This window comes from Callospermophilus lateralis, chromosome 16 (genome assembly GCF_048772815.1).
Source record: "Callospermophilus lateralis isolate mCalLat2 chromosome 16, mCalLat2.hap1, whole genome shotgun sequence".
Taxonomy (NCBI): Eukaryota; Metazoa; Chordata; class Mammalia; order Rodentia; family Sciuridae; genus Callospermophilus; species Callospermophilus lateralis.
Window position 1 is genome coordinate 19171623 of NC_135320.1, and position 113436 is coordinate 19285058.

The 113436-nt window shown below is 35.3% G+C and overlaps 2 protein-coding genes across 12 annotated transcripts; one reads left to right on the forward strand and one right to left on the reverse strand.

The window, feature by feature from the left end:
* Positions 1 to 28260: 28260 nt before the first annotated feature.
* Positions 28261 to 59741, reverse strand: Tmem68 (transmembrane protein 68). 8 transcript variants are annotated; one of them, XM_076836048.1, is made up of 9 exons: positions 59613 to 59741; positions 54941 to 54985; positions 54427 to 54543; positions 53938 to 54331; positions 45695 to 45862; positions 43075 to 43268; positions 38212 to 38272; positions 36205 to 36344; positions 28261 to 29406 (listed from the first exon to the last, which is right to left on the reverse strand). In XM_076836048.1, the coding sequence occupies exons 4-9, from the start codon at positions 54260 to 54262 to the stop codon at positions 29302 to 29304; spliced, it is 993 nt and encodes a 330-aa protein (XP_076692163.1). In that variant the 5' UTR covers positions 54263 to 54331; positions 54427 to 54543; positions 54941 to 54985; positions 59613 to 59741; the 3' UTR covers positions 28261 to 29301. The 8 variants fall into 8 exon arrangements, 7 of the variants coding, with proteins under 7 accessions (XP_076692163.1, XP_076692165.1, XP_076692166.1 ...); XM_076836050.1 differs by having other exon boundaries at positions 59649 to 59732; XM_076836051.2 differs by lacking the exon at positions 59613 to 59741 and adding an exon at positions 59234 to 59348.
* Positions 59742 to 59826: 85 nt separating this feature from the next.
* On the forward strand, positions 59827 to 110528 carry Tgs1 (trimethylguanosine synthase 1). 4 transcript variants are annotated; one of them, XR_013088906.1, is made up of 16 exons: positions 59827 to 60074; positions 68412 to 68476; positions 70487 to 70522; positions 70966 to 71138; positions 71804 to 72617; positions 74029 to 74146; positions 75689 to 75775; positions 78444 to 78618; positions 80458 to 80755; positions 82761 to 82919; positions 84983 to 85126; positions 88814 to 89030; positions 89577 to 89655; positions 101697 to 101849; positions 107349 to 107529; positions 110515 to 110528. XR_013088906.1 is itself a non-coding variant. In XM_076835665.1 (15 exons), exons 1-14 carry the CDS (start codon positions 59971 to 59973, stop codon positions 101817 to 101819), a joined length of 2592 nt encoding a protein of 863 aa, XP_076691780.1. In that variant the 5' UTR covers positions 59827 to 59970; the 3' UTR covers positions 101820 to 101849; positions 107349 to 107547. The 4 variants fall into 4 exon arrangements, 3 of the variants coding, with proteins under 3 accessions (XP_076691780.1, XP_076691779.1, XP_076691781.1); XM_076835665.1 differs by lacking the exon at positions 110515 to 110528 and having other exon boundaries at positions 107349 to 107547; XM_076835664.1 differs by lacking the exons at positions 107349 to 107529; positions 110515 to 110528 and having other exon boundaries at positions 101697 to 103559.
* The last annotated feature ends 2908 nt before the right edge of the window (positions 110529 to 113436 follow it).

Genomic DNA, 113436 nt, shown 5'->3' on the forward strand with positions numbered 1-113436 from the left:
CCTGGTGATGGACAGGAGAGAGACTCTGATTTGGAAATGGCATAAGTATGTCCCCCAAAGTTCATATGCTAGAAGCTTGATCACCAATATTGCCATGTGGAGAAGTGGTGGAACCAGTAAGAGGTGAAACCTCATAGGAGGTACTTATATCATGGAGGATACTGTCCTGCCCTTAGAAGAGATTAACATAGCCTCATGGGTTACCACTTAGTTCCCACAAGAATGGACTGTAATAAAAGGAGAAAGCCTACCCCTGAATCTCTCTGGTTTCCAAACTACCTTCCACGTGAACCCTTCCACATGTGTTCAATAGCAATGATGCCATTTGCCATGTGGTGATGTAGACAGAAGCCAAAATTCACTGACAAAGAGAAGGAGATGGCCACCAGGAGCCCTAGAACTCAGGAGCTCCCTGGGAGTCATGTGTGATCTAACGTGGCGCTTCAGCAACGGGAAAACAGAATGGCTGATGCTAATGCACAGACCTCCAGAGTCATGAAGGCAGCTGAAACACAGGATGTGAAAGGACTCAGTCACAAAGACACCTTAGGGGCTGCAGGGTCATGGTGGGAGGTATGCTGGGGAGGGACCTGTAAATCACATCTGGATATCAGCAGGTAGAAGCAGCAAGGACACCAGGGGGATACTAGCAAATGGAGCTAGTTTTTGCTTTTGCTTTTGCTTTTGGTTTGGATGATTATAATGGCTCAAAGTGGCAACAAGCAATGCAATGTAAATTGCATAAAAAATCTCATAAACTTTTTTTTTCACAAAAACTAGCAACATATTTGGGGCTGGGGTTGTGGCTCAATCCTTGAGCGCTTGCCCAGCATGTGTGAGGCACTGGGTTCGATTCTCAGCACCACATAAAAATAAATAAATAAATAAAAATAAAGGTTCATCCACAACTAAAAAATAGACATTAAAAAAACTAACAACATATTTAATGTTAATAGGAAAGGGAAATAGGAAAATAATGTTCAAACAATGTGATCTCATCCCTTGAATAGGAAATATAAATATTTTCTGGGAGAAAATACATAGAATATCCTTTTTAGGTAGTATTATCTATTTTTTTTAACTCCTTCCCTGATTTCACTCCCCCTCTAGCCTGTTATAATGCTTTATCATCTTGAGATTCAAGAAGTTTAATCAATACCATGGTTACCTAAATTTAAGGCCAATTATTATTCTTTAGAATTGAACACACATGAAATACAAATGTTTAGCATCCTGTTCATTCCAGTAGTTATTCCATATAGGTTTCATAAGATCTATTTAATTGTATCCTGAACACTTAACGGATACCACTTTGTTGCATTTCATGATATGTACCAATCAATGAAAATGAACAATTCCTTGATTCAATTTACAGAAAACTCGATACAATACATTTTACAGAAAAGATCTTCATTATGTCTACATCCTAGGCTTACTGTAGTTCTGAATATTGATCTTTAGAGGAATCAAGTTGTTTTGATTTATCAATAGAGAAAAGCATTTTTGAACTGATTCTAATTTCCTAGCCAGTAGGACTTGTTGCCTGAGATTGAATACAGTGGTGCATTTTAATGAATCAATTAAATTGCTTCTTGGTATGGATTCAGTCAAAAGATTTTTATCATGAGAAAATGTTTCAACTTTTTCCTACACTTGAATTTGTTTATTCATTTATTTGATAACTATATTTTGGTAAGTATTCTGGAAGTAACCAAGGACAGAGTAGTCTGTTGGGCAAACCATTACTAATTAATCATGTTAATGTATCATGCATCCAGCACATATGCCAGGCCTTGTGCTGTCATATCATTTTTTATGTGATCACTCTGTCTGTTGGTTAACGTTGTCACCACTTCCAATTTACAGATCAAGAAACTGAAACTGCACACAATAATACAAGTTGCTCCCACGATTAGAGCTAAGAAATAGAAGAGGCAAGAGGCAAAATTCAACCCCAGTTAGGTAGTCTCTAGTGCATCAGCTGCTACCCACAGTGCTGTAGTGTTTCTGGCAGATACTGTGTCTTAAAAAAGCATACATGTGATAAATGAAATAGAAGGAAACCTAAAGCATCCTTTAGGGAAAGAGGATAAAGAAGACCATCGTGGACATGATATTTTAGCTGTTCTGTCCCTCCAGAGTTCCTTCACTAAGTCCAAGGAAACCTGGATCAATTGAGGGGTTTGTGCAGCTAAGTAAAAGAGGAGTACGTGAAAGGTACAGAGAAACTAAAGAAAAAAGTACATGATTTTCTAGTGAAAGAGGCGTGGTAAGACACAGGCTTGCTTGTGAACTGTGTTCGTCACATAGGACTTTATCCCGATGCAGTGTCACACAATCTTCTCGCCTTAAACATGGCTTTCCTGCATTCTTGTATTTTCTTGCATGTTCTTTGTAGCTTTCATTGAATATCTCAATTTTTTTAATTAGAAATTGAATACAAGTGAAATGGTTTTCTTCCACCTCTAACATAAGATGCTCCTCAACCTATGCTGGTGTTATAACCTGATAAACCCAGCGTAGATAAAAAAAAATAAGTAAAAAAAATGCATTCAATACACTGAACCTACCCAACACCACCACTTAGCAACATACTGCAGAACTTCAGGGGTTCACTGTCATGATCACAAGGCTGACCGACAGCTGTGATCAGCAACTGCTATCCTGCATCACAAGAGTGTTAAGAGAGTATGCTTCATAGTGCCAGCTCAGAAAAGATCAAAATTCCAAATCTGAAGTACAGTCTCGACTGAATGAGTATTGCTTTCACACTATCATAAAGTCAAAAATCTTAAGTAGAGCAATCATAAATTAGGGACAATATGTATTAAGTTACATAGAGACCATGACTTCAATTATTGGACTGCTTTTTTTTTTATTAAAATGTCCTTTAAAGACCTACTAATTCCACTTCTCAGTGAAGAAGCTTCATTTAAAATTATGTTTCAACTGACTTTGCAGAAACATTTGAATAGGAAGGGAAGCCATGCGTTTTCCGCTACTTGAAAAGCATAGACCTATAAACCTAAGGGAATTTACTCTGCTTTATAAACCACATTTTGAAGGTAGGGCTAGTTTTTGGGCAATGACACGTGGACCAAGAGTCTGTCTACCTTTGTAGCTCAGTACTTGGGATTCCACATTCATAGTTCCATGAAGACAGTTGTTTCTAATAGAAAACTATTGTATCAAAATTAAAAAGTTAGGGGCTGGGATTGTAGCTTAGTGGTAGAGCACTCACCTAGCACGTGTGAGGCCCTGGGTTCAATTCTCAGCATCACATAAAAATAAATAAATTAAATAAAGGTACTGTGTCCAAGTACAACTAAAAAAAATTAAATATTTTTTAAAAATTTAAAATATTGTACAGATAAAAGATACAGACACTTTTGTATCAATTTAAAAAAAAAAGAAAGAAATTTGCACATGGAGAACATTTGCTGTCTCTTCATTGTAGCTTCCGCAGACAGCTCAGCTTTGCAGAAAGAATTCTGGTTCTCGAATCCACTAAAGCAATTATGGCCAAAGTTGTGACCTTGTACTTTAGTGGTGATTTGTTTTAAATATTTCTCAGGCTTTTGCTTTACTCAAGCCTGCTGGGAGAAAAATTAACATGTATGAACCATGATGTCTTGAACATTGTGCTGATGTCACTCCTCTATTTGCCAATTTCATGTGAGTGAATATACATCACGGAAGCATGGTGTGCAGCTGGCTGTATTGATTAAAAACTTTCACAAGGGGGCTGGAAGTGGAGCTCAGTGGTAGAGCTCTTGCCTAGCAAGTGCAAGGTCCTCAGTTCAACCCCCAGCACTATAAAATAAATCAGCAATCAGTCATTCTACAAAATTTGAAGCCTCAATATATTACTTTAAAGTAGTGGGCCTATTTATGACAGAAAACCCTAATAAGAGTGGCTTCAAAACATTAGGAGTTTATCTTCATTTCACATCCAAGAAGTCTATGTCCTGGACCCTTCAATCATAATGCCTTGCTGCCCATGGCCCCAAGCCAGGCTGAGGCTGCAGATCTAGACCATATTGTAGTCCAGGCTTTGAAAAGAAGGATGGGCAGAAAGCTTAGATGGATGCCATAACTTAGAACATTTTCTGGAATTTTCCACAGAGCACTTTAGTTTCCCCTTCAAGGCCAACACTTACTTGACCACATCTAACTGCAAAGGAGGCTGGTGGCAATGTGTCCTAAAAGTTGAGGTTCCTATTCCTGAGGAAGAAGGAAGAACACTAAAACGAAAAAGTTCCCCTTGCCATAGACAAGTTGATGAAATTATGAGGTAAGAAGTCTTACTAGATGACTGTGGACCCCACAACCTGAGTCTAGTTCTCATGGAAAATGTTAAGACCAATGGAGGAGGAGCCCCAAATTTTGAAACTCTAAGGGAACGGGGTCCCCAGAAATGAGAATTTTTACTTGCTCTGGAAAGATATACTGAAGCACATGATCTGCTGCAACTCTAACCTATGCTAACTCTGACAGAAAGAAGAGGGAAAGTCAAGTCCAGCTCTTAATTCAGGACCCAAGGGTTTGCAAATAGATAAGGCCATTTATCAAGAGGCCATTGACAGATTTGGGGTGAATGAGAGGACTGCTACACATGGAGCCATGAGAAATTCTTTAGAAAGGTAAAGACCAGGTCCTGGAAAGAAGGCATCATCCTAGGAGGTGGGAATCCCTCAGGAGTCCAGACCAACTCTAGACAAAAATCACAATCAAGCAGGGGTGTTGGCACACACCTATAGTCTGAGCTACTCAGGGGGCTAAGGCCAGAGTATTACTTAGGCTCAGGGGTTCAAGGCCAGCATGAAAATTGTAGTTAAACCACTTCTCAAAAAGAAAGAAGACAAAATGTGCATGCACATTGGATGGTTTAGATCTGCCTTGCCAAGAGAGGTTTTTTGATTTTTCAATAGAAGTAGAAGGAAAAATAAATATCCATAGGGCAGGCTTTTTGCTTTGTTTTGTTTTTGTTGTTAGGAACAATTTTTCCTTTAAACATTATTTAATACATTTTTAAAATACAAAAGAAAGGCATGCTCTTTGCATTGAATTAGTCCTAAAATACACAAATACAAACATTGATTATTCCCCTGTATCTCAACTTTCATAAGCCTCTGAGGTATGCAGATCAACATATCAACTCATGCCAAAAACACCTTTACCTCCCTCTCTTCACGTGTGTACAAACATATTCAAATATTCATGCATAAATATAGGACTACTGTTTCCTGGGGCTTTGGGATATGTGGTTCTTTTTTTGCAAAAATAAGATTTTTTATCAATTTTATTTTATGTATGTAATATACATACCAAAAACCCCTCCAAATGATTAGATACAGATCTGACTTATCCTTTCTAACTGATGCATTATATTCCATAAAATGTATACTCTTTAATTTATTAAACAAACTTTTTCCTGGTGGACAACAGAAATTCATTTACTAGTCAACTATGGAAGATTTGAGATGATAGATTAGAGGCAGCCAAAGTCTTGCCCACTTCTCCAGGAGATTGAATCAGAGCAACAGGAAAGCAGCTGCATACCAAGGTGTGACTGTGGGAGAACACTGAAGTTCAATAGTGGGCAGATAGAGAAACTTAGAGAAACACAGAAACCTTGGAGAGTGGAGCAGAGAGTGAAATAGAATGCCCAGTCTGACCACGTAGCAGTGTGGGAAAGAACAGGGGCAATGGTAAAAGAAAGTGAGTTCCATGAGTTGGTTTTATTCCACGGATGCAAGGATGCTTCACCATATGCAAATCAATAAACACAATACAGCACATAAAAGGAATCAGGATAAATATCACATGATCTTCTCAATAGATGGAGAACAAGTCTTTGATAAAATTCAACATCCCTTCATGATAAAAAATCTCTAAATAAGTAGGCATAAAAGGATCATACCTCAACATAATAAACTCTGTGACAAACCCATAGGCAACATTATAGTGAATGGGAGAAAACTAAAAGCATTTCCCCTAAAATCAGAAATAAGACAAGGTTGTCATCTCTCTCCGCACTTAATATAGTACTTGAAATCTTATCAAGAGCCATTAGGCAAGAGAAAAATATAAAAGGGATACAAATAGAAATGATGAAGTCAAATTATTCCTGTTTGAGGAAAATATGATTCTGTACTTAGAAAAGTTCCCAAAGACTTAGAAAACTGATCAAAAGACTCTCAGAACTGATAAACAAATTCAGAAAGGTAGCAGGATACAAAATCAACATACAAAAATCAATGGCTTTTCTCTACACCAACAATTAGCTCACTGGGAAAAAAAATCAAGAAAGCAATCTCATTCAGAATAGCTTACATACATATAGTAAGTAAGTAAGTAAGTTTTGGAATATACCTAACCAAAGAGACAAAAGACTACTATGATGAAAATTGCATAATAGTGAAGAAAGAAATTGAAGGAGATACTGAAGATGGAAAGACATCTTGGGTGCATGGATTAGAATAATTAGTAATGTTAAAATTACTGTACTGCCAAGAGTGATCTACAGATTCGATGCAATCCCCATTAAAATACCAGTGACATTCTTCAAAGAAATAGAAAAAAATCTAAAATAGATACAGATGCACAAAAGACAATGAATAGTCAAAGCAATCCTGACTAGAAAGAACAATGCTGAAGGCATCATAATACCTATCTCAAAACGTATTACAGATCCAAAGTAGCAAAAACAACATGGTATTACCATAAAAATAGGTACATAGACTGATGGAATAGACTAGAGGACTTGGAAATAAACCCACATGTTTACAGCCAAATGACACTTGACAAATTTACCAAAAACACACATTGGAGAAAAGACAGCCTCCTCAACAAATGGTGTTGGAAAAACTGGAAATTCATACTGAAAGTAGATCCTTCTAACCCTGTACAAAAGTCATTGCAGAGTGTATCAGAGACCTAAATGTAGACCCAATACTGTTTAATTACTAGAAGAAAACATAGGAGAAACACTACTGGATATTGGCACAGGCAACAGTTTCCTAAATAGGACTCTAATAGCTCAGCAAACAAAAGCAAGAATTAACAAATCAGATTACATCAAATTAAAAACTTCTGCACAGCAAAGAAATCAATCCATACATCAAAGGGAAAATCTACAGAGTGAGAGAAGATCCTTGACAGCTCTTCATCTTCCAGAAGATTAATATCCACAATATATAAAGAATTCAAGAAAAACAAAAGAACAAGTAATCAAAAAATGGACAAATGTTGTGAACAGACACTTCTCTTAAAAAAGGGAAGTACAAATGGCCAATAACTATATGAAAAATATCCTCAACATTTTTAGCCATTATGGAAATGCAAATCAAAAGTATGTTGAGGGTTTGGGATATAGCTCAGGTGGTAGAGTGCTTGTGTCGAATGCACAAGGCCTTGGGTTCAATCCCCAGCACCACACACACACACACAACACACACACACACACACACACACACTCACACACACATTGAGATTTCGTCTCAACTCAGAATGACCATTATTTAAAAAAAAAGCAAATGATGGCAAGGATGTAGAGGTAAAGGAACTCTTTGTTTACTGTTGGTAAGAATACAAACTAGTATCATCACTATGGACAATAATTTAGAGGTTCCTCAAAAAATAAAAAATAGATCTATCATATGATCCAGCTATCCCACTCCCCAGTATATATGTCTGGGGGAAATGAAGTAGCATACAAAGGAGATATCACATACCCATGTTTATTGTGGCACTATTCACAACCGCCAAGATATGGAAAATGTGGTACATATGCACAATGAGTAATGCTCAGCCATAAATAAGAAGGAAATCATGTTATTTCTAGGAAAACAGATGGAACTAGAGGTCATCATGTTCCGCAAAATAATCCAAACATAGAAAGAAAAGTCTCATGTATTTTCTCTCATATGGGGTAACTAAAATAAAATAAAATGACCTAGAAGTAGAAGAGGGACTATTGAGGAAGAGAAAGGGATCTAGAAGGAGGGGGCTAGAGGGTATGGAAAGAGGATGGAAGTGATCAAAGCACCATTTATGCAGATATAGAAATGTCACAGTAAAACCCATCAATTTTTAATAATTAAACTGTGTTCATGATTAAAATAAAGTTAAAACATGAGCTATGGAACAAAAAGAATAAAAAAATGTAAAAGCAGTCAACTATATTAGGAAATTTCCTTTCTACAAATAAGCTTACAGATAAACTCTAGTACTGTTTACTATGCCCATTCTGAGAAACATCAAAATCTTCCTGTCTCCCTGAATTCATAACAGATTCAGTATTCCACTGATGATCTCCAAAGAGAAGAGTACCATCAAGCCATCAAAGGATGTGCAAGTATTAATTATATGACTGTACAGAACTATTTTTAAATTTTTGAACTCTAAGAATTTCACCAACAATGGCAAAGAGGACAACACACTGCTGAGGTAAACATCAATCTTCCCATTGGAACTAAGCATTAAGTTAATTACAGTGACAATGCTGCGTTTTTAGTCTGCATAGAAGTGCTTGTGTTGTTCGTCAGGAGGAGAAAAATCATCTGAAAACAAGAGCTCCAGGATAGAGATTAAAGGGATACATTTAAAAATTACTAGTCATATCAGCCATAAATAACTAACAAGACAACCTACCACATGGTTCCTCGTCACTGATGTCACGTAGCTGCACTAGAGCTATAAGTTATACAGGTTCTGCTAATGAAACTCATTCATAACTGTCTCCCTTCAGTTCAGTGAGTGCCTTAGTCACCAGCAGCTAGATTATCCCTTGTAGTGCCAGGTCCCTTTCCAAGGCCTGAGGAATCTTCTAGCCTGGTCATACTTGTAAGCCTCAATTGTAAGCACAGCGAGTGATTGAGAATCCCAATGTAATCCCAATGCCTAACAGCTCACACCTGTTAGGCACTCACCATGTCCCAGGTGCTGTTTCAAAGCACTCCACACATTCTCTTTTTGAAAACCCCACAACTGTCTCAGTCTGTTTTCTGATGCTGTACCAGCGTACCAGAGATTGGGTAATTTACAGATAATAGGCTCAAGGTCCTAGAGGCCAGGAGAGCATGGCACCAGCATCTGGAGAGGGTTTTTGTGCTGTGTAATCCCATGGTGGAAGGTGGAATGGCAAGTCAACATGTACTCGAGAGGAGGAACACCAAACCTATCCTTTTATCAGGAGCCCATTCCCACAATAACAGCATTCATCCATTCCCTCAAGACCTAATCACAACTTAGTGGTCCCACCTTTTACTACCACCACCGTGGCAGGTAAGGTTCAGCAAAACATTTTCAGGGACATTCAAATCCTGACAACCACCCTATAAAATGGCCACTAAGCATTCATTGTGTGCCTAAGCACTGCTGCGTGCCTGGAAGTACAGGAAGAAAGTATCGAATCTTAAAGGGGTTACATTCTGCCTCGGAAGCTAAAATCAAAATAAGAAAAAGAGAGCAGAACAATCTGGCACAATTTAATTAAATTATGTGACAATAGCTACAAGTGCAAGAGGGTTTTAGAGACATGAATCTCTGAAAGACTAGAGTTGTCTTCATTTTTTTTAAAATGAAGGTATTTTTCAATTTGAAATGCTTATAAATTCTGTTTTGTGAACAGAGCAAGATGATTTCTCTAAAGATCTATTATTCTTCATTTGATGGCTTTCGTTTTAGACTTTGAAGTACAGCAAAAAAAAAAATTAGATTGATAAAATTATTAAGAGAATGCCTAAACATTGTATAGATGATTCTTGAGATACTCTTGGCAAGCCTGTGTGAATCTGCTAAAGGGTTCACAGTCTATGCTTTAGTTTCCTAATAAGAATAGTTTCTCAATAAAAAGATTAAAAATCACACATATTCTTGGGCTCCCTAGTCCCCCTGGATTATCTATTCAGCTGATTAAACATTATATTATTCTTAATCCGCTTAATAGATCAAAATGCTAACTTTCTACCTGCCTCTGACCTTTGAATCAGAAGGATAGCTTTACAAATCATTGCTCCCCAGATATAGAAATCTATACCATTGGGCTGGGGTTGTGGCTCAGTGGTAGAGTGCCTGCCTCGCACGTGTGAGACCCTTGGTTCGATCCTCAGCACCACATAAAAATAAATAATCAAAATAAAGATATTGTGCCCATGTCTAACTAAAAAAAAATTTAAAAAAAAATCTATACCATCAAAATCATATATCCTGGAAGACTACATTTGCTTGAAATCCCTGATAGGAATGCGAGACAAGTACTCTATCTCTTTCCTGGATTTTCAGAATGGGTTGGATGTGGAATTAAGTGAACCTTCATTCAGTCCACCGAGCCCATTTGGTAGTTGACTACACACCAGCTCATTCAGTAGTTGGGGCCCAGAGTAACTTCACAGGGATTTGTTGGCTTAAAATCCATCTCTTGCTTTGGCTCCTCTATGTATTGAGTTATTTATGGAGACATTTTCTAGCAACGACTATATGAATACATTTTTAGAAAAGTTATTTTGTCTGTAGCTTTAAAATTGGATTGCGATCTCTTTTAACAAGGAAAGACGTCCAAATTTCTAAAATATTGGAAAAGATTCATTTGGAAAGTTGATGAGCATGTGTTGCCCATTCCTCATAAAAATCATTGTAGATAAAGCAGTGTGTCAGAATTTGCCTTCACCCAGATACTGGAAAATGCAAAGCCTGCATGCAATAAGGATTAAGGTGCTAAAACTTTCTTTAGGAAATGCAAACCCAGGGCAGTGAAGTTGATATTAAAAAAGAAAAAGCCAGGTGCAGTGGGGCACACCTATAATCCCAGTGGCTCAGGAGGCTGAGTGAGGAGGATCACAAGTTCAAGGCCAACCTCAACAACTTAGCAAGGTCCTAAGCAACTTACTGTGACCATGTCTCAAAATAAAAGGTCTGGGGATGTGGCTTAGTGGTCAAGCACCCCTAGAGGGAGGGAGGGAGGGAGGGAAGAAAGCAAGGAAGGAAGGAGGGAGGGAGGGAGGAGAGATATGATGGAATGTAATGGGACACATTAGTGGTACCACAGAAGTTGCTGTTGTCATTCAGTGACAAAGAAGAAGAGCAGGTGACTTAGCACCCTATTTATTCACCATATGTGATTTTCCAGGATTGCAAAGAGAAGCCGCATCTCAGAGAGGTCAATGCAGAGAGACAGGAGGGAATGTATGTACCCAGCTTCTACTCAACTCTTATTTCCCCATTGCCAACCTTTAGCTCAAAGGGAAGTAACTCCCTCATGTGTCCATGTGAAATTTTACAAAGTCAAAAGTGGAAGGCAACAGGTGCCCCAAAAGAAGCAAGAAAGACAAAGGCCTAAAGAAATCTCAGGAAGCCTTCCTTGCAGCTAAGGGGTGATCACATGACCTGACATGGCTTAATCTAAAGGTCTCCCACAAGACTCCCCACCTCCCAGAGGTTCCACAGCATCTCCCAATAGCACCACCGTAGGGCCAAGTCTTTAATATGTTAGCTTTACTTCTGTGGTTTTATAGTCTTCCTTCCTTCCTTCCTTCCTTCCTTCCTTCCTTCCTTCCTTCCTTCCTTCCTTCCTTCCTTTTCTTCTTTCTTTCCTTCCTTACTTCATTTTTTCTCTTTCTTTCTTTCAGAAAATAAATTGCACTTCACAATATTTGGGGGCAAAAAAGAGCTTGGGAGTAACAAAACTGAGAATGAAAGAGAGTTGATAAATCAGGAAGATTTTAGAAAGAGAAGAAAAACAGCACCACTTCAAGTGTATAGAAGTTTATGAAATATGAATTCTGCTGAGCAGCTCATTTGAGCAAAAAATGCAGTTTACAAAGTTCTTATGTGTCTTGAAGTCAATTATATCCTTCAGTTCAGTAGAGAACGCAAAGAAAGAATTGTTATTCTAACTCAATTGTGAACAATAAGAACTGGTTGGGAAGGTGAAATGCAATCAGATCTTGAGCAAACAACTAAGCCAGGGGATTCTGAGCAGAGACACGCATGAATCCCATTAAAATAGGCATAATTCTACAGATGGAGGTTCTAAAAAAAAAAATGCCTAAGAGGAATGAGTAACTCTGTAATGCTCTCACAATATTGACATAAAGTATGAAGAAATAGAAGGGCATATGTTGGAATGTATAAAGTTAACACAAGTAATCTCAACTCAAAATTCAACAGGACATTTATGAAAGGTGAAAGACAATGGCAAATGTTGGAGAACAAGTTCCAGAATGGTACACCATGGAGCCCTAGATAACTACTCTAGGCTGCAGCATCAAACAAGATGATGGCCCCAAGGGTAATGTGTTAGTCAGGGTTCTCCAGAGAAACAGAACCAACAGGAAGTAGATGTACATGTAGACGTAGACAGTCTTGTAGATGTAGATATAGATGGAGGCATAGACATATAAGTCTATGGAGATATGAAGAAATTTATAAAAAGGCACTGGCTCACACCCTTATGGAGGCTGAGAAGTCTCATGTTCTAAGTCCCTTAAGTTGGAGGCCCAGGATCACCCATGGTGTGGTTCCACTCCAAGCCTACAAAACTGAGAGCCAGCATTGTAAGGTCTAGTCCACGTGCAGAGAAGAGCTTGAAAGCAGTTGAGCAGTGAACAAATATTCCCACACCCCACATTTTGTTCTTTTCAGACATCCAACAAATTGATGCTCAACCACGCTGGAGAGAGACATCTCTTTTATTCAGTCAATTCATTCAAATGTTATTCTCATCCAGAAACACACTCGCAGACACACTCAGAATCATGTTTAAACAGATATTTGGGTGCCTCGTGGACCAGTCAAGTCAACACATAAAATTAACCATCACAGGGGCTGGGGTTGTGGCTCAGCGGTAGAGTGCTCGCCTGGCGCATGCAAGGTGCTAGGTTCGATCTCGGCACCACATGAAAAAATAAAATAAATAAATTAAATAAAGGTATAAAAAATTAATCATCACAGACAATAAAAGAGCCTTTTAAACAGTAAGAAGAGGACAGGGACAAATCCATGCTCAGCTTGGTGGCACAGTAATGAACAGCATGTGAAAATAAAGAGGGAGGGAGTAAGCAGAGAAAGAGGGGATCAACTGATATTCGACACTAAGCAAGTTCTTTAACCTCTGGAAGCCTAAATGTTCCTTTATAAAAATGTAGCCATTTCATATATTTTCTGATGGAAGTAATAACTTCTACCTCATAGAATTATTAGGATAAAGTCATGTCTATAAAGGACTTAGCATAAGAAGGTACCTATGAAGTAAGTGGGTGCTACACACAGAACATTCAATAACAAAACAAAGATAAACACTGAATAACAGAGCAAAACCACTCATTTTTAGTTTAAATTTTATCTTCGTTAGAAAATATCTTAAAATTTCAAAAATATGAATATACCTTCTTCAAAGGAGTTGATGCTTAAGATGCTTGTCCAAACTTGATGATTTCTAATTAGTTTTTATATTTAGTTTTCTAGTCTTCAGGTTTGACTGAATTAGAATATATAATTAATAATACCAAAGGTTATTAGGACAGCAGCCTAGGAATGAAATTTCCAAGGGGAACTTGGAATAATGTCTTAATTTCCATAAGGGCTAGAAGTGGATCCTGAAACACCAGGCCACTAAAGAAAATGCAATAATTAAATGCTACAAGAATTGCTTCAACACTATGTTGGTCAGCTTTCCATCAGTATAACAAAATACCTGAGATAATTCATTTGTAAAGAGAAAAGGTTATTCTGTCTCACGTCTTGGAGGTTTCATTCAGTTCGTGATCCATTAGCCCCCTTAGTTTTGGGTGTGTACTGAAGAGCACATCATGGCAGAACAACACGAAGGAGCAAAACCACTCCACCCATGGCCAGTGAGCAGAAAAGAAGGAGACAAAGGGGAACCGCAACCCCCTTTATGGGCTGTTGGGTGACATTCAACATCCAAACCAGAGCAAACATAGAAATCCTGCTTAGAATTATTTGATTTCTATTATCAAGCAGATGGTTTGTGATCATTTAGAAAGGAAGAGATGATTTGCTAAAACCAACATCGACTTGCTAAGAACAAGTCTTACCACATCTTGGGGTTTTTGTTTTTGTTCTGTTTTTTGAGAGTATTAAATTAGTGAGTGATCTAAATGAACCATACTTCAAGTCCAGGAGCCTAGGAGCAGGTGATATTCTTGGCCCTAGTAAGCTCTCTCGGCACAATGGACAAACAGGTGCTTCAGATTGAAGATGGTGCATGACAAAGGGACCCAGGGAAGGGGGTCTGATGATCAGACTGGGTCCGATCTAGAAATAATGTGTGTTCCCAGAGCTTGGGCAAGCAGCATGATTGGTTTTGATACGGAGATTGTCATGCAGAGGGTGATAGTCTCTGGATCATGAAGGAGGGGAAGGAAACACACTCTAGGAGGAGACACTGGACTGGGATGCCATTTGCAGAAGGCCTCAGCTAATCCCAAAGGAAGTCTGGAGCACAGTGACCTCAAAGATGTCTTGAAGGGAGGTAAGGTCCAAGCCTCTGTTTCCCTTCCCACCCCAAGGGCAGGTCGCTGGACGTGCATCAAGCCTGGGAAGGCTGGGTCCTGAGGTAATGTTGCAGTCCCTGGGCAGAGGGGAGGGTGGGGGACATGCCCAGCTCTGAGCCTGCAGCAGCTGGGGGGAAAAAGTGCCTCACACTGAAGGATGGATGGACTGCATGCCACAGCAGACACCTGACTCAGCTGGATGCTGGCTCTCTACAGCACCAGGAACACTGCCTCCAACTCTGAGACCACCAGCATGACTCCAATAAACATGGCGCTGGGAGTTCTGGGGAATTCACGGACTTTTGCAGAAAGATCAGCTCTTTGCTAGCAGTAATTTAACATCTTTGAGCTTCAGGTTCCATCTATCTCTATACAACATTTAGGGTCAGAATTAAAAGGCATAAAACATAAAGGTATTGAGCACTGATTCTAATATACAGTAGATGCTTAAGAAATGTTCATTTCTTTTGCCCTTCCCATTTCTTTGTGGACTCTAAGAAGTATTGAATCTGTAGGTAGGAATCGGGTATCTAGGATAACAGGAAGAAATAGGATATGAGGACCTGAAATCAGTCAGAATCAAAACACCAAAGGAAAAACTCTAACGACGGGATTAAGGGGCTGAACCAAGAGGTTTACTAATGACTTGAATTAACCTGGAGAGAAGACTTGCATATTAAATGTGCAGATAAACTAAAACTTTAAAAAAAAAAAACCCATATATCCACAAAGCTATTAAAATAAGTACATACATTAAAAAGTTATATTTAAAAAGAAATATCAGGATGTTGGATGATAAGAATCACATCACTTTACAGCTTAGAATGATGGAATAAAATAAAGAATAAACTTAACTGGGATAAAGTTGAAATATTTAATGTAAGTCCAATGGTTCGGTTGTACCCACATGCATACACACACCAGAAAACTAAATAATAATTGCTGAACTTACTAAGTAAAAATGCAGCTCATGAGCCAGGTTCCACATTTTTGCCTTCTGTATTATGCAAGTAGGAGGTATAAATTCTAAACCCTTTATATGGTTAACTTTCATTAATCCTCTCAACAAGCCTGTAAGACCAAAGCTTTGCTTACCTTTGGTTTTCACAGAGGTAACTGTGGCTTCAAGGGCAAGTAATCCTGTTCAAGATCACACAGTGGCAGAAGGTGGAGTCAGGAAACTGAGAACCCTGAAATGACAAGTGCACACACATGACCACCGTGCATGCTACCTTTCCATGTGAAGGAGGAAGGAAACTAAATGAACAAACTACTGCTATACCATCTGGTTCCCATATCTGCCTCCAGCCAGGGCAGGTGCATGGCAGGAAATTGAAAAAAAAATTACTTAAGTTTTAAAGAGAGAGACATTAATTGACTCATATAACTGAAATTCCAGATGTAGAATAGCATGAAGCATTGAATGAATCTAATGGCCTTATCTCTATTTTTCTGCAAATCTCTCTACTTGACTTCTTCTGATGTAGACTTTCCCCCACCCCAGTCTGTGGCTTTAAACCAGTTCTTGTGAAAAGACCTGTGATTTTTAACTCAACTCCAGACACACTATGAACCAAATGTGCTAGGTAGTTAATACCATCTTGAGTTCATTGACTTCTGGCTCAAGAGAAAGCATAGTACTGCTGTTTTCAACACAGTCAATCAAGACTCTTGTATCAACTCCAGATGTGCATTTTTGGAGGAACACTAGACATAGATCATAGAGGATGTAGGACTAGAGCACAGATTTACTGTGGGGACGTGGCAGATTCCAATTCCGAGTCTTTTGTTGTTTCCAATACCAACATACCACCCATGCTTCTTAATCTAAAAACTAGAAATATTGAAAATACGTATGTTGCAAATACATATGTTGCTGGAGAGGTTAAATAGGACCAAATTCTACAAACGTCCAGGAATGGAACATTCATTTGGTAATCATGGTCTCCAGACTCAAGCTTCTGCTAAATTCAGTTCAAGAATTGCCTAGAAGGACCCCGTACACTGCCTTAACTCTGCTCCAATCCACCTAAACATAAATCCTGGCCCCTTTCCCTGATTTCTACAGAAAAACAAACAAGATCTCCTATCTCCCCAATTCCCACTCTCAAGCCCTTTTGTGTCTAAAATTTGGGAGCAATGACTAGGGTTTACTTCATGGAACCTGAACACTTAAAATTGAATATTGGGAGGGGAATGTAACTCAGTGGTAAAGCACTTGAGCCCTTGTTTAGTATGCGCTAGGTCCTAGGTTCAAACCCTAGTGTTCCAGGTGCATGCACACACGCGCGCGCACACACACACACACACATTTAAGTCAGACATTCTTGCTTTCTTTTATTATAAAATAATAAAATAAAATAAATTTATAGAACACTCCCATTCTCCTAACATTTTAAGGAAAATTTGGGGGGAAAATACATTTTCTCATTAATGAAGAGATAATGGTTGGGAAATGTGAAGACCCTGCTCAGATTCCAAAATTCAGGGTTTTTAATTCTGTAATTTTTCCATTGTATGATGTCCCTCTTTCTCTTGCGATCTACAAGTATAACAAACTACCTTCTTAATGGCAGTCATCTTCTATGTTGGCCTCGCCACAGCTTTATAATAATAAAACCACATTTAAGACACCTGCATCACCAGATGTGGTGGCTCAAACCTGCAATCTCAGCAGGGAGGCTGAGGCAGGAGGATTGCAAGTTTGAAGTCAATCTAGACAATTTTGTAGATCCTATCTCAAAATGAAAAGTAAAAAGGGCTGGAGATATACTTCAGTGATAGAGCCCCTTTGGGTTCAATTCCCAGTACCCCCCCCAAATAATAATAAAATAAAATAAAACACCTGCATCAATTATTTCTCCCATGGTGCCTTTTTCCACGAATGGCAGGCATACAGATACCCATATTCATTCTCTGTCACTCCCACTGTAATTTCTGTCATCTCTTCCTCCTTAGTCTCTCTCACGTGATTCTTGTTTCTGTCCTCACTGCAACTGTTGAAATCCAGGTTCTCAGCATCTCTCACATGGATTGCCAAAAATTCAAATAAATTAAAGAGAAGTTTAAGGTATATTTCTCCCCACCAGACTCAATATCATTATGATTTTAGTTGGGAATCTCCTAATTTAATGTTAGAGAGTACTTTGGGGAATTCTGTGTCCCCTAAAAGCATGGGTTGAAGATATTTTCTGAAAGAATGAGTCTTCAGCCCCCCTCTGCACTTAAATCTATCAGATTCACTCAAAATCCCTTCTGCCTCTTAAACTCCAGGAAAATGACAGTAGCAAAAATGTTTTTAAAAACACAGAAAGGGGGCTGAGAATATAGCTCAGTCGGTAGAGTGCTTGCCTGGCATGCAGAAGGCCCTGGGTTCAATTCCCAGCACCACCAAAAAAAAAAAATACACACACACACACACACACACACACACAGAAAGGAAGGCAAAGAGAATGGGAGATGTCAGCAGAGGTAGGTTTAGTGGAAAGAGTTTAAGAGAGCAGTAAGCGAAGTCCAGTCCCACTACAAAACCCAGAGAGGTCAGACCCAGGGCTCCAAGTCCCTTATGAAGCAGGCTTGAGGAGTTTGGCCAGAAGATTCTTCAGAGTCCTGGAAAGGAAAAATGATTCCTGGGGAAATTGAATCAGGGAGGCTCTCCTCGGGACACTCCATACACTCTCTCTTGTGAGGAGGAGACAGTGGTTCTGAAAATGGGGGTTAATGGCAAATTTATATTCCAAACAGTGAAACGACCCCTTAGCCCCCCATCCTTACTGGGTGAGTTTGGTTGGTTAAGATGCTATGCGCAAGTTTCTTTCCTATGACATTACTGTTTTTCCCTTTATCATGAGTAAGTTTATGGACAGAAACTTACTGCTCTTCATCCAACTCTGCCCACTGGTTTCTTTTTTATTTACTGCACAGGGCACAGCATAAATCTGAGATGTCTCTCACAGGAAAAAAGCCAACAGAGCTTCCTCCTCAAAACTCCAGAGGACAACCACCTCACACATGTGTCATGCAAAAGGGGCACTCGTCTTGTCTTAATTGAGAGGCGGCGAGTTGGGGGGTGGAGTTGAATTCCCTTAGGATATGTATTACAGTTTAGATATAAGGTGTCCCCGAAACGCTCATGGGTGAGATAATGCAAGAAAGTTTAGGGGTGAGATCATTGGAATTGAGACCCTTAACCTAATCAGTGCATTCATCCACTTGAGGATTATAACTGGGTGGTAACTGTAGGCAGTAGGGTGTGGTTGGAGGATGTGCAACACTGGGGGTGTGCTTTGGGGGTATATATATACATATTTTTAAATTATTATTATTATTTAGTTGTAATTGGATACAATACTTTTAGTTTATTTATTTTTATGTGGTGCTGAGGATCAAACCCAGGGCCTTGCACGTGCTAGGCGAGCGCTCTACCACTGAGCCACAATCCCAGACCTGGGGTATATATTTCATCCCTGAGAGATATCAACAAAGTAGAGGAAGGGGATTGAGCAGGAAGGAGGTGGGTAGGATATGGGAAAGTACAGGGGAAAGAAATCTACCAAATTATGCTGTGTCTATGCATGAACACAGTGCAAAGAATTTTGCTTATGTATATAATTATAATGCACTAACTAATGATAATAATACTAATAATAGAAGGGAGATAGTAGAGTAGAGCAAGTGGATCAGGGAGAGGGAAGAAGAAAGGGAAAGGGGAAAGAGGTTGATAAAATTATGTTACATGCATGCATGAATATGACATAATTATACATTATATCATTACAAATAATTATTATAACACACCAATAAAATTTTAATTAAAGATTAAAAAATCTTTAAAATATGATCAAGAAACTAAAGGTTGTAAATTCTGGTCAAACAGAATTTTCTAAAAAAGGACAAAAAAAATGGAACATACCAAAAATAGAAAGCAAGATACAATATTGAAGTTATAAACTCAATGAATATGTTGAACAGCAAAATAAAAATAGATAAATTCAAAAATCAAGGAACTGGATTATATTTCAGAAGAATGGGCTGGGAGTGTAGCTCAGCAGTAGAGCACTTTCTTAGCATGTTTGCTTCGCAGCAAAAAAAAAAAAAAAAAAAAAAGCAAAGAAGAAGAAAAAAGCAGAGAGAAAAGCAGATAAAATATATGAAAGAGAAAATAAGGAGCCTGGAGGGGTAAGTGAAAGTGAGAAGGTCTAACTTATTCTTGAAAAAAGTAAAGGAGAAAAGAGATGAAATAGACAAATAAAAATACTTGGTTAATGAAAAAAAAAAGAGAAGATAAAAAAATAAATAATATAAAATAGGAGGGAAATTTTAAGAAAAAATGTAAGTTCACAGACATAAGCCCAAATATATTAGTAATTATACCAATTTTTTAAATGAAATAATAGACTGGTTGCCAAAATGACAAATTGTCAGGATTAGAAAATAAAACCTAACTATGTTGCTCACAAGAAACATATCATAAATACAAGGAGATGGAATAATTGAATGTTAAGAGAAAAAAAAAGAAGTAAATATTAACCCAAAGAAAGTTAGTGCAGCAAAAAAAAAACAGAAAGAAAGTTAGTGCAGCTATATTAACTGAAAACTCAACTATAAGAGAAGAGCAATGAGTGATATTTAAAAGAATCAATTCATCAGGAAGATAAAACAATATTCAATGTATGTTAAAAACAGAGCTTCCAAATATATAAGGCAAAAATGGACCAAATATGAGAAGTAAACAAATCTATTAATAGTACAATTAACAAAGTTGATCTAAACAACACATATAGAACACTTCATTAAAGACAATAGAGTTAAAATTCTTTTTAAGTACCCAAGGAGCATTTGACAAATATTAGCCATATGCTAGACCACTCTGTCAATTTTAAATGATCAAAATCATCGAACTATGTTCACTGATCATGGTGGAATTAGTTAGGAATTAAATTTTAAAAAGGAGAGAGGAATTTTAGTGCTTGTAAATTAAGCAATACACTTCTAAATTACCTTAGTAGCTAGCAAAGACAATACATTAAAATACAATAAACTAATATCCATTTTAATCAAATGAGTTTAAGTATGACATTGGGACTTGAGGTATGCTCAATAGTAGGGCATATGCTCAGCGTGATCAAGGCCCTGGGTTCAATCTGCAGCATGCTCCCCAAAATAATATATGAGATGCCCTTAACAGTTCATGAAAAAAAATCATGACTTTAAATTACTTTAAATGATTGTATAAGAAAATCTAAAATCTCAACAATCCAGTGTCCAAAACAAGAATTTACAAAACAAATTACTCTGAAAGTTAGAAAAAAATAACCAGAGATGAAAGCAGAAAATATTGAAGAAGAAAATAAGTAAGAAAAAATAACCATCAAGAAAAAAAGTGGAGGACTCTGAAATAAGCAAGGAAACTGAATGTTCTATGCTGGTATTATTGTGGTGTGAACTGAAAAATACAGTCAGTAAGAGTGGGAGTTATAGGGTATAGATCAGTAAAAAATATAGATTATAGATATAAGATTTTGATAAGTGCGCTAAGACAATTATAAAGTAAGAACTGTCATAGGCAAGCCCGAATCTCCATTTTGCTTCCTTCTATTAAAAAAAAAAAGAGAGAGAGAGAAAACTGTTACAAGAGCTGTTTCTAAGAAACAGAAATGAAAGCTGTTTTCTGTTAAATTAAAAAATATATATAGATATATATTGTCTTCTGTACTTTGTACCCCACAAAATGTACTCAAACCAGGATATGGTGGTCTTGGTGACTCAAGACTTTGAAGTAGATTCTCGCCCCCCCCACTAACCACCAGCTCAAACCCAGGATGCAGTTATCTAACACCTGCTTCAACCCGACATGTGGTTGTCTGAGTTGCTCTGCTAACTGCTGTTCCGCTTGCTTGCATGACGCTAAGGAAAGTCCCTGAGCTGTAGCTTTCATCCTTAAATCCCCAAGACTCAGGCCGGGAAATTGCTGTTCTCCCACAGAGCTGCAGTCTCTACAGGTAGGTGACAGTCCCTGGCCAGGTAAATAAAGCTCTCTTTGATTTGAATTCGGACTTAGACTGTTTTCTGAAGCAGCTCCTCATAACAGTATCAACAAACTATAGCTCATATACCAAATTCAGCCCAACATCTGTCTTGAACAGTCATTTTTTTGTATGGTGTATGAGCCAAAAAAGTTTTTTTGCTTTTTTTAAATGTTGGGTGGATGATCAGAAAAAGAAGTATATTTTGTGGCACAAAAAAATTCAAATTTAATTTTTATAGTTTTACTAGAACTTAGACACAATCACTCCTATGTTGTCTATGACTAGTTTCACAATACATTGGCAGAGGTGAGGAGATGCCCACCTTATAGTTTGGATCTGGAATGTCCCCCAAAGGCTTGTGTATTGAAAACTTGGTCCCTAATGCAACAATATTCAGAGGTGGGACTTTGGGGAAGTGATTAGATCATGAGTGAGCTAACTTCATCGATGAATTAATCCAGTGATTAATTCAGAGCTGAACGGACTATTGAAGGTGGTGGACTTGCTTGCATGACTCTAAGGAAAGTCTAAGGAAACTCTAAGGAAACTGTAGGACATGGTAGCTAATAAAGAGAGTAGGTTCTTAGGGACATGCCCTTGAAAGCTGCCTTTTGTCCCTGGCCTGCCTCCTTCTAACCTTTTCTCTCCCTTTTGCTTCCTGGTCACCATGACTTTAAATTTATTTATTTCTTTCTTTTTTTTTGGTGATACTGGGGATTGAACCCAGGGCCTTGTGCATGAGAGGCAAGCATGCTACTAGCTGAGCTATATCCCCAGCCCCCTCGTCACCATGCCTTTGTTCCACAATGCCCTTTCATCAAAATGTACTGCCTCACCACAGGCCCAGAAACAATGGAGCCAGTTGACCATGGATTGAAACCATGAGTGAAATAAATCTACCCTTCTTCAAGTTGATTTTCTCAGGTATTTTGTCACAGCAATGAAATGCTAACATATCCTTGCCCCTTGGTTCTTATTCCCTGAAAAGTCTAAAATATTTTTATCTGATTATTTAAAGAAGTTTTTAAACCCTTGGCGTATAACAATGTTTACACACACAATACATACTTCAAAACAAACAGCTTATTAAAGTATTGAAAGTGAACAAAACAGTGATCAGCTTATAGACTGAACCTTACTGTATGTATTAGTATTAGTTTATAGCTCACAACATGTAAAATATTTACTATTAAGGGCCACCTTTCCTTTTTCTATGGAATCAAGGTAATGAAAGAAAGAAACAGAGACATTAAGAGATGAGAGAATGAGCCCAAATTACTTATTAGCAGGTATGAAAGGTGAAAATATCACTACAAATCCTACAAGACATTATGATCAATTTCATGACAATAAATTTGAAGTTTTAGGGAAATGGACAAATGCCAAGATAAACATCAAAACTTGTCAAGAAGAAATAGAAAATCTTACCAAGAAGAAAAACTGCATCTACTACAGAAAGTAAACTTGTAAGTAAAAACCTTCCACAAAGAAACTCCAAGACCAGATGGCCTCATTGGTGAATTCTTCCATTTGTTTAAGGAAGGAATACCAATAACATAGAAATTCTTCCAAAGTATAGAAAAGCTCATTTTTATGAGTTTTATCAAGTAGAAAAGCCTTGATATTAAAATCTGACAAATACATTATAAGAAAGAAGAATTAAAGCCAGATGTACATATATATTACAGTCACTTTTAGATAAATTATATATTTCACAATTTAAAATCTTAAAGACTAAAAACAAAACAGAAAATTACTTAGAAATGAATATAAGAACTTCCAGGTTAAAAGAATTCATCAAATATCCCCCTCATGTTAGAAAAGAGGAAATGATAGGATAAGCAAATAGCTGCTATAGAGTGGATTAAATGGGATTACTAAGATTAACAAAATGTTTCACACATATTGAATTATAATCTAAAAATAACACCATAAAGTCTCTAAGACTGTCAAAATTATTCCAATACCCAAAGCAAGCCTGATATGTGGAAATCAATTTGTGCAATATGGAAGAGACTTAGATGTTCACATCTGTGCTGTCAATCTAAATAACAATCAGAGGGAGATTCTCCAAAGTATATTTATGTGGGAGTAGAACAGCATTTCAGGAGGGAGGAGGGAAGAGCATGGGAAGAACATGGAATCACAATGGGAATACACATGCCATAGTAAACTATGTGCATATTCAAAGAAGTTGAGGCAAGGGGAAATTTTTAAAGGCAAATATGAGGATAATTGCACAAGGTATTTTGAAAAAATAGACCTTGGCCACAAGGATTAATAACAAGAGTGGTGCGAGTCCCAGAGTTGAATAGACAGTTGCTGGATAGATATCCTCAGAAGTGTGTGTGTGTGTATGTGTGTGTGTATGGTGTGTGTAAGGCTGCAGTAACCCCTGTGCAAGAATGTGGTTCTGAGAGTCTTTGTGAGTTACTATCAGGCAGTCACGCATGAGAACACTTCTTTCATCACCTTTCAGCGTTATGTATTTTTTGGTCAGGGTTGGCAGAAATTACTCCATTTTGATTCTGACAACTTTTGCAATTCTTTTCATTACATCAGCACTGGCAAGCATCTTTTGAAAATTCAAAAATAAAGAGGATTTCAAGAAATGGGAAAACATCTCATGTTCATAGATCAGAAGATTTAATCTTGGTAAGATGACAATACTACTCAAAGCCATCTATAGATTCAATGCCATTTTATCAAAAGCCTCATGACTTTTTTGTTTGTTTTTGCAGACATGGAAAAACCCATCCTAAAACATACAATTGATCAACAAATATATGAAAAAATACTCAACATCTTTAACAATTAGAGAAATGTAAATCAAAACTACTCTAAGAGTTCACCTCACTACAGTTGGAACGACAATTATCAAAAATACAAGTAACAATAAATGTTGGCAAGGATGTGGGGAAAAAAGGCACACTCATACATTGCTGGTGGGACTGAAAACTGGTGCAAGCCCTCTGGAAAGCAGTATGGAGATTCCTTAGAATATTTGGAACGGAACCACCATTCGACCCAGTTATCCCACTCCTTGGTATATAGCCAGAGGACTTAAAAGCAGCATATTACAATGATGCAGAGAGGAATTTGGGGATACAAAGAAAGATATACTGACTATCAAAAGAGAAACACCCACAAATTTTTGGAATGCAAAACAGGCAACTCGTACACAACCCGGCCTTTGCCCTTGGTCTACATCCTTGCCAGCAAAAAGTAATATGATGAGAAGGCAATGAGCAACTGCTAGAAAAACGGGCAAGAAATTAGGTTACTACTCTAACTCCACCTCTAATCCAGCTCCTAGCTACTATCCCTCTATAAATATTAACACTCCAGAAAAGGGGCTGCTGTCTCTCTGGAGATAGCCTACTCTTTTAAATATTTACTTTTTCCTTTATCCCATAAAACATTTCTCTGGAGATACTGCATTCTCCTTTGAATGTCTCTGCTTTCCTTGATTTGTCTTGATTGGCACATGCTGGAATTATTTTTTGTCACATAAGCTAGGGACTCCATTTGTCCAGAATGGAGGTCCCTCTCTCTGGGAAAAAAACACAGTGACATTTCCAGGTGTGATTTCCTGAGCAATAGTAAATGTCCTTTGTATGTTAATGAGATTCATAGTTAAGGCTCCCTAGTTTCAGAATGGGAACAGGTTATTAAAAAAATATATACATGATTAAAGGATTAGAACTGTCCTCCTCACCCTGACCTAAGGTGGAAGAGAGGGTCTAGAGATTTGAATTCAATAACCAGTGGCTATCAATGATTTAATGAGTCATACCTGTATGCTTCCGGAAGCTCTTGGGTTAGTGAGCACATGCGTATGTTAGAGAGAATACAGAAGTTCTGCAGGGTATTCCCATACCTTGTTCTCTTCCATTTTGATTGCTCCAGAGTTGTGTCCTTTATAATAAAATTTGTATAGCCTTTTCTTGAATTCTGTTATTGTAGTGAATTATCAAAACTGAGGGGGGAAATCAGAACCTTTCAAATTGGTGTGAGCCAGGTAGAAGTGGGGTAGGCTGGCATCTGAAATGACAGCGGTCTTGGGAGACTGAGCCTTCACTCTGCGGGGTCTAACACTCAGGAGTTAATGTCAAAATTGAATTAATTTGTAGCCCTCCCCCCCGAGTTGGTGTTAGAGAATTGGTGCTGAAATGATGTAATTGTTTCAGGAAAAAAAAAATCAAACAATAATGCTAAGTAAAATAAGCTAGAACCAAAGAGCAAATAGTGGTTGACTCCACTTACATGAGGTACCCAGAGTAGGTAAATGCATTCAGACAGAAAGCAGAACAGACATTATCAGGGTCTGAGAAGGAATGGAAAATTATTGTTAAATGGGTAGTGTACTGGGGACGATGAAGTTCTGGTGACGGATTCCCAACAGTGTAAATGTGATAAGGAACATAAAGATCATACCTGAGACTGTGTTTTGTCTTGACTTCCTTGTCTTCCCATGAAAGGAATTCAAGCAAGACATGAGAATTAGTAAAAGTATAGCAAAGTTTATTAGAAGAGAAAAAAGATGAGGAAGCACCGTCAAGGGAGAGAGTGGGTTACTCGGAGAAGAGAACAAAGCTCACTTGTGTCCCAGCTTTTTGGGGAGACAGGAAGGAGGTCCCATGCCAGTGTTACTTTTTTGATTCTAGTTTGAGACATTATATGAACTAACCACCTAAGGTCAACTCTTGGTCATCTTGGCCTGGCTGACAGGTTCTAGAATTTATGGTCTTAATAATCCTGCTTTCCCAGGTCCAGGAATCTCTCTCTGTTCTTACTATTTGTTTAGGGACTTTAAGATGTCTTAGCAATTAGGTCCTTTTGATCAAACATATCCTTGCCCTTTGGTTCTTACTCCCTGAATTTATCTATTTTCCTCCTTTTGTAAGAGGAATAGTTTATAGAACTGAGATCAGGCAAGGGTCCTGAAATAGCTATCTTGTCAGACCTTGCAGTGCCACTTAGGCAGGACTATTGATAAACCAATTTGTTCTGTACCAAGTATTATAATCCACTGCTCATATCTAACTGCCACCTAACAAATGTACTTAATGCCAGTGAAGAGTACACTTAAAAGAGGTTAAGATGGTAAATTTAATGTTATGTATATTTTTTTAAAAAATATTTTTGAAAAATAACCATACAAATATAAAAACATATCCCACTTTTAGTGAATTATAAGAAAATGCTATGAACATCACACAAGTGTCTCACATTTAAATCACTTAATACGTATATATACGCTCTGAATACAAGATGAATCCCCGGAGTCCAGTCTGTAATGAGTGTGGAAAGGGTGGGACAGAAATTGGAAAGTTCTTTATAGGCTGCCAACTAATAAATGTAGAATAAGAGTATGAAAATCACACACCTCAACCCCCAGAGTAATAATTTTATTCAGACAAAAATTGATTCAAAGGATGCTAAAAGTAGTGTCAATGTTTGATGAGGAACAGATGTGTATAATCTCAAGGTGTTTGTCCATATACTTACTCATCACAAAGAGAAAAAAACAGCTTCACAAGGAAGAAACTGATACATAATGTCTTAACCAAACATGTTGACACAAACCAACTCATGCCTCCAAATGTGACACCTTGAAGAAAGCCACAGTATCATTTATGCTGTATTTATGGATTAATACATGACTTGAAGCAAAGCAAAACATTCAGGCAAAAACAAATTCAGGACTTGTCTATCAAATAAATGTTCCCACCTTTCTAAAAATCTGTTATCATTAAAGATAAAGCAGGGCTTTTTCTTGAAAAATCACTCCAGACTAGATGACTAAAGAGATAGGAAAATTAAATGCAGTGTGTGATCCTGCTATAAAAATGGGTCAAGAAGAAAAACTGATATTACTGAAAAAACTGGCAAAATTTAAATATGTAAATTTTTAAATATGTAAATTAGACTGTAGTATGATTATAGTGGTATATCAGGGATAAATTTCCTGGTCTTTATAACTATGAATGAACACTGCTTGAACACACTTCAAGCCCAAATAGACCTCCTTTCAATTATTACTAATATTTCTATGTTTAGTCATATTCCTGATTCTTATAAATGGGGTTTAAATTCAAGTAGCACAATAATGATCTTATCAATCTAGACGGGAAGCCTACCTGTAATCTGCTTATCAAAGAATTAAAAATGTTTTCAGTAAAGCAGTAAGATTGAATATTCAATTCTGAAACAAACACTGTTCCCTATAGCAGAGTTAAAAAAAATATTGCAAATTGGCTCTTAATTCAAATTGAATGCATTTACTACATTGGAAAATAGGCTTATTCAATGTAGATAAAAGAAATGATTGTTGATGAGAAATGTATAGAGTAAAACAATAAAATCAGTTTAATATGATAAAAAAGGGCTGGGGTTATGGCTCAGAGGTAGATCGCTCGCCTAGAATGCATGAGGCACTGGGTTTGATCCTCAGCACCACATAAAATATTGTGTCCACCTATAACTAAAAAATAAATATAAAAAAAATAAGAAAATGACACGTATGCAATTCATAAGACAATGAACAACAATTCAGCTTTACTTTTATTTTCATATTGTTTAATAGATATTTTACACATATCATAAATATACACTTGTAATATAAAAATCTATACAAAACCCAAGTACTTTAACATCTACAAAAGGGAGATACTGCATTTGATTTTGGATACTTTTCTGTTTAAATACTATTTAAAATTGACCTTCAAGGAGACAGCAAATCAAAAGCCATTAACTACTTAGAGAGTTTTCTGTTCACATAAATTCATCATTCAAGTAAGTATATTTTATTGAAACAATAAGCCATCTGACTGGTACAAAGTCAAACTGCAAGAACTACAGTGTTGAGCCAAAGCAGAGTTTTATCTCCACTTTCCTCAGCCTAGAATCAGCTTCTAAAACAAAATGCAGAACACAACAATGATTTTCATCCTTGTACTATTTAATGTCATGTTATAGGGCTGACAATGCACCCTATATTGTACATTTACAGGATCTTGTCAAAAATATAATAAATACTAAAGGTAACAAGTAGAAATTATATTTTCCCTAATTTCTTTCTATTCAATTTGAAAAACAGTACGTCTCTTTCGTTGTGCTTGGCAACTGGACATCATACCCGAAGGAAAAATCCAAACATCCCATGGATAAGATATGACATAATTTGGTTATAATTTCAGTTCAATAGTCATCAATCATAAAGAACTTAAAGTAGTGTTCCTTACCATAGCATTTCCATGACTTAAAAAGTAAATTATTGAGGCACAAAAACATTGCATGACTTGCCCAAAGTCATGAAAGAAATGAGGAACAGATTTTAAAACTTTTCCTTTCTAACTTAAGCAATTGTACAAAAACCTATAGCTTATACCCTGTCTTAAAATTATCTCAGTCAGACACATAAAGAAATTAGGTGCATTATTCAGGAATGTTTACTTAACCTAAACTTCTGTAATTAAAAACTTAACTTTCAAGAACCCATACATTTATCATAAATCATTAAGAAGTTACAAATGGAATACAATCATTTTCTGAATTATTAGGCATTTAACAAGTTACTAATTAAATTTGACACAACTGATTGCAAAAAAATTTGACAATTTAAATACACAAGTTCTGAGAAAGATGCTTATCAACATGATTTTTTAAAAATACTAATTACAGGATCTATAAAATTTAGAAGACAGTACCATAGACACAAGCATATTAATATAGATAAATTAAATCAACTTCTAGTTGACCTTTTGTTTTTTATGAAAACGTTCTAACAAAGCACTCATAATGTTTCCTGGAATTCTTTGGTGCTTATCAATCAAAGCTTGAACAGCATTCTTCGTCTATTAAGAAAACAAAAGAAAAGTCATTATTATTTAAGTTCTCTATGTAGTTTATATGGTAAAGATTTTTATGACTACTACTTTCAAGAAGTACTCCTTAATTTGGCCCCCATCTCCTACCATAATGAGTGATTTCCTTCTCAGTACAGAAATATCTTATTTCTTATCTGTATTTATTAAGCCTTGAATTATAGTTGTTGTCTAGTTGGCTATTTTCTGCACTAGACTGTAAGCTCCGTAAGATATATCTTAGTATTTCTCCACAGAAATGCCTTGCACATAGTATGAGCAAATGTATAACAATGAATCCTACCATTATGTAAAATTATAATGCACCAATAAAAATATGGAAAAATGGCTTGCATACAGAAAACACTAAAATGAATTGAAGAAAAAGTTACAAGAAAGAAAGTAATAAGAAATCTTCTAGTAGGCGAATACAAGATTTAATCCTCTCTAGCCACTAATAAACTCTAGTATATTTTTCTTCCATCACCATACATAACCCAAAATATTAAGCAATGAAACAGGAAAACAAAGAATAAGCATGAGCTGATACACTTTAGTTCAATGCCTCAATTTCTAGACAGTTTAACAGGAATTTTAATTAAGTCATTGCAATGGAAAAGCCAATTAGCATATATCAAGAACTTTTCTCAAGCTGTGCTTTAGAAATTACAACAATTTTTATTTTTAAATCAGTTTATGGTTCTTTAAAACCTTTATTTATATATGTTAATAGTGCATGAATACACACACACTTTTTAGTTTTATAATCTAATCTTTAAACCAATAAATCCTAACCTGAAGATGTATTTCTAAAATAGCTCTCCAAACCAGTTTTCGCATCTTTAAAATGAGAACTACTTCATTCAGTTTAACAAGGCTAAATGAACTTATAATGATGTTTTCAGGTACTTGGCAGAATGACTGACAGGCAGATTTTATTTCATGAATCATATTTCTAAAATTTTATCCCTCAGGAAATATTAGATCTTTTAAAGCTATAATGATAGTGAAACAAGTCTCTAATATTAAAAAGAGCTAATAACTGAATAAGAATCAAGTACAAAGTAATTAAAATGTGAGATCATTTGTGATACATATAACCTGAAATGTGAAAAATATTCAGAAGAGCCCACTAGGTGGGTAGCAATCAGGAGACAACACATGAGCAGGAAAGCATGAGGATCAAGACTTAAGAGCTCATTAGGTAGGTAGCAACCAGGAGACAACACACGAGCAGGAAAGCATGAGGATCGAAGACATGGGAAATCACCAGTTTAAGGAATGGCAAGTCAAACTGTTCAAATGGTTGGAGTCTGAGGTGTGTGTTCAGAAGCTAGATATAAGGTTTAAAATTAGGTTCCAATTAAATCATGAAGGGAGTTTAAATTACTATAAATTGAAGTGTCAAAGAAAGATTTGGGGGTAAAGAAATATCAGGGCTATCCATTAAGAAAATACAACTCTTGCAAAGATAACCAGCGATACCTTTCTGATACTACATCAAATGGACATGCTTTTAATCTTCATTTTACTAGCCCTCTAAATTACCACTGTCTTCCCTTTCTTATAATGCTTTTGCTTCTGGAACCTCACACTTTCCTGGTTTTCTGATCTCTCTTGGGCTATTCCCTTTCAATTTCCTTTTACAGATTCATTCTCCCAAAACCAATCACTGATTTATTATTCAAAGACTCAGTAATATGATCCATTTCCATAGTTTCAATTACCATCCACTTGCTGAAGATTCCCAAATTTTCACCTTCAATCCTGTTAGTTTCAGATTGTTATGTTCAACATGACTTCTCTTGGATGTTTTAAATGTACCTCAGACTCAACATGCTTAATTATTTTAAAATATTTTTTTAGTTGTAGACAGACACAATACCTTTATTTACTTTTTTTTATGTGATGCTGAGAATCAAACCCAGTGCCTCACACATGCGAGGCAGGCGCTCTACCATTGAGCTACAGCCCCAGCCCTCAACATGCTTAATTTTAAGACTAACATTTTTTGTCCTTTCTTGAGTTCCTTCCCTCTGTCAGCAAATGATAATACCATGAATCTGCCCACTTACACCAAAACTTAGCAGTCACCCTTAATTCCTGATTCTCATTCACAGCAGCCTATCCACTGACAGCACTTGTTAGTTTTATCCCCTGAATAGTACTCTAATCTATCTACTCCTTTCCATTGTCTTCACCTTAGCAATAATTGTACATGTAAATAAATCTGTACTTACATATGGGTGTACATATAATAATGTAAGGAGAGACAAAGAGAAAGAGACACAGAAACAGAACAACAGATTAAGACTGAGAAAACTTTAAGGAAATATTCAAGTGTCCTCTTTGGCATTATTATAGTATATACTAACTTACATTTAGATGGTGTTTAGAAAATGACTTCTCCACAATCAAATGCCTGAAAAGTCTATCAACCATTTCAAAACTGAGTTCTCATTTCTATAAAACATGGATGCTTCCAGGTGTGGCAGTGCACTTCTATAATCTCACCTACTTAGGAGTCTAGGCAGAAATAAAGCAAGTTTGAAGCCAGCCTGGGCAATTTAGCAAGACTGTCTCAAATAAAATATAAAAAGGACAAATAAAATATAAAAAAGATTACAGAGCATGGTAGTGCATGCCTGTAATCCCAGTGGCTTGGGAGGCTGAGGCAGGAGGATCTCGAGTTCAAAGCCAGCCTCAGCAAAAGCAAGGCGCTAAGCAACTCAGTGAGACCCTCTCTCTAAATAAAATACTAAATAGGGCTGGGGATGTGGCTTAGTGGTCGAGTGCCCCTGAGTTCAATCCCTGGTACCCTCTCTGCCAACAACAACAACAAAAAAAGGACTAAGACAGTAGCTCAGTGGTAGAGCACCCCTGGGTTCAATCAGCACTATCAAAATAAACAAACAAACAAATAAACTTTAATTTCAACGCTAATAATTTCAAATGTGTGGTAATCTGTTCTGCTAGTTTGTGCTTCCATTACTGGTATTAAAAAGACTGGGAAATCATAAAAAGCATTCACAAAAGGAGAATTTCAGTTTTCTTGATTTCAAGCATACTTTAGTTCACTGAAGTTAATTTACACAAAGTGATGCTGTTGCCTAAAGTTTTCAGGACAGGATTTTTTCCCTCTCTCCATTACCTTCTGTTTTGACCATGACAAGTAGTCTGTAAAAAAAAGTATTCCTACGTAGTTCTAACCCCACTTAAATCCAAATGGATAGGCGGGAAGACAATTTAAAAGAACAAGACAGAATTCAATTATGTCCTAAAGAATGCATTTGTTAGGGAGCAGCAAAGATATATATTAACAACAATTTGTAGGGGGTAGAAGTAGAATCAAAGGATTAGGTCTCAGCTCTGGTGTAGCTCTTAGACCATGAAGCTCTTAGAAAAGCATCATTTCAGGATGAGAGAAGAGTCATGCTGTGTGGAGAATATGCCCTGACCTTAAAAGTCAGGATTTTACCTTGAGGTCAACAGAGCTAAACTGAATATATTTAATGAACCATTTTAATTACTTAAAGAACAAGAAGGCATAAAATGTATCACTAATGTTACCTTTGTGAATCTTCCTATCAACCTTTCAGGTGAACAGTCTCATCTAACATAGTATTAATGTTGCTTCAGCTGCATATTCTCTTCTAAGTGACTAACTTGATGAGTCCCAGTAAGGCAGGTGTATTAATTTATTCCTTTTCCTGACCATCTTTGTGGGAGGATTTCAGGTCCTACCTCACAGAAGTCTAGCATCGTGGCTTTGGCAATAAAATACCAGTAGGAATGAATGGGTCACTTCCAAAAAGAATCTTTGAAAACCATCTCATGGTCTCTCCCTGACCTTTTCCCTTTACCACACAAATGGCAACATTCTACATGGGGCTTTTCTTTTAGCCTAATATCAAAACAATGAAGATAGGAACATGGACAAGGCTACAGCTAAAGCCCATCAACATCAACAAGAAGTAAATTTTATCATCATAAGCCTCTAAGATTCTGTTGTTTTTGTTACTGTAGCATGACCTAGCAATGCTGAATGAATATCCAGTTTTTTCATGTATAAAACAGTAATAATTAACCTATAATTTTAACAACTCAGGAGGCTTAGACAAGAAGATATCAAGTTCGAGGCCAGCCTCACCAACTTAATGAGACCCTGACACAACTAAAACAAAAGGGGGATGGGAAGCTGGGGATGTAGCTTCATGGTAAAGCATCCCTGGGTTCAAACCCAGTTCTAAAATAAAATAAAAATACTAATAATTAGGGTTGATATGAGGATTAAATTAGACTGTATATGGATAATAAATAAAATCATCTGTAAATAATATGATCTAATATGTAGAAAACCCTAAAAATCCCACAAAAAGACAGAATAAACAAATTCAACAAAGCTGCAGAATATAGAATCAATACATGAAAATTAGTTGTTTCTCTATACTGACAATGAACAATAAAACAATAGAAACAGAAAATAAAATCCCAATGAACCATAGAAATGAAAAATAATAAAACAGAAGGATCAAAAAATTAAAATATTTAAGAAAAACCTTAACCCAAGAGGAGAAAGATTTGGACACCGAAACTGCAAAACTTGCTAAAAGAAATCCAAGAAAACACAAATAGAAGGACATCCATGTTCATGAACTGAAAAAATTCTTACTGTTAAAATGTCTATACTGCCCAAAGCAATATACAGATTCGAAATCCCAATGACATTTTTTGCAGAAATAGAAGAAAGTCTTAAAATTCACATGAAACTAGAAACGACCTAAATAGCCAAAAACAAAGAAGTAATAGAAAAAAAGAAGAAGCACAAATCTATGACTCACATAAAGGCCAAATGATCTTCAACAAGAGTGACAAGACTACACAGTTGCAAAAGTACAGGCTCTTCAGCAATGGTGCTAGAAAATTCAATATATAAAATGTAGGAAATTCTTAGAAGAAAACATAGAGGAGAACTGACGTTGGGTTTGGTAATAATTTCTTAGATAGCACACTAAAAGCACAGAAAGTAAAAATAGACAAATGGTACTATATCAAACTCACAATTTCTGCACATCACAAAAAATAAACATCAATTGAAAAGTAGCCTACAGAATGGGAGAGAATATTTGCAAAGCACATATCTGATATGAGGTTAATATGCTGAATATATAAAGAAGCTTTACCACTCAACAATTGTCTCAACTAAAAATGGGGTAACTGACTTGAATGAACATTTCTCAAAAAACGTTTACATATAGAGAGCCAACAAGCATATAAAAAGTTGGCTGCTCAATATCACTAATTATTAGAGAAATGTAAATCAAAACCACAATGAGATATCACCTCATACCCATTAGGATGGCCACTGTTAAAAGTAAAAAGAAACTAGAAAATAACAAGTATTGGCAAGGATCTAGAAAAATAAAAACCCTCATGTGCTGTGTGAGAATGTAAAATGGTAACAGTTAATATGAAAAAGAACATGAAGGTTCCTGGAAAGAAAAATTAAAATACAATTACTATATGATCTAGCAATACTACTTCTGGATATACATCCAAAAAAATTCAAAACAGATAAATTTTCACATACATGTTCACTGTAACATTATTCATAGTAGTGAAGACTCGAGTCAAAACAAGCATAAACAATCTAAGTGCCCAACAACAGATAAATGTATAAAGAAAATGGGATAAATATTAGTCAGCCTTAGAGAATGTGAAAATTCAGTCACGTGCTAGAAGACACATAAATCTTGTAAACATTATGCTCAGTGAAAAAAAAGCTAATTCCAAAAAGACAAAAAATATGATTCCCCTCATATGAAGTATCTAAGGTAGTTAAACTCTAAGAAGCAAAAAGTAGAACAATGATTGTCAGGAACTATGGGGAGGGAGAAATGAGAGGTTTGTGTTCAACAGGTGTAGAATTGGTTTTGCAAAGTGAAAAACTTTTGGAAATCTATTGCTCAACATCCATGTACTTAACAGAACTGAACTGTTAAAATGGTTAAATATGTGTGCTTTCTATCACAATTTAAATTTTTAAAAATAAATCAGACTAATATATGTACCAAAGACTGGTATAAAAGTCATAATCAAAACATTCATCCCATTTAAGTGATTAAACAAATGACATTTATTGCTTTTTTGTAGTTATATACCCTCTAAAAGTATAAGTGCAAATGGAATTGTCTTTTTTCATTCTTATTCCCTTGATTTCTTTATAATAAGTATTACTGATCATTCTCACCCTTACTGACTTCCATCACACAAATTTACTTATTGCTCCAGTTCCCTTTCAGTTAGCTTCAGTTGTTCTCCTTCCTTGGCTTCCTCCTTAAATGTTACATTTCTTGCAAGATGTCTTCAGTCCTCTTCTTTCTTTCTTCAACCTGCATTGCCAAGCTTAAGGCTTCCACGACTGCCTCAGAGCAAATGACTTCTAAATCTCCAACACCAATTTTGATTTCCTTACCCTAATTTCAACCTAATATTTCCAAAACCCTAAACATAGATACATATCCATAGATGTCCTGCAGCTGACCATAAATTCTTTCCTTGGCCTCTAGCCATAAATGTCTGTAGCACTACCTCCTCCAACTTCTGCCCACTATGACAATAAAAAAATGTCTTTAGACATTGCCAACCATCCCCTATGGAAAATCATCACTTCTTGAGAACTATTGACAAAGAACATGATTGTAGAATACGTAAGTAAATAAGTTATGAAATTTTAAATAATAATTGAAAAAAATCTGTCCTAAGACTAAGGAAGATGAAATAATTTACCTTTTCAGCTAATTCTTCTGCTGTTATCTTTGGATCATATGGAATGGGATCACCTAAATAAGTCCGTAACTTCACTGGAAAACCGCCATACATTGGAGCAAACGGATAACGGAATTTTTCATAAAGCCATCTAAACAACCCTGTTTAAAGTAAATAAAATCATTTTTACTGATTAAATATTCGAAGCATACAATTGTAAACTTTCAAATTAATTATGCAAGATTCACAGTAAAGTAATAGAAAGTATTACTTCTTAGAATTATAAAATATTTTTTAAAAAGATGAGCTTTTCAATCAATTGTAATAAATGATACCATACTAATGCAATATATTACAAGGGAAAACTGAAGGATGGTGAGGGTATACATTTAAAAAAAAAATCCCTATACTTTCTACTTAATTTTTTTTCAGTAAACCTAAAAATAAAAACATTAAATCTATTAATTTTAAAAAAGAGAGATTTTAAAACTATGGAAATTTGAAAAGACAAACCAAGTACTATTATTGCAAAGCAAAGGGTAAAGACTGCAACCAAAAGACGAAAGTTAAAAAGTGTAAAGACATAAAATAAAGTGATTTACATGAATAAAAAAAAAAAGAAAAAAATGGGAGTATAAATTCATGTAAACATGAGACTATAGTACACTGATAAACTATGCAAAGACTGAAACTCACTATTATAAGTTAGAAAAAAAGCTAATATATCAAAGTAAAGAATTTTTAATGCTATCTGACCAATCTGAAATTTAGCAGAATTAAATAAGGAAGTAATAAAAAGGCAAAAACAAACAGATGGACTAAGTTTAAAAAACAAACAAACAAAGACCAAAAAACAGCATCAAGGGAATCCAAAAAAAGTTAGCCACATGGACTACACAGTTAATAGTTAAGTACTGTATTAAAGTTGAAAATACTGTTTACACCTATAAATATAAAATACACCATCAAACCTAAAGTTATCATTAAAAAAAAAAGCTAGACACTAATTGTTGAGATATTGAGCTTTAAAGTCAAGGAAAATTTTTAAAAGCAGTCAAAAAGGATTTTAAAAACTATTTACAATTAAAGAAACAACCTGTAAAATAATTTCTGGTTTGCCATTTAAATTATGAAGAAATAGGCTGAAAGAACTCCACAACAAATGTCAAGTATCACATCAATCTGCCTTCCCATATTAAATTTGAAAAAAAAAAAGAAAAAAAAATTTTTAAAGAAAAAAAATTTGACTTAAAAAACATGGAATATCAACACAAAATAACATTACATATAAAAGAAACAACAGCAATTTAAAACTCGTCAAAAGAGGACTTTTATGTAGATAGGAATACTTACAATAATAGTGCTAGGGATACAAAATATAGGCAATTGAATACAATATACAAACATAGGGTACAAAACCTTAAGCTACTATAGGGTACAAAATTTCAAAGTAAGAAATAAGACATTGTGAAGAAAAAAACATTTCCAAATGCTGTCATTCCTCTGACTAAAAGCTGCTTTCTATTTCAATAAATTAAAGGTAGATTAAAAAAAATCTCATCAATGTAAATAGAAATGGTTAAAAAAACTAAAAAAAAATGTTAAGTGACAAAAGTAAACCAAAGCAAACGACATCTCTTCAGGTTGTTAATCTTACCTCAACGTGTAGCACCATTCACTGTTAAAGCTTTTAACTTCCTCATGGTATACATATACCATAGTATATAAATTTATATTGTGTCTCATCACCATGGTATAACATAATAAATTAGATAAAATGCTTTCAAGTTTTAAAGAACTCATTACCAATAAACTTCAAGTTATGTATACAACAGTCTCAGCAAAAATATAATACCTAAGAACTGCCGTTACTTAGAATCAGTTATTTAGACTTTATATAGGAAAACACCTAAGCAATCTATCCATTACCTAACATTTAATAATTCAAAAGGATTCCTTACAGTGTTCAAAATTCCAAATATTTTAAATATTACATTATAATTAAAAACCATACGAATCAGAACTTACTTGTTCCTCCAAGTGATCTAAATCCTTCTCGAATATTTTGTGTAAACATAGGAATAATGGGCTAAAGAAAAGAATTTGAATTAAAAAGTAAATAAATAAATCCATTCAATGTGTCCACTGAGTCACTAAGGCTAACTTTTGAGGGCCTGTTTGAAATTATCAGAATAAGATTTTTTAAATAATGGTATACTTGACTAGTGTGATTAATCAAACTAAATTCAACTTGGTCATTTGTAAAAATACAAACTGGAAACACTACCCTCCAGTGGCAACATACAATATTTCATTTATCTATTTTCCTAGTATTCCACATAAATCCTTGAAACTCAAAATAGAAATTACAGTAATCATTTATTTCATTAAATAAAATTTATGTAATAAATTGGTTTTAGGAGGATACTGAATAATACGCTCAATGAAGTTATAAGAAAGATTCTAAGGGAAATTTATATAAATTTAAGAGGTTTTGGCAAGATGCTATCATGGAATTAGTAAAACACCACTTTTTGTAAGCTTATTAAATTTAAAATGTTCGACATCGATGAAAAGTAAGCATATAAGATTTGCTGCAAATACAGGAAATGTATGTTAAAGAATTCTTTATATCATTAATTTTAGAGGATTTATGCTCACAAGTTCATGATTTTTATATTTCTATGAATACCAATAAGTGTGACTTTTTATAATGAAAGAATATTTGCCATAAAATAATAAAATATTGTGAAGTATTCTATGGAAGTTATGCCACTAGGAATACTAACATATTAAAAGCCAAATAAACATTTTAATGTATACACTAATATGCTGAATTAAATGTTTTAGAATGGATAAACTGTATGTGCAGTGGGGGTTCACATTATTTATAGAACTGGATAGTATATACTGATATATATGCTTTAACCTAATACAGATCTACCTGCCTTAATGAGTAGGGCTTGGGTCTGTGGTATTTAAATAAGCTGATAAACTTACTCAGTTTTGAAAATTATGGACTGAAGGAAAAAACCAGATACAGCTATTTGTATTACCTTACATATAACTAACCAGTCCCTAATTGTACCTCTCTTCTTATTGGGAGGAAGACATCTAATAGACTGCAGGGAAATTGTTTTTCACTGCTGTATCCCTAGCACCTAGAACAGTACCTGGAATAAATGAGGAGCTAAAGAAAGCCATCGAGGAATTAAACAAGAAATGGACAAACAGAACAGAGAGACAAAGCTTCTAATGAATTAATTTGTGAATATTCTGTGAATACGAAGGCCAGTAATAGGCAGCAGCAATCTTAAAATCATTTAGGAAGAGGAAACAAGTCAGATAGAAAAGCTTCAGTTGAAGAATTTAAAAATTTAATGGAGTTAATTCATGAAGCTAACACACTGAAAAGATAAAGTATATTCAATTATTTTGTAAAAGTAATCAGATTATGTTCTAGGAAATTATTACTAGTTTTCTAAAATAAAATGATGGCTAAAATCCTAATGTTTTAAATAGTTATAAAATGTCTTCAGAGTTGACAGTTTAAAATGCTAAAGAAAGAAAAAATCTTTCAGGTCAGATATACACACTTTGCGTCCCTTAACAAGTACTGTTGGACTTACATCTACCAACTGGCATGATCCCAGAAGTCTGTATGCACTTTATAAGGACTATTCAGGATAAACATTACTCCTTAAATACTTAACTCTCTGGAGACTGTACATTTCTAGAACCTACTAAATAAAAGTAAGCCTGGCCTAGTAACTTCAGTACTTCATACTATTGTCTGTGACTAAGGTTTTAAATTTACATTGAAGTTAATATCCTTAAAGCCATAAGCAACAACGTTTTGCAACACAAGCTTGTAGTACATTCAATTCTCCCCTTGAATATACTTTGTAAACAAAGTAGAGTTTGAGATATTTAAATATCTGGTATTATTCAGTTATTCTAAGCAACCTAGAATTGTTTACATATATACGTGTCTCTGTATGTATGTGTATGAACACATGGGTACAAGACAGAATGTGCATTTTTAAAACTATACTTGGGAATAGTCCAGGGTCTTACTTCTGCCACAAAAATGTGAAAACCATTACAAAAGTTACTTACCATATCTAAGCTTCATTTTCCTCATGTATAAAATGGGGGGAAAATAATTATCCTATCTCAAAGGGTAATTTTAACAAAATGTTATCTTGTTTTACATCCGTTACTTATTTTCCAATTAAACACACTAATTCTTCCACTTATCTAAGAAGTTACTTAAAAATTCTTACCAATATCATAATTCTCAAGAATTTACAAAATAAGTGACTTATATTACATATTAAAAGTCTGTTGCTTTCAAATGAACTTTACATATTTTATACTAATATTTTATGAACTGCATACAATCTAGATTTTTTCCTCTTGACTTGTAAAGAATGTCACAATTAACATTTTATTTTTTATTTTTTACACTGCTGGGGATCAAACCCAGGGCCTCATACATGCTAGTGTTCTACCACTGAGCTACACCCTCAGCCAGTATGTCATAATGTATTTAATTTTAAATGTAGTTAAGCCTGCAACAATAGTCTTTACTCACAGTTTATGATAATTTTTTGAGGTCTATTAAGGGATTTTCCATATGGAATACTTGTGTCATACATACATTACTGAAAGATTTCCCTCACAGATCTGGAAGACCCCTTCAATCTCAGATGTCCGCAGACTCACTGTGCAATGTAGTCAGAGATGGCAACAGTACCGTTGCCTTGAGTCCTGAACTGTGTGTTCTGCTCTGCTGCTGCCTTGTTGTGACCAGATCCCTTCCATCCCTCCATCTGTCTGTGCCTGAGTCTCCTCATCTGTAACATTGGAATAATTATATACGTCACCTCCTTCCATACAGGAGTACCAGGAAAAAGCCTTTACAAGTGCTACAAAATGTTGGGATGGCACAATATTTATTAAGCTAACAATGTTATTTTGTAAATCCAAAGCATTAAAGATTTGTTTGTTTTTAAACTAATAGAAAGTTCTTTTATAAAATTTCTAAAATCTTTATACAAAATCTTAATCAACTGGATTATCTTAATTGACTATCTAGAAATTTATGGATTGGAAAAAGAATTATTTTCTTTGTATCATTTCTTTCAGGCCGTCTTCAAAGCAATATGTTGCTTAAAACTATAAACTTAAGAAAGAAGAATTAGAATTCCATGATGAATTTATGATTTCAACTTGATTTGTATCATCTTTATACATATGAAGACATATATTTTCAAAATATAAACTTAAAAAGTGAACCATCATTAAGTTTTAGTTTAATTAGCTTTTTAGTTTTTATTATTGCTTTAATATGCATTGCATTGATTTTCCTTAATTTTTGTACAACTTATGTAATCTTTTGTATTCCAAGTTATTTATACAGGCTAGGTTTTTATTTCCTGCATCAGAACTTTAAACATTCTGGAAAATAGTGTTATGTGTTATGTTTCTATATTATTGACATTATTTAACATAAAGTTAAATTCAAAAGGCTATTTTCTACTAGTAGTGTTTAATACTGTCTTATTTAAAAAAGTCAAATCCTATTCTAAATTCAAATACTAATTCTGGTTCTAAATTCAAATACTTAAAAGCCTACTCAAAGCTAGTCTCTATACTAAGTATTTAAATACAAAATCCTAGTCCTCAATGAGCTTATAATCTACTGTAAGGAAGTAGTATTTAAATTTTTGTGTTATTTAAATACTTTGGCAAGTACATTCACCCCAAACTAAGATCACACTCATAAAGCATTATAGCAGTAATTTCTAGGAATTACATATACAGAAAAGAGCTCAAAGCATTTTATTTCACTGGGAACTTTGCAATTAAGACATAAAAGCATTTATTCTTCAAATATTATTCTTTGGTTACAAAAAAAAATGAATCCTTTATAATCTCTTTTTTAATCAATAGTCCATATTTGCAAGATGGGCAATCAAGCTAAGGGTGTATACTGGTCATTTTATGCCACACCAATGGGAACACAAAAAATCTGAAATGTGAAAGTTATTAGCAGCAGTCGCTAATAGTCCTGGAAAAACAATTAATACCCTATCTAAAGTACTGTTGACTTCTTTTGCTGACAATCTAAAATAAAAATTAACAGAAGCAAAGGAGAAACATTTCATAAGTAATACATAAGTGTTTTCTAAGAATACAATAACAATATGGAGCTCAAAGTGCTAAGGAGTACTTTCCAAAGGCAAAAGAAAAGCACAAAATGGCATTCACATTATTCAGTCTGTTAAGTAGATTAATTTATTGAATCTCAGAGGAATCCTTAATTTTACTGACAAATTCTCATAGGAAATCTTTAATTAGTATCCAAATTAGACCAATATCTGTCTATTATCTTTATAAGAGAGCTGATGAAAAATGATAAAGTCACAGATTATTTCAGTCTGCTTGTAAGAAATGGTCAAAGATAAGATTACCAAACTAACAACCACTCCTGAAATATACCAATTCAGTCACATCAAAAGTACCAAAGGTTTAAAACATACACAGAATTGAACTGATTACACTAGTGGAAAAAAAAAAGCATAATTAAAGGAATGATGAAATTATTTGTACAAAATTACAAATATGATGAAAAGAAGATGGATTTTAAATGTAAAATAAAACCTTGCTGGATATTTGCAAAATTTCAAGAGTCATTTTTTTTATGTAAGATGGCTTTCTATGCACAAAGAATATTTCTCTACTGACACATTTTAAAATGTTACATATAATAATTTTTAAGCTATGTAATAAAAAGGGGGTATATTCTTATATAGTTTGGCTCACTAAGTATTTATTTTAAATTTAAGTAAGCTTTAGTTGAATAATTAATTTTACACAACTCACCACTTTTGCATCAATTGCAACCTGAGCAAAGCCTTTTCGATTACCCCATACGATGTTGTAAGTTTCATCACTAAATAGGGCTTCTCGAACTCCACCTGGTGAAATAGCTAACAAGTGACCACTCCTCAGAATTTCAACACATTTTTCTCTTGGTCCGTGTAGAGCACAAAATACATCAAGTAATAAACTAAACCCTGTAAGAAAGATGAGATCTTAAATACATTCTTGCTCAATTCTTCCAAGAGCAAATATCTTCACACATATGAGACTATCTATATTTATATCAGTAACTTTTTTTATTTTCTAAAATTAATAACTGTTAAAGTTAACATAAGATTTATATTATTTATGTAGTAATAGATATATCTTACTAATAACATAACTACTGATTACTTTCTATTGATCACTTACTATTCTGGCTACTTTACATTTTCAAACTCTTAAAACTCACAGCAATCTTGGTAAACAGGGATTCTTCTGTTTTACAGATGAGGAAATCTGAGCTCAGATATTCCATAGCACACAGCTAACAAGTGCCAGGAGAGAGATTCCCATTTGAGTATGACTGTCCCCAAACTCCTTCCATTGCATATCATGCCCAAAACACTCTAAAATATTTATTAGGGCAATCAGAAATAATATCCCACTAGCAATTATAAATCTAATCTCTCATTAACCCTTTAGGGGTTAATGTTAATTCTATTAAAAATCACTTGAGACAATATGAATCTGACTATGCTTAGCTCTACCCAAACAGGCAAGATTATAATCAAATCTATTGAAATTAAAAGTCAGGTGAGGCTAATCTTACAAATAAATTTTTAAATAATTAATAATAGTGAACATTATTAATAGTTTTTTAATAAAATGAAGGTGTTTGATTCAAGAACAACTAATTATGAGTTTTAATATTGCACAGCTTTTCAAATTACAATTATTTATGGATAAAGAACATAATCCTGCCAGCAATTAAATATTTTAATAAAATCTTATGTTGGAACTTTAGAACACTGTTAATATACATGCGTCACTTTTTGACACAGAAATAGGAATGGTCCCTAAAAATTGTGCAGACTAACCAAATTTCTCATTTAAAGGACTAAAACAAGATTATAAATCATTAAGATTTAAATAATTTCCACCCAATATTACATTAAAAGCTCACTGATTTAACTAGATGCATTCTCCATAATAAAACAAGGAATAAGGGAGGTTTCAAAAATTACAAGACAGAAAATCTCTCTTGTACTAAGAATTATAATGATTTTATACCTTCAGAAAGCAATGACGGACATAAAGTAAATCAATGTCAAGATGTTACAGGATCAAAAAAGAAGAAAATTATTTGAAAAGCCAATGCTAAAAATATTCACTTTACAAAAAGGGGAAAAAATGGAAGTAACCTAATGTTTGATAAACGAAAAATAGTAAAGTACACATATTAGTCATAACATCAACTGCTCCTTATAAATCAGCAAAATGTTGATGTTTACATGAAAACTTCTCCAGAAAACCCACAAAATTGTTTGTAAAACACAAAAATAGGTAAATTAAAAATGAAGTAAATCAAAAACTGGCTATATTGGAATGGTAAGATTATAATAATGTTCTTTGTTTTCCAATTTCTAAAATTATTAGGTGGCAATATTACTTTTAAATGGAAAATCTTCAGCTTAACTTATATACAAAGTAGAAATGAGTGTTTAGTGATACAATGATACCCAAAGCACTAACATGTTATGAAAAGTACTGAAGTAGATCATTACTTAATTCACTACCAAGTTTGTGTCTGTCTGGTTGATAGATCAGCTTTATTTTTATTAGTTCAGAACAAGCAATCAACATTCCTGACTTGTTTCCAATGATTTAGTAACAGAAAAAAAGATTCATCAAAATTAATTCATTCAAGAATCTTTTTAAAACTCTAGTGTTTGAAACCATTTGGCTAATTAATCTCTTTAAAAAGGCACTAAGACTTTATGAACACATTAAAAAGAATATAGTCTTCAATCTTAGAGTTTAAATCTAGGCAAATTGTGTAATAGGAGACAAAACACATATATTCTTTAGGGTGGCAAAATGATGAAGACCCCATATATCTTGGCTAATTTTTTTTTTATAATTTTGATCTGCTATCAAATTGAAAGCTATTAACCCCTTACAGTAAAATTAAACAAAAAAATCAACATCTCATGAAAAAAAAAATCATCATACGAAAAATAACTACCTTCTACATCAAAATTTACACTGCTTTTGCAAAAATCAGAATATAAAATTCAATATTTGGCCTTGCTACAGCTCAGTGGCAAGGCACTTGCCTAGCACACACAATGCCCTGGATTTGATTCCCGAGCACCAAAAATTAAAATAAATTTCAAGACTGAAGCCTTACACAGTGGCACATACCTATAGTTCCAGCAACTTGGGAGGCTAAGGCAAGAAGATCACCTAAAAACAGGCGTTTGAGGCCAGAAGGCAAAAGTCTTTTCCAAATGATACTAAAGACTTCAAAGACAGACTGCCATGTAAATGATACTAAAGACCTCAAAGATAGACGGTCATATAATTTAATCATGATGACTAAGTATCTTTCTATAATTTTCTACAGTGACAAATTTACCTGGAATTTTAAAGACAAAGTGATCAGCCACTACTCGGCAAGTTCGGCCTTTGTGAATAAAAATTTTAGCCATGAAGTAGTAAAAATCTATGGGAATAGCTCCATGATAAAAAATTATAAGTGCTGGTCCTTCTTTTGGTATTTTTTCCATCCCATGAACTTCATAACCTGTTCAAAAGACAAAATGCAAATACTTAAAATATATTTATTAGTTTATCTGTACTAAAGGATAGTCAATAATTCAAAAGCTTAGTATTCTTAATGGTTCTCTTGCCATTTCCCTTTTTATTCCCTCTTTCCCTTTCCCTTTATTGCTTCCAGTTCTAGAGCCATAAAATGGGGCAGGATGAGTGTGCACTGGCATGGAGAGGTGGCCCAGAACAAGGGCTGGAGTAATGCAGAGTGAGGGAGGCATCCACAGAGCAGACAGGAGCAGAGCAGAGTCATGACAACACCAATGCAGAAAGAGCCTGGCACAAGGTGATAAGGTTGAGTAGAAAAGAAGGGGAACCAAGGTGCGGCAAGTACGTAAGTCAGAGCCAGGTGACAAGGCATGAAGGGGTCAGAGATGAGTGGGCTGAGGAAGTGTCTGTGTAGGAGGGGTGGCCTGGTGTAGGGCAACATGGCCTGAGCAGATAAAGAAGGGTACTGTGCAGTGTGGTTGGTGACTTGGCCTGGGATGTCTGACTGAAGCAGAGTAAGAGGATATCCAAGAGTGTTAAGAACGGTGGCAATGACGGGAGATAGGTTACACAGAGGGGGATTGATCAAATGAATAAACAGATTCTAAGTATAAGGGGAGTCAGGGTTCTAACTGATAGGAGATGGGTTAAAAATACAGAAAAGGAGAAAATGAGAATTAGTAACTCTGTAATCACAGAGAGCATCACTAGCTCCCTAATAAGAAAAAGCCAGGTGTCTACAAACTCAACTTTTTGAGTACCATAAAGCTAAAGAAGCAAGTCTTTTAAGAAAGTATGTTTGATAGTTCAGAGCTGTGATTCCAATTTTAAGCTGATTAACAATTTATACTGGTTTTAAATTCTAATATTATGTTAAGTTGGAATATTTTTGAACCTTATATATTCTATAATACTTTTGATCTTATATGATTTTTCCACAGAAGGGAATATGATTGTTTTTATTCATTCACTTAACATTTTTTCCAAGTATTGTTCACTTATTTTCTTTCTAATTTCTTAATTCTAATTCAAGTAATTCAATTACTGAGGTTGTATGAACTTACCAAAAGGATCAACTATACAACTGGAGAAATTTTCTGAGAAATAAAATACTCTATTGAAGGATATTCTATACAGAATATTCCTGAGGTTCTCTCTGGCTTACAGAACATTAAAAAATATGAAATAAATGATCTATTGCATAACTATTTGCCAAATCACCTAGTTGAAAGCAAATTCAAATAATCAATTAATGAAAAACAATAGTTTGCCACAGTGCCACTAAGCATTAAGTGCCAACATTATTTAATTAAGTCCCTTTAAAGCACAGATATGATCATATCATTCTCTTCCCAAATTATCAGTGGATTACTACTGCAGTGCAAACTTCTCAAGGCCTTTTAGATCCCAGCAGCTTATTGAGTGACATTATATGATTCATGTATCAAATGAACTAACTGTAGCTCCCTGAATATACTTTCCCACTTTTGTGCTTCTGTTCCTGTGGTTGCTTTAATTGGAGCATTTCATGCCCCCTGTTTCCCTAACTGTACAGCTCAGACTCTACCTAGTCACCAGGTTCTGGGCATTTTATCTCCAAAGACTCAAATCTATCGCCTTCTTTCTCAATATCAGTTTCTCAAAATGTAGTTCCATCAGCTCCCACCTGCAGTACACCAAACTTAGGGGGATTTGATGAGCAATGAAATCTCAGAGAAGGCAGTCCCAAAGATAATTATTGTCACTTCCAAGAAGGGACAATCAATCTGCAGATTTTGAGTCATCTGGGTCCCATGAATAAGAACAGCCATATTCTCTATGTAGCTCTTTTATTTGATATCATTAAATACAAATTTATTTTTCCTCTGCTCTGATACCATGCTTACCAGGCATCAACCTGATTTCCTGGTTTTCTCACGTGGATTAGCTTACTGGAGAGGATATGAAGGTCAGTAGTATGAAACTCAGGTATCTTCTAATGGCAAAGATATCTTTTATTTGATATCATTAAATACAATTTATTTCTCCTCTGCTCTGATACCATGCTTACCAGGCATCAACCTGATTTTCTGGTTTTCTCATGTGGATTAGCTTACTCGAGAGGATATGAAGGTCAGTAGTATGAAACTCAGGTATCTTCTAATGGCAAAGATTTATTATGTAAGCGAGTTAACTGCCTTCTGGCTTTAGACACCAGTATCATGAATTCAGATAATGATAACCTTCTCCTAAGAGATAAATCCCTTTTTTAAATTTGCCATCAGAAATTCATTTTTAAGCCTATACACCTACACATTATGATAATTTAATGGTGAGGTTGCCCTTCCGGATCTTCCTCAGAAAAGCAATTAGAACTAAACTTCCTACAAAATAGTCCAAATTCCTGAGCACAGATTCAACATCCTTCAAAACCCCTAGCTTCCTAGGGTGTGGTAGCACACACCTGTAATCCCAGCAGCTCAGGAAGATCAAGAGTTCAAAGCCAGCCTCAGCAATGGCGAATTGCTAAACAATTCAGTGAGACCCTGTCTCTAAATAAAATACAAAAAATAGGGCTGGGAATGTGGCTTAGTGATTGAATGCCCCTGAGTTCAATCCCTAGTACTAAAAAACAAACAAAACCCTAGCTTAGTCTACCTTTTCAGATTGGTCATTCAGTATACTTCTCACCCACAAATAATTCATCTTCTAATTCTGAATACACTCTGCATTTTATTTGCTGGTCTGTTTAACAAATGATATCTACTGAGTACAATTATAGCTATTTTTTAAAGAAAATTTCAAACTCTTTTTAAAAAATATTTTTAGTTGTAGTTGAACACAATACCTTCATTTTATTTATATTTATTTTTATGTGGTGCTGAGGATCGAACCCAGCACCTTGCATGTGCTAGGCCAGTGCTCTACCACTGAGTCACAACCCCAGCCCCCCTTAGGCTATTTTTAAGTTGATTTTTTTTTCTAATTTATCTTCTAAGGCTTATTGAAAATAAGTCGTGCTGATCTGTACTGCATTTAGCTTACTATGTCTTTTTTTTATTGGTTCTTACATACATCACAATATAAGAGTGCATTACATTCATAATTTTTTTTTGCATTGCAATTCTTAATACACCTTTATACCATAATTTATCAAATTTCTGTTTGTATATAAGGTATATTGACCCCAAATTCACATCTTCATACATGAATTTTGTATAATAATGACCGTCTCCTTCCACTATCCTTGCTCTTCTTTTTAAAAGAGCTTTTACTTTTCTTAGATCTTCCCTACTTGAAAATTATCAAATACTTTCCTGTAATTCTTCCTATTGGTCTGAAATACCACTTTTATCACTTACCAAATTCACATTTCTGAACTCTTTAATCTGTTTGATTTATAAATGATGATTCTTTCCCTGTACCAATACCACAATTTTAATCAGGATAAATAATGTTAATGTTTTTTTTCCATGAGGAGGAAAATACTTTTGTTTTCTCAAATTGGTCTTGGTTATTCCTATTTATTATTCCATACAAATTTTATAAGTTGGATGAAAAAATCATTTGGAATTGCAAGAAATTAGTAGATGAATTTGGAATATGTACTATAGAGACTTTCTATCCATTCAGTTCTTTTTGAGTTCCACATACACAGTTTCTCCACACAGTTCTCAAATGTTTTGTTAGAATTAGCCCTTAAATAGAATATTTCCTGTCTAGCAAAAATTAATGGTTTAAGATAACCATTTTTTTAAAGAGAGAGAGAGAGAATTTTTTAATATTTATTTTTTTAGTTTTTCGCTAGACACAACATCTTTATTTTTATTTTTATGTGGTGCTGAGAATCGAACCCAGTGCCCTGCGCATGCCAGATGAGCGCGCTACTGCTTGAGCCACATCTCCAGCCCCATTAAGATAACCATTTTTAAAATGACTATTGACGGCATACGGGCCACTTAATTTTATGGGCCACTAAATCCCTTGGTTAACTATCTTATTAATATTAAGTCTGCTTCTTCAAGTGTCTCTTATTTTCTAATTGTTTACACTTCCTACTTCTAGCCTCCGCCTCAACAATATTAAATACTAGTGGTAACAGCATCCTTGTAAAGTTCCCTATTATTGGAACTACAGTTTGCTTTTAAGATTGACATGATTAATTTCTTGAAACTAGTGGAACTTGTGTACTCTGAGCCCTTTGTGGAGGGAGGAGAAAGATAACTTTGGATACTATTTTAATTTCTTTTATGATTCTTGGTCTATTTTGTTTCTCTCTTCTTTTTGAAGCAATTTTGATCATTTCTATTTTCTTATAGCACTGGCCATTTCATTTAGTCTGTAAGTACAGTGGTAAGAAATAGTTACTTTATTGGTACTATTCATTCTTCAAAGCCTTGTTCAAAGGCTACCTCCTCTGTGAATAATCCTTTTATTTTTGTCCTGTAGGAAAAGAAAATAAATTATCCAAGGTCACACAGAGGGACCAGGATATAAACCTATATTTGCCCAACTCTAAAGTCTGTATTCTTGCTCCATACCACAGGTATGTACATGATAAACTAGACCTATGATTTTCAATTGTTGATTATGACTTATGAAATAAACTTATTCCAGTGTGAAATAACTCTGGTGAGTTATCATCAACATTTTTCTTATTAAAAAAGAACAGAAAACATAATACATTATATACAGAAAGCATACATACTTTCCATAAAACAGTATATACACATGTATGCATACTGGATAGCAAAATACCTTCCTTACCAGGAATAACTGTAAAAATCTGATACCCTAAAACTGTATTTCTAATATCTTAGGGACTCATTAAATATGCTAAGTTGAACTAAATAATGATCAAGAGACAAGGGGTTCATATTCTAGTGCCTTCCAAATTATCAGAGAAAGGTGCTTTATAATTATGACAGTTAATGTTTATTGAAATTTTGTATATAACAAATTACGCTAACATTTTACATGAAATTTCACTGAATCCTTGTAACAACTCATTTAGAATAAAAGAATTGAGATTAAGAAAAATATCCTTTTTGAAAAAGTTAAAGTAGATTCCTCAAATCTTTATCAATTACAAAGAAAAAAAAAGAAACTTTATAATATAGAAACCTGGCAGATATCTTCTTGAACAAGTGATTGAAGTTATAATAACCAGTTACATCATTACTCCTGTAATATAATGCACTGAGAAGTACCCAGCATCATTTGTGTGGTATTCTTGTCAAAAATTCACGAACTCAATCTAACTATAAAAAAACATCAAATTCAAACTGAGAGAAAGTCTAAAGCAACTAACCAGTGCCAAAACAAGTAAACAAGGTACCAAGGTCATGAAAGACCAAAAAAAAAAAACTAAGAAACTGCCAGAGACTGTAGAAAATATGACAACTAAATGCAACAAGAGATCCTAAAAAAGGAACACTTACAAGAAAGTTTAAAATTTGAGGAAAGATAGAAATATAGCTTAGCAGGACACCACCTGCTTTGATACATAAGGCTTTCAGTACAATCCCAGCACCATAAATAAAACAAAATAGGAATAAAAACTATAATTTAATAGTAGTATATGAAGCTTATATAAAGATACTAACTTTCAAGGAAACTTGGTGAAGTATATATGGAAACTCCTGATACTGTTATGGCAATTTTTCTGTAATTCTGTATTTTTTAAATGCAGTTTTTAAAAACTCATAATTATTGCAGAAGGGGAGAGGAGGAGAGTAAAGGAGGAAAAAAGGAAGGGGAGAGAAGGAAAAAAAGGTAAATTATAAGTCATATGGTCAGACTACCTCTTTAGTCAAATGCCTACATTTTCCAAAATTTTTCCCAAGTATTACACAGCCAATAAATTGGGAAAGCCTAGTTGCATAAATGACAAACAGGTGAAACAAAATTTTTATCCAACAGAAGTACAGACAGGATGTCTTCTTGATATCTAAATTTAATTTTCCTATAAAAACCTTTATTGCCTATGGTTTAATCTATAGGACACTTTTAGTGAATAAAATGCGTCCAATTCTTTAAAAATAACAAAATATGCAGTAAAGAAAGTTAGGGTTTGTGTTATCATGGTCAATTTTTTAAAAACCAGTATTCATGTATTATAAGTAACAAGTCATATGGTCAGACTACCTCTTTAGTCAAATGCCCACATTTTCCAAAATTTTTCTATTGCCAATGAATTGAATAAGTTACACTGGAAGTAAGTAAGCATAAACATTATTTTTAGACAATGAATAAACTCCCTTGTAAAACAAAAACCACAATAACATATACCTAAGATTAAACAAATGAGTAAGTATCTCAAAGAGAAAATGTTCCTTATTTTCCTAAAGCAAACATTATGATTCTCATTACTTTGACAGTTGTACCAAAATGCACAGATTTTAATTTTCTCAAAAATAGATATTTATTGAGGACTCTTCTTTATTAATTTTCAGGGGGAAATCATTAAACATTAAGAGTCCAGCATTTTAAAACGTTTTTCATATATTCTAGCAATAATGCTTTTTAAAAAATGGGTCCAAAGTTTTTAGTTTAAAGAGTATTATAAGACTGTAGGAAAAGGAGTTCACTGACTATCACCAAGTAAACTACCTAGAAATGGAGACATTTAAGAAACATCAAACTAATGTTCCTCCACATAGTAAAGCCATATGCTACACAACACATAAGAATCACAAAATCTTGAAAAATCGTAGATTTTTACATTACACTACATTTTACATTACACTCAGTCTCAGGACAAAAATATAACTTCAAAATAAAAAACAATGGAAAGATTTTATACAAAGATATTTATGTGATAATTAAAATGAATAATAATTAATATATAAGAATATTTAAAATAATAATAATTACAAACAAATTACTGTTTAATGATAGGTAACTAAATAATTATAGGATTTACAGAATTCCATGAAGCCATTAAAAATCATATTTATGAGAAGGCTTAGTGACATGAAAAATATTAATCTGCCATGCATATAACAATAATAAAGACATTTTTAAAAATGACAGACATACCAACATTTTTAATAGAACTCATTTCCATGGTAAATGTTAGGTGATTGTTTTTTCTTTGTATTTTTCAGTATCGCTACGTTTTTGCAATGTATATTGTTATTAAAAAATGAAAGATTCTTTTAAAAGTATAATTAAAATTGACAGCAATTTACAAAATCTAAATGTGCACATAAATGCCTTTTATTCATGTTACTAAAAAATAGGGTAAAAAAAATCAATTTTAAGAAGTATAACTTCTCCTAATAAAATGTTAAGCTACCAAAAATAAAAGATTTAAGCAGATTAAGAATTAAATATTTCCTCCAATACCTAAAAATATCTTAAAATTATACATTTTGCTACAAAATAAATTTACTGCTTAAATCTACTAAATCAAACCATGTCTCCTGGAATATAAATAAATTGAAATGTCTTACTCTATATGATCTTGAAATATAAGGGTTTATATGTGTGGGAGGGGGATGTTTCCCAGCAAGTAGAATAAATGATGCCACTAAATTTCCTAATTACTGTCTTAAACTCAATGAACAATAACAGTCCACACAGATGTAGCCTCTGTAGACAAGCATGTGTACATTGATGAAATATCATTTTGCCTTATGAGAAACAATGAGAGTATATGAGAGCTCCTACTGACAAGCAGGGACTTTAATAGTAATAAAGAAACATTAAGAATTCAAAATATCAAAGGTATATAGTTCCTGTTTGCAAACTTGCTGTACACTGTGACTTTTGACCCTGGATCCCCAAACCTGGACAGATTTACTATAAGACACAGAGCACAAGACTTAGAACCGGATGTCAGAGGTTACATCGTGCTCTGCTTCCTAGTGTACCATGACAAATAACCTCTCTTATCCTGTTTGGGGAAAGTCATTTTAAAAAAACCATACATGTGCACAATGCAAGCAAACAGATAACAAGGAATATCACTTCCATTACTTTTATTAGTATCTTCTCAATTAATAAAACAGAATGATAAAATAGGTTCAGTGCCACACAGAGACAGCAACACATAGAAATCAAAACATTCTTGCTTACCATGCCAAACTACTGCATGTCCATCCCACAGAGTTGCCACTGTTTTCCTTGCACCGTCCCATAAATTATGAGAATAAGCTTCTTTTAATACATTTTTCCTCTTATAAATGTGTAAGAAAATAATAGTAAGATAGAGAAGAAAGATAGTAAAATAAGGAAGTATTAAAAGAATTAGTGGTGTAAAAACCCACAAGAGATGGTTTGCAAAATTCAAGTAGTCCTCCAATTGTTCCACACCAAACCATTCTTCAAGTATGTGAATCAGACAGGTCATATAGGGTATAGAATCCTGTCCTGAAGCACAGGTTTGATTTTTGTCTATCATTTTTCTTTAGGTGAAAATGACAAATTCAATCTCTTTCTTCATTGCCATAGCAGGTCTTTAATTTTGACACTAGAAGGAAAAATAATTCATAGTTATTCTCTTCAGAGATACAAAGTTAAATGTTGGAGTCTACATAAGTAGCATATTTAGTCATTTCTTAATACCAAAAATAAGTAGATGATTAATGCTTAACTTTGTTGCAGGTTTACATGTGAAAATGATAAGGTTTCAACTGTTTACTCATGAATGTGTTGGGTTTAGCTTTTGAAATAACTTGCAAGCTGTAAGTAAAAGAAGAAAAAAACTGATGAATGAAATTTCAGATCAACCTTAATAATTTGACTCATATCTCAAATACAGATATTGAACATTTAGGTCTTATACAAGATTGTGTTGAAATTAAATACGTTCTTCACAAAAGAATACATTAATAGTTAATTTGGTAAAAAATACCAAATTCTTTAGAAAATGATGACATACATTTTTGGATACTGTCTTTTATAAAGAAACAGGTTCACAGAAAAGCTATCTATTCTTTTGACATTATATAATAAAAAAAATTACCAATACTGCCTTTTATCTTACAGTCATTAATTTTTTTCTTAAATATTAAATGCTTAAAAATACAGCTGTACAATTATTCTTTGAATTCAGCTCTAAAATAGTCATTTAACTTACCAGAAATTACATAAATATCTTTTCCCAAGCTTCAGTGTATATATTCTGAAAAACAGTAAGCAAATGGAAGAAATATGTGACTAAAGAAAAAGATTGGGCTGGGGATGTAGCACGAGGGAACAGCACCTTTCATAAGCAATGCCTTCGGTTCAATCTCTAGCATCTCTCCCTCTGTTAATACCAAAAATGTATCTTCTCATATGTACGTATCTTCTCTGTTATGTACATATGTATAGTATGTATAGATATGTATATAAAAAGACAATCATTAATACCTTGAGTTGAATTTCCATAAAATAAATAGCACAAGATATTTACAAATGTTTACGAAAATGATTATAGTCCCAAGATAGTATGTCACAATTAAGAATTATAGTCATGCTACCGCTGTTTGCTATGGACAATTGTTTAGTGCCACTATACAAAGCTCCACCTAAGAATTTATTTTAACGGAGCTATAAAAAGATTTACTTCTTCTGAAAAAGTCGGAATGAGTAATTGACTATCTCTCCTTACTAACTTTACCAGATAAGTTGACAAATCATAATCCCTACACAAGATTTCCTCTCTCCATTCATATTTTCTCTGGTTCTGATTCTATTCTTAGCGATATTTTACCATTATTCCATATTACATAACTTCAATGAAAATTATCTCAAATCCACTGTGGCTGAGGCAGGAAATAAATAAATGAAAGAAAGGAACAGAGAAAAGAACAGACATACACTCAAGACAACATATAGTTGTCTTTATGCCAAGATTTTCTTGCTAATTGGCTTATTAATAATACACATATTTTGAGGACTTTTCCAGCTATTGAGGATTTAGTCTAATTTCCTTGTAACCAATAGCATTTACTTATGAGAAACCTAGGCCTGTTACATTAACAGGAGATGAACACAACATACATTAAGACCTCAACCTGGGCTTTATGTATATCATATTCTAACCAATCCACCTAAAGAGCTGAATCACTATAATTGTAATTCATCTGTGTTTGCACATTTGTAATGCAACATATCAAATTCAATACTTTCAAAAATGATAGGAGCTAGGGCTATAGCAGAGTGCTGCTTGCCTACCATGTACAAGGCAGTGAGAAATAAATAAAATTAAATTTAAAAAATACAGCAACAATAAAAGAAAGGAAATATTAAGTGTTGATGAAAATGTAGAGAAATCAGAAATTTCATACATTGCAGACTGGAATGTAAAATAATGTGGCTCAGTGGTAGAACGCCAGCCTCTCACGTGTAAGGCACTGGGTTTGATCCTCAGCACCACATAAAAATAAATACAGTTTAAAAAATCAGACACTTCTTGAGCACCAACAAGTGGAAAATTCCATACTTGACCTTATGTAAAAGGGCACAGTCAAAACGCAGCTGCATTTAAAATACCGTGTAAAATTACCTTAAGGCTATATGTATAATGTGTATATGAAACCTAAGTTAATTTTGTATTCAGACTTTGGTACCATCAGCAAGATGTCTCGTTATGTTCATGCAAATTTCCAAAATCCAAAAAAATCCAAAATATAAAACACTTAGCATCAAGAATTTCAGATAAAGGAAACAACCTATATACTATGTTTTTTCCTATACATACATATCTATGATGAAATTGAGCACTTCTACCTTTTCATTTAAAGGAGTCATGTCACAGCTTCTCTTTAGCATATCCAAATTTCCAGTACACTACTGTATTCTGGGGGTCATTGTAAAGACAATTAGGGGTTATTTGAACACAATCATTGCACTATCACAACCTGTGTGTGTGTGTGTATGTGTGTGTGTGTAGTACTGAAGATTGAACCCAGGAATGCTCTACCACCAAGCTATATCCCAGACCTCTTTATTTTTCTATTTTGAGACAGGGCCTCCTTAAGTTGCTGAGGCCAGCCTAGAACTTGTAATCCTCCTGCCTCAGCCTCCAGAGAGTAGTTGGAATTATAGGTGTACACCATCACATATGGATATAATATTGTGATTCTTAATCTCAGAACTGAGGCAGCTACTTACTGAGTGACAGGTAGCATATACACTGGACAAAGGGATGATTCACATCCAAGAAGAATGGAGAAGGACAGCACAAGATTTCATTATGCTGCTCCTAACAGTATACAATTTAAAGATTTTAATTTGTTTATTTCAGGCATCTACCACTTAATGTTTGTGGATTGGGGATGACCTGAAACTGCAGAAAGTAAAACCATGGGAAGGGGGGAACTAGAGTATCCCTCTTCTCCTTTTAATCACATCCTTACTTGGCATACATAATGAGCACAGAAAAGGGAAGACAAACAGAACAGGTAGGGCTCCAAGAAGGATTATATGGAAACCTACACAAAATCAAGTAGACTTTTAACAGTGCCACATATAAGAATCCCTTCCACAAATGGTCACCCAGTCCCAATTTTGATTTTAAAGTTTCTAAAAAAAAAATTTTTTAAATTTTTTAAAAAATCACACACAAGGGTGCCCCATTCCATATTCAAAACCATCCATAACTACTAAAAAGGTCTCTCATACTTATCTCACTATCTTTTACATAAGTCCATTAGACAACTTCTTAAACTTCAGAAGTTATATGAATGAAGCTACAGTTTATCTAATATTTCAGTCAAGATATCTGGCAAACCCAAACCTCTCCTGCCTCCTCTCCCTTTCCCTGGTGCTGGGGGTCAAACCCAGGGACACACTCTTTTGACAGGCACCAATCCTCTCTTTAAAATACATCAAAAATCTGTTTGAACTGATAAACTCAGTAAGGTGGCAAGACATAAAATCAACACACTAAAGTCAATTGCTTTTTTAAATAATACACTAAAAATAAAACTACTGAGAAAAAAAATCAATTTCATTCACAATAATTATAATAAAACAAAACAAAACCTAGGAATAAATTTAACCAAGGAAGTGAATAACCTCTACAATAAAAATTACAAAACAATTATGAAAGAAATTAAAGAGGATGCAAAACATGGAAAGACATGCCCTGTTCATGGGTGGAAAGAACAGTGTTAATATGTCCATTCTGCCCAAAATGATCAACAGATTCAAAGCAATCCCTACCAAAATATCAATGACATTCTTCACAGAACTAGAAAAAGACAATCCCAAAACTCATATGGAACCAAAAAACTTAAACAGCTAAAGCAATTCTAAGCAAGAATAACTAAGCCAAAATAATGAATGCTGTCAGGGATGCAGAGAAAGGAGAAGTCTAATACACTGTTAGCTGTAATGTAAGTTAGCGTAGCCATTATGGAAAACAATATAGAGGCGCCTTAAAAAACTAGAAATAGAATTACAATTCAACAGACCCACTACTGAGTATATATCCAAAAGAAGTGAAATCAGTATGTAGAAGAGTCGCCTGCACTCCATGATTAACTGCAGCACTGTTCACTATAGCTAAGTATGGAATCAACCTAGGTGTCCATCAACGAGTTTGAGTGGACAAAAATATTGTGGCATATCTACACACAATTCGTCATTAAAAAAAAAAAAAGAATGAAATTTTGTTATTTGCAGCAACGTGGAGGAAATTGGAGGACATTATGTTTAGTGAACTATTAGGCAGAGAAAGGTAAATGCTACGTTTTCACATGTGTATACTAAAAAAAATGCTACTTCTTTGGCCTTCTTAAATGGCTAAATTCGGTATATCTCTGCCCTCAAAGTGTGGCAACAGTTAAGGATGCAGGAATAAACATTTCCTTTGAAAACTAGTCTTCTATTTCCACCCACTCGGAAGAGTAACCGAAATACTAAGAATCATTTCAAATGTCTGAATTTTAACTAGTTCTTACATAGTTCTAAAGAAGTACCAACATCATCTTGGCATTCATAACCAGAAAATCAACTTTCAACCTTGAACTTTCTTCTTCGAAAGGTGGCTGCCTAGGAAGTCTCAAGGAACACTACACTCAACTTTTTCTTTTTTTCAAAGTCAAGAGTACTGCTCCAGTTTCTTGTTAAGATATTTAGCAGCTTTGAAGGCTGAGACCTGCTTAACAGGCTTACAAACCCCAGTGACTACGTGCATGGCGCCCATAAGGTCTGGACAGACTCATATTAAAAAGCCTGATATACATGGTTTCATTTAGTCCTTAAGCTGACCATCAGGTAGTTACTGTTGCTAGTCCCCATTTTCAACATGAAGTTCAGAAAGGTTAAGGCATGTTCCAGGTCACACGGGCAGTAAAGGAGCATAAACCAAGGTTCCAAGCCTGCTTCGGGACGCGAACACTCCTGACCAGCACCCACGCGGCCTGCAGTCGCCACATACTTTCCTCTAGCTTTCATACACAGGAGGTTCGGTCAGGCTTCCCGGATCTGGGAAGTCACCCGGCAAGCTAAGAAGATCTCTAATGAGGCTCAAGACACCTCGCCCAGCCACCGAAATTTGGACGAAACGCGCTGAATCGGAGGTTTTCGAGAGCAAGACGGGGGACACGAACTGATAGTGACCCAACAGGACCTCTCCTTCCGGTCAGCCAGGGGCCCGAGCCGAACACCCAACAAGGCGGAAAGCCGAGCGCGCCGATGGGGCATTCCGGAGAGGCCCGGGGAGACCCGACGCACGCCCTTCGCCGCTTCCAGCCGCGCGCTACAGACGCGACGCCGGGCTGGAGGAGCCCGGGGAAGTCAAAGGGGGACCGACGCACCTAAGACGGTGAAAGATAAGGGCAACTCGCCTTCACCTTCCAGCGGCAGAGGGAACTCAGTGGCTTAATTGCGAAGTGAGACGGGCGGATTCGCAGAGCGGGTTTCCCATAAGCAATCAGTAAAGAGGAAGCCCGGGCCGGGTTAGGTGTGACACCGCCTTCGCCCCGCCCTTTCCTGTGGCCGCCCGGAGCAACTTCCTGTGGCGGCTCCTCCGCTAGCTCTAGGCTGCTCCATGCCGGGGCGGGTTCCTAGCTTCTTACCCGCGAGCGGACACGGGAGGCCTCCTTTTGGTCTTCGGTGACGAACCAGAAGCCTAGTCCGAGTGTCGTGCGTCAGGAAGACCCTTGAAGGGGCAAAATGTGCTGCGAGAAGTGGAACCACGTGGCCGAAATGTTTCTCTTCATTGACGAGCGGGAGGAGGACTGTAAGATCCATTGCCTCTGCTCCAGGGCTTTTGTGGAGTAAGTAGAAACTGATCTCTCTACATTTCTGGCCCTATCGTTGCCCAGTAATGTCGGCGTGGCAAATACACTTGTAATGGTTCCCTATAAACAGATTTTTCGACCCTGCGGCAGGGCGGTGTTGAAGAAAAACAAAACCCGGGAGAGGTAACGGAGTGGTCGCCCGCAGCGAGTATTAGGTGAACGACTGAGGCTGACCTCGTAGGCTGGTAGGGGAAAACGTGGTAGTTTAAACATATCACTTCCTGTTTGCAGATTGAGAGGGCATTTTAAAGTTGGGAGAAAGGGAAATGTAAAACGAAATTCCTAATGAATGTGAAGGTTTAAAGTTGAGTACCCGGTTTTGGTTAGCATCTCTTTTCAAATATTAAAATCTGTTCCAATACGTGTACATGGAAAGTCTAGCTGTTTGAGGTGAAAGGCTTAACTATTTTTACAACCGTTTTGCAGATAGTTTTGTTTGGGGAAAATATTGAAGGTAAAAATTGCAAGAAAAGTAGAGTGGGGAGTGCAAATCGTAATCTAGAGACTGTTTTTTTTATAGGTAGGTTAAGCCATTTAAAGATTTTTTTTCACTTCTGAAATGGGTATAGTTACCCTAAAATTGCATTCTGCTGCTTATATTAAAATCCCCTTTGGAGCGGGGCGCGGTGACGCACGCCGGTAATCCCAGCCGCTTGGGAGGCTGAGGTAGGAGGATTGTGAGTTCAAAGCCAGCCTCGGCAAAAGCGAGTCGATAAGCAACTCAGTGAGACCCTGTCCCTAAATGAAAAATACAAAAGAGGGCTGGGGATGTGGCTCAGTGGTCGAAATGCCTCTGAGTTCAATCCCCAATACTCACCAAAAAAAAATCGTCATTGGAAGTGACTTTCAGGTGATAGATTATAAATGTAGTTTAATGTAGGAGAATTTAAGTTAGAAGAAATTATTTTTCATTGTGTTTTTGTGAAGTAATCTGAAAATTAAAACCCAAAAAAGTAAACTCCATATTAAATTTAATGTAAAAGTATTGTCCCCTTTGTAGTCAGGAATGCGTACAAGTATGTATTTATTTGATGAATACTTTCTGATCCCCTGTGTATCAGATATGCTGGAAGGCACTGGGGTACTTAAAGCCTGTCCCTGCCTGCATTGAATTTTCTTTCTAGCAAAGGACATCAATATTAATTTTAAGAAAGCTGATTATATAATTACTTGACTAATTATAGTTATGAGTGCCATGAGAGAGAAGTATAAGTGACTGGCAAGGAAAAATAGAGATAAGGTTGGTAAAATCAGCAGAGTAAAGACATACAGGACATTGGATACTTTATACAGTCCCTGAATTCACAATGACTCAATTTAATGATGGTGCAAAAACAATTATTCAGGAGAAATCATATTCAGATTTTGAATTGTGTTTTTTTTCCTGGGCCAGTAATATGCAATGCCATACTCTTGTGATGCTAGGCAAAGCGGAAGCCACATCTCACAGTCCCAACCCCATGAAAACAATCTCTACAGTTTACTGTGTTACTAAACTAGTATATTTGGTGGATGTATTTTCAGTTCAAGATAGGTTTATCTGGAAATAACCACATCATAAATCAAGGAGCATCTATATAGGAAAACCTTATACTTGGAATGACATAATCAGATTAACATTTTTTTTAAGTTGTAGTTGGACACAATACCTTTATTTTATTTATTTTTATGTGGTGCTGAGGACCGAACCCAGCACCTCGCTCGCACATGCTAGGCGAGTGCTCTACTGCTGAGCCCCAGCCCCAGATTAGCAGTTTGTAAAGATTACTCTGGCAGTGGATAGCAGGAGAACCCCTGAAGCCTGTTGTCCAGGCAAGAAATAATATTTGCTTGCATTAGGATAAATGGCATTAGAAATGGGAAAAGATGGGAGAGGGATTATTGGGGTTGGAGATTGGAGTGGATGTGGGGGAATAAAGAAAAGATAAAGAATGGAAAACAGGAGACTAGGTTAAAGGTAAATTCCTGATTTGGGTCTTATATTGCTGCCTTTCACTGATAATAATCCCTGGAGAATATTAGTTTTATTTGGGGGCAGTGGTGAAGAGATTATAAATTTTATTTTGATTCTGTGGTACCTACAAGCTAGATAAGGATGGGTTGTATAAGGAGTTTGATATATTAGTTTGGAGGCTTGGAGAATTCTGTGCTGGTCCTGAAAAAACCATTAGTTTCAGGGGTAGGGGATTCCATTCTGGAGGAATTCCAACATTTTTTTAAAATGAAAAGAAACCTGATGGATTAACTGAGAAACAGCAAGCCTAAGTGTACTTCCGTCAAGTGTTTCAGTGAAGGAGTAATTAACATTTGAAAACTATTAAAATAATAAGCAAAATGAGAATCCACTAGAACCATTACACTACCTGTGTGACTCACACCATGTACAACCAGAGGAATGAGGAGTTATACTCCATTTGTGTACAGTGTGTCAAAATACATGCTACTGTCATGTATAACTAATTAGAACAAATAAAATTAAAAAAAATAAATTAAAAAAGAATTCATTAGAGTAGACAAAAGTCCATTGGATTTATAATGCCTTGTTGTTTTACATTTTCTACTGACAGTCTCTCCTTGACCAAATGTTCTATGCCTTCTTTTAGATTAGGTCATGTTTGGGGGCCTTGTCTTCAGCCTTCCTGGCCCAGTTTTATCAAGAATCCTGCAAAATCTTTTTAGTGAGAATTCTCAATCCTTGATTTCTGAGAATACTGGTCATCACTGTATCAAGAACCTCCTACTGTTGATTAGTGCTCTTAGTAATTTTCCAGTTACAGACTCTACTTACAGCCTATATTTCCCCAACTGCCTGCTATATTGATGGTTAAGCCAGATCTCTCTACCCTGTTGCTGTGATCTTTATGCCTATCACAGTAATCTTGAATAAAATCTTTGTTACCATTTTGACAAGTGTCAGAATAACTTTTTCTTTTAAAAAAATTTTATTTTTTCCTTCAGGTCTTCCAGAAGCCCCTTGTGGTATGATTATCTTTACATCATTCAAGTAGGAAATTGAGTTTTAGTAAAAGCCTTAAAAAAAAAAAAAAAAAAAAGAAAAAAGCCAGTAAATGTAGCCCTGCAATTCTACCCCTTATCTGTGTCACCAAATTTTTTCTACTATCACGCCAGTTGATATGGCATATAGATTTCATTGAATCTTTCTAATTAAGATATTTAAAGTCACTAGAATAACTGATGCCCTATTGAAATACCTTAACATTAATAAGAATTAGTAGGATTGTTCTAGAAACTGAAGACCCTATATTTACCTGTGATCGTACCCATGTAATACTGTCTGATGATGATCTCTAGGTTTATATAACAAAATCACTTTTTTGTTTGTTTTCTCTCCAACATAGTCCTGAGCCAAAATTTAAAAGTATTAACCTTGCAGACAGATTATCTACCTGTTTTCCTTTCCCAGTTCTACCAAAAGTCAACTTGTGGCCTTGGGCAAGATACATAAAAATTTCTATGATCACATTTCAGCATTTCCATGTATTTTATTTTGACCTTGGAAGTGTAAACCACTGATAGTAGTGGTAATTGTTGTATTCAAAAGTATGTTGATGATGGCATTTGCAGAAAATGGATGGAGTTAGAGAATATAATGCTAAGTGTAGTAAGCCAATTCCAAAAAGCCAAAGGCAAATGTATTCTTTAATATGAGGATGCTGACTGTAATGGCAATGGTGGATGGAGTGTGGGAGAAATGGAGGAACTTTAGATACACAAAGGAAAGGGAGGGAATAGAAGGGGCATGGGAGTAAGAAAGACTGGTGTAATGAGTTAAACATCATTACCCTAAGTACATGTATGAAGACACGAATGGTATGAAAATACTTTGTGTACAACCAGTGACTTGAAAAGTTGTACTGTATATGTGTAATATGAAATCAGTTGCATTCTGCCATCATATATAAAATTAGAATAAATTAATAATTTTTTAAAAAGTATGATGATGAGAATTGGTAGCTGCTTAGTCAAGACTCAGAGTAGAACAGTGTCTTAATGGGGGCCTCCTATTTTATAATTCAAGTCAAAAGTTAAGATTTACTTAGCTCTTACGTGCACCATGTCCAGAAGTTTATTCATGCCGAATCTTTAAGCACTGTGGATTGGATTACACTGACCAACCTGTAGATTGCTTTGTAGAGAGTACTTAACAGGTATAATGGGAAATTCTTTAGATACTAGGCATCAGAAATATATCATTTCCAGAGATGAAGACCCTTTGAGATACTTGAAAGTTGTCAAAGGTAGAAAAAATAGTTTTCACATTTTAAGAGTTAGCATTGTCTTACTACTGTTCTTACTGTTTCACCTCTCACAAAGAAGTATTTCTTCTGCTTCCACTGGACTTGAAGACCTTTTAAGCTAGGCTTGCAGCCTAGCTTTGTGGGTGGAACCAAGGAGTTCATCAGAAAAGAGTACCTGGTTGTATGTTAGAGATGTAGGCCAAGAAATAAGAATCAGTCTGTAGTCTGTGCCAGCCAATATTGTATGCTTATTAACCCTTAGCCAATAGCCTGGTTGGGTCCTAGTGTTGCTTAGAAACGTCGAGAGAGGGAATATAAGTTTTAAAATATTTTTAAAAGTTTAAAAATATTTTTCATATCATACCTCTAGAAAACAGTGGATGACTGGATATGAATTAAAGCAACTTTACTTAAAATACAATTTATCACTTAATCACACATTACATTGAATCTAGTCTTTTTGAACTAAAATGTGCATTGTTTTCTTTGCAGCTAGTTTCATACATAATCTTAAAACTTAGAAATTAGAATCTCTGCCTCACCTTTTCAAAATAGGTAAAGAGAGGAGAACTTTTTTTTTTTTTTTTTTTAATTTAGCTCTGTTACTGCTCAAATTCTAGCCCTATAGAACAAAAAGAACTTAGAGATAGGATCTTGGAGGATCTTAGAATTGTTTCCAGTAGTCATTGAGAAGTCTGTAGGAATGGAAACACGCTGGGAGTTCAGGGACTTTTTAAGGGAGGCAAGAGGTTATTTTATAATTTAAAATCAATATGTTTGATTGCTGAAGGAGATCTAAAATATATTATTAAAAAAGTTCATTGCCATATAGCAGAAAACAGCCATTACCATAGGTACCATGTGTCTTTTCAGTGCTTAACAGCTGTTTCTCATACAAAATTATTGCAATATATCACCTCAAAGGCAGGAAATATGAAATAATATTGTAACAACATTTTATTTTCTAGCAGTACTATATCAACAATGTTTTATGGACACGAAATTTTCTATTTAATGTACACAGTCAAGTTTCTATATATTATCTGTAGGAGGAAGATATAATTGGATTATTATGGAGCTCTTGATCATTACAGTATCTTTGTAGCAACAATTTTTAAACTAACCTTGGCACTGACTGGGTATAGTGGTGCACATCTGTAATCCCAGCAACTTGGGAGGCTGAAGCAGGAGGATTGCAAGTTCAAGGCCAGCTTCAGCAACTTAGGCCCTAAGGAACTAAGTGAGATCCCATCTCAAAAAATAAAAGAGCTGAGGATGTAGCTCAGTGGCAAAGCATCCCTGGTTTTAATCCCCAGTACCAAAAAATAAATAAACAAACTCATATTAAAATATGAAAGTGCAAAATATCTTTACTATGTCTGCAACTATAAAATTTTTGCTTATGTTAAAAAGTTTAGCATAAAAGAGGAAAATGCTGAAGTGGTGAGGGCGTCAATTTTTGTTATGAAATTGCTTGTGCTATTAGGAAACAAAAGCTATGTATATCTATATAAATGCATATTATGTTCTTCTAACCTTTGAAGAACAAGTCATAGAAGTCATTCTGAGTATTCCATTAAGTATGTTCCCAAAACAAAGGTATTCTCCTGTATAACCACTATGGATTCCAATTTCCCCACCTTTCCCAATAGTATGTCTCTCCTTTCTGACCTAGGATCCCATGTAGGAACCTGTTGTGTTTACTTTATGTGTCTTACCTAAAAAAATCCCTTCCTCTTTTGGAAACTACATCCTAAGTTTCATATTTTCCTTTTCATGTCCTCAACAATTATAAACGTTTGTGACTTTACATCCTGTAGGTTGACTTTACTTAACCTGGGGCTATCTGACTGTGTCATCAGGAACACAGGTTATGCCTCAGCAGGAACTCCAGAAAAATGATATGCTTAGCTCTGTATGGCTTCAGGAGGCACTTTGGAAACCATATCTCTAGGGGTGATATGGTTCCCAGTTTTTTCTACTGTAAATTCAAAATGGTACCCTTTGTATTAATCAGTATTTGGGGGGGGCATATTCCAATATGTAATTGGAATTAGTAGTGTAATTCCAAATTACACCAGTGTCCTGTTCCTCAAGTCTTTTCCTTGACTGATAACTTCCACTTCAGTCAGCTACCTCTATAAGGTCAGCAAAGAATGATTCTTGCTTCATTCTTTCTCCATTTATTAGCTTTCTATAAGCAGTTCTTTTTCTTCTCTCCTTATGTATTTATATTAATATAGACTCTTGGTTTATTTTATTAATAGGCTGTATTCCATTACTGTCATTATTTTGTTGCTCATATTATCTTTGATTTTGTCAGTGGGGAATCCTTTTGAAGTGGTTTATGTGTCCTTTTGGTGTGTCTCTGCCATTCTTTGAGTATTTGTAGCTTCTGACACAAGATGACCCAGACTTACCTTTCACAGTCCATAGAATTGCCATTTTTCCAGTCCACCTTGGTTAAAACCTGAAAGCTGGGTGCTTTTTGCACTTGTTGCTCCTATGCCCTCTCAGAAGACAGTTAAGCAATAAATAAAACTACATGTGTGCACACATACATAACACATTTTAAATTATAATTTTATAATGTGTGGTGGCACATTCCTATAATCTCAACAATTCAGGAGACTGAGGCAGGATGATCACAAGTTTGAAACCAGGCTCAGCAACTGAGAGAAAACCCATCTCAAAAAAGGGCTGAAAAGTAGCTCAGTGGTAGAGAACACCTGGGTTCAATCCCTAGTACCCTCCCTCTCTAAAATAATGTTTATATGTGTGCATATAAACTTAAATAACATTAGTTTTTAATAGTACTTCCAATATTGGCCCAACACCTTGGATTTTTCTAGCTTTCCTCGTTTTTAGATGATTGTTTTGAGCCCACCATGTGTTTGATTAACCATCTTCAACAAGAAGAATCTGGGCTAACCAGCCATTTGAGTACAATACATTGGATTTGTACAGAATTTGAGTACAGAACAGTGGATTTCGCAGTCTTGGCTATCAATACATTGTCTCAAATATTTACTTATATGCTCATTGAAATCAGTCTGGCAGCCTTACTGGCCCTCTGCTTCACCTGACACCCCATATCTTTGGGCACTGTCAAGTATACCCCTAATTCCCTGTGTGCAGCTCCCATCTCCTATTTCACCCCAGTACTTGTTCTTGATGGACTTGAGGACCTGCTGCTAAACAGATTTTCTCTTGCCTATTCATTGTCCTGTGAGTCATCATCAATTTTATGTTTAATAAAGTATCTCCCCAAAAGAAACAGGAAGATATGAAAATAAATCTACTACACAACAATTTATTGTAGGTCCATTAGAAAAGTAGTGTTAGCTATAACCACCAGTAGGCCGTATGGTAGCAGTTAAAATGAAAGTAGGTATGCGAAGAAAAGTTTAATAAGAACTTCATTGTTTGCTAGTCCCCAAAACAACCTTTGCTCTGATCATGAATACCTTGTCTACTAAACAAGGGATAGTCCATTTGCAAGTGGACTAGATAGAGTCTGCCTCTGAATTTATATGTGTGTAACCTAAATCCTTGTCCTATTATTTTATACTCAATTCTTAACAGCAAAATTTAGAGAACACTACATTGTTTATATATCATAAAGAGGATCAGATTCTTCCCTTAATATCTAAGAGAAATACCACATAATTTTTATAATTAGTAGTTATAAATGCTGCCATGTGTCAGAAATTATGTTAAGTATTTTGTATATACTATTAATCTCTTTTTTTAAGAGAGAGATAATTTTTTTAATATTTATTTTTTAGTTTTCAGTTTACACAACATCTTTATTTTACTTTTATGTGGTTCTGAGGATCGAACCCAGCGCCCCGTCCATGCCAGACAAGCACGCTACCGCTTGAGCCACATCCCCAGCCCATACTATTAATCTTTACAACTGTATGAGAAATTTATATTTAACTGTTTTGTAGGTGAGGAAAATGTGTTAGCATTTTGCTTTTCTGTTCCTTAATCTTTTTATGAATTAATAGTTCAATTTATTTTAATATGGACTACTTAATTTGTTTCACAGGGATCGAAAATTATGCAACTTGGGATTAAAAGGCTACTATGTCAGAGGCAGTGGCAACAATGCAGGTAATGTAGTATAAAATTGTATGCCCTTATTTTGCTAAAATTGACCCTAATGTTGTATTAATTTGTGTACAGTTTGTTAATTTAAATTTGCTAACTTTAAATATGATAAGTAGCAAATAATCCTATAATTAGTCCTTTCATATATACATATATTATCTATATCTATATGAATATTATATATCTATATGCATACATGGTTCTAGAATCTTTATCAAAGCAGATACTTTATTTTTCTATACCTCCTTTATGGACTTGATGTAGCCTTTTTTACCCTGTGCAGCATTTCTTCCTGAATTGTTGGCATTAGGTAAGAGCAGTCTGGAATTTGAAACTTTGAAAAATAGAGAATGTGTAGTTTCTTAGTTTCTTCATTAAAATTTATTTTGTGGACCAGCGATTCATGATAGATTCCAAATAACTAGCCATAGTCTTTACTTGAAGAAAAGAGGCCGCCCCTTATCTGGTTTAACTTTTCCAAATAACATAAAATTTGGTCTATACCTTGAGTCTATACTTTCCTACTCCATTGGCCCTTCCATGTAGACATTTCATGTTTCTAGATATAGATTAAAACTGCAGCATGGAGTTAGAAGCCGGAGCCAGATTAAGTACATTTTGTCACAGTTATCTTTGAAAATCCTTGAACTCTCATAGTGGCACCTAACTTTTGTTTATTTATTTAGCAGTACTAGAAATTTAACACAGGGGTGTTCTACTTTTGAGCCAGATCCCCAACTCTGTTTTGTTTTTAGACAGTGTCTTACTTAGTTGGCCAGGCTGACCTTGAACTTGTGGTCCTCCTGCTGCAACCTAAGTCACTGGAGTTATAAGCATGTGTTACCACATCCAGTTTAACCTCATAATGATGGAATAAGACACTGTTTCTTCAGTCACATACTAGAAGAAATGTGTGATTTGAGTTTCAGGGCTATGCTGGACAAATAAGGTTTCTGTGAATAGTAGGTTACTACTGAATGTAAGGTGTTAGGGTCTGTAAACAAGTCAGGATGGCGCCTGGCATTTTGCCAGAGAAATGTTAGAGTCTGTAAACAAGTCTGCGTGGAGCCTGGCAAAATGGCAGAGGGAGTGGTTTGTGAAGTAACAAAAGCGAGCCATTAAGTGTGGAGATTCCTTATTGGTTGACTGCTGTATCTATTTTATGCTAATTAGATAAGCTGTGTAAAATGTATAAATACCACTCCTGTCCTACAATAAATGGCTTCCACTCCTGCTGCATCAATCTACACAAGTTATTCGTCACCCCCCACCCCAGAAAGGTATGCATACCAAGAGAGACAGATAACACTTAGCTGATTCGTTTTGCTTTCTGTGCTTTCATAAGTTCACTGAGTAAAATAATAAATGGAGTCCTTCCATTGTTAAAATAAGTACCTTTTTCCACTTTTAGGAAGCTGTGTGAGTAGAATTTGCAAACACAGATTTCCCTTTTATCAGTATCCTGTGTTTATTATGTAAGGTTCACTGATGTGTTACTTGAGATCATAAAGCTGGAGTGCAGTTCAACACTAATTGAACTAACATATAAAGTGATCTTTATCTTGCATTTTAAATAGCTAATAGAGCACTTGAATGACGTTTTTGTAATTAGTGGTATAATCTATTAAATAGCCACATTAGGAAAGGTAAAAAAAAAAAAAAAATTATAATAGCCTTTCTTTAAGAGCTAAACTAAGGAGCTTGAAAGAATTCTAGTTCTGTGGATTCAGACTTATAGCAGATTCTTTCATGAAATCAACTCTTGCACAAATCCCAGGACCTAAATCCCTGCTGTATTGAAGTGTCCCAGGGGCCTAAAGAAAACATACTTCTCACCTTCTCACCTCTCTGGTTAATAGCTTCTAACATAACTCCACAAATCATGAGTTTAAATTTTCTGATCTTGTTCAGTAATTTTGCAGATAACAAATATGAATATGTAAGTAATTTCTTCACAGTTATATTTCCCTGTGCCCTCTTCATTTTTTTTTTTTTTTTTTTTTAATTTCTCAGAACTGGGGATTGAATCACAGGCCTCCAGCATGCCAGGTAACACACTATACTACTGCCATTCATCCCCAGCCCCCATGAAATTGGTTCTCGATTTTTCATTAACTGTTTTTGGTACTAGTCAATATTTCCATCAATTCTTTTCATTTTTATAAAACATCTTAACACTTTGAGCAAGTCATATGATTACTAAGGATTTAGTGTTCTTTAAAATGAGGAAAACTTGCCTCTAAATGTACTCTAAAACTAACAAATGGCTGGGTACAGTGGTGCACACCTGTGATTCCAGCAGCTCAGGAGGCTGAAGCAGGAAGATCATGAGTTCAAAGCCAGTCTCAGCAACTTAGTGGGTCCTAAAGCAACTCAGCCAGATCCAAAGGCTGGGGATGTGGCTCACTGGTTAAGCACCACTGGGTTCATTCCCTGGTACAAAAACAACAACCACCAAGAAAAACTAACAAATGCTGTCTTGCTGTCTATAGGAGACCAAGCTACAGAAGAGGAGGAAGGTGGTCATTCCCATGGCACTGCAGAATTGCATGACAGCAAAGACATAGGCCTAGATGAAAGTGAACTTGATTCTGAGGCCGAACTCATGAGAAGTATGGGATTGCCACTTCAGTTTGGTGGAGTGTCTACACATAAGAGTTTTGAGGTAATGTACTTCTATTATTTCCGCTTTTTTACTTTTTTTCATAAAAAGCACAAGATATTTTTTTAAATCCCAAATCAAATGCATTCATAGAGCATTCGGGGGGCTGGGGGGTTCTGGGAATTAAAGTGGTAGAGCAGGGGTGCTCTACCACTCACCTATATCCCTTGCTCCTTTTACATCCCTAAGTTGCCAGTGCTGGCCTCCATCTTATGATTGTCTTTACCTCAGCTTCCAGAGTCTCTGGGATTACAGGCGTGTGCCACTGTACATGACTCCCTCTTTTTAAATGTATAGATTTTTAAGCTAACCAAAACTGCAAATTGTGTTATGTCCCTTTTGTGACTTTTCCTTGTCTTGGGAATTTATTTTTTTATTTGTGGTACTGAGGGTTGAACTACATCCCCAGCCCTTTTTTATTTTATTTTGAGACCAGATCTCACTAATTGCCCAGATGGACTTTGAACTCCGATTCTCCTGCCTCAGCCTCCCAAGTAACTGGGATTACAAGAATGTTCCATGCACCCAGCTCTTGGGAACTTAGGAGGGGTCAGTTGTTTATGTGTTTAAAAGCCCATGGTGAGAATGTCAAAATAGATTTGGGTTCTACCTTCTTTTATAACTTATGAACAGCATTTTATATTCAAGTTATTATTTATCTGATGTAGATATCTATGAATACAAAAAATAAAGTTAAAGTAAAAAAGAAGAAGAGGAAACATCAAAAGAAGTACTTGGATGAAATTATGCAAGAGTCTTGGAGAAAAGACTATGAAGAAGATGACCATTTGGTTTCAGATGACCCATCTTCAGTTGAACAGTATGAGAATACTAGAACATGTGAACTTCAAAATAAAAGGAACATTGAAACAGAAAAACTTTCTGTTGAAAATACATTATCTCCAAAATTTGAAATTACAGAGAATTGGGAAAGGTATTGGAATAAATATGGAGGAGAACTGTTATGGCAAAGCTGGCAAGAAAAACATCCAGATCAAATACTATCTGCTGAACCTTGGAACTTTCCTGATACAAAGGAAAAATGGGAACAACATTACAGTGAACTTTATTGGTATTATTTGGAGCAATTTCAGTATTGGGAAGCTCAAGGTTGGACTTTTGATGCTTCACAAAGCTGTGATACAAATACCATTGCATCTACAACAGAAATTGTCAAGAAAGATGAAAATATTGTGAATGTGGACTTAATATCTTTTCCATCTTCACCTATCACAGTTGACAACAAAAGCTCTGATTCAAGTGATAAGGATCATAATGAAATACTTAATGGAATTAGTAATATAACTCTGAGTTCAGAGGAAGTAGAACACAGCCAGTTACATTCCTCTGTAAGTTGTAATGGACAGCTAAGTGAAGTTAGTGGGAGAGAGTGTCCTGCTTCTGGTCAAAGTGAGCCATGTGATGGAGGAACCAAGAAAAGCAACTTATCTGGGAATAGAAGCGCAAATCAACTAGCTCAGGGTAAGATTAGCCAAATTTATTCTTCTAAGCAATAGTTAGCAAAATGAATCAACATTATGTGAAGCAAAAGGATTTGACCTTTCATTTTAACATTTGTGTTTGCTTTGCTTATCTCAGATTGCTGATCTAGTTGAGAGTTTTTGAAAAACTGTGCTTTCTTTCCTCTGTATTCTTAACAGTGGAACTTACCTTAGTATAATATTCTCATTCTTTCCTCTTTTGGTGTTATTTTCACTCTTTTTTTATCTGGTGGTTTTGTATTAGTCTTCCACTTCTCTTCTATACACTCTTGATGTGTTTCTATACTTATTTTGACCATAAAGTTTATAATGCGCATATTGGTCAATGTGTTGGCTTTTATGTTACTGTCTAGTATTACTTCCTTTTTTTTTTTTTTTTTACCTGTCTTCTTACTCATTTTTCTTTTTCCAGATACAATACACCTTCCCACAAGGTTTGCTTTATATTGCTTGTTCCTTAGTTAAGTGCACAGGTTGGCTATTTCAGTAATATACTCCAGTGTGTCTGCCATCAGAATCAATTTAATGACTTCAGGTTTTGATTTGTTTTAGACCTTCATTAAGATCAAAATGTAAGGACTGAGGTTGTGGCTCAGTAGTGGAGCACTCACCATATAAAGATAATAAATAAAGGCATTGTGTCCATCTACAACTAAAAACTATTTTTAAAAAAGATCAAAATATAAGATGTATGTTCAATTTCTATATAAGTGCAGTTGGTATTTTCTTTATGTATTCTAAGTCTGACCGCAGTCAGAACTTCCCACTGTCTGCCTTGCAAGTTTCCCCTTCTAATCTCACCCAATCTGATGGAATTTATAGAACAATGATAGACATGTCTCAGAGCTACCTCAGTTAAGGATATTGTTTTTAAAAGTATACTTACCTTAGTTACTTACATTGTCGATTTAAGAGCTACGTTAAAGACAATTATATTTACTTTGTAATGGAGGAATTTCCTTTTAATTATTGTGATCATGCTGTCTTTAGAGTCATTTCAATTAATGTTTCTTAATAATGTGATTGCCAAGAACTACCACAATGTTAACTTTGTAGATTAATTTGTATATTAATAAGTAGTTACAGTTAACACATCACTATTTGATATAAATATAGGAGACCACTAGTATGCACATATGTAGTCCATATTGACCAAAACATTGTTATGTAGTACATGACTATATAGTTAGAACATAGAAGCTTATACCTGCCTTTTTTTCCTCCTTGGATTCTGCATGTAGACACACTGGTAGATGTATCCTGCCACTTTGCTGATGCAGCTCTGTAGTTCATTGCAGGAAAAGCACCAAAATATTTTGATTGCCTTTGTAAATGGCAGAAAAGTTGCCAAACCAAGGAGAAAATCTGCTTTAATATCTCTACCTCTTTAGAGCCACAGGAATGTTCGGGAACAAACACAAGCAAAGACAGGCTGCACGCTAGTGGGACTGATGGAGATGAGAGTGAAGAAGATCCACCTGAGCATAAGTCCAGCAAACTCAAGAGGAGGTAAGTTGTACATTACCTCTGTCTCTGAAATGTATTAGCATAAGCATTTGTGTCTATGAGTGAGTGTAAGCAGGATCTAATGGTAAGATACTATGGTTTTAGATCCATGGTCAAATCCCAGCTCTGCTACAAACTAAATACATTTCTTAATTTCTCATCTGAGACGGGAGTAGTGCCTTTTTTGGTGAGCTTATTAGGTAGACTGGAGCTAGCCTGCAGTATATCTGACTCTTGATTAATTAATTAATCCATCAATGGATTATAACCTTTAGCTAATAACTGTATACTCCCCTCAGCAGTTCTAATTTTTCTCAAAAGTCTGGGTGTATATAATCCCAGGTTTTTATTTCTGAAATGGACCTCAATCTAATGGCATCATTGAATGTGAATAGTAAGAGTGAAACAAAGAAAAGTACTCTGTTCAATGTAACCATGGCCACTCTAAAAGTAGAGCCAGGACCAGCTCTGCCCAAGGCAATAACAAGTAATGTAAGGTATAATGTAGAGTGGAATGGGGTAAATGTTACTGCTGTGTAGATAATAAGGAAAGGATGAATCAGAATTTGAACTTCAGCTGGAAATACTTCATTTCTCCTATAGGATATGAGGTGCTTCGTATGAGACTTTTGTGCCCTGTATAGCATCTACAAAAACAGTAAGCAAGCTTTGGAGGCTTAGTACCTTAGTACTGAGAAGCATGCCTCTACTGTATTCCCTCTGCATGGTAGACTTTGCTTATTAATTCCCCATTAGTTCCTTCAAGTTTCTGGAGGCAGAGACCATGCATTTTCTTAAATTTCTGGGACCCAGTAACTACTCAATAGAATATTCAGTGAGCTTAATTGGAAGAACAAACTTTATAAGGATGATTTCTTACCATGTTCACTTGGAACTTTGGCCCAGTTGGGGTTTCTAAAAGATAAATCAGGTGCTTGGGATACTTAATATCACTTATATTACAAATCATCTTATTCTTTTTTTTAATTGTTTTTTAGTTGTAGGTAGACAAAATACTTTTATTTTATTTATTTTTTAATGTGCTGAGGATCGAACCCAGAACCTCACACATGCTAAGCAGGTGCTCTACAACTGAGCCACAACCCCAGCCCATTTCCATCCTTATTAATGACATTTTTTCTTTCACAATTTTTTTTGGTCAGATCAATAGTTCTCAAATTTTTTCTTACTTGTTTTTAAGGAGAACCTCTAGGAAATCAACTATAGGAGATTAATTTCAGGCTGTATCTTTTACTGGTGTTTTTTTCTAAAGGAAAATGAAGAGACCTATATTTGTACCATGTTTAGGAATAAAGGTGATTATTTGACATGGTTTAAGATTTGAGTGTTCCTTACTATGTTTCATACACTTCTGGGTCAGGTCATTTGGAAAATCCAGATTAAGGTATTGTTTCTCTGGGATTTTTGAACTATGGGTGATTATTCATACTTCCCTAAACTGGTGAACTCTGAAGGGGGAAGTATAATGACTTGTAACTGTTTACCTTTTTCTTTTTCTTTTTTTCCCCCTTTTTTTTTATTCAGCCACGAACTGGACTTTGATGAAAACCCAGATACAGACCTTAATGACAATGATTCCTTTCTGGGATTCAAGCATGGCTCAGGACAAAAGTAACTATTCGTAATTATTCCCCCTCTTCCAAGAATCCTAACCACTTCAACTGTCTTAAAACTCTTTACTAGTCTTATAGATGATAAATAATATTATATTTGATAGCATTTGAGATGCTAGAATTAAAACACTAACTTTTCTTGTTAACAAGAATTGCAGTAGAGATATCACTGTACCTTTGATGTATTCACTGTGTTAATTCAGTTGCTCTTCCTAGTAGTCCAGTGTTGTTTCATTTCATAGATGAAACGTGCAGTTTAAAGGTGGTGGTTTGTTTTGTTTTGTTTTGGGTGGGTACCGGTGATTAAACTCAGGGACACTGGACCATTGAGCCGCATCCCCAGCCCTGTTTTTGTATTTTATTTAGAGACAGGGTTTTTGCTGAGTTGCTCAGTGTATGGCTTTTGCTGAGGCTGGCTTTGAACTCAGGATTCTCCTGCCTCAGCCTCTGGAGCCGCTGGATTATAGACATGTGCCACTACACCCACTCCTAAAGGTTTTGACTTGGCCAAGATCCATCATTTACTGAAGGAAGATTTAAGCCCAGCTCTTGTAACTTTAAGCATGCTTTTCACCTAGTATCTATCTCACCTATCTACTCCACTGTACATCTGGCGACCCAGCAAACATGGCATGAAAAATTCATTTCTACATTAACCTTTTTTCTTATTATAAAAGTAGTAAAACTCAAGGCTCGGTATTGCAGGTGTTGCGTGCCTGTAATCTTAGCTACTCGGGAGGCTATGGCAGGAGAATCACACTTTCAAAGCCAGCCTCACATCCACAGCAACTTAGTGAGGCCCTAAACACCTCAGTGAGACCCTGTCTCTAAATAAAATACAGAAAAGGGATGGAGATGTGGCTCAGTGGTTAAGTGCCCCTGAGTTCAATTCCTGTACCAATAAAAAGTAAAAAAGTCTTTTTTTTTTTTTTTTCCAAATCATTCCCAGAGGTAGGCAGTGTTTAAAGAGTTTGGCATATCTCCTTCCAAATTTACTTGTGTATGGCTTTATGCCTAACTACATGTTACTCCCTTTTTATAAAACACAAAAGTAAGACCATACTATACATACTCTGCAGCTTGTTTTTCTCCTTCAGCAACACCAAAGACAGCCTCCTTGCTATGTACAAAACATTTGCCTAATTTGTTGAATTCACCATCCTGATCAGCAACATCTAAGTTATTTCCTCAGAACTAAGTGTAATGCGTTTGGCCCCTCCAGATTATTGTATGCATCAATCATTCTTTCCTTCTTATTTATTACTGAAGTGTATTTCATTGTGTGGATGTACCAAAAGCTCTTTTGATTTATTTTCACCTGTTGAAGGGTATATGGGTTGTTTCTGATATTTTGCTATTACGGACAAGATAGCTATGACCATTTGTCTATAGAAACAGAAATTTTCTCCAAGAGTAAATGCCCAAGCATTAAACACAAGGAAGTATGAATGAGTAGGTAATAATAGAACGTGGTCAGTTTTCTCTTATATGAGTGGAAGACTGAACTGATTACAAAAGGCAGGCCAAAGATGTACTATTTATGTCAGTTTACACCAGTGTTTTAAGCCGAGACCAGAGTCCTTGATGTTTCTAAATGTTGAGACTTTATGTTCTACTTTCCTATTTTATAAAATTCAAATGGGCACCTGCAAATTATGAAAAGAGGAAAATAACATGGAGAAAATCTCACAATTGATATATAAACTGACTCCAAACTAGTTCAAAAGTACATGCTAGCCAAGCACATGTAATCCCAGCTACTTAGGAGACTGAGGCAGGAGGATCAACCAACCTGGGCATTTTAGTGAGACCGTGTTCTCAAGATAAAAATGGGCTAGGGGTATTACTCACTAGTACAGCACTAACTTAGCATTTATAAGGCCATGGTTTCAATTCCCGATACCACAGGGGGAAAAAAGTACATGTTAATAATTTTAATACTATATAAATAATTTCTAAAGTTGTCCCCTTTAGGTACTTGAAGACAGTTGTAGTTCATACACTCATTTAAAGCTGAAAATCATGAAGTTTAGCAATGTAATGAATTTTTAATCCCTATGCTATGCACATGTAATTTTATTTGTGAAACTATTGTATAGTACTTAGTATATACTCACAGAGATCTATTTTTGTTGCTTGGCATGGTGGCACACATCTGTAGTTCGGAGGCTGAGGCAGGAGGATCGCAAATTCAAAGCCAGCCTTGGCAACTTAGTGAGGCACTGAGCAACTCAGTGAGACCCTGTCTCTAATTTTTTAAGAAGGCATGAGGATGTGTCTCAGTGGTTAAATGCCCCTGGGTTCAATCCCCTGTACCAAAAAAAAAACAGATGCTATTTTGATACCTGGGGCTTAACTTCATTGTTGTCCTTCTATGTAAAGCGCTCAATTCTTAGAGGGGTAGGATTAATTTTTATTATAAAGAAGTTTATAACATAGCTGTCAATCTACTATAAAATTTTCTACTTTCAGCTCTACATTAGAAATGTTGATGTTCCCATTTTTGGTATTTCATATTGTCTTTAAAATTAATATAAAATCTAGTCTACAAACTCTTTTGTAATTTGTATGTGAATTGCTGGTTTTTATAATTTTGGAGAAAGAAAGAAAGAAAACGAAATACTGTAGAAATTGTGCGTGAACCTCTTCTTTTGGTCTGGTTGCAGATACGGCGAAATTCCAAATTTTAGTCGTCGACAGGTCAGGTATCTAGATAAGAATGTGAAGCGTAAGTCAAAGTACCTAGACATGCGCAGACAAATAAAGATGAAAAACAAGCACATCTTCTTTACTGAAGAATCAGAAAAACCATTTCTCAAGAAAAGCAAAGCTCTGAGCAAGGTAAGTATACATATTGTTTTATAAAAAGAATCACATTTTATGATCTTGACTCCTTAAAATTGTGTTCAAATGGAACCCCTATTTCTGTGAGCTACAGGACTACCTAAAATTTTTTTCCACTTGCTTCCAGAAGGCTTATATTGTGTAGACTAGATTTGAAAAACAGGAATTTGAGGTATTATGAAAAGGAAGTGTTTGAAAATTATAAAAGTGTAATGTCTAGAAAGGTAAATAAGTTAAATTGTCTTATTTGTGTAGTAACAGACAAGGACAGGGGCATGTCTCTTTCTAGGCTAAGTAAGATCCTCGTAATCCAAATTCCGATGCAGCTTTTCCTGTAAGTCTTAATTCTGAGCTCACCTGGAAAGGGTGAATCACCCTTTGTAATAACAGGCTCACCCCAGTAGCACGAAATTCAAAGCCGGCTTATTGATTCACATTGTAACCTGAAATATTATTGTCCCTCCTCTCAGACTTGACCTTACCTACCATCCAAATACCTGGGAAACAAAAGAAATTAGAAGATTGCTTGTGCTATGAGTTTATCCTGTTATGTTCTAGGGGGAAGTGCCTACTAATCAGTGGAACCTTAGTATTAGTCATATTGCCAGCAATTTTTTAGGGCACAAGAACATAATCTCTGACTCCATGCTGACTTAGTTTTACCCTTAGGCTACATTATTCTATCTAACTTCAGCTTGAGTATCAAATATGCTACAAACCTATAGCTGGTTTTATTTTTTATTATCTATCAGGTTGGTTGGTTGCTGGTGATATTTTTATGAATAGTTTAGGTGGCACTCTGAAACAGAGTGCCGAGTCTAGTCCATCCTGTAGGACTTTTGGTAGTGTATTGGATGTGGTAGTCCCCTATGTTCGTCTATAAATGAGAGCAGAAGTGTGGCTGCTGTGTCTCTGGATTTCTGATTAAGCATAGGCAGATTTCTCTCAGGAATATTCTAGGCTTTTACCCATCATACATGTACCACTGTCATTCTCATTTACTAATGCTTATGAAGATCATGAAGGCCTGATATGAAGAATATTCTTGTTACGGAAGCCATAGGGAAGTCTGTTGTCTAACTTTGGGCCTTGTTAACATTTCAATGAATAACCGTACGTTATTGCTACTTATTTTACAGGCTCTGCTGTTTTCTTAAGACGGTGCTCATGCTTTCTGTAACACTGCTTTTATTTTTGAAGACAAATTGGAACTAAATTTTTCAGAATGCTTATTTAATGTTACATAACAGTTAACATAGATTGTAGGTTGGCTATTGCAGAAGACACTGTACAACTTGAAAAAGACTAAAATTAATGATTCAACATTATGTATTATTTGTAATGATAATATCATAGCACAGCTATATTGTTAGGAGCTGTTATGAAAAGCTACTACTGAAACAGTTTGGCTTTATCCCCTTAGTGTCAACTTATAGCACAAAGTATTCAGTATTTTCCTTGATTTTTAAGAAATCTTTAATAAGATCAGGGAATGCCAAGATAAACTCCAGTTATCCAAGAATTACTTACATTAGCTTCCATGATGCAATAATTTCGTAGAGCTCATAATTTTTTTTTTTTAAGAGAGAGAGAGAGAGAGAATTTTTTAGTATTTATTTTTTAGTTTTCGGCGGACACAATATCTTTGTATGTGGTGCTAAGGATCGAACCCAGGCCACACGCATGCCAGGCGAGCGCACTACTGCTTGACCCACATCCCCAGCCCCAGAGCTCATAATTAAGAGATAGTTTGTCAGTCAAGTCACATATGGTAACTGATGAGAAGATTCTGTTTAGTATTAATTCATATTTATGGTGATAATCTTAAAATTTCAGGTAGAAAAATTTCTAAAATGGGTTAATGAACCAATGGCTGTGGAAGCATTGCAGGAGTCATCTTCACATGATAATGTGCAAGACACTTGCACCAGTACTGATTCAGAGGATCAAGACATGTCTATTAGTAAAGCTGATGACCCAGAGAATCTAGAACCTGAAAAGTGTCAGACTGTGTCTTCAGCCAGTGAACTTGAAACAGAAAAGAATGAAGGAGACAGTTTGGTAGCATCTATGCCAGAAAAGCAGGATTGCATTACTCAAGAAATATCAGACGCTCCCCAGGTAGAAACTGAAGGTAAGAGTAAATATATTTCAACTTGCTGGTAGATTTCAATTTAGTACATTTTTTTTTCTCTAATTTGTATTTTCTTAAATGATTCTTTTGAATCATTTATACCTCAGAATCTACTGCTGTTTAATTTTAAGTGGAAAGAGACCATATTAAGTATATTGGCTAAGATTTGACACCCTTCACTCTCTCACTCTTAATACTCTTCACTCTCTCACCTAAGAAAAAACAATAAAATCAAAGGGAAAACTGCATCTGAAGACCACATCTGCCATTGACCATGGTCTCTGCCACCTCTGTTCTATGGGCTGAAGATGGCCCATCCTTCCTGAAATTTTGAATAGCTTAAGTTTTATTTTTGATATTTTGGTGTTTTTGTTTGTTTTGGTTTTTTACTTTCTTTAAGTGTGGTTAATGGTGGTGGTTTGTTTCCTTGCCAGTACATGAACATAAGATATTCATGGTAGTACCTCTGCTGAATGGAAAACAATAGCATTTTTACTTTATGTTCTATATTGTTTGAATTTTTGTAGTAAAAGTTCTCTTATAATTAAAAATAATTATATCCATGGAATGACTTTTTTATAAGGTAGACATTTTCATTTGATACAATATTCAGCTTTTCAATGACTTATTTTAGACTTGTCCTTGCAAAACAACTGTATTTATTATGACCCTACATCATCTCTTTCTTAATTTTCTTGATTACCAATGTTATAACAACTAATGTCCATGTGACGCTTGCATATTTCTGAAACGCTTTTTTATGCTTTATTCTTACTTAACCTGCAAGGTAGCCCAAAGAGGTAGGTGATTTATTTTCAATTCTATAAATTTGGAAAGTAAAACTCAGAGAAATTAAGAAATTAGCCTAAGTAAGTAACATAGCTAGAACTTAGTGCCCAAGTTCTCTGTTGCCTAAGTCCCTTTTTCCTACACTAGCCTGCTTCTATGAAAGCAACAGTTTTCATAATGCTGATAGTTCTTAAGTGAATGTTACCACCTTCACAGGGGCATTTGGAAGATGTTGATTGATGCTGTCTGGAATTCTGGCCTTTGTACTCAAGTTCATGTTATGAGATAGTCTTATATAACAAAGAATTATTCCACCCAGATTATCCTTATACCTTCTGTTAAAGAACATCATGCTATGCTACTGACCTTTTTGCTGTTTTCAGTGATCTAGTGATCATTAAGACACAGTCCCGTCTTTGAGGACCATTCAAATGTACTAGTTTTATCCTTCACCAGCTATGATCTCTTGTTCTTACACTTAACTGTGACAGCACTCTCTTCTTTCTACTTTGCAGAATTTCTGCTTCTAATCTGCTCAGGACTGAAACCAAATAATTAAACTAGTAATCATTTGTATGAGAAAGGCTCTCATTAGTCTGTGAATGCATGAGATCCTTTTCTATGTAATAGAACTAGTGACCCATGTTTCAATTATTCAGATGTCTTACGTCTTCTAAGGTTGATAGGGCCAAAGCTAGAGCTTATTCAGCCCTTGTAAGATCTCATTTTAAAGAAGTAAAGAGAAATGTTTGCATTTCTATAATTTGCCAACTGAAGCAGTACTGTGGCTAATAGAAGTAATAACTTTTATACCTATAAAAGTGCTTTTGTATACAGGTTGAGTATTCCTAATCTGAAATGCTTGAAGCCAAAAGTATTTCAGGTTTCAGATTTGAGACTATTTATATATGTATAATGAGATCTTGGTGGATAGGACTCAAGTCCTAACAAAAATTCCCATATGAATTTGTTTCATATACATCTTGTATACATAACCTGAAGGTAATTTTATACAGTATTTTTTTTTTTTTTTAGTGTGACTGAGTTTTGACTGCAACTGGTCACATGGGGAAATTCATGGAATTTTCCACTTGTGGTATGATGTGACAGTGGTCCAAAATTGTTATTATTTCATAGGGTTACCTTTCTAGATAAGTTGCCCTGTAGTTTTCTATGTGCATAGTGAGCAGCTCTATTTTTTGTATTTTCATTTTAGCTGAAATTAAAAAGAAGAAGAAGAAGAAGAGTAAAAATAAGAATAGAAAGGTAAATGGTCTACCTCCTGAGATAGCTGCTGTTCCTGAGCTGGCAAAATACTGGGCCCAGAGATATAGGTTATTCTCCCGTTTTGATGATGGGATTAAGTTGGACAGAGGTAAAGTATATATGCATTTTTTAACTTTATTTAGAAACCATTTTAAATTTATAAAAAAGTTTCAAGAATAAACAGAATTTTCATGTCAGAATTTTGCCCAATCATCTATTTTCAACATTTACTAAACATTTTTCTCTTTGTGTGTCTTTTTTATATTCAGTTGTACACATCATGCCCCACTACCCTTTACTTTGTACTTGTTTTTCCTAAGAATAGCAGTATTAAAAAATTTTTATAGTCTTTAGCCTCATTTCATTAATCATCCTTATACATCATTTTGGAATTTTTTCTTCTTCTAGAATAATTGCTTTTTTTTTTCTCCCCGCCAGTGCTGGGGATCTAACCCAGGGCCTTGCAAATATTAGGCAAGTGCTCTACACTAACCTCCACTTTTGGCTAACTTTGACATTTTTCAAAAGGTTAGTGGCCAGTTGTTTTATAAAATGTCCCCTCAATTTGGGGATACACACACAGACACTTCTAATTCAGGTTTATTTTGTATTTGTAACTTTCTTAGGATACGTGGCAAAAGTAATTGATAGTTTATTCAAAGAACATTTGATGAAAGCCAATGCACTGGTACATTCCTTTAATCCCAGCAGTTTGGTAAACTGAGGCAGAACAAGTTTAAGACCAGTTTCAGCAACTTAGACCCTCTCAAACTTAAAAATAAAAAAGACTGGTGATATAGCTCAGTAGTAAAGCACCCTAGGTTCAATCCCCAGTAAATCCCCCTCCCCCCAAAAAAAGAACATCTGATGAAGAAATAACTAATGCAGAAAGTTGTAATTTAATTAATTAATACCAAAATCTTCTTGAGCTTTCCATTCTAATCTTTAACATTTATCTACATTTGGCAAACTGATGGGTTTCATATTGAAGTTTCCTACATATTGGTCTTTATTTTTTTTTTAAATATTTTTAGTTGTAGATGGACACAATGTCTTTATTTTATTTTTAATGTGGTGCTAGGCGAGCACTGTACCCCTGAGCCACAACCCCAGCCCCCATATTGGTCTTTATTAACTCAGGGGTTCTTGATGTATGGTGGAATTTCAGGGGTTCTGTGAACTTCTAAAAATCACAAATTATTATATATTGAGGAAAGTATATAAGTGTTTGTTAGGAGAATTAAGACTGGGAAAAATCTTGAAATTCTATAAAAGGATTATTCTTTTTCTTCCAGTGATGAGGATCTACTTAAGATTTTGGTAAGGAGAGGGAACAAGAAGTTGACAGATCATTTTGTTCAGATAAATATGCTTCTGATAAATGCAAATTTTTTCTGCTGGATGAAGAGAGCAATGTTATCTTTATTTCAGTGTGGGCACAGGACCTCATTTCTGAAATTGATGAGGGTTCTGTTATTCCTCTGTACTTCTGGTCAGCTCCTTGCTTCTTCTACCCTTATAAACATGTAAATTTTCCAAAATCTGGGTCACTACTTCTTTATTAGGAATAAAATAATTGGGAAATACAATTGAGTGTAGGGAGCTAGACAATTAGAACACCTGACTTTACATTTCCCATAGTTGATAAGTAGTAATTAATGCCTCAAACGGAAAATTGAAGTTTATACAGTTTTGGGAGAGATGGGGGTATATTACTGAAGAATCAGGTTAAAATTGGGGTGTTTGCATGTGTAGAAATTAGGACTGGAAATGGTATTGCTTCTTTTTTACAAGCTTTAGAACTTTCATTAACAGTAAGTAATTTATAATTTTTTGAAAAGGGAAACTAAGCTTTTTTAAAGTATATAATTTGTGTTTCTGGGTGCAGTGGCGCACGCCTATAATCCCAGCAGCTTGGGAAGGCTGAGGCAGGAGGATCTCGAGTTTAAAGCCAGCCTCAGCAAAAGCAAGGCACTAAGCAACTCAGTGAGACCCTGTCTCTAAATAAAACAAAAAATAGGACTGGGGATGTGGCTCTATGGTCAAATGCCCCTGAGTTGAATACCTAGCACGCAAAAAAAAAAAGAAAAAAGTATGCAATATTTGCTGTGTTTATGCTTGCCTTGGTTTCTTAAAATTCAACATCTTAACAAAAATATTCTTCCTTTGCAGAGGGCTGGTTTTCAGTTACACCTGAGAAGATTGCTGAACATATTGCTGGCCGCGTCAGTCAATCCTTCACAAGTGACATTATAGTAGATGCATTCTGTGGAGTTGGAGGAAATACCATTCAGTTTGCCTTAACAGGGAAAAGAGGTAATTAGCTAAAATTAACTATTTTATTTTCAGTTCATTCAGTTAATGTTTAATTTTGCTTCAACCTATCTTTGAGATTTAATATATAATTGTAATTTAATACCAAATATTTTAAGTAATTAGCATGTATTAAATATTCATGTTGTGTCACATTGGTATAGGTACTTACTATGTATTAATTTATTTAGTCAACAATCTTGTGGAGTATGTCTTTCATTATCTGCATTTTGTAGATAAATTGAAACATACAGGGATGAAGTACATTGTATAAGATTATGCAGACACAACTACTAATTGTTGGAGCCAAGATCATAACATTCTATAAAACCAAAAAAATACAAAATGGTTCTTTAGAAGAAAAGAACAGTAGACAGGTAATCCCAACTTTGCCACTCAACTATCTTCATAATTATAATGGGCATCATCTCACCTTAAATTAAAAGAGATGTTGAATTGGGATGACCTTTCAGCTTTTACATCCTAAGACTTTAAAAATCCTTTAAATAGTATGTCATTGTCACATTTGCTTGACTTTGGAATCAAAAGGAAAATCTCCTTTACTATATATCAGCCAGTAACTATGTCAAGTAGAGAAAAGACTTTAAGAAATGGTACAAATGGCTGGTTAGCTCAGTTTGTTAGGACATGATGCTCATAACACCAATGTCATGGGTTCAATTTCTGTTATGGCTAATAATCTATAGTTGAGCTTGGTAGCACAGGTTTATAATCCCAGCTACTAGAGGGGCTGAGGTAGGAGGTTTGCAAGTTTCAGGCCATCCAGGGCAACTTAGTAAGACCCTATCTCAAAATAAAATGAGAAGGGCTGAGAATGTACTTAAATGACAGTGCTCACCTAGTATACATGAGGCCCCAGATTCAATCCTCAGTACAAGAAAAGAAAAGAAATGGAATGTTCTGCCCAAACTTACATAGCTAAGTGGTTTTTATTTGTTTGGGGGATTTTTTGGACTCTGATGTCCCTGTTTTTTCTGAATTCTTTTTTAAATGTTATATAATGTCATATTTTAAAGACATTCATTGTCTGTTCATGCTCTGAAGATGCATATTTATTTTCCAGTATCTTCATATTACATATGTCATTGACAGATTTCATTATAATATGATTCTGGAAATGTATGTGAAATTAGAAAATGATGAAGTTAACCTTGCCATTGGGTTTAAGAACAGTGCTAGGGGCTGGGATTGTGGCTCTGCAGCAGAGTGCTCGCTTAGCACGAGTGGGGCCCTGGGTTCGATCCTCAGCACCACATAAAAATAAATGAATGGAATAAAGATATTGTGTGTCCAACTACAACTAAAAAAAATAAATATTTTTTTAAAAAAAAAAGAACAGTGCTAACAAACTGTTCTCTATTTAGTTACTCCTATGCTTCAGGCAAGACATTGGTTATTTTATATGGTCTAACAACCTAAACAAAAGCTGTGGTTGTATTTACCAGAATAGTGATTATTTTTCTTTTTTTTTTCTGAATTCTTCTCAAACTTTGCCAAATAAGTCCTTCTTGTGAGCTCAAATCAATAAATAGTCAAAAGCTGTAAAATTCATCTTTGTTTTATATTGTCTTTCCCCGATAAAGAAGCAGACAGATCTGAGGTTTTCTTAAAATTTATGAATACACTGCATATAGTAGATTTGTGCTTGAGCAAGCAAAGATCTCTTGATAAGTCTTTGTAGCTTAGGACACATTTGATAAAGGAAGATATCTAATGTGGATCCCAAGCTAACGGGAGACTACTTCTTCCATGTTCTCACAGGCCAGCTCTTTTCACAGCCCCTTGGTGTCATTTAATTGTTTACCTTAAAGATTGCAGGTCTCCGAGAACAAAAGGAGACAAATAGCCAACACTGGTCCTTCCCAGTGCTGTCACAACCTGACCTTTGCTATGGCAGCATGTGGGACTCAAAATTCAGGAACCCTCCAGCATGTCCTGTATGGTGGTATCTGATGACCTGTTCCCCAAACCAAAAGCAGTTGCTCACAGGTGCTCTATGAGTGCTACTTATAGATATTCCCCCTAGGCTGAATGAATTCACTAAATTATGGCAGGGAATTCAGAACAGTTACAGTGTAGTTGGTGGTGTGTATGTTTACATACATATGTACATGCAACAATCAATTACACTTGTTTTGATTTCTCTACCATAATATACACATGTGTGTTTGTATATACACACATATGACTTTTTGTATACAAATGACATTATCACTTCGTACCAGATATATTTCTACTCAGATAATTGTTGGTTATACATATACCCAAAAAATGATTTGAGAATACATAAAGCTTTGCATTTTTCTGTTATTAAAGGTATGTTTCTTCTTCCTTTATATTGCAATAGTTTAGCATTAGTGCTACCCAATAGAACTTTTTATATTGACATCATCCAATATGGCAGCCACTAGCTACATGTGATGATTGAACAGTTGAAATGTGACAGTGTGATAAGGATCTAAATTCTTAAAGCATTTTATTTTGATCAGTTTTTAAAATGTGTGTCATTATTGGACAGCTCAGTTCTGTATTGTATCAGCAAATATTTGTCAGCATTTCATTTATGTTATAAGGGTGCTTCCATTCTGTTAGGCTTAAAAACAAAAAATCATAAATATAGATGAAAACAGTATGCTGGATAAATCTGACACTGAAAGTCATCTTTTTTTTTTCATTTGAATTTTTAGTATTGTCAGCATGTTTTTCCATCTGTCTCTCCACTATAAAAGTAGCAGATTGAACAACTAAAAAACTTTTCTCATAAATGTGAATATTAGTTTATTTAGAATAGTAAACAGCATTATAAATGCCACGTTTTGCAACGTGTATTAGAATTGGTGCTTGTATTCATTGTTCAAGTAATTTAATTATTTCTCAAAAGTGGTAACAAATTTTCTGGAAAACAACTACATTTCCTTGATAACCTTGCTTTAGATAAACCAGGGTTCCACTTAGCCCTTTCATGTGTACAACACACTGGTACACTTACAGGTACACTGGAGTAATTCACTGGAAGACATGAGTGAGCTAAAATTAACTTATGTTTGCATTGCTGATTATGAAATTGCATATAAATTAAATGAAAGCCCATTGGTGAAAACATAATATTGTTTGTTCCTTCTACCTAAAATGTGTTGGTGAAAACATCATCAGCAGGTGTTTTTTATTTCTTATTCATAACTTGGCTCTATAGTTTGTAAAAATAGATCTTTTACTTTTCTGAGAAGTGATAAAATTTGTCTTTATTTGGGCATTGCTTCATTTTGAAGAAATTTGTCTTTTCTGAAATATAACTTAAGACTTGCAGGCAGTGAGCTTTGCAGGATTTTGCTACTAGCACAGCAAAGACTAGCCACATATTTGGCATTCAGTAGATACTTTGAAGTAGTTATTGCCTCTTGGCTTAAATGAATCTGGCTGAGTGAGGTACTTTTGAAACCTGGTCACACTTTTTTGGTAAAACTGCAATTGAATCTTTCTAATTTGAATTAGAAAATTTAACTGAAATCTAATTCTCTGGGAAAATCTCTATCATCTCTGGTATATATAGCCTCTTGTCTATTAGTCTTTTAAGAATGGTTCTTATACGAAGTAAACTATTATAAAAATGAACTCTCCCATATAATAAAAAATGTCAACTGACTCATTCTTTTCTTTTCCCATTTTTAGTGATTGCCATTGATATTGACCCAGTTAAGATTGATCTTGCTCGTAATAATGCAGAAGTTTATGGAATAGCAGATAAGATAGAGTTCATCTGTGGAGATTTCATGCTACTGGCTCCTTGTTTAAAGGCTGATGTTGTGTTCCTTAGCCCACCTTGGGGAGGCCCAGACTATGCCACTGCAGAGACCTTTGACATTAGGACTATGATGTCTCCTGATGGATATCCTTTAGAAGTTCTGAGAGCTTATTCAGACAGTACTTGGAGCAGATGAGGGGTTAGATAAGGGAGAGGGAAACTGGTAAAGAAAGATGTTACCTAATAGCATTTAATAGATTCCAATTTGACACAAAAATATACATAAAAATTATGTATGTTTGTTGGACTCTAAATGTAATAGCAAATACCTTTTCTCTTGGTAACTATCCAATTTTATCAATTTTCAGTAAGAACTAGAATATTCTAATTTTTTGAGATTATTGTTTGGAAAGTCAGAATTTCCTCAAAACTTATTGCTTGAGTCCATGGATGATTATCCAATAGCTTTTCTTCAACTCCCTCTGAGTTGAGCTAATTTGCTGTGTATCTTGACCTTATCAGGAACAGTATGCTGCTGAACTATAAGAACTGTATTCTTTTAGATTCCATTAGAGGAAATTTAAACTTGTGCCATTTTGTCACATGCCAAAATACATTTGGGTTATAAGTAAAGACAATCTATTTCTGACCAAAAGTTAATTTCACTTTTTTTCCTTAACTGCTTTCCACCTTTGAAATTTTCAGACTTTCCCAGAAGATCACTAATAATATTGTTTATTTTCTTCCAAGAAATGCTGACATTGACCAGGTAAGCCATTACTGAAGAACTTCTGTGAGCCTTTGGCTGAATTTTTACAAAGACTAGGCAGAAAAAGATGTAGAATGTTTCCTTATCAGAGAACCCATTTATGAGAAATTCTTTGCTTGCTGACTGTTAGTAACAAATGGAAGTGTATAACCGTTGAGTCTATGTCCATTTGATCTTCATCTCCCTGACTTCTGGTGTCAAACACAAATAAAGCACACCAGTCTTTTCACAAAGCTGTGTTGAAAGAAAGGTGGAATGTGTTGAGTTTCATATGCTGCTCAGCTAAACTAGCCAAGGTCTACCTTTACTGAAACTTGCCTTGAAAATACAGGTTTTAAATGTTTCTGAAAATAATAAATAACCAGAGTTATAGATAGACAAAAACTTTAATTTGGTCAGGGAAAACTATTTTCATTATTTCTTCAATGGTGTTTCCACCACCTTTTCCTTTTCCTGGGCCATCCATTTTTCTTCTTTATGTATATTTTCTGACATTTTGGATCATCTCAATCTGGTGTTTTAACTCAAGGCATTTTGTTATATATCCTGTTTATTTTATATGTATGTGTTACCTATGCTTCCAGTGTCATATCTTAAAGAGTTTTAGAGTTTCAGCTAAGTAGCTCTTCAAAGCCAATGATACTCTGATCCCCTGGGAAAAATTCTTTCTGATTTATTTTCTAGGATGAAGCCTAAGTATAAATCTTTTAAAGTGTCCCAACACCACCACCACCACCCCGGCCCCAAGTGATTATAATGCAATCAACAGTTTAGATTCTCTGGGTTAAAAGAAGAAAAAAATGAAATTAACAGTCTGAGCTCTTGCTCTGAGTTAGAAGGATGCGAAATTTGGTCTTGCTGTCATTTATTTATGATCCATTTTGCCTAAACATTAAGCCTCCCAAAATATTACCAATGATAAGAAAAATACCGCACATCCCTTGGGATCATGAGATTTTTTTAATATCACTTGATATTAAATCTGTTATCTGCCACTCATGAGGCTTGGCTGCTTCCTAGACTTCCAGATAAGGCTAAAAGCTTACTGATTTCGATTCCATAATTTATTTTTCTCACATGTAAGCATTATGTTTAATAACTGTCTCATAAAAGACCATATAGTCTTTGCTGGGCTTACTGTGATTTTTATATTACATAAAAATAGTCTTATTTGGGTATGTGAATAAATAATAGTAAACTTACTGTTTAGTACAAAAGTCTCAGTGATTAAATTTTTTTCTAGTTGAATTAACATTTCCACAAAGATAAAGTTAACTTTTTCTTTAAAGTCTGTTTTTGGCTTTCTTTGAAAGAATTAAGGTTTGTGGCACATTCATGCTTTCTACCTCTAGAGGGAGTAAAAACACCATAAAATAATAAAAGAAACTGATTATGAGTACACTGTTTTGTTTGGTATAGAATTTAGATCAACTTACAGTAGGAAGTGAACTTTTTCTTAAAACAGAAAATTCACCATGGGAGACATTTTAAGTGAGAGAGATAGCACTAAAAGATTGAAAGAAATCAGAGTTACAAAGAAGTTAACGTTTTTGTTAGAGGAACATTTAAAACGTCAAAACAACCTGAATTTACAATTGAGCTGTGTTCCCAAAGTTTATGAATCTGCAGCATTTTTCCCATAGAAATGTCTATAAAGAACAATTGGGAGATTATACTTTGCATACCATTTTTTATTATCCTAAACTGGATATGAACTGAATATAATATAACTTGTCTTAAAACCTTTCCATGTAGATGATGGTGATTTTTCTCTGAATCCAGTGAAATATTTTTCTAGGTCCCCTATTACAGGACACACAGCCCTTGTTAGCCAAACTCACACTATTAAACCTAAGACTGGATAATTTAGAAAATATTTTTGTGAAAGGCACTTTGGATATAAGGTATATCTCACTCTCTGGAATCTGTTAAAACCTGGAAGCTCATCTTAGATTGCATTCAGGGAACCTATGTTTGTATCTTGTTTTGTTTTGTTTCATTCCTTTGACAGCTGTAGAATTCCAGCCATTTTTCCAATTTTGGATCTACTATGCTTTGCAAATATGAAAAGATTCTTTTTTAAATAGTAAATCTATACAGAGAAAGACCTTTGAGAGCAGACTAGATTGGTTATGCTTCAGTGGAAGCAAACACCACCTTCCTGTGAAATTCCTGTGGGTGGAATCTCTAACATAAATTATAGTCTTATCTTTTAGCTAGGCATCGGGATAATTAGAGGAGGGCCCCTGGTCTATTGGATGTGGGAGCTTCTTATCCTTTTTTGATTTTATAACAAAAATACGTAAGTTTATAAAAGTGATGTCATCATACTTTTCAGTAGAAATTAAGTCACTTGGATTTTTCTGTTCATACCCATACAGAGAACAAGGTAACATTGAGCGGCATCCGTAAGAATTGTGTTAAAAAATAACTGAAGCCCCTCCATCAAATGATTCTTGGTCCTTATCTAACACACTCCACCTTCCTTGGCTTCTTTATATTTTTGTTTTTCTAGTTATAGGTGGATACAATATCTTTATTTTATTTTTATATGGTGCTAAGGATCAAACCCAGTGCTTCACGCATGCTAGGCAAGCACTCTACCTCTGAGCCACAACTCTAGCCCTCTTGGCTTCTTTAAACATACATTCTAGTAACACTTGAGCCAAGATCCCATTTATTTCATTTACTCATAAAGTAGGGAAACAATTGCAAATTAACATGTTTAGGTAAAACATTTTACAGTTGTTTGAGTTGTAGCTTTAAGTATAGAAATTTTTTGATGTTAGATTTAGTCAGGGTATCTATCTCATCTTTCTAGTTGGCAGAATTTACTAGACTTTTTTTAGATTTTATTCCAGAGGGGGCTGACTGGTAGTTCACATGCTTAGCATGTACAAGGCCATGGGTTCAATTGCCAACATCAGAAAAATTAAATAAATTTTATTTCATAATGTCTGCAAGAGGGAAAAATTCTTAATTGTAGCGTTGATCACACTTCTAGTTTGTTTGTTTTGAGGTGGTACATAGACCCAGGGACATTCTATTACTGAGCTAAAACTCTAGCCTCTATTTGTTTATTTTCAATCATTGATTGGCTGATTTGTAGATAGGTAGGTAGGTAGATAGATAGGAATGATGTACTCATTTATGGGTAACATATCTAAAACATGAATAGAGTTGAAGAATACAGTTGTATGAATTTGAATAACAAACTATTTATAAATAGAATTTATTAGATAACATTATTATTTGGAAAATATTTTAAATATAACTAAATTTATCTCATTAGCATTTTTAATAGTTTTGACTAAATATGGTAAATATTTACCACTTGTTTATTTACAAATATTAGTTTTAGTTTTAAGTTACTATAGTATCTGCTTATTTCATAAATGAAAAATTAGGAATTAGGGCCTTAATTGTATTTTATTTAGAGGTAGGGTCTCACTGAATGATAGAATTATTTAATTCTGAATTAATACTGTGGAAATCTGATCTAATGGTAACATTCTCGTGTAGCTAAAACTGTATCCATAAGGTAAGTACTATAAAGTCATTCCACCAGATGAAGGACCCTTAGTCCAGGTTTAGGAACCAGAGCATGACAAAATAGGAAGAGGACTAAAGACTGGATTGAGTTTGTATTTATAGGAATTGTAGTCTCTAAAACAGGTGAACCTGAAAATAGCTTGCTTTTACAACTCAAGAGCATACAGAGGTATGTTCATGCTACTAAATTAAAAATACACTGCATTGGATATATATTGTGTTAGCTTTGTGTTGCAGTGACCAAAATACCTGATGATAACAACTTAGAGGAGGGGAAAGTTATTTTGGCTCATGGATCCAGAGAATCAATCCATGGTCAGCCCAGTCTACAATTGCTCTGGGCTCAAGGTAAGGCAGAACCTCATGGCATAGAGTAGCTGCTCCATTCGTGGCAGCCAGAAAGCAGAGAGATGGGAGAGGAACAAGGACTATGAGCCATTTCAGAGCACTCCCCCAATGCACCTCCTCCAGCCGTGCCCCCACCTGCCTACAGTTACCACAGTCCATTCAGACTAGGATAGACTGGTTAGGTTACAGCTCTCCAGTTTCATAGTGTGGCCTCTGAATGTTCCTGTATTAATACAGGAGCTTTGCAGGAACTCCTCATATTCAAACCATGATACATTTACGGTATAGAGGCTTAATGAATGTTTCTTGGGTGAGTAGATACTTAAGATCCTAGAGTTCTCCTGAACATGTCATTGACTTATTATAACACTTTGGAGTATTTATGTCAAATTATCAACCTGATTTTATTGGTGAGTAAACTAAGGAAGTTTAGTGATTTGCCTAGCTATCCTGCCACATAATGGCATAGTCAGCACCTTAATACCGTGCTGTCTCCCACGGACACAGTATTCATTGCTGAAAAGAAACAGGTTCATCTCTTGTCACAAGAGTAGCTCACCAAGAGATTGGGACAGTGATTAGAATTTGAGGTAACAAGAGAAGCAAGGGGAATTATAAAAGAATTTCTGCAGAATCAGCTCTGGTCCATTCCTTCTTAAAGGTGAGAAAGACAACAGAGAATTAAAAATCTACGACAAAGGGAAATGCCATGACCTGCACCAGCTGTTAATTCAGAAACCAGCAAGGGGTAATGGGGAAATAGAGAAAAGACAGACACACAAAGAAAGAAAAAGCTGGGAACTGGTGGCTCTTCATCCCCTGATGCGGGATGAAGAACTACCCAGAACCAACTCAGCACATTTATTATCTAGGTTTTAACATCAAAAGGTTTTTTTTTTTTGGCGGGGGGGCATGTAGCAGGGATTTAACTCAGGGGTACTCAACCACTGAGCTACATCTACAACCCTATTTTGTATTTTATTTAGAGATAGGTCTCACTGAGTTGCTTAGTGCCTCGCTTTTGCTGAGGCTGGCTATGAACTCAGGATCCTTCTGCCTCATCTTCCTGAGCTGCTGGGATTACAGGGGTGCACCACTGCACCCAAATCAAAAGGGTTTTTTATGAGAAAGTTTCTTCAAAGCAAGCAAGCTGAAGGATGAAGTCCAATTTCAACTTTGTGCTCATAATTCTTTACCCCCAGGAACAGGCATCTGAACTCAGGGTCAAGACTGATAGGCCTGTGGTAAGCCAGGAACCTCCTTTGAACAGGGCATCGCCATAGTAACTGGGCAGTCTCAACTGTGCCTTTGCACTAGGAGATCACAGCTCAGGTGCACTCCTGTCACAGGATAGTTCAAAGACTCATTCAAATCACTGCTCCCAACAGGGGAAGGCATTTATTGCAAAACTTGACCTGCCACATGTGTTCTCACTTAGTTAGTGGTATGTTCTCTTATTTAGTTAGTTGATCAAGTCTGTTCCGTTCTTAATAAAATCACTGTATAATCACACATTGCAATTTGGATTAATTTGATAGTTCCTAATGTTTACTAGTAAGCCTTTCCTTTGGAGAGCTTGCTGCTAGATGATTAAAATAGTATTATTCTGTGTTATGCTACATACATGATCATTCTCTGAAGAGGCAATGAAACTGTCAGGACTTATGAGCTGGGTTGCAAAGACACAAGTTCAGTTTTATTCAAATGATTCTGAACATATCTTTTATTTCTTTACTACCTTGAGTAATTTTCTTAGTAAATGATGTTAATAGAAAATAGAGGAATGCCCAGCTTTTCTGTGCCACACATGGTGCTACCTGTAAATCCTTTACTATTGGGGGTACTCTGGTCTGTTGTGCTTTATGTAACTTATTAAAGAACACCTTATGTTTCCAGGATCTGTTTCTGAGAATAGGTAAGGGGAAAAGCTTAGTGATCTGATTCCTGAAATCAATGTAGGTGAGCTTTTGATACCTGGGAGGAATTTTCTGACCTGGTCAGATGCTCCTGTTGATGATTGGGGGCTTTTTAAAATCACATTTGTTTTAATCAAGTAAATATTTGAATGAAGAAAAAAACAGGAAATAATATCTGTGAGAGCCTGAAATAGTATTTAAAGATTACCTGAAATACTGTTAGCAAACAAATTTAAGAAATTTCATTTTTCTTTACTGCATACAGGGAAATAGACGAAAGTTTGAATGTTGCCTATTTGTCCATTGGTAGTGTATTTTCAAACCCCCCTCATCCCTGAACTGTCTATCATAAATGTTTTTACTTATTTTTATTTTTATGTAGTTTTTTGGTTGTTGGTTGGTTGGTTGGGTTTTCATTTGTTGCTTTTTATTTGATGTTTTCATATTTTTATTCATGTATTACTATTATACACAATATTGTGATTTTTTTTACATATTCATACATGCACATGATATATAACAATATAATTTGGTAGTTATCATTCCCCAGGATTTCTTTTTTTTTTTTTTTTTATGCCTTTATTTATTTTTATGTGGTGCTGAGGATCGAACCCAGGGCCCTGCATGTGCGAGCGCTCTACTACTGAGCCACAACCCCAGCCCTCCCCAGGATTTCTTCCTCCTTCCCTTTCCTCTACTCCACTGGTTTCTCTTTGCTTTCCTTGAGATTCTCCACGCCTTTTATTTTTTCCTTCCTTTCTAGCTTCATATAAAACAAAACATACAGCCCTTGATTTTCTGAATGTGGCTTATTTTGCTTAATAGAAGATTCTTGAGTTCCACCCATTTTCCTATAGATGGCATAATTTCATTCTTTATGGCTGAATGAAACTTCATGGTGTATATGTACCACATTTTCTTTATCCATTCATCCATTGATGGACAAGTAGGCAGGTTTCATAATTTGGCTATTATGAACTATACTGTAAACATGGGTATATATGTATCTATAGTAAGATGACTTTAATTCTTTAAGATAAATACCAAGGAGTGTTTTAGCTAAGTTATCTGGTGGTTTCATTTCTAGTCTTTTGAGGAGCCTCCATACTGACTTCCATAGTAGTTGTACTAACTTACAATCCTATCAACAGTACAAAAGTGTTCCTTCTACCCCCTACATCATCTTCAGCATTTATTATTATTTGTATTTTTGATGGCTGCCATTCTGACTGGAATGAGATGAAATTTCAGTGTAGTTTTGATTTACATTCCCCTCATTGCTAAAGATGTAGAACATTTTTTCATATATTTGTTGGTCATTTGTTTCTTTTGAGAAGTGTATACTTAGTTTATTTGCCCATTTTTTATAGGGTTATTTGATTGGGGTGGTGTTTTGAGATTTTTGTGTATTCTGGATATTAATCTTCTGCAGAAAAATAGCTAGCAAAGGTTTTTTGCTATTCTGTAGGATCTGTCTTTACATTCTTGATTACTTCCTTTGCTCTGTAGAGCTTTTTAATTTGATGTCATCCCATTTATTTATTCTTGGTATTATTTTCTGAGCTTTAGGGGTCCTATTGAGGGAAGTTGTTGCCTGCACCTGTATGTTGGAATGTTGGCCATACTTTTTTTCCTAGAAGTTACTAGGAACAATTCTAATTCCTAAGTCTTTTTGAGTTGACTTTTGTGCAGGATGAGAGATTAAGGTGTAGTCTCATTCTTCTACATGTGGATAACCTGTCTTCCAGCACCATTTGTTTAAATGGCTATCTTCTAGCCAGCATACTTTTGGTACCGTTGTCCTGGATCAGATTACTGTATCTTTGTGAACTTATTTTTGTGTCTTCTGTTCTGTTCCATTGGTTGATGTCTGTTTTTATGCCAGTACTATGCAGTTTTTGTTACTATCACTCTGTGGTATAATTTGAAAGCAAGGATTGTGATGCCTCCAGAAATGCTTTCCTTTTTTTTTTTTTTTTTTTTTTGGCTTAGAATTGCTTTTGATTACTTGGGTCTTTGATTCTTCCAAATGAATTTTAAGACTATTTTTTCTAGTTCAGTGAAGAATGTCATCTGTTTGGTTTTGATATGTTCTGTTTTTGTGGTTTGGGGGGTGGGTACTGGGGATTGAACCCAGGGTCTCTTAATCCCTGAGCCACATCCCCAACCATTATTATTATTATTTTGAGACAAGATCTTGCTAAGTTGCTTAGGATCTTGCTAAATTGTTGAGATTAGCTTTGGCTTTGAACTGGTGATCCTCCTGCCTCAGCCTCCCAAGTTACTGGGATTATAGGCTTGCGCCACTATGCCCAGGCATGTCGTTGGTATTTTAATAGTGATTATATTGAATCTGCATATTACTTTGGGAAATATGATCATTTTACAATATTAATTCTATGTAGCCACAACATGAGAAATCTTTCCATCTTCTAGTGTCTTCTTCAGTTTCTTTCTTTAGTGTCCTGTAGTTTTCATTATCAAGGTCTTTCACCTTCTTGGTTAGATTTATTCCTTTTTGTTGATGTCGTTTGCTTTTTAGTTAATTCTTGTTTTTGTTTCAGGCTCTTGTGAATGGGAATCTTAGTAGATTCATTATTACTATATTGGAAAGGTATTGATTTTGTATGTTAATTTTATATCCTACTACTTTGCTGAATTTGTTATTAACTAGCAATCTTCTGATGGAGTTCTTTGGCTCTTCTAACTATAGGATCATATCATCTGCAAACGGTGATAATTTGACTTTTTCTTTTCCTATTTCTATTCCTTTTATTTCCTTCTCTTGCCTGGCTGCTCTGGCTAGACCTTCTAGTGCTATATTAACAGGAGTGGTGAGACTGGACATCCTTGCTTGTTCCAGAATTTTTCCCTATTTACTATTATGTGGGCTTTGGGTTTGTTGTTTATAGCTCATATGATATTGGGTTAAGTTCCTTCTGTCCCTTGTTTCTTTGAGGTTTTTATCATGAATGGATGCTGAATTTTGTTAAAGGATTTTTTCTGTATCTATTAAGGTGACTGATTTTTGTCCTTAATTCTGCCTATATGGTGAATTACATTTATTGATGGGTATATGTTAAAATATTTTTGTATAGTTTTTATTAGGGTATAACAAAGGAAACTGAGGGCAAAAATTACCACAAGCCTTTACTTGGCCTGTTTGTCTTGAGGTTTCTCACAACCAGTATTTCAGGTGCTTGCTGCTTTTGACAGAGGTCTGCAGGTTCTATAAAATACTCTTCATTTTCATCTGTTTTGTTTTGCAGTGCTAAGAATCAAACCCAGGGCCTGGCACGTAATATACATGCACTGTTAATACTGAGCTATACCCCCAGCTCACCTGGCTTAATTGGTTTCTAACCAAGTTTTTGCATATTGCAAATAAAGTGTTTTTGTCATTAATATGTATTGTGTATTCTCCAAATAGGATCCAGTTGGGAGTGTATTTGCTCTCATTTGATTATGAAACTCTTAACTTTATATTCATTTTCCTCTGGGGGGAAAATGCAGTTTTGAAAGTTTGACTCTTAAATCTTTGTTCCTTAATTTTTACCACTTGTCATCTTTGTTGTGACCTTTTTCTGTATCTCCTTTCCAAGTCCCCAAATTACATTTTTATTGCCTCACATAGTATCTAGTTGATCAGCCAGGCATGGTGGCACACACCTGTTATCCCAAAAATTCTGTAGGCTGAGGCAGGTGGGTTGAAAATTCAGAGCCAAGCCTTTGCAACTTAGCAAGGCCCTAAACAACTTAGAGAGACCCTGTCTCAAAATTAAAAAAGGCTGGGGATGTGGCACAGTGGTTAGGCATCCTGGATTCAACCCCCCATACCTAAACAAATAAATAAATAAATACCTAGTGATGAAAGTGCAATCTTAAGTTTTAATTCCAGTAGTTGTCATTTCTTTTGATAAATCTAACATATTTGGATAGATGTAACCCAGAGCTGCTAATCTTTATGTACCTAGCTATTCTTCTCCCTCCCATCTTCCCTCTATCATTTTCTCTCTCTCCTGCCCTCAATTTATTAAACTTTAAGAAAGAGTAAAGAACCAAATAGCATTTTGACCCATAAACCTGCTGGTGAAAGTTGAAAATAATAAGGTTAAGTGTGCTTGAATTGAAGCACAGTATTATTTACTTGAACATAAGTCTTTGCAACTCCAAATTTCTAATCTTTAAAATAAATGAGTTGAAAGTACAGAAAGGCTAGAAATTATTTTTCACCAGAACCTTGAAAGTAACTTTCTTTCCCAAATTTATTTCTAGACAGTAAAAAGGTATGAGTTTTCTCATCATATTTTGATAAGTAGATTGAGTATTAAGAGAAACACTTGTTTTGTTTATCATCTAATTCTCCCAACTTGACCAACCCTAGCAGATTTTTTGCTGTTGTTTCATCTCTGCTTGGATTTTCTCAACCCAGCCTGATCTTTCCTCCTTCCCTTTCTCTTTGCCTCTTACCACAGTCTTACTCCCACCTTACCTCAGAAATTTCGGCTTACCAATTTTACATTCTTTAAATAAATTACCTGTTACAATGAACAGGAAAAATATTGCTCTTAAGTTTATTTTAGATGTACTGGTCAAAATCATTTTGCCCTTATAAAAAATTAGACTGACATAAAGATATTGAAATAGGATATAAAACACTTATTCCTAATAATTGCCTCTGTGCTGTGTTCACCTTATCCTTGATGTTTCTTACTATTGTCCTGATAAACTGATTTCTGGTGATCTGACCACCAGATCTAGTTAATAGATCTCTGAGAGGTCAAATGGAAAAATATACTGGGCCAAACCAAAACCTTATCTATATAAGAACTTGGGGTAAAATATTGCTAATATGAAGTGAAAGAGGCCAGTGCAGGCATTTTGTAAGAAAACTAAGTATTCCTAATACGTGGCTGTTTTTAAATTTCTAGTTTCACGTATGAACAATGGGGTGTAATTTTTTATTTTTAATCACTATTAGACCTTCTGTGTTTGGCTTTTATTTCCATCTATTTCTATTGATAAAAACACAACCAGTCTCTTTTTATGCCCTGCTGGTAGTAGGGTTGGGGGGCTGAGGGTGACATCATTAACATCTTGGTGGAGCAACTCTTTTTTATTTTTATTTTTTAAGAAGTTACCATAGAATAACCTGTTGGTTCTTCCCTATTTCTGTATCTGACTTTTTCTAACAGGAAGTTAAAATAATTCTAAATTTATACTCATTGGTAATGCATAGTAAATCTTACCTTCTACCAGCTGCTGGTTTAGTAGGTAAAATACTAGTGAGATCAGATTCTTTCAGCCCTCAACCAAACCAGACTAAATAAACATCTCTCTTTACAAAATATATAATTATAGTTTTGCTGATCATTGTAACAGAAAATGCATGTCTCCTGTGTTTGTAACTCATCCTTAGAATCAATGTATCCCTTTACCACTCAGTTATTTCTGTTTTTTTTTTTTTGTTTCTTTTTTTTTTTTAATTACCTAGGCTCTCCCTTGTGTTCCCCTTATCCTTAATATTTCTTATTGTTGACCTGTTAAACTGATTACTAGTGATCTGATCACCAGATCTAGTTCATAGATCTCAGAGAGATCAAATAGAAAACTATGCTGGGCCAAAAAATAACACAAAAAGAATAACAGGTGGAGGAGGTGGTCCAAATTGGGAGAACAATAAAAGGGATCAATTAGAGAAAGACAGACTTGTTGATAAAGACTCCTCATTAGAGTAGGGGTCATGGCCTGGATTATAGCCATCTTACTATCTGTTCTTAGTATCATGTAGCAGGCACTCAGAAAATATTGTTAAACAATTAAGAGAGGAAGATGAAAATGATAAGGTAAACAAGGCAGAGGTTTTCAGGAAAGGATTTATTCTTTGAACACCTTTGTAAATAAACAAACCTGTGATTTAGGAAGATTTTCTGTTCCTGAGTTCTTTAGCTTATAGTATCGCCAAGGTCAAGTCCTTTACAGTAGCATAAAAATATGATCTTACCCATAAGATTAGAAGGGTCTGAAACAACAAGCATTTCTGCTATGGAATATTGCATTAGTACCTACCTGGGAAGTAACGGTGAACATTTGAGATCCCTCATTATTTGAAAGATTTAAATAAAAAGCCAGGGTCTTCCTTTTATTTGATAAAGAATTGTGAATGAAAGAATTTATTTGAAATCATATTATATACATGTGATCTTCTTTTGTTTGTCTTTTTAGGTGGCATCCTTAGCTGGGCCTGGAGGACAAGTAGAAATAGAACAGAACTTTCTTAATAATAAACTAAAGACAATCACTGCTTATTTTGGTGACTTAATCCGAAGACCAGAGTCTAAAACCTAAACTGTGAAGCAGGACAAGGATAAAGATCATGTAATAATAAGAACATTTTTCATATGAAACACACAAAATGTCTTCCTGTATTCGCTGATATTTTATACCCACAGTCTTAAATCACCATGTGATATGGAAACTTTCTGAGTTTAACAAATATTAATGAAGTTTTGAGACATTTGGATGATATTAACTATGTACTGTCTATTGTACAGAAAGTTAGTAACCATCTGATATGAAAAGAGTATAGGCTTGCCCCTGTGCTGAATTTCATTATGTGGCTGTGTAAATATGGGTTTTTTTTAATATATTGGTTTAATATCTTTGTGTGTGTGTATGTATGTATGTATATAGATGTGTATAAAAAATAATTGCTGTATTTTTTAACAGAAATGCAAAGAAAACAATGAACAAGTTATATTCTATATTCTGTTTAGCTGCTACTGAAATAATGTTATACGTTTAAAGTCTCCCACCCCCTTTTCGGTCCTTTATTAACTCTCTAAAGATAATCACAGCAAACAGTGTATATAGTTTCTTTGGGAGAATAGAAAGGAATTAGAGTGTACCCTAATGTGCTCTTGTCTCCATTGATACACTGTTCAGTAACCTTCCTTGTTTTTACTTAATGTACCTTTTTTTAAAAAGCAGAAACCTTATCAGTTTATCTTGAAGACCTTTCCTTGTCAGTACATACAGATAGATCTACCTTATTCTTTTTAATGGCTGTTTTGTATTCCATCTTATGAATATGCCATAATTAATTAAACCAATTCCCTATTGATGGACACTTGGACTCTTCAGGTTTTTGCACTTACCAACTGTTTTGCACTGTCCTTAAGTAAATAGGTTAACTTCTAGAAGTTGGATATCCAGGGGTTTGTGCATTTTAATTTTGATAGATACAAATTGTCTTGATAAAGTTGAACCAACTTTCAGACTTTAGACTTTCTTCTAGAATTTTTTTCTTTTCTTCATCTTTAATTTGCTTTTATAACATCATTTTAGCTTATAAAGTTAGTATTTTTAAGATTTCCATTGCAAAATCAGTGTGAAATATGTTTTGTAATACAGAAATATATGTTCTTTTTCTATTAAAATGGCAGTGAAAGGAGAAGGAATGTGTTGCTTAATTATTCATTTAGCAGGGTGTTCAGTCATTTTTATAAGTAGGTAAGAAGTGATGTACAGCTTCTAACCTTTGAGGGTTAGAGCTGGGATAATGTCAGCATGTGAAGCATCAAGGAAAACATGATTTTGAATAAGATAGGATTAGAGAAAATGAAATAACTTGGAGGAATTTTCAATAAGCACTGAAAAACTAGACAAAAAAACTTGCTGAGGGTATAGCTTAGCAATAGAGCTAAGTGTTTTTTAATCATGCCAACATTAGTCATCAACAGTTCTGTATATGACCCCTAGACCTAGAAGAGTGACAAGATGGGTAAAAGTAGATTTTCAAAATTACCAATTTTTTTAGTTTTTTTGTCACAGTATTTCATTCATATACTTCTTTCTGCTGTGCATATTCTTACTTGTATTTAATATTAACATTAAAACTAATTTGCATTCCTGAATACATATGACCATGTATGAGTAGAAAAAGAAGCCTAACCAAGACATAAAGTATTCCTGGCTAATTTACACACATTTGTTGATCATTAGTCCTCAAAAGAACTTTGAAATGTTTTAGTCTATTGTGTGACTCCTGCTCAAATAAAATCTTACCAAGAAGCCAAATATGTAAAATGGACTTTTTTTTTTTTTAATGGAACTGTTTACATTTAAAAAGAAGCCAATGGCCCCTATTCTGGTCCACCTTGGTCTTTTTGTTTTTATTATTAAACTGCAAAATTTTTTTCAAGAATTTTTTTTACAAAAGTAAATACATAACTTTAACAATTTAAGATACAAAGTGAATGATTCAAAAAATGAAATTCGCAATTTTTCTCCCCTCTCTAATCTGTCACTTTTCCATTCCCCTTCCCAAAAGTAACCACTGCTAACATTCCTGTATGTACCCTTTAAGACATTTCCCTAACAATAAAAACTTGTATAAACACCATAGAGTGGGATGGGATTATATTATTTTGAAATTTTGTTTTTGATGTTGGGTTGGAACTCAAGTTCTAGTGCGTGGTTATCATGTGCTCTGCCACTACACTCCTAGCCCCTAAAATTTAATGTCTTGCAAATTTTTCTATATCAACACATGTACATCTGCACTATCAATTTTAACAGACATATTGAACAAATCAGAATTGCTTTAAATATGACCAAATAATGAGCATTTAAATTAACGACTTTTGCAATTGCAGATAGTACTATTGGGTATCTAAGTAAAATAGTTTTAATTTGGTGTATCATGTCAAGTTGCCCTCCATTGCCACCAACTATGCATAAAAAGGGCCAGTTTTCCTTACACCCTCAAAAGAATTTTACATTTTGATTTATTACCAATCTGATTAATAAACAATAATTTTAATTTGTCCTGATTGCTAGAGTGGTATGAGCAAATTTTCATATAATTATTAGCCAGTGCATGCATTGGGCATCTTGTTTTTGCCAAAAGAAGAACTAATTGCTACTAATCTTTTTCCACTAATTTGAAATCTGACCTGTGTGTGTGTGTGTGTGTGTGTGTGTGTGTGTGTGTGTGCATGTGCACATGCAGGCATGGTTCTTCTGAAATTTATACCATTGATCCATTTGTCCATTCCTGTGTTACATGTTTTTGGTTACTATAGCTTCATTGTATGTGTTGACAGTTGCAAATTCCACCATTATTAATCTGGTGCTTCCTAAGCATTTACTTTTTTAGATGAGTTTATTAATCCTTCAGAATTTTCTTTGTAACAGCAATGGGGATTGAACCCAGGGCTTTGCACATGTTAGGCAGTATTCTATCACTGAGCTACATCCCTAGCCCTCTTTGGAATTTTTAATTTTCAGTTTAGGAAAAGTGATAGCTATTAAATTTTTTATTCAAGGACTTGTTTATGGTCTTCTGTTATTCTGATCTTTTATGTATTTCAGTAAAGCTAGTCACTCTGTTGTATAAATCTTGCATTATTTTTTGCCAAGTTTATTGCTTGATACTTCACATTTTTTTGACCAATTTTGAAAGGGATTTTTATTGATTTTTACATATTCTAATAGGTGTGTTGTCTGTATGCAAATACTTTGGTTTTCTTTGTTTTGGGGGGTGGTTTGGTTTGGTTTGGTTTGGGGTACCAGGGATTGAATCCAAAGGTGCTTAACCTCTGAGCCACATTCCTAGACTTTGTTTGTTTGCTTGCTTGCTTGCTTGCTTGCTTATTATTTGTTTATTTGAGACAGGGTCTCACTAGGTTGCTTACAGCCTTACTAAATTGCTGAGGCTGGCTTAGAATCTGCAATCCTCCTGCCTCAGCCTCCTGAACCATTGAGATTACAGACATGCGCCACGCATGAATTATGTAATACTTTTGAATTTTTTTGTTATATCTAATCATCATACTGAACCCTTTTTGATAATTATTCTTACGTTTTTCAGTTGATTCTTTTTTATTTTCTAAATATGTAGTAAGTAATCTACGTGTGAGTTTTTCTCTTAGCCAATATTTATGCCTTTTTATTTTTATTTTTCTACAGCAATAGACTGCCTGTAGTGTTGTAAAAATGGCACTTTGTTCTTGTTTTTTATTTTGTGATAGAAGTTAGAAAATTTTTCACATAACTTGCATTAAAATTAAGATTAAATTTAAGATTATTATTGGCCAGACTTTTTGGTTCTTATTTAAATGTAAAGCCTAAATTACTTTAAATTTTTTTAATTATTCGGTCATACCCTGCAATTTTTTTCTTTTTTCTCTCTTTTTTGAACTGAGCTTTACTACTGAGCTATATCCCCAGCTAAGTTTTCCAGACTGATTTCAAATTTGCATTCCTCAGCCTCTGGAGTCACTGACAGGTGTGTACCACCACATCCAGCTCCATACCTGAAATTCTACCATTAAATTCTACTATATCATAATGTATTCTTTTAGTTCACTACTGGATTTCATTTGTGAAGTCTACTCTGTTTGGTTTGTTTGTGTTTGTTTTTTGTACACTTTGCCTGGTTTGGATATCAGAATTATACTACTCTGGCAGAATGTTTTAGAAAAATCTTTCACTTTTTTTCTGTGTACTAAGTAACATTGGCAGTATCTGTTTACTGGAGCCTTGTTGGTACAACCCCAAGAAAATGGTCTGGTATGTTTTTGCGTGAGATGCTTTGATTTTTTTATGATATTTTCATTTAAATTTTTTAATGCCTTCATAAGTTTTTTTAATAATTTATAGTTCTGGGAAGTATACATTCAATATTATTTGGGCTTATTAATATAAAATTAGCAGATTACCTCATGGTATTTGCTTTTTTTTTTTCATTTTGAAATAATTTATGACAAAAAAAATTGGAAAAAATACCACAAGACTATTTGTATGCATTTAATTCATGTTTTCAAATGATAATATTTATCTCAAAACTATTCAGAAATAGACCCATAGTTATCTGCTATCACCATAATGTTGCTATATTTATGATAGTACGTACTGCTATTTAATTTGGGGTGTAAGGGTGCTAGGTATTGAATCTAGGGTCTTGTGCAAGCCAAGTACATGCTCTACCACAGAGCTACATCCCAACCCCTTAATTTTTTTTTTTAACTCAGCTAAATATTTTTTTAATTAAAATTGATTTGTAAAGGAATTTCAAATATTACCATAAAAATTATGCCTTTAATATTTTATACTAAAAGAAAAGTGTATTGGGCTGGGGGTGTAGCTCAGTGAAAGAGCACTTGCCTAGCATGTGTAAGGCTCTGAGTTCAATTCTCAGCACCACATATAATAAATAAAATAAATAAAGGTCCATTGACAACTAAAAAATATTTTTTTAAAAAAAGTGTACACTCATTACCTAAAAGAATGCTACATTCTACACTTTAGGAAATGAGTGGGTGGGAGCTAGGAAATATAACATGGTAAGCTGTGTACACTTGACCAGTATAAGTTATCACAGGAGAAGACACAAGTGGAGGAGGAATTTCCCAAAACAGATTGGGATAAGAGTTTCCAAGAAAGGAAAGAGCATTTAATAAGACACAATGGCAAAAGAAACCCAAGGATATTTAGGTATCAATTAATGTCGAATTCATGGAGAAACTGCTAACATTGCAGCTAAAGAGGAAGCACAGGCTCCTATTCCAAACTGAGGAATACTGGCTATAGCCCGATTATAGTAGGAGTTTTTCAGGCTTTGGAATTTGGGAAAACCCAAGGGCTGTGTGTGTGTGTGTGTGTGTGTGTGTGTGTGTGTGTGTGTGTCTCTCTCATATACACACACACACACCAAAAAATAAAATAAAATAAAACTTTTAAATGAATAGAATAAAAACCTAGGATATTGAGTTTTTTTAATAGACTTTGGCAGAACCCATTGTATAGTTCACTTTTGAGAGTAGGATACAAAAAAACCATAGCTCTCACTTGTGTACTGTTATGCTCTTTTAGATTGCTCACCTTGGGGGAGGCCAACTTTCACATAGATCCTCTTGGTGACCCACTGAGGCCTGCAAACAACTATAGGCATGAGCTTTGAAATGGATCCTTCACAAGTCAAGCCTAGATGAGACTCAGCCCCAGCAAACAGCTTAACTGCAAACTCACAAGGGACAGTTGAGTAGACAGGCAGGTAAGCTGACTCACAGAAACAGAGGTAATATGTAAATATTGTTTTAAACCAGTAAGATTGGAATAATTGGTACACAGCAGCAGAGAAGCAATACTATACAATAACCAAACCAAGGAGTCTGCTAGGTTCACCTGGTTGACCAAAACAGAATCTGAGTTTGGACTTATCATCTGTGTCTGACTGATCAAGAATATCTAATTTCTAGATAATTGGTGAATCATTGTTTCTTTACTCTTATTTACACTTATATCTTTTGGGGGGTGGGGGGTACTGGAGATTGAACTCAGGGGCACTCAACCACTGAGCTACATCCTCAGCCTTATTTTGTATTTTCTTCAGAGACGGGGTCTCACTGATTTGCTAAGTGCCTCACATTGCCAATGCTGGCTTTGATCCTTCTGTCTCAGCCTCCTGAGCCACTGGATTATAGGCACACACCATGGCGCCCAGTTTACACTGAGATCTTAATTTGGGCCACCCTTATCTCTGGCATCAATTTCCTTTTTTTGGTACCAGGGATTGAACTCAGGGATGCTTAACCACTGAGCCACATCTCAAGCCCTGTTTTATATTTTATTTAGAGACAGGGTCTCCCTGAGTTGCTTAGGAGCTTGCTAAGTCACTAGGGCTCCTTTGAACTCTGATCATCTGCCTCAGCCTCCCAAGCCGCTGGGATTACAGGCGGATGCCACTGCCCCCAGCTTCTGGCAACCATTTCTACCATGGCCACCTAATTGTTCTTGGGCTGTTTGCTGTCAAACTGTCTTCCAACTTTGCAGCCAGAGCAAGAATATTAAAACTCTTTTAACTGGGGGTCTGTCTCCGTGGTAGAGCATATGATTAGCACGCAAGGTTCAAGCCCCAGTACCAAAAAATAAGTGAGCTCTTTAATGACTACTCTGTCCATCTCTTTGCCCAAGTGAAAATGCTCAGTATTACTCCTGAATCCACCTTCAGATTGCTCTCATGGTAGGTAGCAAGGCCTCCTCCTGTGCTAATCTACTGCCATCAGTTCCCCATCAGTTGTGCACAGACTGCATCCCCTCAGCTGGAACGCACTGCCATGAGCTGCCCTACACTGCTTGACTCTCAAGGCTTAGCTCCATCTCAATTCTTCAGTAGACCTTCCTTATCATGTACCTGTCCTATCTTCAAACTTCTGTGGGGTCGTCCCTTCCCTGAGATACTGGGGCTCCCTGTATTACCCACCAGAACACCTCCCACACTGTCCTATGACAGTTTATGGACTGCTGCTTCACCCTAAAGCACTGAGCAGAAAATCAGCTAAAATATAAAAATCCTGAATTAATCACAGCCTTTCATAGTTTAACTAGGAATGTTATCGTTGTCCTTTTTTTTTTCCTGAAAATACACCAAAATAGCAAAATTTTTTCTTCTTACAGATTGCTCCAATACATGGCAAGTACTGTAGCATCATTAAATTTTTCAGTTTAGAGAAATTGAGGTTAGCCCACAGTCACATAACCAATGAGTTCCAAAGTCAAGAACAGTCCACACAATTATTTAGTCTTTGCCTTCTGCCCTGAACTCTTAGGAACACCTTCTCTCGCTCCTCATGTTCGTCTATCCATTGATTTCTCCTTTCTGCTTATGAGAAAGCCAACACCACACAGCATTACAAACACCATATGCCATGGTGCACACCTGTAATCCCAGTGACTCAGGAGGCTTAGGCAGGAGGATGGCAAGTTTGAGGCCAACCTGGGTAACTTAGCAAAACGGTCTAAAAAAATAAAAAGGCTCAGATGTAGCTTAGTGATAAAGTGCCACTGGGTTCAATCCCCTGTGCCAAAACAAAACAGTACTTATGCCTCAGATATATGCTTGATTGGAAGTCCTAATATTTTTGCCATATTTAGAAAATTCATATCACAGAACTCAATTTACTTTTCCTATCGGTGAAAAAAAATGATTTTGAAAAAGAGTTTTTCATATCCCTGTGTGTTTGATATTTAAGAGACAGTTTGAGCTTGCTTTCTAGTGTTCTATCAGATTTTTCAGTGCTCATGCCTGAAAAGAGAATTTTAAAGATCAAACTGTACTACTTTTGAAATTATTATAAAATTTACATTAAACTCATTGGTTTATTGATTTGTTTATTGGTACTGGGAATGGAACCCAGGAGCACTTAACTACTGGATTACATCCCCAGTGCTCCTTAGTTTTTATTTCGAGATGGGGCCTTGCTAAATTGTAGAAGCTGGCCTCAAACTTGTAGTCCTTCTCCCTTAGACTCCCAAGTTTTCATTTATGTTTAAAGTAATTTTTTAGTTTTTGAATTTGTAGAAGCCTGCCTTGTGAAAAGTGTTAAAAGCTGCTTCTCTGTCATTTTTTCTAGAGGAAAGTGAGCTACCCCCATTGAAGAACTGAACTATAAATCATGAGAACACTATGTAATTGAGACTATTTCATCACATGGGAAAACACAAAACGCGTAAAGCAGTCTATAAACATCCAGAATTCTCTTGTGGCAGCAACTATATGTTGTAGCCATTAATATCTGTGTAGTGCTTTCACAATTCCCCATCTATCTTCACATAGCTGTCTCACAGAGATCCAAGGAAGCTGTGATCACTAGGTCTTACACACGAACAGGCACTGAAAGTTATCAGGCCCAATTGCAAGAACACAATTGGAGACCTACATACAGCATACCTTTCAGTGAGTGTTTCCAGTGGGTGCTGTGTGGCACACGTTAAAGCACAGGGCCAAAGGGCCAGCTCTGAGAGTAGATCTGTTATCAAAAGCTAGAGCAACGGGCTGGGGATGTGGCTCAAGCGGTAGCGCGCTCGCCTGGCATGCGTGCAGCCCCAAGTTCGATCCTCAACACCACATACAAACAAAGATGCTGTATCCGCCAAAAACTAAAAAAATAAATATTAAAAATTCTCTCTCTCTCTCTCTCTCTCTCTCTCTCTCTCTCTCTCTCTCTCTCTCTCTCTCAAAAAAAAAAAAAAAAAAAAGCTAGAGCAACAGGCTAGGGGTATACTCAGTAGTAGAGCACATGCTCAGCATGTGTAAGGTGTAGCTTCCATCCCCAACACCACAAAAAAGGAAACTAGAGCCACAACTTCAGTTCACATCTTTTTTAAAAAACATTTTTTCAATATTCTTTAAGTTGTAGATGGACACAATATGTTTATTTTGTTTGTTTATGTTTATGTGGTGCTAGGGGTCGAACCCAATGCCTCACGCATGCTAGGCAAGTGCTCTACCACTGAGCCACAATACCGGCTTTTTTTTTTTTTTTTTTTTTTTTGTACTAGGGATTGAAGCCCGGGACACTTAACCACTGAGCCACATCCCTGGGCCTCTTTTTATATTCAGACAGGGTCTCTTGCTAGTTGCATAGAGTCCCACTAAGTTGCTGAGGCTGGCTTTGAACTTGCAATCTTCCTGCCTCAGCCTCCCAAGCTGCTGGAATTGCAGGCGTGCACCACCACACTCAGCAGTTTACATCTTTTATTTATTGATTGATTTGTGGGCATGTGTGTATATGATGCTGGGATCAAACTCATAGCCTTGCACATGCTAGCAAATTGCTTGACCACCAAGCTACACCTCCAGCCCAGTTTGGGTCTCATCCAACATTAAGTTTCTGAATCAGATTTTGTATTGTAGGCAAAGGGAAGACTCATATCAGCATTTGAATTAATGTGCCCAAAATCAGTGACTTATAGGTCATATTTGGGGACATTTTCATTTAAACTGATTTGTCATTTCCTAAATTACCCTATGAAGTACAATGTACATAATTTTTTGTTAATAATCCACACACACCTATAAACCCAGCAATTTGGGAGGCTGAGGCAGGAGTACCATAAATTCAAGTCCAATAATTTAGCAAGACCCTCAGCAACTTAGTGAGACCCTGTCTCAAAATGAAAAATAAAAAGGACTGAAGATGTAGCTCAGTGGTAAAGCACCCCTGTATTAAATACTCAATACCAAAAAAGTAAATAAATAATCTGCACACTATCATAAAGGACATAATTAGGTGGTTGGCAACTTGCCTCTTTCCTAAAGGATCCTGTGTTTCCCTACCATAGGATTTGGATGGGTGGACCCTGACTTCTGTTCTAATGATGAGCCCTAAGTAGCCAGAATAGATCAGTGTAATTCCATCTGCATGTCACCATGATTGGATGGGAAGTCGATACACAACCCAAGTCACCTTGGTCAGCAGGAAGGCTGGTGAGAAGCAGCCATCTTGCCACCATGCATAAGCCACAACCACAGATCTCTAGTCCAATCGTGCCTACAGCACACTGTTGATAAACTCTACTATTAGTAATAAAGGCCCTTTATTTATTGTTGAAGTCAACTGGGTTCAATTTTTTTATTGCAAATGAAGGCCCCTTAACCAACTTCCTGTACCTAAGACTGTGCCTGTCAACAGTGGGAGACTGAAAACAACTATCAGGGATGACTGTAATTCCATAATTTTATGTGGGAGAAAGTCCCAAAATATATAGATTAAAAACAAAACTTCATTGGAAATGGAGGGGACCACAGAGAGGAAAGGGGTTTCTACCTTTTTCACTTTACTACTCATTTTTTTTTTTAAGGATTATTTATGTCTTACTGAGTGTGATGGTGCACACCTATAATCCCAGCTACTTGGGAAGTTGAAGCAGGAGGATCACAAATTCAAAGCCAGCCTCAGCAACTGAGAACTGTCTCAAAAATAAGAAGGGTTGGGGATGTAGCTCAGTGGTCAGAGTGTCCCTGAGTTACATCTTCAGTACCACCAAAAAAAAGGATGATTTATGTCTTAATGACTTCCCATTGTTCCTGTCTTGTAATGTTTATCCCTTTCCTCTTCTACTGCTTTTCTGTCCCAAAGTCTATGCACTCTCCCCCACAGATTTGAGGAGTCTTTTTTCCCCACAGGAAAAGCAAAGGAAAATGGTCTATTTAAAAGTGAAGAAGATACACAGAAGAAAGAGAAGAAAAAAGAAAAGAACGTTGAGGGCAGATGTCACAGGAATCAAAGGAAGACCCATAAAGGAAAGGGACAAAGTTTGGGAGGTAGGGTCAGGGGAGTGCTGGGGAGTGATATTAGCCAAATCATATCATTGTAGTGTGTGCATGTATGAATATGTAACAGCAAACCCCATTGTTAGGTACACCTAATGCACCAATAAATAATGTGCAGAAAACACTCAAAAAAGAAATTAAAGAGGTGGGGAGAGAAGAAAAGGGACAAAGGAAAAAATGGAGTAGAGAATGAGGATAACTTGTAACTCATATTCATAGTTCTTGTTTTATATACACACACAAAATACTGAATGATTCCACTTATAGGAATTATTTTGAATACTCAAATTCATAGGGACGGAGGTCTTGCCAAGGAGTAGGAGAAATTGGGAACGGAGAATCACTGTTGAACTAGTACAGCATTCATGTTGGGCATGACAAAAAAGTTCTGGAAATGGATGGTGGTGATGTTGGCACGATCTTATGAATGTTCTTATTGCCAATGAATTAGGTATTTAAAAATAGTAAATTTTATCTGTATTTTACCACATAGAAATGACACACACATATCTGTATATGTGTATATACACATTTATGTGTGTACAGGGTGTATCTGGTCCCCCACTTAGGATGATACTACTTATAATTTCTCAACTTTACTGTGATATGAAAGCAATGCACATTCCATAGAAACGTCACATTGTGAGCTTTGATCTTGCCCAGTGCTAGCTGTGTGACCTCTTTCACAATGCTGGGCAGAGACAGCAATTCACAGCTACGAGGAGGCCCCACAGTCATGAAGTAAATAATCAACACTCTACACTGCATCACGTTGCTAAGCTCGGATGTCCTATAGGTTAGGTGTGTTCCATGCACATTTATTGGGATATAATCCCATGGTAACTA

Excerpts from the sequence above, each read along its gene's own strand:
- Tmem68 (XM_076836047.1), bottom strand. The coding sequence starts at position 54,262 with ATGATAGACAAAAATCAAACCTGTGCTTCAGGACAGGATTCTATACCC. Across the intron at positions 45,863-53,937 it reads ACATGCAGTAGTTTGGCATG|GTTATGAAGTTCATGGGATG; the intron begins GTAAGCAAGAAT and ends TCTTTTGAACAG. Across the intron at positions 38,273-43,074 it reads TTGCAATTGATGCAAAAGTG|CCCATTATTCCTATGTTTAC; the intron begins GTGAGTTGTGTA and ends TCTTTTCTTTAG.
- Tgs1 (XM_076835665.1), top strand. The coding sequence starts at position 59,971 with ATGTGCTGCGAGAAGTGGAACCACGTGGCCGAAATGTTTCTCTTCATT. Across the intron at positions 68,477-70,486 it reads AGGCAGTGGCAACAATGCAG|AACTGGGGATTGAATCACAG; the intron begins GTAATGTAGTAT and ends TTAATTTCTCAG. Across the intron at positions 71,139-71,803 it reads CTACACATAAGAGTTTTGAG|ATATCTATGAATACAAAAAA; the intron begins GTAATGTACTTC and ends TATCTGATGTAG.